This window comes from Neovison vison, chromosome 2, assembly GCF_020171115.1.
Source record: "Neovison vison isolate M4711 chromosome 2, ASM_NN_V1, whole genome shotgun sequence".
NCBI classification, from domain to species: domain Eukaryota; kingdom Metazoa; phylum Chordata; class Mammalia; order Carnivora; family Mustelidae; genus Neogale; species Neogale vison.
Genome location: NC_058092.1, coordinates 218882832 through 219027010, shown reverse-complemented (window position 1 = coordinate 219027010; position 144179 = coordinate 218882832). Strand labels below are relative to the sequence as shown.

The window sequence follows — 144179 nt, the reverse complement described above, 5'->3', positions numbered from 1 at the left end:
ACCATTGCAAATAGAAGGAGAGATTAAAAGGTTCCAGGACAAACAAAAACTGAAAGAATTTGCAAACACCAAACCAGCTTCACAGGAAATATTGAAAGGGGTCCTCTAAGCAAAGAGAGACCCTAAAAGTAGTAGATCAGAGAGGAACAGAGACAATATACAGTAATAGTCACCTTACAGGCAACACAATGGCACTAAATTCATATCTCTCAATAGGAATCCTGAACGTTAATGGGCTAAATGCCTCAATCAAAAGACACAGGGTGTCAGAATGGATAACAAGACAAAACTCATCTATATGTTGCCTACAAGAAACTCATTTTAGACCCGAAGACACCTCCAAGTTTAAAGTGAGGGGCTGGAAAACAATTTACTATGCTAATGGACATCAGAAGAAAGCTGGGGTGGCAATCCTTATATCAGATCAATTAGATTTTAAGCCAAAGACTATAATAAAAGATGAAGAAGGACACTATATCATACTCAAAGGGTCTATCCAACAAGAAGATCTAACAATTTTAAATATCTATGCCCCTAACGTGGGAGCAGTCAAGTATATAAACCAATTAATAACAAAATCAAAGAAACACATCAACAATAATACAATAATAGTAGGGGACTTTAACACTCCCCTTACTGAAATGGACAGATCATTCAAGCAAAAGATCAACAAGGAAATAAAGGCCTTAAATGACACACTGGACCAGATGGACATGACAGATATATTCAGAACATTTCATTCCAAAGCAACAGAATACACATTCTTCTCTAGTGCACATGGAACATTCTCCAGAATAGATCACATCCTGGGTCATAAAGCAGGTCTCAACCGATATCAAAATATTGGGATCATTCCCTGCATATTTTCAGACCACAATGCTCTGAAGCTAGAACTCAATCACAAGAGGAAATTTGGAAAGAACCCAAATACATGGAGACTAAACACCATCCTTCTAAATAATGAATGGGTCAACCAGGAAATTAAAGAAGAATTGAAAAAATTTATGGAAACAAATGATAATGTAAACACAATGGTTCAAAATCTGTGGGACACAACAAAGGCAGTCCTGAGAGAAAAATATATAGCGGTACAAGCCTTTCTCAAGAAACAAGAAAGGTCTCAGGTATACAACCTAACCCGACACCTAAAGGAGCTGGAGAAAGAACAACAAAGAAAGCCTACACCAGCAGGAGAAGAGAAATCATAAAGATCAGAGCAGAAGTCAATGAAATAGAAACCAAAAAAACCAATAGAACAAATCAATGAAACTAGGAGCTGGTTCTTCAAAAGAATTAATAAGATTGATAAACCCCTGACCAGACTTATCAAAAAGAAAAGAGAAAGGACCCAAATTAATAAAATCATGAATGAAAGAGGAGAGATCACAACTAACACCAAAGAAATACAAACAATTATAAGAACATACTATGAGCAACTCTATACCAACAAATTTGACAATCTAGAAGAAATGGATGCATTCCTAGAGACATATAAACTACCACAACTGAACCAGGATGAAATAGAAAACCTGAACAGAGCCATAACCAGTAAGGAGATTAAAACAGTCATCAAAAATCTCCAAAGAAACAAAAGCCCAGGGCCAGATGGATTCCCAGGGGATTTCTACCAAACATTTAAAGAAGAACTAATTCCTAGTCTCCTGAAACTGTTCCAAAAAATAGAAATGGAAGGAAAACTTCCAAACTCATTTTATGAGGGCAGCATCACCTTGATCCCAAAACCAGACAAGGATCCCATCAAAAAAGAGAATTATAGACCAATATCCTTGATGAACACAAATGTGAAAAGTCTCACCAAAATACTAGCCAATAGGATTCAATAGTAAATTAAAAGGATTATTCACCACGACCAAGTGGGATTTATCCCAGGGCTGCAAGGTTGGTTCAACATCTGCAAATCAATCAATGTGATACAACACATTAATAAAAGAAAGAACAAGAACCATATGATACTCTCAATAGATGCTGAAAAGGCATTTGACAAAGTACAGCATTCCTTCCTGATCAAAATTCTTCAAAGTGTAGGGATAGAGGGCACATACCTCAATATCATCAAAGCCATCTATGAAAAACCCACCACAAATATCATTCTCAATAGAGAAAAACTGAAAGCTTTTCTGCTAAGGTCAGGGACATGGCAGGGATGTCCACTATCACACTGCTATTCAATATAGTATTAGAAGTCCTAGCCTCAGCAATCAGACAACAACAACAAAAAAAAATTAAAGGCATCCAAATCAGCAAAGAAGAAGACAAACTATCACTCTTCGCAGATGATATGATACTATATGTGGAAAACCCAAAAGCCTCCACTCCAAAACTGCTAGAACTTCTACAGGAATTTAGTAAAGTGTCAGGATATAAAGTCAATGCACAAAAATCAGTTGCATTTCTCTACGACAACAACAAGACAGAAGAAAGAGAAATTAAGGAGTCAATCCCATTTACAATTGCACCCAAAACCATAAGATACCTAGGAATAAACCTAACCAAAGAGGCAAAGAATCTATACTCAGAAAACTATAAAGTACTCATGAAAGAAATTGAGGAAGACACAAAGAAATGGAAAAATGTTCCATGCTCCTGGATTGGAAGAACAAATATTGTGAAAATGTCTATGCTACCTAAAGCAATCTACACATTTAATGCAATCCGCATCAAAATCCCACTCATTTTTTTCAAAGAAATAGAACAAATAATCCTAAAATTTATATGGAACCAGAAAAGACCTCAAATAGCCAAGGGAATATTGAAAAAGAAAGCCAAAGTTGGTGGCATCACAATCCCAGACTTCAAGCTCTATTACAAAGCTATCATCATCACGACAGTATGGTACTGGCACAAAAACAGACACATAGATCAATGGAACAGAATAGAGAGCCCAGAAATAGACCCTCAACTCTATGGTCAACTAATCTTCGACAAAGCAGGGAGGAATGTCCAATGGAAAAAAGACAGCCTCTTTAACAAATGGTGTTGGGAAAATTGGATGGCCACATGCAGAAAAATGAAATTGGACCACTTCCTTACACCACACACGAAAACAGACTCAAAATGGATGAAGGACCTCAATGTGAGAAAGAAATCCATCCAAATCCTTGAGGAGAACACAGCAACCTCATTGACCTCAGCTAGAGCAACGTCTTCCTAGGAACATCGCCAAAGACAAAGGAAGCAAGGGCAAAAATGAACTTTGGGATTTCATCAAGATCAAAAGCTTTTGCACAACAAAGGAAACAGTTAACAAAACCAAAAGACAACTGACAGAATGGGAGAAGATATTTGCAAATGACATATCAGATAAAGGGCTAGTGTCCAAAATCTATAAAGAATTTAGCAAACTCAACACCCAAAAAACAAAGAATCCAATCAAGAAATGGGCAGAAGACATGAACAGACATTTCTGCAAAGAAGACATCCAGATGGCCAACAGACACATGAAAAAGTGCTCCACATCACTCGGCATTAGGGAAATACAAATCAAAACCACAATGAGATATCACCTCACACCCATCAGAATGGCTAAAATTAACAAGTCAGAAAATCACAGATGCTGGCAAGGATGCAGAGAAAGGGGAGCCCACCTACACTGTTGGTGGGAATTCAAGCTGGTGCAGCCACTCTGGAAAACAGCATGGAGATTCCTCAAAAAGTTGAAAATAGAACTACCCTATGACCCAGCGATTGCACTACTGGGTATTTACCCTAAAGATCCAAACTTAGTGATCCAAAGGGGCACGTGCACCTGAATGTTTATAGCAGCAATGTCTACAATAACCAAACTATGGAAAGAACCTAGATGTCCATTAACAGAGAAATGGATAAAGAAGAAGTGGTATATATACACACCATGGAATACTATGCAGCCATCAAAAGAAATGAAATCTTGCCATTTGCGATGATGTGGATGGAACTAGAGGGTATCATGCTTAGTGAAATAAGTCAATCAGAGAAAGACAACTATCATATGATCTCCCTGATATGAGGAAGTAGAGATGCAACATGGGGGGTTAGGGTGGTAGGAGAAGAATAAATGAAAAAAGATGGGATCAGGAGGGAGACAAAGCATAAGTGACTCTTAATCTCACAAAACAAACTGAGGGTTGCTGTGGGCAGGGGGATCGGTAGAGGGGAGTGGGGTTATGGACATTGGGGAGGGTATGTGCTATGGTGAGTGCTATGAAGTGTGAAAACCTGGTGATGCACAGACCTGTACCACTGGGGATAAAAATACATTATATGTTTATAAAAAAATAAAAAATAAATTAAAACAATTTAAAAAAAAAAGAAATGTTTTATTTTGTTTGTTCCCTAAGTGTAAATGAGTGTTTCCTAACTTTATTATTATTTTTTAAAACAATACACATTGGCTTTCTTAACATTCTTTTTTTTCCTCCCCTTTGATTTTAATTTTATTTCACTTCTATTATTCATTTTTCTCTTATTTTGATTTAAATTTGCTTTTATTTGGAATGTTTAAAATTAAAGCTTAGATCATCTATTTTAAACCTTTTGTATTTTTTACTTTAAGCAAATAAAGCTATAAATTTCCTTCTAATAATACTTTAGTGATATTAAGTGTTATATTTTATCATTATGATATGATTATTATGTTTGGCATATTTTCTAATTTTTCTTACAATTTCTGTTTAAGTGCATGATTTATTTAAAGTAATAAAACTTTTCATTATTTAGGACTATTTCTGGGTAAACTTATTTTGATTGCTTTCCAATTTAATTAACTTTTATCCAAAGAACATAGCATATTTCAATTATATTTTTATTTTTAAGATTTATGGTCCTGCATATTATCTATTTTCATTTATATTCTGTGTGCTCTTGAAAATAACATGTATTCTACAAATATTTGATAGTGTTCGAGAAATATCAATGAGATAGGTTGGATAATAAAATTTTTCAAGTCTTCTATATCTTTACTGATTTTTTTTTTGCAGTTTGGTTTTGTTTAATTATGTTTATGTATTGCTCAGGGATAATCCTTTCCCTACCTTCACTGTAGATTATTTTTTATCACTTTAGTTCAGCAAATTTCTATCTTGTATAATTCAAAACTGTTATTTTTGTGCATTAAATTGATGTTTATTGTGATAAAGTTTCCCTGTTATTATTATAAAAAATTCTTTTTGTTTTCTTTGTTAAGTCTCTGTATGCTATAATCTGAACTGTCTATTTTTGGTATTACCACATCATTTTCTTGTGTATTTGGAATTAGTATGTTGTGTCATTTTCTATCCTTTAACTTTCTGTCTTTATAGTGATTCTTCTCTTACAAAAATCATGCACCTTCTCCTCTCAGAGTGGAGAGTGCCCTCATGTAAACATAAGGGTTTTTCAGTGTTTCTTTCGAATGTTATGCCTTCCTTAGTTGGGTAATGTTTTGGCTTGCTCTCCAAGGTCTTCAAACAAGATTTCTCCCAGCAGAGATTGTAATTTATATATGTAGGGTGTTAAGTCTAATATAAGTTACTTTGCCACTGGAAGTTCAAAAATGTTTTAGAGTTTTATCTTTGTGTTTACATACTTCATTTGGAATATTACTTAATACTAGACATATATACAGAATACAGAAAATCTCTTAAAGATATTTCCGGTGTGGGGCCTCTGGGTAGCTCAGTGGGTTAAGCCTCTGCATTCTTCTCAGGTCTTCGTCTTAGGGTACTGGGATCGAGCCCTCTGTCTGGCTCTCTGCTTGGCGGGGAGCCTGCTTCCCCTCTCTCGCTGTCTACTTGTGATCTCTCTCTCTCTGACGAATAAATAAACAAAATCTTATAAAATAAATAAATAAATAAATAAATAAGTTAAAAAAAAAAAAAAAAAAAGAACTGAATGTGAACCCATCCCTCCCAGTCAATGGCAGCCCTTCTTCAAGTACACACTCTTTAAACACAGTAGGACAACTTCAAGTACACACTCTTTAAACACAGTAGGACAAGTGCTAGGTGAGTGAGGCACTCCTCTCAGACAAGCATTTAAGAAGGCACCAAATAACTCAGTAATTAAGACAGCATTCTAAAGCATTATCTGAAACTGTTGAAATTAATGCAAAAAATATACTCAACAAAATACAATTCTAATGAAAGACAGGTTCCAGGCTTAATTATATTACCCTCTCTTACCCTAATTTCCCTGCTACTGGAAGTCAGCCAGCCTTCTAACCCCCGTCACCACTTCCCAAAAACATTATATAAAGCTGGTTTCCTGCTTTGTGCTAACTGGTTGAGCTCTGCAGCCAAGCTTGACTTTTGCTTAGCAAGAAACAAATAGACTTTGTTTCAGATATACATGACTAGTCATCTTTTTCCTCAATCCAAGGATAACAGCAGGACATGGATGTTTTCTTTGTTGGACAAGGGTTCCTAACCCAATCTTGCCATTATCATACTCAGAGATGTTGCTAAAAATTTTCCTCTCTGGGTATCTTTTCATGTAGGCTCTTAGGTTTGTAATAAAAAAAAATTATTCTTGTGGATAACTTCTATGAAGAGCTTTACTCTTTACTGCAATGAATCACAAAAATAGGATGTGAGGGCGATCTGGCTGCGACATCTGTCACCCCATTGATCGCCAGGGTTGATTCGGCTGATCTGGCTGGCTAGGCGGGTGTCCCCTTCCTCCCTCACCGCTCCATGTGTGTCCCTCCCGAAGCTGCGCGCTCGGTCGAAGAGGACGACCATCCCCGATAGAGCAGAGGACCGTTCTTCGGTCAAGGGTATACGAGTAGCTGCGCTCCCCTGCTAGAACATCCAAACAAGCTCTCAATGAATCACAAAAATAAACTTGAGGTTGCTATGGTCTCTGCCTTTTAACCTTGAGGCATACAGCAAGCCTTGGAGAAAGCCCAAGGAAATAATTCCTTTTGTTTTATGACAGGCCCAAAGCCCTGGTGACTTCCTTTTATTTCTTCTTTAATAACAAAGATACAAACATTTAAAGAACTACTTTCCCAGTAGTTCTCTCTCATAAAAAAAAATAGAAAGAAAGAAAGAGAGAGAGAGAAAGAAAATTAACCTTTGAGGGTTTACAAATGATCTCCAATCATCACACTAACTCAGTTATTTTTTCTGAACAAAGCAAAACTAATGAACAATTTAGGCTAGACACATTATTGTGAAATTACCTCCGTCATTGCTAGCTTGGAATCCTAATAAAAACAGAATGCATCAAGCACTAACAAAACTTAAGGCCCTGATCTTTATTTAAATTTTCTTTTGCTCTTTATATCCATTTTACAAGGAAGTTGCTATTATTACCCCATTTCACACAAGAGAAAACAGAGATGAAAGTAGTAAAAGTTTGAACAACTATGATGGAGAAAAGCCAATATTTCAGTACAGATTCTGAAACCCACATTCCTAAGCACTCTGGGCTTTTGCTTATAAGGTTTACCACATCATATGAGATTTAAAAAATAAATAAAAAGGGGCATCTGGGAGGCTCAGTCGTTAAGTGGCTGCCTTTGACTCAGGTAATGGTCCCAGGGTTCTGGGATGGATCCTGGAATCTTGCTCCCTGCTCTGTAGGAAGCCTGCTTCTCCCTCTCCCATTCCCCCTGCTTGCGTTCTCTCTTCCCCTGTCTCTCTCTTTCTCTCTCTGGCAAATAAATAAATAAAACCCTTTTAAAAAATAAAATAAAATAAAAATAAAAAATAAGTAAAAACAGGTGGACTAGAAATGTAATACTTGATCTGAGGAGTCGGTCTCCACAATCGCAAATCATATTATTATAAATAAGCCTTTTACTGATTATACTATAAAACAACATAGTAAGTTATTACTCTGATTAAGTTCTAGAGATCATAAATATATTTTTAAAGGCTGGTTAAAAATTGCTTTAATATTATGCAAATGGGTGATTGTGGCTTGGAATAAAATCTTTAATATTCATATTAGATAAAATTCAAAAACTGCAGTGTCTCAAGCAACTTCACCTTAGAAAACATCATCTAACCCCCTATTTTTTGTGTTTTATGACTTAAAAAGTGGTTCTAGCAATGAAGTTCCTGAGATTACAAATAGAGATGAAGAATTTAAATGTCCACTACATTAACTATTCAAAAGTTTTGTTGTGGCACTGGTTCAGGTTATCTTTGTTTCCTTCCTTCACATTAAAGCTGGCCAAATCTGTGAGATCTATAATCATCCAGTTCTCAAATAAATTTCATGTCAAAATTTAGACTGAATGAATATCTCTTCTTCCTGACTTCTCTGCCTTAGGATGCAGAGATATAAAATCATTGGAGAACACTCATGATACCCTCCCCCCAACACTCATAGACAGTACAGTAAATATCTTTTCATATTTGCCTTAAAATGGTTAATAAATCACTTTTGAGAAGTATATGTTTAGAATGATAGAATCCAGAGGGTTTTTTTTTTAATGTGTTTTTTGGTGAAGAAATGATGAAATGGATTCAAGGTGCTCGAATATTTGAGCATTACATATATTTTTTAGACTTCCCACAAAGAAATGTTGATTTCATTGCACCATTACTCAGATATAGAGTGTTCTCCTTTAGCAGAGATTGAGGCCAAGCATCTGAGAGAAAGTTGGCCCCACTCTGCTATTATGAGATTTGCCTCAGTCCTGCTGCAATCTCTATGTCTATGATTGTATAGATATCTATACATGTAATTTTCCTTTTTTAAAAGATTTTATTTATTTATTTGCCAGAGAAAGAGAGATCACAAGTAGGCAGAGAGGCAGGCAGAGAGAGAGGAGGAAGCAGGCTCCCTGCTGAGCAGAGAGCCCGATGTGGCAGGGCTCGATCACCAGACCCTGAGATCATGACCTGAGCCGAAGGCAACAGCTTAATCCACTGAGCCTCCCAGGCTCCCCTATAAATGTAACTTTCACACAAAAGTTTTGCTAAAGGAAGCTGAGTACCCTAAATATGGGGGGGTCCTTTGTGAGGATGTGCTCTCTTTCAGTGTCACTCCCAATGACATGACAGCCACTTAACATCCCTATTAATGTGCCATCGATTTATTTGTGTGCATTAATTCAGCAAATCTCAGGCAATGGCATTAGTGAAAGAATATGGCTTTATGATTCAGAAAATCAAGGGATCAAATCTAGGCTGAGTCACAGATCAAGCACTTATGTTATTTAACCTCTTTACCTCAATTTGCACGTCCATGTAATTAGGATAGTTATACCTACTCCCAAGGTTGTTGTGAGGATTACATGAGTTGAGACATGTGAAGAATAGGACACAGTGTCCAGCCCATATTGAGTACCCATGACAGCCTCATTTTCTTTGTTTCCTTCCTTCACATTAAAGCTGGGCAAATCTATGAGATCTATAATTATCCAGTTCTCAAATAATTTTCCTGTCAAAACTTGGACTGAATGAATATCTCTCCCTCCCGACTTCTCTGCCTCAGGTTGCAGAGATATAAAATCATTGGAGAACCCTCATGATATCCCTCTCCCCAACATTCGTAGACAGTACAATAAATGACTTTTCATATTTGTCACAAAAAGGTATATAATATATCATTTTGAGAAAGTCTATGTTTAGAATGATAGAATTTAGAGTTTTTGAGGCAACATTATAAATACTATCACTTGACAGTCAATAGTTTACTGATTTTAAATACCATGCATATTAGAAAGATTGGTATTTCTTAAATACCATCCAGTGATTCTCCATTGTGGCATCCTCCTGCTTCATACTGCATTTGGACACATACTGACATTGTCCTCTATTGTAATACACATATACATTTTAGAGAAAACTGAAAGATAAGTATCGTAGCTCAGATGTTAAGTCTCTCAGTTAGTAATGTGTTATTTAATCTTAAAAGTGGAAAAACCCAGGTTGTGTGGTTGCTACTCCAGATATTAGAGGCACCTGAATCTCCTCTAGTAACCTACATTATCCTTGTTTCATGATGAGAAAGCAGTCCCCATAGCCCTTCTTGCTGGAGGTTCATATTCTCGACCCTGGGCATCAACAAATGAAATGCTCACTATGAACACTTTTAGGGTCAGAGTGTCTAGCCTGGCAGAAGTAATCCCTCAAGGGTCCCATCACATGTTCATATTTAATTTGAATTTTTTTGAGTCCTATGTTTAATGCTCTAGACACTTTCCAAAGATATAGGTCTCAACCTGCATAATAGATCGTAGGGAAGGTAAGTCATTTCCTGTCTCAATTTAGTCAAGCCAGAAAATGTAATCTGTTCCTTTGATAATCAGTGTACCTTCCCCTTCCCGATTTCATTGTCATCGATCATATAAAGGAATTGGACTGATTGACTTTTCCCATTACACCATCTTCTAATATTTTCTAAGTATTTTTGAGTAGCTATTATGTACCAGGTTCCATGGGTTTTTAGAGGAAGTAAATATCCCTGACTGGAGGTAAGTAAATAGGATTTTCCTACTCCGTGAATATGTAGGATACTGAAATCATCGTATAATTAACCAGGAGAGAATGGGAAGACAAGAGTAATTGCTCTGGCTGTGTCTATTCTTACGAGGCTCTTGCCCTGAGACCAAAAACCAGGAAGTACTTAGGTAGGCCTGGGCCGACCACAGAAATAAAGGTCCTTCTGTTTCCTTGTTGAAGGTATATGGGGTCAGTGAAGAAGTTGCCAACCCAAGCATAAATTAGAGAAAGCTAAAATCTTCCTCCTAAATGCAAATATCTTCACCACGCACTGTCCATCTCTCTGATCAAACAAACATTTAAAGAGTGGTCATTCTGGCCGCATATTGTGCAGGGCAGGGAGCCCTTTAGAGCAAATGAGAAGCAACTGCTGCTCTCCAAGCATTCAAAACCTGAGACAATGACTATTCTTGCAGGAAGGAACCTGGGAAAGCTTAACACATTAAATGTGGGATGTTGAAAAGGCTTGGATTCAGATTAGGCCTTCTTATGTGTATGATTGAAGAATGATTACTTAACTCTCTGATCCTCAGTTTCTTTAACTATACACATGGTCAATAATAACATATTTCTTTCTTTCTTTTTTTTTTTGAAGACTTGTAAGAAGAGCAGGGCACCGTGAGAACAGAGCTCCAGAGTTTGGTATGATTAGAGCAGCTGGGGTAGGAGATGCCAGAGAGCCAGGCTAGATTACATGTTAGATAGTTAACACTGGGGCTGAACAGGATTTCTTTAGCATGATCCGAAATATGCTGACTCACCAAAAGTGGGACTAAGGAACAACCTGGGGCATCACGGCAGGACGTTTGGTAGGCTCTTTACAACTCATGACAGCTTCAGAACTTTTGAGATACTATGTGAGTTAGGCATGCATCTGAGCTGCATGGTCACTGCCTTTTAGATAATACAATCAGGGCTCTGGGTGTTGTTTTAGCCTCAGGTTGTGTATTCTACATGTTTTATGTTGGTTTGATATGCTATAGTCCCTGGAAATGAAGCCAAGGCAACAGGCCAGAAGTTAATATCCTCATTTAACATTTTGTGAACCTTGGGATGCATTAGGGAAGGAGAGAGAAAGAAATGGAATAGGTCAGTTGATTGTAAAAGCCACTGGATTTCAAGAATGTAGGTATTTTGCTAATTCATTCTGGGGCTAATAGTCACCACCTGGGAAATCTAAGGAAAAGGGAACATTCTCAAAAAGTCCCCTGGAGGAAAGAGCATACTTCATCATCTGATGACAAGGCAGGAATGTAATTTCCTGAGAGTGTATAAGATACGACCATTCAGTTACCTTCTGGGTTTGGACTCCTCACCCTCCGGCTGTTTGGCTGCTGTACCATCTGGCCTCAGGATCCCACACTCCTCATGCCTACACAAAGAAGAAAATGGAAACACAGAGATTTAAAAAGGGTCCATATTTGTTCACTTTGCCTTAGCATCTATTTTTACTGTTTTAGCCCTTCTTTTCAAGTCTGGCTGCCTTGGTTGCCCTCTCCTCGGAGGCTCTGCAGAAATGACGGGGCCAGGGGAAGGGAGTGCTTGCTCACCAGAGGGCCTCATTGCAGGCTGCTCTGGAGCAAGTGGCGCCTTCCTGGTGACCAGAGGGCACCATGGTTTCCCCTTGGACTTGGCTTTGCCAGACACACACAGAGCCTCCTGGGGGTGCTCTTTCACCAAGGTGCTCACCTGGTCCCAACCCTCACCCTCATGGAAATTCACCATCTCCCAGGCTGTCCTCACACTCTCTCCTCATAGGACTAGGCTGGCGAGGCTGCTGGTCAGCCTTGATCGCACACACAGTCAGAGCCTTTGCTAGATCTGGCCCTGCCAAGCTGATTGGTATCTTGATCTCATCACTCCTCCCTAGTTCAGCTGCTTAGGCAAGTCTTGACTCACACAGACACAGACACACACACACACACACACACACACACAGAGTTTAGGTGCATTGTGGAGTTTTTACCAAGAAAAAAATGTTCCATGGCATTGAGCATTTCCGTGCAAGGTCAATCATTGGGTTATTTTGGCATTATTAACTATGCTAATAAAAAATAAAATCTGTTTTCATTATGGTGGTGGTGGTTGTTTTAAAAGGCGTTTGCAAGCAGTCAGAGTAAGCCCTGGGCTTGAGTATTCCATGGGGCCAGTGGCCACCTAATAATGGTTATGCAGGGGTTTGTGGGTGGATCTGTCCCGTTACACTCAAAGTCCTCTTTTGTTTTCCTGCCCAAATCTAAATAAATAATTTTGTGAGTAGATACTTGCTCTTTTTTTAAGAAATAATCTTTACCTGCAGAATGCCCTCTCGAAACTAATTTTTCACAGCAATTACTTTTTATCCATTAAAATGAAACTTTTATCAATAAAACACTGTGGTTTAGATATATTAAGAGGTATTTTTTGTAATTTATGTTTTATTTAAGAATCATGCCCAATTTTTTTCCCCCTAATTCAGAGGAAAGAAGAAAGATAAAAGTAAGTTTAACACTTCGTGGGTACTGGTAAATGATCTCTATTTAAATTGTACTTCTTATTCACTAGAGTACAGAATTTCAGAAAGACAGCTATGAATATGTGCCCGAGCTATTATACATACTTATAAAAGCTGATTTTGTAAGTTCCAGTCTCTCATCAGCAGGAATGAAAATTTCATCAGAGCTAAGTAAAATTTCCCTTGGTGGTTTATACCTTCTTCACTCCTACCCCACGTGTTCTGGTTAAAATTGACTTACTGACTGTTGTGGGAATAGATACTGAATAGTACGACTTTTCTCTCAAAGTGTGGACTATGAACCACATCGTGAGTATCACTTGACAACCTATTAGAAACGCAGTGCCCTGGGCCCTGCATCAGACCTACTGAATCAGAATCTGTCTTTTGAAATATTCCCCAGGTGAATTCTATAAACATGAATCATATAGTCTGGGTCTAAAGCAATGGTTAAGACTGCATAGACACTGAAGTCACTGGGGAGCTTTGAAGTATACTAATGCCTGATTCCCAGTCACGAATGTGTGGGGTTAATTAGCCTAAGGCAGGCCTCAATATAAGTATTTTTTAAATCTCTACAGATGATTCTAAGGTGCAGACAGAAATTTTCAATAACTGGAGAGCTTATCTCCCTACCTATAGTGATTAATTCAGAGGTATGTATTTGATCTAATTCAACCAATGAGAGTCTTACCCTGGGCATATGTCTGATTATGAAGGAAAAACAAGCTCTCTCCTTCAAGTTGAAGGTGAAGTTAAAAATATGTGAAATTAGCATTTGATGTAATGGGCACTGATGTTCTATGCACCTGATGAATCACTAATTCTACCTCTGAAACTATTAAAAAAAAAAACTAGGTAAAGGTTAAATTGAACCTAAAGTAGGCAGAAAAAAGTATAGGACAAAGGTTATACGAAAAAAATCAATGAAATGGAAACAGAAATGATTGAGAAAAATCAATAAAAATACTAAATACATATGTGCATATATATGAGTATGTTTATGAACTATGAATATATATGTCACATTCAGAGCAGATGTGCACATGGATAAAGGTCATACTGGCCTGGTAGCAAAGTCAACACATGGAAGAAAACAGAACTAAGTAGAGGAGATAGAAGGATTTCAAGTCTCACCTTAGCTCATTCCTGAAGCATTTAAGCTTTGCCTTTATAGTCATGTCAGCTGGTAAATTCCTTTTCAGCCTATAATCATTTGGTTGGTTTTCCTTTTTTGTGCAGCGGACAGTGCTTTAGTTGATAGTCAGATCAAGCACCCTCTTGCTAGACTCCATCTTTGGAGTAAAATACATTAATGCATATTAAAGTTACAGAAGTTAAGGCTTGAAAGGAGCCTATTTAGTTCTGAATCAGTACATGTGCTTTATAATTGAGAAGAAAAGGTTCAGGACAGGTGAGAGAGTCAAGGCTGGCCAGTAGGAGCTGGATGCAGATCCTCGAGGGTAGAACCCAATGCCTTTAGGAGACTCGCACTTTGCTGTGTGCAATAAACCCTCTACCTCCCTGACATCTGTCTTTTCCAATCATCGCTTGCACCTCTTAAATATTCTAATTCTGAAACTCTCATTATCATTCACTAAACTGTGCTCTAAAAATCACCAACAACCTGGCAGACGAATATACTACCAAAGGATTCTTTGATCAAGTAAATTTGAAAAGTGCTTTTTTTTTTTTTTTTTAAATAATCTCCACCTCCACTGGGAGCATCTCAATTCACCTGTTTCTGATAAATGCTTCTGTAAAGGAAAACTGCTTAAATCCTCCTTCTCCTAAAAACACCTATTAACATAACAGCATTCTGAACTGAAGTTTTGGAACATGGTGAAGAGTGAGATGGTTCTAGAAGAGTTGGAGTTTGTAAGAAGAGAAATGCCTAGATTCAGTTTCTCCCAAAGCAAACCCTGACAAAAAGATTTGGATAAGATGATTTATGTAGAAGGTGATCTCAGGGAGGCACCTGGGTGGCTCAGTCATTTAGGTGTCTGACTTTTAATTTTGTCTCAGGTCATGATCTCTAGATCGTGGGACTGAGCCTCCCAGCTGGACTCTGTGCACAGTGGGGAGCCTGTTCTAGATTCTCTCTCTCTCCCTCTCTCTCTCTGGCTCCCCCTCCACTCTCTCTCCTGCTTGCTCTCTCTCTAAAATAAATAAATAAATAAAATGTTTTTAAAAGAACATCAATGATCTCAGGCAGCAGAGCAGAAGTAAAGGAATAGATGAAGGAGGGTTGGGAGAAAAAAATAAAATAAAAAGATTAGTCTCCATTTGATGGGACTCAGGCTTCTGATAAGATAAGGTTTGTCCTCCCTCCTGGTTCCTGTAACCCTGGGACATACTTTTCAGGCCTCTGCCCTCCTGTCTCAGCAACAGTGAGGTCATCTCTGGACCTGAAAGTCTCCTGAGCTTCTTATTTAGAGAATTCCAAGACAGGAAAGAAGAAAAGGGTGCCCCCCCCCCTCCACCCCACGATATGGTCAGACTTCATTTGTATTGCTGGCTTGGACACCAGTATCCTGGATCTCAGCAGAAGATCAAAGTCTGAAATTGGGACTCTGAAGTCACCCAGGTTGATTTTAAATTCAAATAAGCTTCTTAGACAAAAATGGGACATGCTGGTACAACCATCAAGAGAAATGAAGACTGACAGTTTAATTTCTCTAAATACTATAAGCAAAAAGGATGTCAGCTCCATTGACTGGTGTGGGGCAGAGGGGGTGGTTGCCTGGGTTGAATGTAATAGCCTGTAGCAGAGAAAAATAATATTGAAACGGGTCCTTGCAAGATTTTACACGGAGAAACTGGGAGGGACTCTTCTGCATAAGCATTTCTGGATATATTTTGCCTCTTTCTCTGGTCCCAGTCATTACAGCAGCCTGAAATGGCTTGATTTATTTACTACTGTCTAAAACCCTAAAATGACCTTTTTGTTTATCAAAATTCATCAAAGTGGCCCCTGTGTCTTCTGTATATCACCACTCACACCATCCTTAGGAATGATTGCTTCAAGCGACAGGTACATATAAAGGGCTCATGTCTCATATTAGAAGCAGCTCAATTTATAATCTATCAAACACTTCAGGTGCAAGAGACACGATATTATTAAAATGAACAGAAGATACCTGTCATGTCTAAGTTTTCATTTAGGCAAGGATTGCAATCTCAGAATTAATTTTATAGGTCAGTTCTTCAGACAGAGCACAGGAATCTACATGGTCGGGGGCAGGGGTGGGGAATGTCAAGGTGAAGAAAGTTGGGTATTTTAAGCTTGTGTTTAAATAATATTGAGGCTAATTAGAAGAAAACCATGTTGTGAGAGAAATAATTTGGGGGTGGGGGTGGAAGACAGAATCACCTATGAAATAAAAAAAATATTTCTTTTTTTTAATTTTAGGATATTCTACTGAAAAGTATAGATAACTGTCCCTCCACCCAAATATACTGAACACTCTGATGATGATAATTATGGCTACAACTTATAGAGTTTTTCTTTCAGAGACCGAGATATGAGATTTATCTCTGTTAACTCTAATATTTGCATGGCTGTTAAATCATCATTGTGTGTGAGTAATAATGGTGAGGAGAAATTGAATAATTTCTTACACAAGAGGAAACCTGTGTTTACACCACAATTATGATACTGGTATTGTTGAGATGAATTTCCAGGCCCAGGATGGAGCTGCTCCTGCCCAGGTTGCCACGTCAACAACCTGAAACTCAGGTAACTTTCTGTCTGTAAACGTTTTGCACCAAGCCTCCCACATAGGGGACAGCTAGTCAATGATACAAGAAGCTTTCTTTCAGTTTCTTAGTCCCTTTCTCTCTCTCTTTCTCTCATTCTCTCTCTCTTTCTCCCTCCCTCCCTCTCTCTTTTTGTCTCTCTCCTTTTCCCTCTTTATATATCTCTATCTCCTCCCTCTCTCTCTCTTCCTCTCTCCAGGTGTCTCACATTGAATCATTAGTCTCTTCAGAGAAAGAGAAGGTTTTCCCTCATAACTCCAAATAAAGAAGCTGAAAGAGGAAAAACAAAACAAAACAAAACAAAAAAACTTTCCAAACGATGAATTGTATTTCTGGTTTTATCAGTTAAACGGATTTTAAACTTCTAGTATAAGGAAAGTGCTTGCAGTTTTGCCATCTGGAGCCTCAGAGGTGTGAAAATATGGAAATAGATTTGTGTGTGTGTGTGTGTGTGTGTGTGTGTGTGTGAGTTGGGGTAAAGATGGGAGGGGCTGTTCTCTGCCTGAGCTGCCGTGGGGAAAGTTACAGCCCCTTATTCTGGACTTGTTTGTCATTTACTCATTCTTCCCTAACCTTGGTGGGGATGAAACCAGGGTGATTTCTGCAGCCACAAATTGAAATCTGTGGCTAGTTGAATCTTAGACTTTTGGGAGGAGAAGGGATGCTTTTGCAAAAGTGGACATCTCAAAATACTGGAATACTCTTTACCCAACATATGCCTTCATAACATGGAACTCGTGTCTTTGTTTCTGGCTTGTACAGGAAAAGAGAGAACAGGGGAGTTGTAACACATGAAGAAACCATTTTTAATCCTGTGATAACCCTGCCTTCTCTGAAGTCTGAGTGTAAATTCTAGCTCTCCCCTTTTGCAAACTGAATTTATCAATTTGTCCCTAATAAACAGATTATGCTGTTCTGAGAAGTTTGGGGACTTATTTCTTTTTTAATAGGAAAATTGGTTTCTAATTAGAATCTCTTCTTATTTTCTTGGGGATGGTGGTGGTCGTGTTTGACTGACTCTCCCTTACCTACCATGATGCTTAGCGTGCCATCTGAACATTCCCCGTAAATATTTATTAAATCATTAAATGAATGTATTAACTATTTATTTAATGTTTTGTTAGTGCCCTATTGCTGTGTAGCACATTACCACAAACAATGATTTAAATAACACCCATTTAGCATTTTATGATTTCTTTGGATTAGGAGTTCAGATACAGGTTAGCTGATTACTCTGCTCAGGTATCACCAGGATGAAATCAAGATGTTGGTGTGGGATTGAATTCTCATCTTAGACACAGAAGCCTATTCCAAGATCATGGGTTATTTCCAGAATTCATTGTTTTGTGGCTGTTTTCCCAAGATCCCATTATCTTGCTAGCTATCAGCCAGGGATAGTCCTCTGCTCTGAGCAGATGATCGCAATCCCTTGCCTCATGGCTCCAAAGCGGTTCACAATCTGCTTTCTTCCAAGTGGCAACATTACATCTCTCTGATTTTTTAATTCCTCTTTAGTATGCTGTGAATTAGACTTCTATAAAGTAACGTGATAATTGGGTGACTATCCTATCACCATTTGCCATGTATAACATAACCTCATCAAAGGAGTAACTATCCCATCTTACTTACAGGCTCTGCCTCAGAAGGGAAGAGGACTGTATAAAAGGTAGGGAAATGTAGGGCCACATAAGAATTCTGTCTACCATAAGTGGGAGTTATCCATCCTCTTTCATGATAAGGAAATTCATACATGAATTTAGCCATGAATATTAGTCTATTTCCTATGTTTTAAATCTACCTTTGTCATTAATATGACAGGTAAAAATTATCACTTCACTTTAAGACATAGAAGATGCAGGCCAAACTTACCCAAATTTGCCCAGGTGGTTTGGTTTTTCAGATAGTGCCATTCTTGGTCAGAAAGGTTTTACTCAAAAGGTTCTTCTCTTATTATCCAGTGAATTTTGGTGTTCTCTTGATAGAGAAAGAAATTATTCACGTGATATATGTGCATACACACAAAGACACACACACACACACACACACACACAATTGGCTTTTTCATCTATAGTTTTCCTGTGTGACCACAAACCCTTGTAATTATTCACTAGAGAATGAATGGTCACCAGAACCAAGATGAGACAACAAGGCTCATTTGGAAATCAAATATAATTTGGCCACCATATACTCAGGCATGTACCAACGACCATGAAAATCACATACTTAGATACAAATAGCCCTTTCTACGGACACAGGTATAAAATATCTCACTTCCTAGGGAAAGATACACAGGCCTTCCTCAGTAGTAATATGTAATTGCCATTCTCAGATTTTTTCAGCATAGATTTTGATCATAACAATGAATTATTATTCTCTTACGGAAAGTAAGGGCCACTGGACAAATAAAACATAAACTGGAAAGAACATCATCTGCCACAGCATCATATCACAAAGCCCAGACCTCCAAAGATGTGACATCCTGGAGATGCTGAGGCTAGACCAGGCTTTTCATCCAGCCTCCTCACCCTGACCTAAGAATCATCTGGAAACCTTCAAGGTCTTCCCTTTAAGTTTCTCCAAGGTAGCAATATTGTCTAATAATGTTGCTAATAATGTCTAATTCTCAGGGTTACTTTGAATGACTGTTTCCTCTTTAGTGAGTGGATAACTCAGTTCCTTCCTCCCCATGTCCTACTTTGTTCTACTCAGACTTGGTTGTTTCAGGGCAATGATTTTGCTCCTGGGATGTAAGCTTGACAGTATCTTTGTTCTGGTCAAGTGTGGGGTTCTATAACATCTACTTTCATACCCTCCAACTTATTAAGACTCAAGGAAGGATACCAGTGTCCTTTGGCTTCCCCTAATGAGTTAATTAGGGGAATTATTATTAACCCTAATTAGTTAATCAACCATAAGATGCTGAGTACCTGCATTGTGAAGGGCACAAAATAAGTCAAGCTGTTGTTTTTTCCATTCAGAGTTTTACATTTTTGCAAAATCTATACTAATTATTTTATATGAAAATTATAAATGACAGTGTCTACCAAATGATAAAGTAGATTAAACCACTCACAACTCTACCACAACTGTGATTGGATCACAATCTGAAGAGACAAGTAATGGATCCCTGTAAGTAAGAGTCTCTTTCCTGTAAAATTTGAATTATGTGAGTCTACATTGGACAGTTGAACTAGAAGAACATGTATGATTTAGGGAGTCCAGACCACAACATATTTATGATGTTGCACAGAAAAAACACATGTAAGGAAAGAATAATAAGGAACAAGGTAGAGAAGGAAGAGAGAGAAAGGAAGATATAGCTTTAAAGCTTTTGTTCTTAAAGGCTTTCTTTTCTTGATTCTAGTCCTTATAAGGTCTACATGCATGATATGTTCTTGGGTTATAGAAGAAACCCTTTTGTTGTTCCCTTTTCTCTTACTTGTTTAAGACTAGTATGACCAGAATCTATTGCTTTTAACTAAAGGATATCTCACAAGGAGAAGCACTAATTTTTATGTTCCAAGCACACTTGCAATAGGAATTCAGAGAAAGGACAGGTAGACTAGAAAGATCAAGGTAGGTCTTAAGTTGGTCCTGAAAGAATGAGGGATAATTAAAAAGCCAATAGAGACAAATGGCATTACAGGTAGTGTGAATAGCATGACCAAAGGTAAAGAGACATCAATGGACATGTTGTGTACAGAGACCATGAACCAACCTGATTCCCAAGATGGCTCGTATCATGTATTTGTGGCACATTTAGGCAGGAATATCAGACATGCTCATTTTGTGTTTTCCTCTTTTATTTAGTAACTTCAAACTGTTAGATTTGCAACAATGAATCCTCAGTTGTAATCAGTGGTCAGCTATATATGCATTTAATCTAACCCCTTTTGCAAATGTTGTGACAAAAATGAGGAAATCTTTGATGGTCAAAAATCACATGGACTTTGGCAGGCAGTTAGATGAGGACTCTACACCAAGATCCACCACAGCTATATGATGCTGAGCAAGACAATGTTTCTGAGTTTCAATTTTCTCATTTATATACTGGGATAGTAATACCTAGTATACAGAATGAAATAAAACTGTGCATATGTAATGATATTAGGGTCACTAAAATATAAGATATGACTTCCTTCCTGACTCATTTGTTGTACATCTGCACTGTTGCCAACCCAACCCTAATCCAAGATGATGATGATAGTGATTGTCATGACTGACCAAGACAAAATATGACCCAAGAGATTTGTTAAATGTCTTATGTGCCTCATGCCATTTAATTCATACAACAGCCAAAAAAAAAAAAAAAAAAATCCAGTACGCCATTACTGTTATAAAAATTTTCTGTTGTTCTTACCTTTAGAATTACTTCTAGGCTGCTATCAATTCTGGGTGAATATGTCTCTGCACTCGGACATGAAGTTTATTCTATCATGAAGACAAATGTCTCTCAAACGTAGGCCCTTGGGGTGGGTTTAATGAAAGTTATTGTTATAAACCATGATCCAAGTCACAGTCAAACCACTGCTTTTTGAGCAGGGACCCCACAAGTGACAGATCCAGGAAAATCCCTCTTCCTTTGTCCTCCAGGAGGAGTGGCATGGGAGTGCTTGGTAGGAATATGCTGGGTTTAGAGACTCCCGACGGAACCACGCACCAGAGATAGAAATGCTTGGTTATAGGTTGGGTGAGCACAGAGCGTGGCCGGAGACTAGGGAGATGGGAGGGATTAACATTTTTCTCTGAGGGCACACTGAGGAGTGGGGCCCCGAGGTCTCAGCAACTACGGGCCAGAGATTGGGAGGCTGCCATTTTCATTCTCTGCCTCCAAAGCTGTATGGAAAGCAATCAGGAAAAAAGAGCTCCCGAGAGTGAACCCAAGCAGATTACTTAGCCTGGCCCTGCCAAGGGTGGTGCAATTCCACCTCGGGCAAAGGCAGTTAAGAATCACTGCAATGAACTCCTCCCCCAGAAGATCAGCAAGAACATCCAGCCAAGACCAAGTTCTCTGATCAATGAGAACTGCAGAACTCCAGAGCTAGGGAAGAGCATCACATAGAATTCATGGCTTTTTTCCCACAATTCTTTAATCTTTCAAAGTTAAATTTTGTATATATTTTTTCTTATTCTATTTTTTAAATTTTTCCTCATTCCTATTTTAACCTTTGTAAACTATTTTATCTTATCAACACCTTTTAAAAAAATCTTTGTTAATTTCCATTGTTGTAGTCATATTCTATCCCTTCATTGTATTTAACCTTATTTTTTGTATACATATAGGTTTTTCTTTCTTTAAAAAAAAAAAAAATTGGGATACAGTTTCATCTAACAGATCAAAATATACCCTAAATCTAGCACATGGCTTTGGTTTAGTCTCCAGCCTGATCACATTTTTCCTCTTTATTTTTCTTTTTTCAACTAACTTCTTATCTTATCAATTCCTTTTTTAGAATCATTTTAAATTTTCATCTTTACAGTCATATTCCATTGCTTCATCATGTTTACCCATATATATATATATGGGTATATGATGCTGAGCAAGACACTTAATGTTTCTGAGTTTCAATTTTCTCATTTATAAAGAATTTTAATAAATTAAAGAATTTTCTTTCTTTAAAAATTTGGGAGGCAATTTCTTCTAACAGACCAAAATATACCCAAAATCAGGTGTGTAGCTCTGTTCTATTGACTAGTTATATATATATATATATTTTTTTTTCTTTTTTCTTTTTTCTCCTTTCTTCTCCCTCCCAGTTTCAGATCTTTTCCAATTGGGTTAGTTTGTATTTTTCTGGGGTTGTTGCTGCCTTTTTAGTATTTTGTTCTCTCATTCATCTATTCTTATCTGGACAAAATGACAAAGCAGGAAAATTCACCTCAAAACAAAACAAAACAAAACAACAACAATGACAAAAAAACAAGAGGCAGTACTGTGGCTAGGGACTTAATCAATACAGACATTAGTAAGATGTCAGAACTAGAGTTCAGAATGACCATAATCAAGGTGCTAGCTGGGTTCAAAAAAATCATGAAAGATACTAGAGAATTCCTTTGTGGAGAAATAAAATCCCTTTCTGGAGAACTAAAAGAACTAAAATCTAACCCCCCAAAAAGCTACTAATGAGGTGCAATAAAAAATGGTGGCTCTTACTGCTAGGATAAATGAGGCAGAAGAGAGAATTAGTGATATAGAAGACCAAATGATGGAGAATAAAGAAGCTGAGAAAAAGAGAGATAATCAACTACTGGACCATGAGGGGAGAATTCGAGAGATAAGTGATACTATAAGATGAAATATTATTAGAATAATTGGGATCCTAGAAGAAGAAAGAGAGAGAGGGGCAGAAGGTATACTGGAACAAATTATAACTGAGAATTTCACTAACTTGGCGAAGGGAAAAAGCATTAAAATCCAGGAGACACAATCTCAGGAAACAAACTGAGGGTTGCTGGGGTGGGAAGGAATAGGGTGTCTGTGTTATGGAAATTGAGGAGGGCATGTGCTATGGTGAGTGCTGTGAATTGTGTAAGACTGATGATTCACAGACTTGTACTCCAGAAGCAAATAATAAATTATATGTTAATAAAATAAAAAATAAATAAATAATAAATAAAGGGGTTAATGAAAATGGTATCTTCTGAATAGAAGTTATAAGAGCCTATTAAATTTGAGGAACTCTTTGTAAGACTGAGTCAAACCTAGTGAAAATAATTTTGAGATTCAAGTTGGTATTGACAATCAACTTGGAGATGATTATGTAGACAGGTTAGTTTAATTCACTTATTCAGTAAATTTTTTTGACCATCTACTGTGGGCAAACCCCTACTGGGCTACTTGTGATTTCTCTCTGTCAAATAAATAAATAAAATCTTTAAAAAAAAAAAAAAGTAGGAATAGAAATAAATCAGACATGGATCCTACCTACAAAGAATTTAACATTTGGTGGAAAATTTTTATGAGATCATGGCATGCTAACATTTCTTTCTATGGACATTTGAAAATACCTCAAGAAGGGATGGAGTGATATTTAAATGGAGCTTCGAACAGTAAGAACAGGTAAGGTATTGTGCATCTTACACATGGTAATATGCATCTTACAAATGCATATTTGGAACTCTGGGTTTGGGAGACAGGTGGAAGGTCAATTAAAACAGAAGTGAATAATTAATGCTTTTCACCTTTTCCCCAGCAGTACTGAAGTTTGCATGTTGCCCCATGCTGTCTTATAATTTCATATCCTTAAATCAAGCAATTCACATGATCTGCAATGCCCTTTGCTTCTTTTTCAACTTCAAGAGTCAGCTAAGGCTACCTCCTCCAGGAAACCTTCCTTGTCGTGCTTGATTTGGTCTGTCTACCATACATCCCTGTGCTTGTCTCCATTATGATATTTATGATATAATATCCCAACTGGGTTGAATTCTTCAGAGTAGGAACTTTGTTCCAAACTGTCATTTGTCGGTTTGTGCCCATTACATGACCTAGTCCAAAAACACACCACAAGTAACTGTTAGATCGAACTATAAAAATTGCATAATTTTGAATATAATAAATTATCATGATTAAATCCCTAGCTGGTTTCTCAAATGTGAATTTCTTTTCAGGGTTGAGGAGTGCTCAATTTAATGCATCACCAAATTTTAAGGTATGATTTACAGGTATGATTTACAGGTATGATTTACAGGTATTTACAGGTATGATTCTTGTCCTTACCTAGCCTACAAAGATCTGTGTGATTTGCTTCCTGAAGGGTATTGTTTAATACCCTTCTCCTCCTTTTCCACTCTGTTCTCTCTACACTGTTCTCCTCTCTCCTTCTGTAGGATATGAAGGTTGGTCCCTTCTTAGATATTTGAAGTTCTATTTCCTAAAACACTCTTCCTTGTCATATGGCTTACTCTTTCCCATTATTTTCTTTTAAAAAAATGCTATTTGTGCATGTTTTCCAATATTATTGAGGTATGTTGACAAATAAAAATTTTATATATTTGGGTCATACAATGTGATTTTTTTTTTAAATGCACAATATGATGATAAAATGTCCAAATACATTCTGGAATTTGTAGTACAATCAAGCTAGTTAACACCTCCACTATTTATTCTACATGTGGTGAGAACCCTTGAGATCTATTCCCTTAGCAGTTTTCAAGTATGCAAAACCATATTATTAACTATAATACCATGAAGAATATTAGATCCCTGGAATGTATTCATCTTATACCTGGAAGTTCGTATCCTTTAACCAACATCTCCCAAGTTCTCCCACTCTCCTGTCATTTTTATAAATAACTTCTAAGATATAATAAATAAGTTGAATAAATAAGTAACATATACAATAATAAATAACATAAATAAAATATTTTTGTTTACTTTTTGAACCCCTCTTTTTAAAAATAAAATAGGGGTGCCTGGGTGGCTCAGTCATTAAGCATCTGCCTTCAGCTCAGGTCATGATCCTAGGGTCCTGGGATTGAGCCCCACATCGGGCTCCTGGGTGAGTCATTAGGTTAAGCATCTGACTTCAGCTCAGGTCATGATCTCAGGGTCCTAGAATCAACCCCTATTTTGGGCTCCCAGGTCATTAGGGAGTCTGCTTGACCCTCTCCCTCTGCCCTTCCTCTGTTCATGCTCTTTCTCTCAAATAAATAACTAAAATCTTTTTTAAAAAATGAAATAAATTTTTGAGAATCTGGATTTTGGCATCCCTGATTTTTTTAATGAATATCTGTGCCTGTGATAATTAGGGAATGAATAGCATCTGGTTAGGAATAAAAATGGGGTGAGGAGGAGGGAGAGATATGGCTGATAACCTTTAGAATTCTCTCCCATCACTGACAGCACCATGGAATGTTTTCAGTCAGTGTTTGTACTACATTGTTGTAGAATATTGTTTAAAATTACTATTGTCAGGTGTATGGGTGGCTCAGTAGGTTAAGCATCTGACTCTTGGTTTCAGTTCTGTTCATGATCTCAAGATCCTGATATCCTGCCCTGTGTCAGACTCCACATTCAATGGGGGGTCTTCTTGAGGATTCTCTCCCTTTTCCTCTGTCCCTCACCTGCCACATGCTTTCTCTCTCTCTCTCTCTCACTTTCTGTCATATAAATAAATAAATTTTAAAAATAAATAAATAAACATATAAATAAATAAATAAGATTACCATTGTATCCTGCATTTCCAGAGTATCTAAAACTCTTCAATGATATTCAGATATTTATATTTTTGAGTCTACACACATTCTGTAGGATTATAAGGCAGTCACTTTAAGCATAAGACAATGAGGTTCAGAGAAAGTAACAACTTGCCAAAGGTCATCTTATAATAAATTGATAGAAACAGGAATTCATATTTCATTCAGACAGTAATACCTTTAAATAATTCTGTAGAACTGCATCCTATCAATATTAACAATTGCCCATACCAGTCATTCATTACACAGTCCTATGAGATGTGTTATACATTCCATATAACACAACTAATGTATGGTAGACTTTGGACTTTGAAGAAGGACTAGATAGAGAGGCAGAAAATCTTCATTCATTATGCTGAATTGCCATTGTAAAATTACTCTGTTTCATTACAAAAGGTTTTAAAAATTAAACTCACAGTTGATGCCACCTTGAAAATCTGGCATTTGTCCATGAACAGACTTGCTTTTAGCTCAGCTCTGGCTCATTAAACATCTTGAATTTGCAAATTATTTAAGATGCAACATGTGCGAAACCAGTATATTGATTAAGCATGACTCATGACTTAATCAAAATGAAACTTTATTTATTTTTTAAGATTTTATTTATTTATGTGACAGAGAGAGATCACAAATAGGCAGAGAGGCAGGCAGAGAGAGGGGGGAAGCAGGCTCCCCGCTGAGCAGAGAGCCTGATGCGGGACTTGATCCCAGGACCCCGAGATCATGACCTGAGCTGAAGACAGAGGTTTTAACCCACTGAGCCACCCAGGCACCCAAAATGCAACTTTATTTTATCTCTCACTGTTCCTTTACAATATTTAGGAGCAGATCTTTTTCTGCTCTTGAGTAAAAATCCTCCAGGTACATGACTTTTATGTTCCCTTTTCGGTAAAAGAAAAATCTTAAGTCACAAAGCAATCTCCAATCAGAAATTAGAATACCTAATACAACTCTAATAAGAAATTTGAGCTTCATTTAACATTGAAGTCTCTCCTGTCCCCCAGTTGTTGACTATATCAACTCAAAACCTATGGTAAGAAAGGGACTTCTCTATTTCTCTGCCATTGCAATGGCTACTATTCAATTTATGAAAATATATTCTGTTGGAACAGTAGACCCCCAAATCTATTGACTTGGCTTCAATGAACCTCATTCATCTTGGGATAAGCTCTTTGAAACTTCTCCTGACATGGCCTGCTACTATTACTTAAGGAAAGATTTGGAAAGATGTTCAGTTCTCTTACTGTCCTTCTTCTAGTTGATGATTCCAAAGAAGTTATAAGAATTAGTTATAATTATAATTAGTTCTTCAGTTAGTTCTTTTCATTTATGTCTTACAGAGTTGGCTTTGTGAATTTAATGCATCATGTTCTTTTTAATTTGGACTAGTACATCAGAGGACTGTAAGAGTTGGTTGAAGATGGTTCCTTCCTAGACTAATGTACACAAAGGTTATAAAAATACAGATTTAAAAGGGCACATGCACCCCAATGTTTATAGCAGCATTATCACCAACCACAAAACTATGGAAAGAGCCCAAATTTCCATCAACTGATGAATGGATAAAGAAGATGTGGTATATATATTTAATGGAATATTACTTTGCCATCAAAAAGAGTGGAGTCTTAAAAAAAAAAAAGAATGGACTCTTGCCATTTGCAGTAACATGGATGGAGCTACAGTGTATTATGCTAAGCAAAATAAGTCAGTCAGAGAAAGGGGAATACCATATGATTTCATTCATGTGTGGAACTTAAGAAACAAAACAGAGTAACATGGGGAGGGGGGAAAAAGAGATAGAGAGGGAAGCAAACCATAAGGGGCCCTTACCTACAGAAAAAACACTGAGGATTGATGGAAGGAGGCAGGTGGGGAAGGGGCAAAAACAGTGATAGGTATTAAGGAGGGCACTTGTTATGATGACCACCGGGTGTTATATGTAAGTGCTATGATAAGCACTATTTCTGAAACCAATTATATACTATATGTTAATTAACTAGAATTTAAATAAAAATTTGAAACAAACAAAAAGAGTAATGCATGAAGTGCAAGACTAAAATAAAATGTGTTAGGTGATTTCAAGATCAAGTTTTACCTAATAATGCATTTTAAGATTTTCTACAAAATAAATATTTTGGAAAGTCTAATAAGGTTGTGCTCCTTATAGATCAAAGTTTTCCAATACATTTGGAAAGCTTTCTGTCATTATTTCTTTGAATATTTTATCTGCTCCTCTCTCTGACTACTCTCCTTCTGGTACTGTCTTTACTATATGCTGGAGAGCTTAAGAGTGTCCCACATTTTTCTGAGACTTTGTTCATTTTTCTTCATTACTCTTTTTCTCTGTGTTTTTTGGGTTGCATAATCTCTATAGCTCTATCTAAAGTCTTAGACTGCTGCCTCCTGCTGGATCAAATCAACCATTGAGCCCTCCAGTGAATTTCTATTTTGATTGTATATGTTTTTTAACTCCAGAGTTTACATTTTTTTCCTAGAATTTCTCCTTCTTTTTGATATTAGTTGTTTGATATTATATCATCATCATACTTTCTTTTACTTTAATCATTGTTTCTTTTAATTTTTTGAGCATATTTAAGTCTGTTCAATTTGACATTTAATAAACAGGGTTAGGACAAACGATTTCATTTATATGTGGACTCTAAAAAAATAAATAAACAGAAACAGACTCAAATACAGAGAACAAATTGATGGTTGCCAGAGGGGAGAGAGTGGGAAGATAGGTGTTAAAGGTAAGGGGGATTGGGGCACTGGGGTGGTTCAATGGGTTAAAGCCTCTGCCTTTGGCTCCAGTCATGATCCCAAGGTCCTGGGATCGAGCCCCACATCGGGCTCTCTGCTCAACAGGGAGCCTGCTTCCTCCTCTCTCTCTTTGCCTACTTCTCTGCCTACTTGTGATCTCTGTCTGTCAAATAAATAAAATCTAAAAAAAAAAAAAAAGATAAGGGGGATTAAGAGGTACAACTTGCAGTTATAAAATAAATAAGTCACAGAGATGAAAAGTACAGCATAGGAAATATAGTCAATAATACTGTGATAGCCTTGTTCGGTGACAGCTGGTGACTACTTTTGTTGTGGTGAGCAGTGAGTAATATACAGAAATTTTGAATCGATACGTTCTATACCTGAAACTAATACCACATTGTATGTTAATTATACTTTGATTTTTAAAAAATCGGACATTTGAATGTTCTCACAGGCGCTTTCCATAATCTTTTTTGCTTTTTTCTGGTGTATGGGTCATACTTTTCCAGTATGACCACTTTGTCTCCCGTATTTGTGTGTGCGTGAGTGTGACATTTTGAATTGTATCTGTAGCAATTCTAGGCACTTTCTTTGTCTTTCCAGAGCTTATTATTATTCTCTTTCTTGTTCGTTTACTGATTTAGTCTGGATTATTTTAGTGATGTCTATCCTCACCCAGTGCCAACCCCCCATCACACCCCAGTGTGAAGCCTCTGAGTTTTCTCTTCAGAGGACGTAGACTTGAGTCTGCCCAAGGTTACCCTAGGAGGATCGTGCTTATAGGCGAGCTCTCTCTTTTCCTCATCACACACAGCTGCTAGCTCCGTTAATTGCTTACTAATTGCTCTCTTATTTCCGCCTTGAGACATAAATCCTTTTACATAGAATTCCAATCCAATTTAGCCTCTTTTCAGGGGATAGTTCCTGAGGTCCTTGACAGATATTGGTCTGACTTAAGAGGGTTCTTCCCAGCTGTCACTGTCCTCATTTTTCTCCACTGAAATGAGGACAACCCCCCAGGTAGGCTTTATCACCGACATATTTATAGACCTCCTCACAGCTGCCTTTCACCATAATCTTGACTTCTGTGCAGAGTGACTCTAAGCTTGAACTTATTGCCATTGAAATCAATTCCTTGAAGATTGGAGATGAGATTAGAGCTGTTCTCTGGCCTGCCTCTCCCCAAGGGCGAAATATCTGACCCATGGGTCTGAGCTTGGCGGTGGGGACAAGGGCCCGCTTCTTTCTGAGTGAAACTGTGCGTTGAGTTGCTAATGTTCTGTTGATGCAAGGTGGCAAGTGTCCCAGGTCTCCGCAGTTTGCCACTCCCACTGAAGAAAGCCCACCTTCAGATCCCAGTCTTTGAGGATGTTCACACTCTTTCTGTAGCTCCACAGCTGTTCTGCAAAATATAATTTCATTTTTAAATACACTTTTAAAAATGTCCATCCTCCATAAATTCCCATAAATGAATCTTTTGAACCACCTCTTTAAGTTAATAGTGTAGGAACACGTACTTGGGAGTTTGGGGAAAGTAACATTTATATGGAGGAAAACAAAACCAAAAACAAACCAAAGCATTTGTATCTTTACCAACTTTCTCTGGGAGCTATTTCAGTGTGGCTATCCATTCTTGTTTTTATACTAGGCAGATAATCAATAATCTAGAGCAAGAATATTAAAAACATTATTTCAAAATCAACATTAATTCTTACTCTTCCAATTTATTTCTTTTTTTTCTTTCTTTCTTTCTTTCTTTTTTTTTTACTTCACCTATTTCCTTATTTGAATAGAGACCCACTTTACTTTGACTTCTTAGTCCTGGCTCCCAGCTGTGGAATTATTTTCACACATTTATCAGAGCTAGAAAGGAATTGGAAGGCTTTTAGAAAAGACTCTAAGCAAATGCATCTGCAAATTTCTGAGACCATTGCGAGAGAAGAGAAAAACAGGTTTTCTGGGTTTTAACAAATAGCAATTGTGGCTTGGGGGAGGAAAGAGAAACACAGGTTCTTTTTTCCTGTGTATAAACCACAACTGGCAGGTACTTTGTTTCACTCACAGGGTACAGGTCTGTTTTCCAAGGATAAGCCCTTATTCATGAAGAGTAAAGGTATTTTGGGGGAGAATATTCCAGGTACCTTTAATGACTGAACTAATCTTCCATTTAAGACACTCTCTTACTCATGAAAACACTGAAATTTGATGGCAGTGCTGACTGCTTTGCTTGCTTTTGCTCATCTTAGATTGGTCTAAAGAATAACTCAGAAGAGTCTTCCAAAAGCACATCTTACAGAAGTCAAGTCAAAAAAGGTTTAATTATTAATGAGTAACAGTTACCCTGTTATCTTTTAAATGGTCCCTTTGTAGGTCCAGAAATTATAATTTTCAATGAAGTTACCACAAAGGAAACAAAATATATATTTAGGAGAATTATCATTGTTTTATTATTATAGCTATTATCTATCTGGCAGTCATTTATTGAGTATTGGGTGCTACTTGTGTTATTAACAGGAGTGTTATTAGTTTTGCCAAGGTCGTGAAGACATCTGAAGGCATTTTACCCTTCTAAAAATAAACTGAAAAGTTGTGGAATTTAAGGAATACTTTGCAATTTATTTATTTATTCATTCATTTATTTGACAGAGAGAGACACAGTGAGAGAGGGAACACAAGTAGGGGGAGTGGGAAAAGGAGAAGCTGGCTTCCTGCTGAACAGGGAGCCTGGGATCATGACCTGAGCCAAAAGCAGACACTTAACCATTGAGCCATCCAGGCACCCCTACTTTGCAATTTCCGAAGTCATTTTTCCTCCCTAAAATGTCCATTTGAACTTTATAACAAGTTCAGTAGGAAAGTTGGCTTGGTAGATTTTATATTATAGATAGAAGAACTGTAGGCTCTGAAAGGTTTTAAAGGTCATTTAATCCAATTCTTTCATTATATTTTTCAGGCCAAATTTTTTTTTTCATTTTCCTTTGAAAATAGTACCAGACTACAAAGTGTTGCAGAAATGAAATTCTTACATACGTTTTATTCAGCTTCCATAAATATAAACATCTTGTACAACCACGGTACCATCTCAAAACTGGGAAATTAAATGTGATATAATATTATATAAGGTCCTATATAAATTTTATATATAAATATTTTATATATATAAAATTTTATAAATAAATATATATAATATTATATAAGGTCTTATATAAATTTTGCCGGTTGACTCACTGATGTCCTTTTCCTGGTCTAGAAACCAGTCCAGGATCACACCATTTGTTTTCTTGTCTCCTGAATTTCCTTGAACTGGGGACAGAACTTCAGCTTCTCTGTCCTTCATGATATTGACATCTTTTTGTTTGTTTGTTTTAAGATTTTGTTTATTTATTTATTTGACAGATAGAGATCACAGGTAGGCAGAGAGGCAGGCAGAGAGAAAGGAGGGAAGTAGGCTCCCTGCTGAGCAGAGAGCCTGATGCGGGGGGGCTTGATTCCAGGACCTTGAGATCATGACCTGAGCCTAGGCAGAGGCTTTAACCCACTGAGCCACCCAAGCGCCCCTGTTTGTTTGTTTGTTTTTAAATTGTACTGACTTTTCATTTTTTAGACTGTTCTTCAGTCGCAACCCTTTTATTTTCAAGTTTAGGCCATCAAGTATGATGATTCACTGAGTTCTCACAGCAAATCAGTAGCAGATTTCAACACACATAGACGGCTGCAAATTGTACGGAAGTTATCCCAAGATTTCAGAAGGCATGTCTCACGCTAAAAGGGTAAAGACTGATACAAGGAAACAGAGAATGTACAGAACAGGTATAATAGATGCAATCAATACACCTTTAGTATATTACTGATTACCTATGAAGCCTTAGATTTTGTGCTAAGCCATTGGAGGTGTAACATTGTGCAAAACCCAAAATGGTCCCAAGCCCACAGTTCGAGCTTCTTTTTCGTTTCACCCAGGACTTTGTCTTGTTCTAGAGGATGTGGAAGTGTGTGTCCCCAAAATATTTAGAGCATGGTTAGTAGCATGGTTAGTCATACAAAAAGACTGGCTTTAGAAAGAATATTATAGAAGATCAGGGAGAGAGAGCAAAGCATGACCACTGACTAGAGAATCTCTTAAATACACATACTATCATTATTGGAGAGTTAGATGATAGATCAATAGATCTTAAATGGATAGACTATATTTCTATTTATCTCTAAGATCTATCAATCAATCTATCCATCTACGTATTACCTATCTATCATCTTACACACAACCCCACACCATTCCCTGGGCCCAGATACATTGCTCGTGCTCTGGGTCAGATCAAGGTGCCAATTCACAGAGACTAAGGGGAAATGAGGAATCCCTAGATCTCTCTCCTTCCAAAGGCACTGACAAGGGTCCTGGCTGCAGAGGAAATCCGGACTCCTAGTGGAGAGGACAGAGGGGGAACAACGCTAGAGGAGGAGAGCAGGAGGAGAAAGGTCCCTGACGCTCCCAGCCCGCTCCCAGCCCGCAGCCCAGTCGAGGGGAGAGCCGGGGGCGGAGAGGGAGCCTGCGCCACTCCTGGCCCCCGCGCTTGGGGTCCGCAGGCGAGGACTGGGGCATCCGGAGACCCGGGATGCAGTCCACGTGGCGGCGCCTGGCTCCGCGCGCCCCGCCTCCCGCCTCCCGCCCGGCGCCGCCAACGCCCGCCCGCTCCGCAGCCCAAGTTGGCTGGAGTTGGGGTCCTGAGCGCCTGCCCCCCGCAGCCGGCCGGCGGAAAACCCCGCGCCGCCGCCTCCGCCCCGGGCCCCTCTCGGCTGCTCTCGGCTCCCGCGATGGGAAAAGTGGCCGCGGGGCGCGGCTGCCCCCGCCCCACCCCCGGTCTGAGCGCGCTCCTCTCGGGCGCTGGGCTCTGGGACCGGAACGCCCCGGGCGCCTGCGGTGGCCGCTCCTGCGGTGTCCCGCTGTTCCAGGGCCTCGCCCCGGGGCGCCCGCGCGTAAAACCGCGAGGCCCGGGTGCTGCGGCTCCCCACCCCCCTCCCGGAGCTCCTCCGACGCAGAGCGGGAACCTGGAGCCCAGCAAGAGTGGAAGCTCCGGGGGCACTTTGAGCCTTGGGACCCTGGAACTCTTCAGCAAGAGTAACAAAGCTGCAGGCTTCCGGGCTGGAGGAGCTGAGCTGACGATCTGCACGTTGGAGGGGACAAGGAACTCCGCACACAAAGGCCGCGCCCCTTGGCTGACCACCACAGCGTCCTGCGCGGAGAAGTGGCGGCGGCGGGGCGCGATGGAAGAGGTGAGGGGGTAAGGGGTGAAGGGAGGAAGCGCTGAAGTGTGTAGGAGAGTCAGGCGGACAGGAGCATATGAAGCTTCTAACTTGGGAACTGTGCAAAAAGAAACCACTGCCCAAGTTCCCCAGGAGCTGTATCACCTCCAAAATGCTTCCATCCCTCCGGGACCTCCATCTTTCCAAGCCCCAACCATGAAAGAAACTGCCAAATTAGCAGGTAAATCCTACACCCTGTCCCTGGGGTTGAAGACCAGGCAGAGTGGGTTTGTTAGTAAGTATCTGCACTGTGGGGGTGACAGGGTTAACTTTCAGGGCTGTCGGACATTCACTAGAATGATTTCCCCTCTCCTTGATGCAGACTTAACTGATAGCTCTGGGAAGTCCAAGATGACAGATTTAAAGTGGATGAGAACTGCCGTGGACAGTTACTGTCCTTTGTGCAGTCTGTCTGTCTGGGCACTCAGGAGATGCAAGTTCCAGTTACTGTCCTTTGTGCAGTCTGTCTGTCTGGGCACTCAGGAGATGCAAGTTCCAGAGAGAGCCTGTACCACCTTCTAAGGGCCTGTGTGTGTGTGTGTGTTTAGAGCTGGGGCTTTGCAGCTTGGGAATTACTGATTGTTTTCCAGTGTGATCCAGTCCTAGAAACATCAAGACCCCAGTGACAGCAATCCCTTGTTGTCCCCCACTCTTTGCCCTTTTCCAGTGAAGCGCACAAATAAAGGCTTGACCCTTCCTTAGGAGGTGGAGGGGCTGCTGGATGACAAGAGGCGGACACTGAGACAGTAGGTGTGGTGGCTTCTGCTGCACACGGAGAGGCTTGCAGGGAGGCGTGTCATGATTTCTGGCCAGGAGGTTTTAGAATTTGGGGCGTATGTCTGCGGCCCTCCACTGTTGGAGCTGTCAATTTAAAGTGAATCTGGAAACTCTCCTTGGCGGAAACGGTGAAACAGCGGCTTTGGTGGTTGTGATTAAAGACCATTGAAGAAACGTGTGGCAGTCCTCTAGGTTACCATAGAGCAGACACTGAGAACATTATGAACAAGGGCAGGCGAAAAATAAACATACGTAAGTAATGGATTCAATCAGGAAATTGAGAGTTTCTTCTTTAAAATATGCACGTATTATCAGTTTAGCACCTTCTACCATGACTTCATTTATAGTGAGATTGCTAGAAAACTTCCCACTCTAGTTATGCTCGTTGTGAACTTCTGAAATAGAAATTTTGAGTATTTTAAGATAAAATCTGTTCAGTAGGAATGAGCATAGGCTTAGAATGTATTGATGCGATCATAGAACAGCGGTTAGTCTTCCTAGCCCTGTCCTGAGAGCGTCCAGACTGCTCCAACATCTGGCCTGGAGGATGTAGGTTCTGGTGCTCAGGTTGTTCATAAACACATTTACTTAAACAACTGAAGCAGAGATTATTTCCATGGCGCTCCATGGAGACCTTTGCTCTTACTCTTCTTACTCGCTACTTTAATAATCACATTTTTAATATCATTGCCATTAAAATTATTCATTCCACTTAAAATTTGAAGTTTCTGAAACTTTTTCACTTCTTTAAGCAGTTACCTCCAAATTTCTGACTGTAAAAGGAAGTTGCAAACACCTCAAATATATAGGTACCATGAAGCAAAGGACTTTGGACTAGAAATACATACTGTTATCCAAGCTTCAAATTATCCCTTACCTAATCTTGAAAGATTTTGAACAGAATGAGAGAGGGGAGAATGCACTTTAGGCAAACCAGATACTTGTTCATTTAAGAAATAAACAGTGCATCTTGGAACACTACATCAAAAACTAATGATGTACTGTATGGTGACTAACATAACACAATTAAAAAAAAAAGAAATTACTTAAATTTATCGCCAGATTGTGTGTGTGGGGTGGGGTGGGGGGTGTGTGTGTTGCCAGCACGGTCATATGATTATACTTCTAAGTCATGTAGGGGGAGTGTGGGTCAGATTTTTGATCAGTGACCTGCTGTGCGTCTACGAGGGTTACTTATTGTAGTAATAAGGGTGGTGACTGATGATGTTTGAGCACTCAAAGTGTGCGAACTAGTGAGATTTCTCTCTTGACTGAAGTCCTTCATTTTTTAATCTTAACTGCCCACACATGCACACCCCATAACCTTCCCTCTCTGACCTCAGAGGCAGAGCTCATCAATTTCATCTACCCAGATATATCCATTTCAGTGTCATGGAGAACATAAAGTTCTTATTTTTGTAAATTGGTGTAGAATCAGAGAAAACTTCTCAGATCAGAGGAAACTTCTCAGTAATGAAATGAAAAGGAGAGTGGAGATTTGAGTGCTAGCCCTCTTTATTTGTCACGTACCTTCGGCAAGCTCACGTAATAATCTGAGTATAGATTTCCTCACCTGTAAAGTGAGGTCAGTGTTAATCAGAATTAATGGACAGAATGACAGATCTTGATGCACATGGAAGGACACTGTTGTGTTGAAGTCTCATTCATGTGTGTGTCACTACCATTTCCAACACTTTTGTTTTCTCTCTGATCAGTAGTAAAGGAAATAGTTCATCGACCCCAAATATGAACACAACATCTGAAATTCATGGTTGGTCACTATGATTCTCCCCCAGAAAGTGGGCAAAGCCATCACATATCCTTCGAACCTGTCTGATCTTTAGCTAAAAGACTGAACTAAGGATATGGTGATTATATGATTATAGACTGCCAATATAACTTTTCAAATATTCTGAATATTTTTTTTGCCTACTTCCCCACTCCTTCTTGCCTCTTTCCTGTGCATGTTGCTAATGCTCTTGGGCCAGCCATCTGAGGATGCATGTAACTTTGGCCTTGCACATGGCTAGACCTTGCTTTATTCTGTGTGTGTGTGTGTGAGAGAGAGGGAGAGAGAAGAAAAAGAGGGAGAGAGAGAGAGAGAGAGAGACTGAGAGAGAGCGAGTTCAGAGGAATTTCTACGATTTTGAGCCATTATTTAAATTCAGGTACTGACCTTTGCAGCCTTGTCATCCAGGGCAGACTTTCTTGATGGGAATCTTTGCAAGATTTGGACCAAATGAGGGTGTACTGTGGCATTCAGGGGCCTGAGCACAGATTATTTGTCAGGAGCAAGAACGTATAGCTTCTATACAACTCATTTCATACATGATCTAACTTTATGTGATTATATGCACTGCCTTGTGGGGTGTGTTGTGTGTATTATTCCTTCCTCCACCGAGTACCGGAATGCTAACCAGCACTAGCTCGTTAATGCCTGTGAAATTCTTCTTAGGTAGGTGGTAAGCATTAATATCTTTTCCTCACGTTTTTATGCTGAATGCGATTTAAATGTTTCAGTTTCTTACTCCCGTCCTTTCTCCCTGGCACCATTGCTCATAGACAGTCATCTGCATACATAACTTATGTCATTACAGTGGTATTTATGTTGCATTTATCAAATTGCCATGACTGTCTGATTATGTGACGTGCATGTCTTCTCCCTCGGTTATTTTTAGACTTGAAATATATCAACGCTACCTTAGCAACTAAACCGGGCCAGTTTTGTTTTTTTTTTTATTTTTTTTATTTTTCAAGATTTGGTTTATTTATTTGAGAGAGAGAGAGAGCGCAAGCAAGGGGAGCTGTAGGCATAAGGAGAGGAAGAAGCAGGCTTCTCGTTGAGCAGGGAGCCCGTTGTGGGGCTGGATCCCAGGACCCTGGGATCATGACCTGAGCTGAAGGCAGAGGCTTAGCTGACTGAGTTACCCAGGCGTCCCTGAACCGGGCCAGTATTTTTTTGTCGCTGTTGTAAAATGTTGTATATTCGTCATTTTTTAAAATGTCACAATAATCTTGTAAGTGTTGAATGATTACTCACTCCCATGACATTAAACAGGAACCCAAGGTTCAGAAAGAATAAGTCCCATGGTCAGGGACAGAGCACAGTTTGCAAACTTTTTGGATCTGACTCCCAAATCTATGTATGCTTTGTAGATTTTAAGGTAGGACATAGAAATCAGAGCCAGTCGAGATCTCTTTGTAAAATTATTACTCATGAATGGATTTCAGAGGATATTGGGAAGAGGCACGTCCTGGCACAGATGCTCTGTCTCCTTGAGAAAAAAGAACGCTTTTAATACATACCTATCCAATTTCACTCCTGAACTCCAAAGTGATTCCATTGTTCTCACACTCCCCTCTTCATCTTCAGAGAGCCTTAAGAGCAACACGTGAGTGATTCACTGAGCACAAATTTGTGTGAAAATTTTGAGATCTTATCTAACTTCATACATGTCCGAGTCCACAAAAAACCTGATTTAATTTGACATCGGTTGTGAAAACCAGGTTGGGTGATCATTTATATACATTTAAATTTTCATAGAACTGACTTTTAAATTTTCATAGAATTGGCTTTCTTTAACAAACTCATAGTTTTCCTTTGCTGATCAGGGCTCCGGTCCTGATTATGAAGGCAAATACATTGTGACATGGAAAGCAAGATGCTGTAGAGGAAGAAGGCGTAAGACGTGGGGGCAGATGGGCCAGTTTGAATCTCCTTGCTAGCAATCTTTAAAGTAGGGAGACTGTCAGCTTTCTGCTTTCTGAGGACACATAGTCTGTTGTTTCTTTGAAGCTCTACTCAGTTCAGATACATTTTTGTGTCTTTGATTTGAGAATGTTGAGCTCCTTGTATTTATAAGTAAAGTTTTGGGGACACAAAGATGACACATTGATCTATGTCCTTGACTTGGGAGTGAGGAAGCCTTGTATTTTACATGATTAGATTATCTCCCTATTGTTCCCATACATATGTGTTTACATCCCTGAAGTTTGAAACCCACTGTTTAAATCAGGTACTGGTATTCGTGTTAAGATTAAAAAAAAAAATAGTAGTTTGTTTTATATCACCTTTGTGTTGGAAAACATGGAAACTTCAGCAGCAAAATGCATAATCCAAGAGTAGAAATGACACTTCATTTTGGGATTTGCTGGGACCTTCTATAAAAGATCGTTAAATATTGACTCTGGGGAAGGGGAGGGGAGTGGAGGGATGGGTTAAATAAGTGATGGAAATTAAGAAAGATATTTGTTGTGATGAGCACCAGGTGTTGTGTGGAAGTGATGAATCACTATATGAGACTGGCATTGTACTCTATGTTAACTAACTGGAATTTAAATTAAAAATTAAAAAAAAATGACTCAGGGGATGATTCACATCTTTAAAAAAAAAAGTATGAATAGAATAGAATTGGACATGAAACCATAGAATTGGGCACAAACTATATGGAGTGTTTTCTTATTTATATGAACAGTTGCTAACATTTAAGGAGTACCGTGTGCCAGGGACAACACTAACAACATTGTGCAAATAATCTTACTAACTTTTCATTCTGCAGATATCGCTGAGCACCGGTGATGTTCCAGGCACTGATGAAGAGATGTGTGTGACGTGGTATGGAAAGTGATGAACGTTCATTTGAGGCTATAGAAAGACACAGGTCATCTGAAAGCAGAACTGCTATAGAGGTAAAGTTGAGATGGGAACCTTCTGGCAGGGATGGCTAAGAAGGCTTATAGCAAGGATGATGCTTTAATTGGGCAACGAGTAGTAGCAAGGACTTTAAAAGGAGAATTTTGAGATGGGCATTGTTCATGGTAGGCAGAAGAACTGCAGGAGAAAACAGAGAGGAAATTCCTTAATATATGCTATCAATTTTGAATGATAATATGGGTATATTATATGCCCAATGAAAAATTGAACATTGGTGCCCCCCCAACAAAAACAAACAAAAAACCCCCTACCTCATCCCTTAGACTTATGATTGTCCTTATTTGCACATTTAAATCTCATGTTGGATGCCGTAGCTTCTTTTTATCCTGACTTACTTCTCAAGCACAATTTTCAAAACGAAGACTGTCTTTTGTTGAGTAAATTCTGTCAGGCACATCCTGAGCCAGGTTCCCCAAAATGCCACTTTGTTTTATGTCTTTAAATTTATAGGCAAATCTATGATCTTTCTTTATGTGTATCTGGATTGTTGTACCATACTTCTCAAAAGTACGAAGAATGCACCTGTGTCTCCAAAGGCAAACTGGCCAGACCTCCTCCCTGCCATGGCCAGAGATGCTGGCCTGGAAGAGATGGGACAGCCACTGCAGAGAGCAGACTCCGCTCCCATCAGATGTATGTGCAGGAGAGGAACAATTTTCCTTCTTTCCTCCAAGGTTCTTCCAGTTGGTTTAGGAATTAAATCGACATGAGACAGAGTAACAGGATAAAAACAAAACAAACCAGAGTACACACAGGGGCACAATAATGAAATTGAGACTCCAGGAAATGACCAGGGCAGGCAATTTTTACAACTTTCTAGGCGAAGAGACGATAAATCTCTGAGGAATTGACAGGACAAGAAAATGTAACTTTGGGAGCTACAGATGATAAGGAATTTTAAACGGATTTGGCTAGGAAAGTAAAAGAGTATAAAAAAGTAACACGCTTGTTTATAAAGCCTTCTTGGGCCAAATTTCCTGTAAAGGAAAGATTCTTTTTACCTGTGGTACAGAGAAGGAGATTTACTTCTTGCTTTCTGGAGACAAAGGCAGGTTGAGGAGTGGGGTTGGCGATCAGAGTGCTCTTTTTGTGCTGGCTATCTTATAAGTGACTTTTATTTAAAATAATCAGTGTGCCAAAGTAACACGTTTGCATGTAGCCCACTCTTCACCCTTACAGATGCAATGGTTAAAAGCTTGGCAAGAAACATAGGTGAAATCTTACTACGCAAGGTTCATCCCGAAAGAACAGAGATTATTCTAAAATTCTGATGGGGATAAAAGGACCTGAATGTTCTTGAAGGAAGCCTGGCATGTACTTTTACGTGTCCATCAAAGCCGTCATGTCTGCTTCTGCTGAGATCTACTGAATATTTTTCTACTACCTTAGATCAGTAACGTGCCTTTTTACTGTTCAAAATGCTTTACTTTTGAAGAATTTTGTCATATTTCTTCAGTTTTATTATCATCGTAGTCCTAAGAGATAAGAAGGACAGATAATATTACCTACACTTTGTGCTAGATGAAACTGAGGGATGGCTCGTTTAACAGTGTGATTTACGTGTCAGGTGTTGGAAGAAAGGGAGGCTACAACCTAGGACACAGAATTCCACTGATACCTGTGCTTGCTCAGGCCATTTGCCATGGGTTGGGGACAGGGTTATGTTTGGCGTAAGCCTTCCTTCCTGCCCATCAGGAACCACCAGTGGGTTGGGGCCCAGGGCTCCTGGGGTTCAGGAGAACTGATGCAGGGGATAGGTGCTGGGCTTTAGAACAGGTTGTTTCATTCAGGGTAATTGATGGGCTATCATTAGCCTTGTAAAGTGATCGTACAGGGTGCTAATAAGCTTTACTTCAAGTCGGGTGACACTGCCTAATGATAGAAGTGTTACTTTTTTGCTGACAATTGTACATCAGTCATCCCTGGCTCCTTTCACTCTTCTTGTGTCTGACTGAGACTGGGGGTTGGAGACAAGGCAGAGGGGAGTTTGCCGAACAACTCTGTTCCACCCGGCTGTGCTCTCTACATCACATAACAGAAGCTGACTTTTTTTTTTTTAAGATTTTATTTATTTGACAGACAGAGATCACAAGTAGGCAGAGAGGCAGGCAGAGAGAGAGGGAGGGGGAAGCAGGCTCCCTGCTGAGCAGAGAGCCCGACGTGGGGCTCGATCCTAGGACCCTGGGATCATGACCTGAGCCGAAGGCAGAGGCTTTAACCCACTGAGCCACCCAGGCACCCAACAAAAGCTGACTTTTAACAACTGTGGTAAGTCACCATTAGCTTTTCAGCAACCCTCTCTAAGCCCACTGCAGAGTGTCATCACTATTTTATAATTTAATCCTTCCAACAACCCTGTGAAGGGGGTATTATTCCCATTCTAACACTGGAAATTGAGGTTTAGAGTATTGCTAACTGGGATCCTTGGACAGAAATTTGTTAGAGGACAATAGGAGTTTTGGGCAAGGCCCTTGGGGCTTATGCTTAAGCACAGGGGAGACAGAACAAAGGAAAGGGTCCATCTGGCTGGCTCTCAGAATGGAGGCTGAGGAGGCTGAAGTGGGAAAGGAGAGACACCTGAGCATGTAGGGGTGGGGGATATAGGAGGTGGGGAAAATAGGTGATTGGGCGTCACCGTGGACTACATGTCTCCATAGCATGTTAAATCTCCACCCTTGGGTGTGATTTTTAGTGTTGTAATGAGGGAGAAAGTTGGTGAAAGGTCAGGTCAGGCCTGGGGTCCACCTGGGGCACAGACTGGTTTTGTTTGGCCTTCACCAGTCTTCCTGGTAGGTCCCTCTTTTGGTAAATACACTTCTTCCATGTACCTGCAAGATACCTACTCAAGAGGCAAAAGTTTCAGCTACCAAGAAATGCTGGATTTCAAGGTCAGAGTTGAGGGAATCCAAGTCTAGCTCCTACTCTGTCTCAAGAGGGGTTAAGCAAGCTGCCACAAATCACCTAGCTGGTAAAAGCTTGTACATCAGAAATTTGAGTTTTGCTCTGACTTTGACTGCAAAGCTCTTTCTATGGTCATACTAACCTTGTGTATTGGGTTCATTCTGAAATTTCTTTTTTTTTTTTAATTTTTTTTATTTTTTAAAGATTTTATTTATTTATTTGTCAGAGAGAGAGGGCGAGAGAGCAAGCACAGGCAGACAGAATGGCAGGCAGAGGCAGAGGGAGAAGCAGGCTCCCTGCCGAGCAAAGAGCCCGATGTGGGACTCGATCCCAGGACGCTGGGATCATGACCTGAGCCGAAGGCAGCTGCTTAACCAACTGAGCCACCCAGGCGTCCCGCATTCTGAAATTTCTTAGAGAGGAATTCCTAAGCCAGTTCAAGTGATGACAGGGGAATCCTTGGCATGAAAAGAAAAATCTAAGTGTACTCCCTTCCATGTTACTCTGCTCTCAGGGTGCTGGCTGGTTCTCAGGGTGTTTGATTCCTTTCATGATGTCCACACATTCCTGTGAGTGACTCCTGTGACATCATTAACTTGTCATTTCCAGCTTGCTCTCCAGGAAGAATGAATGTGTGCAAACTAGCATTTGATTTCTCCCTGTTGGCTACTGATCTAGAGAGATATGGACACTCACATGGACCTCAGGCTACCAAGACATGTTATTGGGTAATTAGCTAATCCTACTGTGCCCAAGCGCCAGAGGTTTGATGTTTCCGGCCACTTCCCTAAGGAGAATAAGAGAGGATATAGGGATCCTAACTCATGGGTCATCTGATCCAGGCCTTGCCTATTTGGAAAGTCAAAGGCTTTTTTAGTTCCTCACTTCTTTCACTTGATAAGAATCATGTAAAAGATTTTTGTCACCCACGTCTGGAATTTCCACCTGACCAGCCTGGGTTTTGAACTGAGCAGCCTTGTGTTCTCCAACAGGCAACCAAGACTACATTCAAGGGTGTTCCTCAGGCCCCCACATTGAAATAACCTGGAGTGTTTGAAGTAAATGTAGCCTCTAGAATTTGTATTTATTCTGTTGAAGGGGGTAGGAGAGTGAGCAGGGGTATTTATGTTTTAATAATCCCTTAGGTGATTCTTAGTAACACTAAAGTTTGAAAAATATTTCCCTAGAGAATTCTTCTATAGGCTTTAGGGTCCATGAACTTCCTGAGATTGCCTGCACATTGTGTGTATATGAGCATGTTTTATTTTTCTGGAAAAAGTTGAAGTCCGCAGCTTTCAATAACTTCTCAAAACAATCTGAATACAATGGGGTCCGACGTGCCAAAGCTGACTAGAGGAGAGAGAATGATGCACGTAGAAGATACCAGAAAGAGGAAAGACAATGCTTTTCCCTGGAAAGCATTCTTTCTACTGTTGAAATAAACACTTCATAGTTTGTATGAGAATGAGTTTTTGGTACCATTTTTCTTGGTTCTCCATATAAAGAAGATTTGTGTTCTGAGGATGAAACATGATATACTTTTTTAACTCTAATATAATGATCAGTAGTAAAGATTCTGGAAACAGACTTCTTGGGTTTGAAATGCTGCTTCATCATTTACTAGCTCTGTGACTTCATGAAAATAACTATGACTCTATGCCTCTATTTCCTCATACATAAAAATATTCTTTTTATCGGGTTGTTAACAGTCTTAAATGGGTTGATAGCCCTTACCCCACATAGTTCCTGGCATGTAGTAATAAACATTATCTTTGGTAGTAGTAGTAGTAGTAGTAGATGTCGTCTTTGAATTAATAAGAGCACACCCTTGTAAGAACGTGTAATGCCCATGTAGCAGATGTATAATGTATATTGTCTCTCTCTTCTGTAATTCTGCTCTCTCTCTTGTCAGTTTTCATGTCTTAGAGGGTTGGGGTCATCCCTCATATTTAGAAAAAATTGTTTTTATTCTTTTTTCTATATATCCCTCACAGCACTTATAACTATTCACTCAGAGTAAATTCTTACTAAATTCTTGCTGTGTGACTTTGGGTTTGTATGTTTTGGGGTGGTTTTTGGACTTTTCTTGGTCCACAAAAGCAGCTAATACCCATCTTCTTGTGCATCAATGTGATAAAATGTTATACACCTATTAAGTGCATTATAAATCTGTATTAAATGACTTAGAAAATGTATACAGCAAAGCAAAAGCAAAACCATAAATTTTTTAAAAAGTAAGATTTTAATTTCCCTGAAGGTACAAATTTTTGTCTGTTGTGTTCTCTGATGTATCTTAATTATCTAACAGGGCATCTGGTACATAAAGGGGTTTGGTATACCTTGTCGAATATGTTTCTATTTTTGTAGAAGAAAAGAAAGAAAATATGAAAAAACTGTAGAAAGAGTAGACTAAAATATTATCATTGATCATGACTGTTTTGACTATCATTTAAATTGTTGTTTAAATTTTTCTTCTATGAATATATGCTACTTTTATTACTTAAAAAATATTTTAAACTAAACCAAAAAAGAACATGAATCTTATAAGCTTCATTATACTTAATTCTAGCACCTAGACTTCACCAAAAACCCCCAAATTTCTAATTACTAGTGTAGATAGTTTTGATGACAAAGGTGGTAGGAGATCACTTTGTATGTTTCTCCTCATCATGTGATAGTGACTGCAGCCAAGCCTTTCCTCATCAGTTTGGTTTTCTAATTAGAAAAGAGACACGTATTGGGGACCCCTGGGTGGCTCAGTTGGTTAAGCATCTGCCTTCGGCTCAGGTCATGGTCCCAGGGGATTGAGCCCTACACAGGCTCTCTGCTTAGTGGGGAGAGTCAAATAAATAAATAAAGTCTTTTAAAAAGAGACACATATACGGAGGTATTTGCCCCAACATGACTGTGTACTATATAGTAGATGTTTTGGTGACCTGTAAGTCCAACGAAGAAAACATATATCTCAATTTAAATCTCAGACATTAGCTTGATCTGGATATTCATCTACATAATTACCTACATGTACATATTCATATATGCACACCCCCCCCACACACATACACACACACCCTGAGCTATATGAATACATAGTGAGTCAAGCACTCATATTTTACCTGTAACTCCTCACCCATGAAGGTGAGTCACTAAAAGTCTCGCATGGCCATGGAAAAGAACTTTGATAATTGCATTGCTTAATTGAAAGGCAACCTCAGACAAAGGAATAGAGAAAGAAAGAGAAATAGAACAGACAGAGGTTGAGGTACAGAGAGAGAAAGAGAAAAGACCCCAAAGACTATGATAGAACCAGAGTGAGAGAGAGAGAGAGAGAGAAAAGCAGGAAGGAGTGAGAGAGAGGGAGAGGGAAAGAGGCTATGTCAGAAACATGGAGACCCAGAGATCCAAAGAGCAAATCGTCGGCAGAGTGAGAAACTCAGGGAAGCCAATGACAGTGGAAAACCTATAATTCATCAATGTGTTTCAGAGTTCCAGAATGGAACTTGTTCTTAAGATTCACTAGAACCTTTCCTACTAATAAGGGTTTTTTTGTTTGTTTTGTTTTGTTTTATGTTTTAGTATAAGTTCCAATGTTTTTTCTTCCACAGATACCATGTCTCACTACTAAAGGACCTGAAATCTATGCCCAATTGAGGGGCACAAGGGAAACCAACAGCCACCTCAGTCCCCTTATGAAGGTATGTGCTTCTGGTTTCTGATGTTATAAAGAGATGGTATTTTAATTTTTTTTTTTTTTTCTCTTGGCTTGGAATGGATTTTACTTTTGAAATAGTATTCACCTTTGTGGATAGATTTCTAAGCAGCCCCCAAAAGCCTAGGGTCCTTGTATTAGAGCTTATGTCATAATTTATACATCGAATGGGATAGATAATTTTACAGGTTCATCTGAGCATGAAACTAGAATTAGTAATTTCATTTCTAGTGAAAACTGTATGTTTAGGCAATAGGGGAGCGCCAACAACTTGGATGCATTTGCTTTCATTTTTGACTCTGCAGACGTTCCACAAAGGTAGTTAGTAGCTACCTAACCACATACACCTGTTCTTTATGGTGGGGGGAAAGTGATTTAGGAACTTTTTTTTTTTTTTCCTTCGAAGAAACTGGTACAGATCAATCACTGTGTATTTTTGCTGTCTTTAAAGGTACACTTTGGTTAGTGGGGCTGCACAAAGGATATACTCAACTAACAGTGCATTTTATAAAACCTTTTTAACAGTCATTAATTTGGGACATGAGACCATCACTCAGTATATCGCGGTGGGCAAACTATTTGGTTTGCTACCTGTTCTTCAAAGTTAAGTTTTATTGGAACACAATCTCATTCATCTGTAGCTGTTTTTGTGAAGCACCCGGTAGAGTTGAGTAGCTCTAACAACGACCATAGTCCTGCTGAGCCTAAAATATTTCCTATCTAGCCCTTTGCAAGAAAAGCTTGTAAACTGCTGGGCTAGATCGTGGGGAGGAAATTTTATCCATCCCCTTTATACTTGTCTCTGCGGTTTTTAATTTTTTTCTTGCCATGTGTATGTATTCCTTCTGTAACAAAATTATTTTAAAAAAAAAAGACAATGAAGACATCTCAGATGACTGTGCTACTTGCTAAGATGCTTTGCCTTGAGGTTTCCTACCCATGGTGGAGGGGGCAGCCAGCTACTCAGACATAAAAAATGTAATTTAGAGTCCTAAGTGCATAGTAAGTAAAATCTAGATTTGTGCGAAGTCCTGTGAGGATCTCTGGGAGGGGGAAGGAGTGACTTTATAAGGAATTAATATTTGAACTGGCCTTTAAACAAGATTAGGGTTTTGCCAACCCAGGGACAGCTGGGAGGGAAAGGATCTGTGTAGCCATTTTTTCCTCCCTTTTATAAGAACTAGGTCCACCTTGTGGTTCTTCGTACACGTAATAGGATGTGATCCATCATTTTTCCTTTTTAGTCTCCCCTAGCTTTGCGCAGTGGCAGTATCGTAGCCAATGAGGTTTATCCGAGGCGCGATTATTGCTAATTGAAACCTTTTTAGTCTCCTCTGTGTCCATGCCATTTGGGACTCAGTCTAACAGCCCTTCAATACCATCTTTGATTTCCTTTTTTTCCCTTTGAGCATTGCGTCTTTGACTAGACCGAAGGCTCTGAGCTCTCTCTCTCCTCTCTTCACAGTTGACGTTGACTAGCATGGTTGTGACGAGCTTTCTTTCCCCTTGATATTTGTTATGTTGCTCCTTTTATACAAGATGGGAATGAGTGGCTCCGTCGTTTCCTTGGGCATGGGGCCTGAACCAGAGCGGTTGTTGGGGGCATTGTGACAAGTCCGTTGTCATTTTCTATTAGTGCAGTATTGTTACCCTGGGAAATGTGACGATAGACGAAAGAGGGAATGACATCCTTATTATCTACAGTCTACCTGTTGCATACATAAAAATGTGAGAGGGGTGTACATCAAGGAGGTACTCTTACCTCCTGGTTTTAACCTTACCGGCTTTCTCAGAGATGCTCCCAAAGTAGAAAGTTAACTGTTCCCAGAATTTGTAATTTTTTTTTTTCCGCCGATGACTCCTATCCATCTTTTCTTTCCACCATGGGATTTTTTTAAGTAAGTAAACATTGAAAAGTGTCCACAACATTACTGCACTACATTCATAAATGTTCACACCTGTGTAGCTAATGCTGCCATCAAGAAAAGAGCATGAGCAGCTCCCCAGGACCTGACTCATGCCCCCTGATAGTCAGTTCTTCCCCTGGGGATACCCTGTTTTGACTTTAAAAAGCATAGGTTGGTTTTACTTGGTTTTATACTTCATATGAAGTTTGTAAAAATGGAATCTAGTTCTATGTCCTTTTTTAATGCTTGTGTTTTTGTTCAATATTATGTTTTTGAAAAAAAATATTATGTTTTTGAATTTCTTCCATATTGTATTTACTTGTGAATTATCTAAACTATATAATTTGAGATAAATGTGAGTCATTCTTCTATAAATATTCTCATCTATGTCTTTTGGTGAACATAGAGACCCATCTCTAATTCGGGGACCGGTATGTTCAGCTTTAGTAGACATTGCCAAATATTTTTACAAAGTAATTGTACCAGTTGATACTTCCATCAGCAGTGAGTAAGAGTTTTGTTGACTATACATACAGATGGAAAAAAGATCTTCCATCTTTTTTATTTTATGTATCCTTCGATTATGGAATACTGTCACATATTGATTTTAATAAGTATTTCCCTGATTACTGCTAAGGCTGATTGTTCATTTGGATATCATGCTTTTTGCAAATTCCTTGTTCAAATCTTTTCAATTTTATTGTTTCCTATCTTTTTCAAAGTGTTTTTGGGGAGTTTTTGTTTTTTGTTATATTTGTTGTTATACGTCTAATCTGGCTGAGTCATTTGTCATATATATGTGTCTTTTTCTATGTAGGATTTGTCTCTTCACTGGCCCAGTGGTGTGACTTTACGTGAACAGAGGCTCTTCACTGTAATTCATTCCTGTATAATTATTGCTGCTCAAAACTTTTGAGGGACTGGTTTAAGAAAACCAGCCTCCATCAAAGTCATCAAAAACATTTTCCTATATTTTCTTATAAGCTATTTATTACTTATCTGCCGCTTTTCGGTGTTTAATTCATCTTTTTAAAAATTTTTTCAATTTTTTAAGATCTTTCTTTCTTTCTTATTTGACCCAGAGAGAGACAGCGAGAGAGGGAACACAAGCCGGGTGGTGGGGGGCGGTAGTAGAGGGAGAAGCAGGCTTCCTGCTGAGCAGGGAGCCCAATGCAGGACTCCATCCCAGGACCCTGGGATCATGACCTGAGCCAAAGGCAGACACTTAATGACTGAGCCACCCAGGTGCCCTCAATTTGTAATTCATCTGGAACAGATTTCTGAGTATGGTATAATATAAAGGTAAAGATACATACAATCGTGATTTTTCTCTACAGCTATGCAGTTGAGCATAAAAAGATGCTCAACTGATAACATCATTGTTATCAGGATGACTCACTGATAACATCATTGTTTCCTCATTTCTCTGCTGAGTGACCTTTGCCACAGATTTGTTGACTGCGTATTGGTCACTGTCTTTCTGCGCCTTCCACTCTGATCCATTCGTTGGTTTTTCCTTATGTTAAGGTTATATTATTCTAATTGGCATGGCTTTATCATAGGTCCTTATTTTGACCGCCTTCACATGTTAATTCCAAAAGAGAGCTTTTTATGTTAAAAAGTTAAATTTGGGGAATCATTCACAGTCTTCCGCTCCGCCCCGATACATTTTCAGTCAGCCCTCTTTCCTAACAAGTATCCTGGGGATCTTAGGAAGTGAGAGGTTCATTTATTCAATCCGTGATGAATTAATCAATGCATGAGAGATGAAGGCTGCCCCTTCACTGCTGATTTGCTTCTCTCGTGTCTTGCTTCCTCAAAGTTGTTCTTTATTTCAGCCTCTCAGGGAAGAACCGAAGATTAGGATTAGGTCTTGGTGTGGGAGACTGGGAGGGTGCAAAGTGGTGTCTAAAGAGCTCAGAGAATGTATGATGGGTTGTCAGTGATTTGGCCAGCAGCCCCTCACAGCAATGACCTCTAATGTTCCATTTCCCCCGGAAGTTAGGAACGTGGCTAATGGGGAAACCTAATTAAGAATCACACTAAAACCGACTCTGTAGAAGGCATGCCTTTGGATTGGTGAGTTACTATTAATAGTAATAGTCAACTGAAAGTATTAGGGCTTTTTAAGTAATGGCGGGGACTTTCATTGATGAACTTGAACAGAATCCCAAAAAGTATTATTATCCATTTCAGAATTTATGGTGAGGTCATCCCAAGAGTTGGCACCTCTGTATCCCCAGAGTGTCTGCCAGTGAATCTCTTGCCATTTTAGGATGAGTAGTTGACTTCCGGTTCGAGTCCAGTTCTTCTGAAAACAGACTGCTTTCTTGGCGTTATAGAATTCCTTGTACTGCTGACTTCAGAGCTTTACTGAAACCATCCCCGTGAAACTGGTAATTTATTAAGTGCCAAGGTCTGGCTGAGTTCATTCCTATCACATTGGCTGTTTGTGTGATACATATTCATTCTCTCTTCCTCTCTCTCAGTTTCTATTATCTATCTATCTATCTTTTGATCAATCTATCTGTCTCCAGAAGCTCATTTTGATTAAAAAATGGATCTGTTCTATTCCTTTTGGAAATGCTTTCCTCCACCAATTTCACTTAGTCTGTGGGTTTTGGGTTCCTCAGAGTCTATGAGAAAGTAACATGGAATCCAAACCTTAGAGAAACAAACTTGCTTCCTTGAGAAGGACGTTAACTTCATGAAAAGTGATTGCAAATATCCGTAAAATTATATGAGGGAGAATAAAACATCTCATTACTGTAGAGTCATACTTATCCCCTTTATGAGCTCCATTTAATTAATTATTAAAGGCGAGGACATTTCAAAAAATTTTATCAGCCTTCTGTTAAGGTCAAAGTGATAAGATTCACATCTAAATGTATTAGAAATTGTGTTATTTCAAGAACTCTTACATTTGAGGAAGTGAACTGAAACATAAAATGGAGGGGCCTGGGCTGAGTCAGGAGACCTGCTGCTTCTTTCTCTGTTGTTAACTGGTTCTGTGACCTCAAATATGGTGCTAATATCTGTAAGCAAGGAGATAAAAATGGTGTTTACAAAGTTGGCTGTGAGGGATCCATGAGTTAGGAGAATGGCCGATGCGGAGAGGGCCTGACTCATTGTAGGTATCTAGTGAGTGTTTGGCTCAACATCTACCTCGATCTTTTCTAAGACATTTATTCTGGAAGTTGAACAAAATGCCAGTGGTCATGGTTTGTGAGCACTGGTCCAGGAGATTCTTGGGCTGGGGGACCATCGTCTGACCTCATCTTGGAATATTAGAGTGTTTAGTGCTGATTTATCTTTCATTTGTGTGTGGATTTTGAACAAGTTATGTAACTTTCCTCAATGATTCCATTCCCATATCGGGACTGCTAGTATAACACTGCAATCCAGTGTAACTTGGGCTCTGAGTGAGACTGTTCTGGTTTCAATCTCAGCCCTGCTATTTAATAAGTAACAAATTGTCTGATCAAGCCCCTGAGTCCCGCCAGGAGGTCGCAGCTTATAGGAATGAAGAGAGATTGGTAAGATGTAACTCACTTGATCTTTATTGGGACGAGGTCCGCACCACAATCATCGCGGTTTGGCAGCTCGTCAGGTTGTCACGATGAAGGAGACGTCGCCTCACAGTCTAGACATAGAGGTCACCGCAGAAGTTGCGACTGGGAACCAGCGAGTGGTCGGCAACAAGACTGTCGGGGCATCGGTAACACCGGTGATGATGTTCTCCTGACAGGGAACTCGCTTCACCTCAGTCCAACCCGATGCCTCTTTTATATGCTGTGCTAAGTCTCCTTCATAAACATATTACATCACTTGTTTTTCATATGCTTATACTCCACAAACACACACACATGTAAACATGTTTTTGCAACATTTTTGCAACATCATTTCACTGGTCAAAATATTTGCAGCTTATTGCTCTACATTCATCTTTATCACTGCACACACATTAGTCTTATCACTATACACACATTGGTCTAGGCTTACTCGCTATGCTTATTTATCTGCTATGAATGTTTTTTACTTGTTTACATTTAGTTGGAGTAGGGGAGGCCTACTCCATTTTTATTTATTTATTTATTGCATTTATTAATTAAAGGTTCACACTCACGACACAAATATAGTCCAAAACCTTGGACATGTGGCAGAACCTTCTCTGTGCCTCTCTCCTTATCTGCTAAATAAGCGTAATGATAATAGCCACCTCGTAGAATCTTCAAGAAGCCCATGTGAACCAACACATGGACAGTGTTCTAGAGAGTACCTGTCACAAGATATGTGCTCAATAAATGTTAATGGAATGATTTTTATTTCTTCTGAGTCCTCGCTTGCATGAAATCAGCCATCATGAAATCAAGAACGCTGAATGTCATGTTAATGTCCTGGCATTTCTCTGAAGAGAAAGGAAATGTGTCTATAGTCCCAGTTTTATTTCACCTGAATTTTTCTCTCCCCTCATCCCCCAACCCTGATTTCTCTTTGTGGAAGAGCAGCACCAAAACAACCATGACAACTCCAATCTGAGGCCAAACTGCCAGAAACCTAGGATGAAAAAGACCACCCCTTCTCCCTAGTCATCATCTGTGCCCCTGGGTTTTTTTTTGGCAGGAACACTTTACGTATTTCCTCAGGAGCCAAGTAGCTGTGAGTAGAGTTTTTCCTGGAAACACAGAGAGAGAAGGTTCCTGCTTCCCTCATGTTCTCCCTCAGGGAATCAGGCATTTTTTTCCCCTTCCTGTTTGAGCGGTTCCCACCCCAGCCTCAGACCAAGTCAAGACAGGTAGGGCTGCTACCTGGAGTCTCCCTGAGCCCCCTGAGAGAGTTTAGAGTGCCTCTCAGAAAACACAACTTTGGACTGGACTGTGGCTTCCACTGTGACTCTTTTTACTGGCAAACTACGTGTTGGATGACATAAGAAGATGCTCTCCGCAGTATAATCCAGTCACAAAGGCCAAAGGTTGAGGGGAGGTTGACTTTTTTCCTTGTCGTTTACATATCGAGGGTCTGTCTTCTTGAATCTTTGAGTTACTGGGATCCTGGCTCTGTACATCTCCCCTGGTGTTTGAGTATGAAGTCTGTGGTTCTGCCCCCTCTAGATTTGGACCTTCCGTTAATCTCTCTGAGCTTCAAATTGCTCCTCTGTATGATGGGAGTAGTCATGCCTGTCCTGCTTGCTTGATCAAATAACATCCCAACCTTGTGCATCTGAAAACTTGGGGTCCCAGAGCTAGGTAGGAAGCTTCGATGCCACCTCACACAGCCTTTGTATCCTTCAAACAGCCACCCCTTACTGGCATCCTGGACAAATGGTCCTCCAGACCGAGCTCTGGCTGTGGAGCTGCCCTCCTCAGAAGCTCCAGTTGTTAGAAAGGTCTTCCATGGGCTGGGCTGAAATTTGAACCCTCCAGTAACTTTTCTTTTCTTTTCTTTTTTTTTTTTTTTAAAGATTCTATTTATCTATTTGACAGACAGAGATCACAAGTAGGCAGAGAGGCAGGCAGAGAGAGAGGAGGAAGCAGGCTCCCCGCTGAGCAGAGAGCCCGATGCAGGGCTCCATCCCAGGACCCTGGGATCATGACCTGAGCCAAAAGCAGAGGCTTTAACCCACTGAGCCACCCAGGCACCCCCCCCTCCAGTAACTTTTGCCTGTTAGTTTTTATTTCATTTCTGGACTCAATAACACATTTTGTCCCCAAGTAGTCTGTAAATTGAAGACTACTGTAAAAAGTCCCACCACAGTTTTTTAACCAGTTATCAGACCATCTTTTCACCTACTTTGCCTGCTCTGCCTCGGGATTTCTGATCTAGACTGACCTCACAGAGCAGGACATGGCGCAGGGTGCTCTGACTCTAAGGGATCCTTGTGACATTGGTTATAAAACTTACCCTGAAGTTCCCCAGGGGCAGGTGTTACTAATTATTACTAATGGCAGGTGTCCCACCCATAGTGGGAATGCACAGATCCTAGAGCCATAATTGGAAACACATGATTCTTAACATGGCTTTAAATTACTGGATTTAACTTGGAAGATTTTCCCTTCTATCACCTTGAATTATTTTTTATTCTGAATAATATTAGAGACACATCAGATTTTAGTTTTAAAAAAAGAAAGAGGGGTGCCTGGGTGGCTCAGCGGGTTAAGCCTCTGCCTTCAGCTCAGGTCATGATCTCAGTGTCCTGGGATTGAGCCCCGCATCGGGCTGTCTGCTCAAGAGGGAGCCTGTGTCCCCTCCTTCTGCCTGCCTCTCTGTGCTTGTGATCTCTGTCTGTCAAATACATAAAATAAAATAAAATAAAATAAAATAAAAATAAAAAAATAAAAGAGAGAGAGAGAGAAACCTAGAGAAGAAATTTAAGGCATAAAATGGCAGTCATTTGTAACCCATCTATTTGTAAAAAAAATAAAATTATATTTTTATATCTGATACCTTGGTCGTGTTCCTACATGTATGTATTTATGTGTAATTGTGGTTCTACATTTTGCTGTCTTATTGAATATTATGTTCTTTTCCAGTGCCATTATCAATTATTTATAAGTGTTATCATTATAATGGTTGTATCATAATACTATATTGAATGAATATACTATAATTTACTTGATGAATTATACCTTATTGTAATCCCTAATTTGCAGTTTTCTGGTTCCTAAGAGCTTCAAGGCTGTTCTCTTTGAGAAACAGAAATTGGGGAAAAGGCAGCACCTCTAGATTCCTGCAGAAGGATTATCCCGAGTAATCCTTCCACCCCGTTCTTCCTTTCCTAAGTGGGCAGTTAACAGGTCATACAGATCAGATCTTGTTAGAGCTAGAAAGCTGAAAAAATGGGCTGATGTGTGTGTATGTGTGCAACTCACAAGTCCAAATGTAAAATGCTATACTGGTGCCTTATCTGATTAATAAGAGGTTTGGGTTTGTTTCATTTACTTATACAAATTGGGTCCACCAAGGACTTGAGTGGCCTCTTTCCTCCATAAGAAGGTTTTCCTTTGATCAAGGAAATCAAGAAAAAGCAAGTATCAAGAAACTGTTATCCTTCAGTGTCAGGAAGAAAACTTTCAATGCACATGAACTCCCACCTGAAAATCCAAGAATCCCAAATATATTTTCCACTACCATGAGAACAGGGGCTAGAAATCTGTGTCATTTACAAAATCCCCAAGCAAATTTTGTCAGGTAAATGTAAGAAATGGATCATGACCCATTTCTAGGTTATCAGCTTAGCCTGAAAAACACCCACACCTATACTTCCAAGAAGTATTAATGTCTTAGAATCAGGCTTTACCTAATGAATTGTTTCATCTTTAGAGACTAAAAAAAAATCACATGACTGGAAAGGAGTAGCTTCATAAACTTATAGCAAGGTTGATGGAAGGGATTTTCTCCAATATAGAAGTGATCATTTTTGAAAGAAGGATCCTCCTGCTCCCCAAAAGCATTGCCACTAATAGAGAACCAGCTGCTCCCTTCATCATGGGCCAATATCACCCTTGTGGAATGGATTCAAACTGTGTTATCACCTATGGGGACTGGCCGATTTAAGGCAGTAGCATATGGTTGACTGTTAAATCAAAATAAAACCAAACAGAAACTTGTGGTTGCTTAGCCTCGGTAGAATTCTCAAAAGCCAATACAAATGACTAAGGCCAAACACAGCCTCACTCCATCTGTGCTTTGTCTCCAGCTTGGAGGAACAACCTTATTAGGCTTGGTGTGCTGGACTCCTTCCAACACACTGTCCAGACATTCCTGAGGACACAGGTTTCTGTTTGTGCAGATGAGAAGCTCCGAATTGTGTATCTCATGTGCCTATGAGAAGATGAAAAATCACCTCACTAGATGACCTGGTCCCAGGAGTGAGGGTGTCCATATCTGAGGGATGGGTCTCCTATAAGGGTGGGCTGTGATAAAGAAGAGTGAATGTTCTAGGTTCTTCCCTTTCCCATGGTATAATTTCAACAACCAGGGAAACCAGATCTTTAAACCTCTAACTTTGGTCCTAACCCAGACAAAAATAATAGATAAGAATTACGAAAAAGAAAGAAAGGGAGAAGTACGGGAAGGGGGATGGGAGAGAGGTATGAGGAGTCTTCTCTACTTGTCACTTTTAAAACATTCCAAAGTGTGAGCTGCTTGAAAATAAAGACAGCTTCTCTTTTCTTTGTGGGACCACCTGCAGCAGGCATGTGTGTTTTTTGTTCTGTCAGTGCTGTTGGGTTGTTAGATGTTGTGGAAAGGAGCTGCACAGGTACTTGGCTTCCCTCAGAGCAGGAGCGACAGCACAGGGGAGCAGCCCTCCCTTGAAGTGTTGCTCCCCACAAGAAATGCAGACCAGCCTCGGGGGCTGTTTCCTCATTGCCGGGGTTTCCTGGAGAATTCGGGAAAGAAGGGGCAGGTTTCAGGAGCATGTGCCCATGTCTCCCAAGCAGGAGGAGAGAGGTTGAGATGGTTCTGAGACTCTACCCAAAAGCAACAAGTCTCAGAGTCTGGGCATCAGTTAGGCCCAGAAAGTTCTAGATCTTGAAAACCCTTTCAGTAAAGGCTGTGTAAATGCTGAAGAGAGAGGCTTGGAGCCCTGGAGAAGGGCCTGAGGGAACCTGTCCGTGTTTTAGTAAGAGCAGAGCCAAGGATCCTAACCAGTGCAGGTCGGGCTGACATACAGCAGAGAAAATGGGCCCACACAGGAGGGCGGGAGTCAGAGGGACAAAAATTCCAGGGGCATTCCACCTACCCCAACATAAGAAGAGAACTCTTGATTTACTTGATTATAAACTTTATTGCTTTTCTTACCGGTCCCCCTTTTTTTTTTTTTTTCTGATAATAAAAGCAACAAATACTTGACACAAGTATCTAGGAACATAAATTATAAAATCTAGCGTGACAATCACCCATTACTGAGTTACTACCTATAGATAACCACCATTAACTAGCACATATTCTTCCAACTTTCTTTTTTTTTAAAAGATTTTTATTTATCTATTTATCAGAGAGAGAGAGAGGACACAAGCAGGGAGAGTGGCAGGCAGAGAGATGTGGGACTCAATCCCAGGACCTTTGGATCAGGACCTGAGCGGAAAGCAGATGCTCAACCTACTGAGCCACCCAGGTGTCCCTGTTCTTCCAGTTTTCCCGTGATGCTTTCAGAACATATGAAATGATTGTGTGTATATTTATAAAATAATGTTTCAACACACAGACACCCGCGTAGAAGGCATCAGTTCTTATAATGCATAGTATGCAACTTGCCTTTTCTCCCCTGACAACAGATTTCATCTTTTTACCCTTTTGATCCATGCAAATCTACCTCATTCTTTTTTTTTTTTTTAACTAATTTTAATTTTTAAGAGCAGTCCTAGAGTCAAAGAAAAATTGAGCATAAGGTACCCACATACCCTCTCCTGGTCACACATACGGCCTCCCTCACTTTTGACATCCCACAACGTAGTGGTACATTTGTTACAATTTGTGAATCAACATTAGCACATGATTATCAATCATAGTTTACATGAGAATCACTCATAATGGTGTACACTTGAGGGATTTTGATAAGTGTATAATGACATACTCACTATGACAGAATCAGGAGTAGTTTATCCTGAAGTTTCTCTGTATTCCGCCAATACCTTCCTTCTTCCCCTGGACTCCTGGCAACCACTGATCATATTATCATCTGGAGAATTTTGTCCTTCCCAGAATGTGTCATAGCTGGAATCCAACAGTATATAGCCTTATCAAATTCACCTCTTTCACTTTGTAATATGCGTTTAAGGATTCTCCGTGCCTTGATGTGGCTTGTTGGTACCTCATTTCCTTTGAGAGCTGAGTAGTATTCTATAGTATGAATGTACCACAGTCTTTCCCCTCGTTGAAGAATATCTCAGTTGCTTCCAACTTTTGACAGTTATGAATACGGCTGTAAACATTTGCGTACAGGTTTTTGTGTAGACCTAACTTCTCAAGTCATTTGGGTGGATACCAAGGCATGTTATGGCTGCATTGTGAGATAAGAATGTGTTTAGTTTTGTGAGAAACAACCTGCTATACTGTCTTTCAAAGTGGATTGTGCCTTTCATGAATCATTCCTTTGCTGTTGTGTTTAAAAAGTCATTGGGAAACTCAGTCATTTATATTTTCTTTTGTTATCTTCTAGGGATTTTGTAGTTTTGTATTTCAAATTTGGGGGTATGATCTATTTTGAGTTAATGTTTGTGAATGGCATATTTTCTCTACTATTTTCCATTGATCTATTTGTTTATTCTCTTGTCAATACCACACTGCCTTGATTATAGTAGCTTTGTAGGAAGTCTGAACGTCAGGTAGTGTCAATTCTGCAACTTTATTCTTCTCCTTCAATTTTGGGTCAGGTATTCTGAGTCTCTTGCCTCCCCATGTAGACTTTTGAATCAATTTGTTGATCCATAAAATAACTTGCTGGGATTTTTGACTGGGATTACATTGGATCTATAGATCAAGTTGAAAAGAAACAACATCTTTACACTATTGACTTCCTCCTCATGAATATGAAGTATCTCTCAAGTTATTTAGTTTTTCTTTGATTTCTTTCAACAGAGTTTTGTAATTTTCTTCATGTAGCTCTTTTGAATGTTTTGTTGAATTTATACCTAAGTACTTCATTTCTGATGCTAATGTTATATCACCCTATTTAATGGCTGCAAAAAAAAGTCTATTAAATGAATGTATTTAAGACCTCTCATTAATTCTTCAGTGCATATTTAATTTGGATAACTTTAAAAAGGGAACAAACAAAAGCATAGTTTTGGCCACCTACCAAAGCAGAGACGATGATGCATTACTTGGTCAAGCTGGAGGCCCAGAAAATTAAGGACAGCAATCTGTATTTATCACCAACAGCTACAGTTGTCCAATACACCAGCATAAATGACAGCAAACTAGATTAAACTAATCAGGTGAATCTACTCACAAAGAAGTTCCTGAAAACAACTCAGTCTGATAGATAAGCAGATGGGCTTTCATTCTTGTGTGTTTCCAAGAACCACTGATTCAAAATAGTATAGAGGAATCTTAACACTATTCTGTTGCTCAGGCTATATGTATAATCAAGCCAGGGAAGCTTACAATGATGTTTTATTTTATAACAGGAGTCTACATTTTGATCCATTAGAGATCATTTGGGGATACCTTTGATTTATACATGCTTACATTTCTGAGGTACTCCATAAGTAAGACTTTAAAAGGGGCTTCTCTTTGAACATTTAGGGAGAGTTTCAATTTATTGTTTGTTTGCCATCCCCTTTAAAAATCTGGAAACCGCTTTAGGATTTAGTCAGTAGTATCTACTATATCTTGAAACCTCTTCCATCCCACCTGCTTGGGAAATGTCAGCCTTGAATTGTAGCTGATTTGAAGTTTAAATGAACTTTACCTCGAGTGTAATGGCAACTCCACCGTTCATTCACCAGGCTATTAAGCCTGTCATTTCCCAAGGCAGCCTACAAAGCACAGTTTTATTTAATTGTACAAGTAGAAGGAGTAAAAATATTTAGGTGTCCTGCTTGTCTGAAGCTTTTTTCCTGGGCTTTGCCATCAGTTAGCATTTAAGTTAGAGAGCAATCAACTTCATGAGATGTCCCCATGAAGGTTGAAGATCACAATAAAATAGTCATACACATATCTCAAAAAGATGACTTGAGAAAAATCATGTAGCCTGAAAGAACTGTTCTTCCTCACTCTTATTTAAAGGTTTTTAAAATAATATTTGAGGTGAAAGGCTAAAATTACAAAACTAATCCAGATGAGCAGACTCTCTTTCTTTCTTTCTTTCTTTTTTTTTTTAAGATTTTTATTTATTTATTTGACAAACAGAGTTCACAAGTAGACAGAGAGGCAGGCAGAGAGAGAGATGGGGAAGCAGGTTCCCTGGTAAGCAGAGAGCCCAATGTGGGGCTCGATCCCACGACTCTGGGATCATGACCTGAGCTGAAGGCAGAGGCTTTAACCCACTGAACCACCCAGGCACCCCACACCCTATTTCTTTGACTCACTACTTTATCCGTTACTTGAAGTTTTATCTGTAAGGCTGATAATCCGTGTAAGCCCAGCACTAACATTACTGGCTTCCAGCAATGATCAATCATTCTCATCAGATTGATTCAAAGTGAGAAATTTCAATAGGCTGGGTTAAAAGGAATTGCAACTCTGATCACCAATCTAGAGCAAGATTTTGGCCTTGGCATTCATCAACAATTGGCGAGCTTGGATTTCATTGGAAGAGATGTAACAGAATTCCTCCAAAGATTTCATATGAGGGATTTTTGATACACTTTTAAGCAATAGCTCTAACACTTTTGACTTTGTGGAGAATGGATAGGCTTAAGAAAATCTGTTTGCCTATTTTAAGGCTCTACTGTAATTTTTAATTATAATGTTAGTTAACGGGATAGATGTTAAGAATTAACTAATATGCATGGTCTGTAAAGCCACAGATATCAGGTAGGTAAGGTTCCTGAGTTGGATGGGCCCAGCAGTAGGTGATGGACTGAAAAGTGATCTCCAACCCTACAGGGGGCAGCAGATGTCCATCTCCAGCTAAGTGTTAAACTATGCCAAAGCAAACTTAAAGGAAGAGCTGAAAATCCTCAAGTTTAAGGCTCGCTCTGGGCTTAGGCAAATAAATGACTTGCTTCCTCCAATAAAAAGCTAAAAGGTGTTATTCATGCAGAAGCTTGAAAAACTGCTTGCACGAGTCCTTCTCTTTCGGAGTCCTCCTACCTGTGAGTACAAGCCGAGGCTAATCTGCCTGTGAGTGAAAGATCACCAGAAGAAGGAAACATATCCCAGGTAACCCATCTAGAGCCAGCTAACGTCCAAATATGAGGGAGCACAACTGAGATCAGGAGAACCACTCATGCAGATGTAGCCATGTGCAGACCCACAGTGAATCCAGCTGGGCTTGATGTAGATCAGCAGAATTGCTCAGTCACCCCATAGATTCATGAGAAATAATAAATGTTGACTGTTGTACAACACTGAGGTTTTATGGCTTTTGGTTAGACAGCATTAATGTGGTGTTAGGTAACTGGTATCTAGCTGATATACCGGTCTGTGGAAAGTGGTCAATAAATATTAGCTGTATACACTCATAGTTCATTGATTCTAAAGTACTTTTAATACTTTGATAATGGTGCCTTCTTGATATTTCCAGAAGCTGTCTATAGAAGGTTTTTGTTCAGTGACACTCTGTCACGTAGGTGATATTGACTGTTATATTCCATTGATTCTAATATGCATCCAGAACTTTGAAGATGTTAAAATGCAAAAATCCTGCTTATTGTAGAAAATTTCATCAAGACCTCTCAGGGTAGTGGTGATTTGTGGGTATAGCTGAAGCTCAGCTCCACAGATCCAGAGTATCTGTGGAAATAGAGGTTATCAGCATGATACACTACAGAGTGAGAACTTCAGGTTATTAAAGAACAGAGGAACCTGGAAAGTGTGTGGTGAATAGTCCCTCCCATTAAAGCAGGTCTGTGCTATCTTCCTTCATGTCTTAGGTGACCAAAGGAAGAGCATTTTGGGTGACTCATGAGTGTTCTCTACGTTGCCTAAACATCATTAAGAACAAAATCTTCCAAAACCAAAGCTTTCTTTCACACTTATAGTTTGAAGGTATAAATTATGTCCCCAAGGGTCTCCTTATGCTTAATTAGGATAGTGTTCAATTAAGTTGCCCATAAATAGTTTGGAGAAAGTCAGGGAGAGTTTAAATACTATAATTAAAGGCACTCATTGTATGTTTTACCTTTTATGTTTCTTAACAGTGTGTAAGCTACCCAGAGACCAATTAATATTTTATTCCATTACCTCAGTCTTTCATAGTCTTTAATGGAGTGGAGTAAATAGGGTTAACACTGGGCATTTAATGGGTGTTTACAAGCATCACAAGAAAATCAATACTGTCATTTCACTGTTCCATAATTTTGAACCAAAAATATTCCCTAGGTTGAGTCCCACCCTTGGCTCCAAGTAATCTTCTCCTGCTAGGAGAAAAGAAAATCATTCTCTTAAAAAGCTTCTCAGAGCACCTTCTTCAGACTTGGTGGGTCACTATAAAAATAAGCATCCCTAGACTATTTGAAAAAATGACACTACAGGGATCCTGACTGCCCTTTCCATGGTAAAATCCTTGAAAGGGAAAATTATCAGTCAAGAGGAGTCAAGCTGAGTGCTGGGCTGATTCTAGGTATTCTTTCTGCCAAAGGCTTTCCATTACTTCTTTGTGTCTATGTCTAGAAAGTGTCCTTGGCATTATTAATGATCAGGTTGAGAACTGAGGGGCTGAATATCCTCCTTGTCTAAGATACAGCTTTGATCTCCTACCCAGACCTCTTTTGGTTCCCTAGGAGGGCAAAGGTACGGTCAAGGTGACATGAAGAGAGGTTTAATTCTGGTTGCATTATATAGTAGCTGTGAGAACTTACCTAAGTTCTCTGTTCTGAGCTTCAATTTCCTCCTTTCTTAAAAAGGGTAGTGGTGATTAATAATACTACCTTGTAGGGTATGGTGGAAACTAGAAACAATATACACAGTAAGCTCCTGTGTGTAAAAAGGTTCACTCCCATTCACCCATCTTCCCCCCCACCGCCCTGCCTGCAATCTTGGGCCTCTTTCTCTGGGCCTGGCTACAGGTGCTACATCTAGATGCCAGCCATCAGCCTGAAGGTCCAGATTTGTTCACACTCAAATGGCCCAAGTCCACGTTCCTTCCATTTGGCAAGGCATCCTCCTTTTTGATAGATTTCTCTGGAGGGACCACCAGCCTAAATTACCAGCATTCATCTTACTCTTCAACACAATTTCTCTGTTTCTGAATGTTTGTGTTGCTGAGTATCCAACTGGCCATGCTGTGATCTCTTTCCCTTCCCAGGAGAGTCATGAGACACAAGGCCTGCCCCTCTGTAGCCCTGGACACAGCAGCGATCAGGCAAGGGAGAGCAAGGAGGAATCAGTGCAGCTGATCACTATCCCTGGGAACCTCATTCAATGAGAATTTGATATAGAAGTTGGGCCACCTATGTCACCTTCATATAACAACAACAAAAAAGGTGATGCTCCTGGGACAAGAGCCATTAAATCACTGGGATCACTATAAGCATTGACATCAAGGTTTCTAGAAAGTTCATTGTCAAAACTATATATATATATATATATATATATATATATATATATATATAGTGTGTGTGCATGCACGTGCACATCTGTCTTGCCTTGTCTTATATATAGTATATAATTATATAATAATATAATATACAATTAATAATAATATTAATAATATAATTATATAATCATAATTAATATATTATATATAATTATATTAATATAATTATAATTATAATAATATATTATTAATATATAATAAATTATTATATTAATATAATATATAATTTAATATTAATAATAATATATAATTCTGTAATACACACGTTTCTAAAAACTGTATTTAAAATGTCTCTTATTTCAGTTGTAAAGGGTAACAATCTAGTCGGAATAATTTGGGTGATGTATCTTTTCACAGCTAGTAATGCAAACGCCAAATAAGCCTCAAATTGTTTAAAAGTAGAATTATCTGATAATGCCTTGTTTTAAGGGACATATATAATTAAATTGTGAATACATAATTAAGTTCTCTTAAGGAACTTATGAATTATGAATACATAACTAAGTTCTCTTAAGGAAGGGAATTCTGAATTCTGCCTTCAGGAAGCTTCTTTTTTAAATAGGTCTTGATGGACAATTCCATCACAGATCCCATTACTTCAACCAAATTATCTCTTTAGAACCAAAGGTACTGGGATCCCTTTCTCTTTTCTTTTTCTTCATCTTTTTGAGCATGTGTATGATTCTTCTTTGCAATCATGCATGCTATCTCAACTCTGACTTATGTGATTGAGTTTATCCTCTTTTCCAGACAATTAAATAACTCATTTTTGTTAACTGAATGCATGCTAAGAGCCCTAGATTTTCTTTAAACTCTGCTTCTGGTGATGATGATTTCCTTAAGGACCACCAGCTCAGGGCACATTTTCCTTTTCCAGAAGTTCACTGGGGCACAGAAATCTCATGCTTATTATCTTTGTCCTCTTCTCCTTTCTTACGTGTGGATCACCTGTCCCCTCCTAGTCCAGACTTTCTGGCAGTGCTTCCTCTCGCCCCTGGCAATTCTTAAGGGCTTCTGAAGAAACTCAAGCTTACCTGATACTTAGTGAAATTGACACTGTTGTTTGTTATCTTTAAATTGTGAATGACAAGCATGAAAAAACAAAACAAAACAAAAAACAAAAACCCTCTTTTTGTCCCTGTGAAGATACATTCATAATTGGTAGCTGTGGTTTTTGTGGGCACCTTTGAGACTCTGTCCACAGGAGTTAGCCATCAAAGGTAGCTGTAACCAGGGCACCTGGGTGGCTCAGTAGGTTAAGCTGCTGCCTTCGGCTCAGGTCATGATCTCAGGGTCTTGGGATGGAGCCCCACATCGGCTTTCTGCTCTGCAGGGAGACTGCTTCCGCCTCTCTCTCTGCCTGCCTCTCTGCCTACTTGTGATCTCTCTCTCTTTCTGTCAAATAAATAAATAAAATATTAAAAAAAAATAAAAACCAACAACACTTATTTAAAAAAAAAAAAAAAAAGTAGCTATAACCAAAGCCCCAGAGCCTCTAGTTGGCTTGTAAATCACAGAGCCAAAGGACATAAGGATTCCTAGCCCCATGGAACCCAAGATTGGGGATTTCAAGCCCTGGTCAAAATTTTCAGCATGGCATAATTTGGAGCTGAATTTGATAAGGGATCTTCTTAAAATGAAAAGAAAACCAACCAAACAAATAAAGCACCAAAACTAAACTTCCAGCAGTTAACAAAAGATTTCCCCAAAAAAAGATGATTTTTGTCCCCAAAAGGATGGAAGCACATAATCTCAAATGAAACAACAGTCATTTATTTTGAATACATTTAGCTTTATGAAAAACATACTTCATTTTCATATTTTTTTCTTATATTTAAAACATGCATCACTAAACCTTTCAACATTACAATCTACCATGAAGATAAATCTCACAAACTTAATGGTGAGTGAAAGAAGCCAGACACGAAAGAGCTCTGACTGTATAGTTCCATTTGTAGAAATGATATAAACAGGTGAAGCTACTCTCTGCTGATAGGAGTCGGGGCAGTGGGTTATCATCAAGAGGACGATGGGGAGGGTCTGGGGAGAGTCTGGAAGGGATTGAGGGTGGGAACATTCTAGGGTGCTAGTAACACTCTGTTTCTTGATTCAGGTGGTGTTGCCCTCGTCTCTTCACCTTCTGAAAATTCAGCAAGCCATACACTCTTTTACAGGAGTTTTGTCACATGCCATGCTTCAATTAAAATAAGTAAAAAATGAAGGATTTGTCTTCCTCTATAGACCTAGAGGCATTTGGAAATCACTGATATGGTTTGGTTTCCCTTCTTGGCAGGCGAAGAAGTTGCAGGAAAACCCTCTTGTTCAAAGTTATGAAGCCAACCAGTGATCCCACTGGGCACAGAGCTTTCTCAGCCTAATCCGGCTCCCTGGCCGTGCTGCTCAGTCCTTTGTCCTGAGATAATGGTCATAACTTGAGAAGTCTCTACAAGGAAGAGCCCAACTTCTATGAGTGTGTTCATTCAGCTGCCAGGCACTCTGGAGACACCCTCTCTCTACTTACTGAGGAGGCCTGGAATGAATGTGGCTGTCCCCTGTCTTCAACCAGGGAGCTGGGCACTTCTTGCTAGATAGTGGTCTCTTTCACACTTGCCCATCTTTTGGCCGTGGTATTATCTCTTTAAGGAAACCAATTTCTTCTCTTTCCAAGATGACTCCTCTCCTTGAACACCTCAAGTTCTGCAACCATTCTCTTTTTACCTTTTCCTCTCCCATTCACACCTTTTCTCTTTCTTCCCCCTGGGTCCTCCCTTTCCGCCTACAGAGATGCTCAATATTCCTCTCGGAGAATAAATAAGGTAAACGAAAGTAAAGCCAAATAAACAAAAGTAGCACTATTCTTTGTCTCTGACAGTGAGTCATCAGGTACGTTTTGGGTGCCCATCCTGGGTCCACATGCCAGCCCAGCCCACAGTCAAGCCCAATCTTCCTCTTTGGTTCCTTCTTTACATCTTGACATTTTTGAAGAAAATATGTAATCATTAATTCTTCCTGTTGCTCATCTCCAATTTTCTTCTCAGTTTGTGACCTCTGGCTTCCACTCCACAGGTCTGTCAATACTATTTTTTTAAAGGATGCCCATGTCCTCTTGGCAGGACATCCCTACGTCCTAATTTTCCTGGGATCACTACTGTATATACTTGTGATCCTGGAGCTCATACTAATGAATCTCTGTTTTTAAATTCACAAAAGTCTCACAGATTGGAGAATCCGTGGTGGTCCACATAACATCTTAGTCACCATATAAATGGCCACTTCTGGGTCCTCATTCTCACTGACACTTGTCAGCATTGACCGCAGGTGTATTAAGGTTATGAGCAAAGGCTTTGGTGCAGTACCCTGGGTTCAATTCCTAGCAATCTTATGGGATCTTGCTCAAGTTACTTAGTTATTCTGAGCCTTGATTTCTTCATTTATTAAAAAAAAAAAAAAAAAAAAAAAAAAAGGAGAGGTGCCTGGGTGGCTCAGTGGGTTAAAGCTTTTGCCTTCGGCTCGGGTCATGATCCCAGGGTCCTGGGATGAAGCCCCACATCGGGTTCTCTGCTCAGCAGAGAGCCTGCTTCCTGCCTGCCTCTCTGCCTACTTGTGATCTCTCTCTCTGTCAAATAAATAAAATATTTTTTAAAAAAAGGATTAGTAGTAGTAATGCCTGCTTCATAATGTAGTTACATTTATTCAACAGGAAAAGTATCCAAAGTATGTTGTGCCGGTGTGGGACAGTTAGTATTCAGTACATGGCACTGCATTTTCCTGGTTGAAACTATCCCATGCTCCCCACAATGGTGTTCTTTTGTTTTTGTGTTTCTGGTTTTTTGTTTCAGGTGATGTTTCTTGGGATCCTTCTGTCCAGTCACCCTTTACCCCCTGTGGTTTCCTTGTTTACCATTTCTGCATTTGACACTCCATTTGTGTCTTATGGTTAAGTCTGAGGGCTGAAGAGCCTGACTTCGTGGACTCATAATTTGAGCTCTGTCACTTAATAGCTGAGTGTACTTGGACCAGTTATTTTACCTTTCATTGCATTGATTACTGCAATTATAAAATGAGGTTTACAGCAGTATCTAACTTCATAGCTGATACCTACTTCAAAGCAGTTATTATAAAGATGAAATGAGCTAAGGCATGAAACAGGTGCTTAGCATGATACGTGCAATGGAGGATATGAGCAGAAAATGTTATCCATTGTTATGTTCAGTTACCAGAGTGGGTGTTTTGACCTTGCATTCATTCCCGTCTCTCCTCTGCCCCCATATAGGCATCTAGGCCTAGTCCTATGCTTTCGTCTTCTGTGGAACCCTCACAAATCCTTCCCGTTCCCTACTTGCCATTCTTACTTTAGTTGAGACCATTGTTCCTTCTTTCCAATGTGCTAGAATAACTTCATAACTTGTTTCCCTGCCTACAGTCTGTTCCCATTCAGTCTATGGTCCATGGTAAAGCGGTTGAATTTTCCAGAACCACATTTCTGATCATGCCAGTCTTTGACACGAAGAACTCTTGTGGTTCCTCCTCGCCTACTGATTAAATTTCAAGCTCTAGGTTCTGCTGTTCAAGCTCTCCTGTATCTAGACCCCACTTACCTTTCAAACATTATTTCTCCTTCACACACATTGCTTCGTCCAGTGGCCCAACTAAACAGACTCATCTCCTCTCCCTCAAGTCTGACAGCAGTTATCCCATTGGAGACATTGTTTCCATTGTTCTATCATTTTCAATGCCCTCCCCTCTCTAAATACCCATTTACTACCATCTTTTAAAGATTAACTCAGATGTCATCTTCTCTTTGACTTCCCGATGTGTTCTCTGCTCTTAAAATGGAAGGTTTCTCTCTAACCCATGCATCCCTCTGAGATAGTGTCGAACTCTTCCTAATAGGGGCAACATTTTCTGCAGTGTGTTCTATCTGAACACAGTTTTTTCTCCTTGCAAGAACAGTGCCTGCAAATGCTTACTCTCCTTGTCTCTCTGTCCTCTGTCCTTTATCATGAAGTTTACATCAGTCTGTCTAGGGAAAGAAGGAGAGTTGCTTGGTTTCGTTAATCTCATTGTGTGCAATTGAACCAGGCTCTCTGAAGTCCACTACAAACACTGTAAGGGGTTCTATTTCTGCCTTGCAGGTACATAAAGCTGAATTGTGGAGAAAGAGTGCACACACACATGAAAATGACTTAAGGACATTTTCAGAGCAGCACATAAACAGGTGCCGATTAATGAAGTGCCTAGGGAGCTGGAAAGTGCTGAAAAGATGCAGAGTAGGGAGAACCCATCAGCTTTGTGGTGTAACTGCTGAAGGCTTTGCAGAGAAGGAGAGTTTGGCAGAAGGAATAGAGAAGGGAAATGATAGTATGGTTGGCAAAGGGAGGGAAAGTTCTCCTGGTCTGTAGGAGCAGATGGGCCAGAACCAGCAATGTCTATTTCCTCAAATGCTGACAAGCAAGGCATCCTCAGCTAAAACATGGAGGGAATTAATCCATGTTTAATGATAAGAACATGCACTTTCCAGTCAGACATGCTGGGTTACATCTTCTTTTACTTATCAGGCATGTGATTCTGGGCCCATCACTTCACCTCTCTAAGGCTTCGATTTGCCCGAAAATACTCAGCTCTGCTCAGGGTTTAGAACATGGGATTTGGTAGTAGATTAAATTCTACCACTGCTACGTTCTGGCCCTGTGACCTTGGAAAAGTCCCTTAACTTCTCTGAGCTTCTTCATCTCAATAGGATGGCTATGAGAGTGACTGAAATAATGTACGTAAGGGTCATCTATATCAAAAAAGCCAATCTGCTTTAGAAAACAATGAAACGGGAAAATGAATGATTACTTGCTGAGAACGTTGTTCAGTGAGCCATCATCCAGAGTGCTGGGCATAGAGTTAGCACCTAATAAATGAAAGGTTGATACTACACCAAGAAAATATATGCCTGAGATTAACCAGAAAAATGCATCTCTACTGTGCTTAATCAATTGCGTAATTTTGTGTTGGATGTTTGTCTTCCATGCTTGAATGTAATTCCAAGCATTTGGAGCTTTGACTGTCTTCTCTACCACTGGATGCCTAGTACTAAACATAATTTCTAATACAAAGTCAGTGTGAACTAATGCCTAGACAAACAAGAGGGATTAGGGAAATAAAGTTTTAGTGGGAGTTATGGGACATGCATAGTTGATAAATAGTAGATTTCTATGGACTAATGAATTGTGCAAATTATTTTCAGAATTGTTGGAATGAGGCCATTTTCATTAAATATGGAGAGTATTAATAAGGCTGGGGATTCTAGTTTTCTACACTCTATATCCTTCTGTTTTATTTATACCTTATTTGGAACAAATTCATGTTCTTGCCCCCATATTCTTTACCTTTGTTCTTTGTGGTTTGGGGGGTTTGGTTTTTTTCTAACTTTGTCCTTTAATTCTTCAATTTTTTCTTATGGATTTTATTACTTACTATATAAAGTGAAAGATTTGTAGGCAGAGTCACCTTGGCTTTCAAAAAGTGCTTGCTATTAGACTCTAAGGCATGCGTGTCTTCTGGCAATTACTATAATTATTGAAAAATCTTAACTAGATTCTGGAAGGGGGTAACATTTTCTTAGGGTAAGTTACACAGAAAAAAAAGAGACAGAAAGGGAAATAAAGTCTAAAGAATGAAGGAAAGGTAAAGAGGTTTAGTCATGGCAACTTAATTAGCTTAATTACACTTTATGAATTTGCATTCTTGGACATAGCTAACAACTTCATTTGCAAATGTTTAGGCAGGGTGGGAATTACAAGAATAGGGCGAAGACTCTGCCCTCCAGGATCTTCTATCTTAGATGTGGAGGGAACTTACATCAGTAAAACTTGAGTAAGCCTCTTGACCATCTTGATTTTAGTCAGGATGACTAAGAGGCCATGGCCTCCTATTGAAGCCAGGCCAGGATGTTCAAGGAGTTTGGAAACTGGTCATCTAAGAAATAATGAAAAGATGTCCAAGTTATTGCCTTGGAGAAATTAAGTAGGATCAGGGGTTTCAGAGACTAAATGGAGGAGTGTTAATTTCATGTGGCTCCAAGGGACAGAGTTAAGATCGATTAATTTATTATTTCATTCATTCATTTATTCATTAAATAAATACTTAGAAAGCACCAACTAAATGCCAACTATTGTAAATGTCACAGAGGAAAAAAAAAAAAAAAATCTATGCCCTAATGATAGGAATGCCCCAAAGGAAGATTTGCTTCAGATGAACTTCTTTGGAACCAGAGATTTTCAGAGATGGGCTTCCTAGGAAGTAGGGTCAAAAATTTCTCACAGAGCTTTCAAATTGTTCATACACAGAAAGCATTCAACATATTCATTTATTGATTTAGTTAGGAAATACCACTATTTATTATAACCCACAAACTATGCTAAGTGATCAGAATACAGACAAATAACACACAAAGGTCCCTGTCTTCACAGAACTTACATTCTAGATGGAAGGAGAGACACAAAAAACATTTGTACAATAATTGTACAAATAAACTTGATAGTTTCATGTGAAAAATAAAAAGCATCCTTTATAATTGTGATAAGGAGAATCTGAATGGGATATTTTAAATTGGATGATAACCTTGCAGATGACTTTCCCACTCCAGGGATTGCTTTCAGTTGAAGAGTATTGCTTCATCCAAGACCATTTTCTCTTCCAGGGAACTATGGGGGTAGTTTACATGTAATGATTCACCAAGTAAGCATGTAAAGACCTGGGTATCTCATTCTAATGAAGGTCAACTGTGCAGAACCTTCTTCACTCCAAAATTCCCCATGACGTTGACTGAGACTTTCATGGAGCAGTCATCACGTTTCAACTTTTTCTTCTGTCTGACCCTGCTTCCTTCACCCCCCCCACAGAGTTCCACCCTGAGAACACTCCCTAGTAAATTTCCTGCACACACATTTCTGTTGTAGAGTCAGCGTCCCACAGTCTGCTTTCACATGACCTGTGACAGATGGAATTGATAAGGAGTGGACCATGCAAAATTACATTGGGTCTATTCAGCCATAAAGAAATTGATGGCAATATGGTATCATTATCAGTATTAAGTCCAGGAAGATAGCATCTTTTCCTGATTCTCAAACAAACATGATCACAGTCAGCTGTCCACTCATGGATGTGCTCTCTGACCATCACTGCCTGAACATTCCCTCAGCTTGACTTAACTTCAGGAAAGTTTCTTTTTGACCATGGGTCCCTGATCTGCATTCTTTTTTAGAGCATTTGCTTTAGAAAACTTGGAATTATAAATGCTTTCTCTGCCCTTTGAGATGTAAATCTTCTCTAACATTTGCCAGTTTTATGACCCAAGAGTGTCTTTCTCAAGGACAGAAGCTGTCCCTTGGAAATATAATCATCAAGGAAGATAGGCATCTTATATCCCAGTCTTTGAGGCTAACTGAATAAGCACCAATTAGCAAACAGACATGGTGTAATCACATTAACCAAACTCTTTTCTAATGTCCTCTAATAGTTTTCCACTGGCTCACCAGCTGCTTTATTAAAAAAAAAAAAAAAATAGGGGCACCTGGAGTCTGCCCTCAGCTATGGCCATGATCCGAGGATCCTGGAATTCAGTCCCACGTTGGGCTCCCTTCTCAGTGGGGAGTCTGTTACTCCCTCTGCCCCTCCTTCTGCTTATGCTTTCTCTCTCCCTCTCTCTCAAATAAATAAATAAAATCTTAAAAAAAAAAAAAAAAGACTTCCTTGCCTATTGAACTGCTTCTGGTGCAATATTTTTTCTTTGACACCTTTCTCTGGTGATCATTTTAGCAAGCGGAAAGACTGGCAAGGGAAAAGAGGCTGGATTTAGCAGAGCTTGATCCTGCTGGCAGTAAACTCATGTTCTGGATTATTCATTTGAATTCCTCCTGGTCAGGACCACAGGAGACTGTAAGAGTCCCTGTAGTCAGTCTTCAGCAGAGGCAGAACAATACATCTGCTGCTATCTCAGGCACCCAACTGGATAATGAGGTGGCAAAAAGCCGGCCTTGGAGAGCCAAGAATGGGAATGAAGCCTAGGCTCAGCCATAGCTCAATGGGCAGTTGAGATTTTGGGCCAGAGGATCTACATTACTAAACTCCAAAACTGATACTGACCATCCAAAAGTATGATGAACTTGTCTATTTCTAAGGGCTCATCCTACTCTGATAATTTCACATCATCTTCTCCAAGCACCAACATGTACTTCAGAAAGTTCATTTGTTGTGGTTACATGGTGGTCTCTTCAGCTGTCTCCCTGAAATTTGCAAACTCCTATTAGAATCTGAATTATCCATTCTTTGCTATTTTGGGGGTGTTTGTTTACTTGCTTTAAGGTTATTTTTCATTAGGATAAATTCCACCTTTGGAATCACTGGATCAAAGTGCATATCAGTTTTATGGCTCTTTCTACCTGTTCAGATTGTCCTTTTAAAAAATGGAAAATTTTTTTTTTGCTGCAAGCACTGAGTATACCAGTATCCTACAATCCTCTCCAATTCCCTTTTAGTTATTTAAATGGGTTGTCTTTGTTCTTTGTTTGATGGGACCTGGTCATTATTTTAATATAATGTGAAAATATGTAGTTACTCTTTGGTCTGTTTGTTCCCTCTAGGTAGCAGGACCAAAGATTCTTGACATATGTTTCAGGTATCTGTCCCTGGACCCAGCCCTCTGGTTTCATCTTCTCATTGGCTCGGTTTAAAGGGTTCTTTCTGTGGTTATATAATTACTGAGGTATGAACAATGGTAAAGGAGCCATCTCAGAGGAACAAGTGCCAAGCATGGAGAGGTGTCCAAAGCAGGGCTCATTTCCGGGCTCTGAGGGAGGGTTCCTCTGGGTTTAGGGAGGTGCACATTGAGTGTACTTCTTGTACTCCTTTCTTCCTAACCCAACCAATTATGAGATGTTTTGTTAAAATCAAGTAAGAGGAGCTCAAAAATGTAAAAAGCCCTCTACATGTTGCTTCAGTATGAGACAGCCACATAGGAAAGGAAAAGACCATTTTGATTGGTGGTCCGCAGGCTAACTATTATGAGATAATGGTTTCTTTATATTAAACAGACAAGCCAACAAGACTGTATAGAGTTCAACATTTTTGCAAAAATATTACACAATTGAAACAATACACAAGGGTATAAATTTTTAAATAATGCTATCATTTTCCATTTTGCTTCTGGGAGACATCCTGTGTTCAGGTTCTATGTACTTATATAGATTTTTAAACATTAGCCTGAATATTATTATGAAATATTATATGCATACAAGAAACAGTAGAAAATGATGTAATGAATATTTCTTTACCGGTTATTATCCAGCTTTATCAAATTTATCAAAGTCCAATATTTCAGATTTTCCCACATTTGGAATGTAAGTGCTCTGTGAAGGATTTCCTTGGTGTTTACTACACATCAAGTTCCTGAATGAAGTTATTTTCTCATGCATTGTATCCCTTGATTCACTTTGTGCTACGATCCCTTAAAGAGGTAGTATTACACCTAATTTATAGCTCTGCAAAACTGAATCTCGGAGAGGAAAGGAAAGAATTTGAAGTTCTCCAGATAATGCATGGTGGGCCTGAAGTCTGAGGGGCAATCTCTCAGACTCAGAGCTAGCTCTGAGACTTGATTGCTTCTCTCTTGGTCTGGTGTGTGTGTGTGTGTCTGTCTGTCTGTCTGTCTGCATGTGTCTGAGTCCACACACATGTCACACTTGTATCTGGATCTGTGCATGTGAATCCATACATGTACAAGAACAGGTGTCTTAGAACAGGAGAGAGAAGATCTTGTCACTCACTTCAAGGGATGTGGCCCCTGGTAAGAAAAGGAAGTACCTTTTGAATAGTCACAGCATCTCTCAACACAAGTAGAACAAGGCCTATTCTCAGCCTTTTCCAGGGGAGGAATGGCCTCTCATTCCATTTTTTTATAGGAACATCTATCCCTAGCCGACAGTTTATGAGCAGCTTTCTGTCGTGGGCAGGAGTGTTGGCTCACTATAATTAATTCTTTTCTCACCCCCACACTTGAGAGTGAGAAATCAAAGGGCATGAAAGGGAATGCAGTTCCACAAAGGAACTACATAAAATGTTACCTTTTGGCTCAACACGCTGCTCCCTCCCTGAGTCATATGCCTAAGTCCCCATCTCAGCACGGACGACAGGGTTTGTTGCTGGCTGAGACCCAATCACAGATTCGTTGGCAGTCACTCTCCAAGATTTGGTAGGGGTATTCGTTAAAACTTGGCTGGAAGGAAAGATTTTTGTGCCAAAGGTTTTCTCTTATTCTGTATGTGTTGCTTGTGAGATAAATAAGGGCAAAGGAAAGGGATGAATTATTGGTGGACTTTAAACTTTGGGGTCAGAGAGTTGAGTGTGAGGCCCCACATTGCCATGTAACAACCTAGAACAAGGTTAAGTCTCCTAGACTTTCTGGACCTCAGTTCCTGGATTTATAGCATAAGTGTTAGAATACATGTCCCCTAAGGTTTGGGGGGAAGGTTAGGTGAGTGAGGTGTCTAATGTCTGCCTAAGTTCTCCCTAAGTTCTCCCTGACTTCTGCTAACACTCCCTAACACGGTACCTGGCACACAGTCAGCTCTCTGTGCTGATACCATCATTTACAAAGTACATTCATGCCGTGTCACTTTGTCCTCAGAGCAATCCATTAAGACAGGCATGCATTCTCTTTCCGTTCTTTGCACATGTTTCATAAGCAGAATGGATGGCTTGGTTAGCCAGTGCTCTTCCCATTGAGACAGGTGCCACCATGAGAGGAGAACAGTGGCCCATCTAAGCCCTGAAATGTGCTGGATGTCTCTGTGGGGAAAACCCTCAAAACACTGGCTCTGCTCCCTTCCTGTAGCAGGACAGATGGTCTTAAAGAACACTGGCCTTACAGGCCAGAATCCTCACCCTGACCTTTTTGGTCCTTGTGCAAAACCTCAATCTTGTTTCATTTCCTAAATTTCATAATGTTAGTTCTATTGACTTCTGTGTTTCTTTCATTAAACAGGTAGGTGTGCAAAGTATAGTTCAAGGTTCTCTCTTCCTCTGTGAATCAGGAAAATAAGTGATGGAGAGGGCTGGGGCAACAACAAGGGTTGGATCTGATTTTTTCCTTCCAGGGAAATTGCCACGGGATTATCTCAAGTCTCCACAGAAAAAGAAAGGAAAAAGGCTTATCCAGGGAAGGGAAGGTTCTTTGGTAAAAATGCAGATATCCTTTTCTGGTGTTCCTATCAGCCTTTGGTAATTTGGGGAAAAAAATGATAAAAACAGGTTGAGGGATTGGTTCTTCCCTTATAAAACATGAAAGAAACAGAAAAGAACTTGGAATATGCAAAACTTAGTTAGCTTTACTCTTTTGAGTCTTTTATCTTTGCAAATTTGGACAAAAGGCAAGGACGCAGAGTTATTATTATTGCTTTTTTAAAAAATTTTTTTAATTTTTTTTTTATTTGACAGAGATCACAAACAAGCAAGAGAGGCAGGTAGCGAGAGAGGGGATAGCAGGCTCCCCGCTGAGCAGAGAGCCCAATGCGGGACTCGATCCCAGGACACTGAGATCATGACCTGAGCCAAAGGCAGAGGCTTTAACCCACTGAGCCACCCGGGTGCCCCAATTATTACTGCGTTTTTTAAAAGATTTGTTTATTTATTTGAGAGAGAGTGTGTGTGGGGAGAGGAGGGACAGAGGGCAAGGGAGAGAATCTCAAACAGACCCCCCTCTGAGTGTGGAGTGCAAGGCGGTCTCCACCCCAGGCTACCGGAGCCGAAATCAAGAGCTGGACGCTTAACTGACTGAGCCACCAGGTGATCCAAGTTGTCGTGATTGTTTTAATCATTGAACACATCCATCTCTACTTATCTTTAGTTTACTAAAACTAAAATCTGTTATCAGTGCATTTGGGTGAATGGTACCATCCTCCAGTCCTGGGTACTGACCCCTTTCAAATCATGAAATGTCTTCATGTGCTTTCCCAGAACCAGGGTGGGGGACACTAATTGGAAGGAACTCTGTCCCTCTGACACTCATCCACTTATTTTTATTTGTTTATTTTTAAATGTGTTTACATACCCTTGCTGAGCATTTACTTTGTGAGTAGAGGATATTATTGCCAGATTCCAGGAGAATCAGGTGAAGTCTGTATTTCTGGGGAAAGAGATTCAGCACAAGTAGTGGTGATGCTCATGTATAGGACCCAGAGACAATGGAGAACATCCCCCAGAGCTGAAAAGCAATGTTCCTGGAGACTAGGTCATATGTATGGACACTTAGTGTTCACCATCTACTGAAATAGAAGATGGCTCTACCTACATGTGCTCTGACTGGAATATGACTTCTGAATATTCAAAGTATTTGAAGGGGTACGTCATGATGAGATGGTGGTGGGAAGCAGGAGCCCTTTAAATCTGGAATGAAAGAAGGTCTTGAACCCCAAGGGAACTGGGCAATCTGGTCCCACATTTGGGAGATGAAGAATCTGAGATTCAGAAAGAGAAGGTGACCTTAGCTCAGTTTCTTTTTGGCATCAAGGGCATTGAACTCACATTTCCTTATTTCGTGTTTGAGGTTTGATTTTTTTTTTTTTACTTTATTTTCCATAAACCGTACTCCCCATGAAACATTATAATACAAATAATCACAGAATCTTAATTATATCATTTTATGTTACGCACGGTTTTGTTTGGGAAAGCAATGATAAGTTCACTGATGTTGGGATGTGATGGGTAAGTTGAAAGTTGGCTCGGTGACGGATGCCAGGGCCACACTGAAGCACTTTGATAGTGTGTGTTCTCCAGATAGACAGATGTTAGTTTAATTTATGAAGAATGTGTGGGTTACATCCCATAAAAAGTAAAAGGCAAGAAAAATATTAACAAAACCAATCCCTAGGATTCTTTCACTGATGTCTGTGATGGGTTGCCCGTGAGGAACTCAATCCTGACAACTACCATACGATGAACTTGGAATGGGACCTTCTCCAAGTGAATCTTGAGATGATGGTAGCTCAGTCCACAGCTGGATCACAACCTTATGAGAGACCCTGAATGAGAGGGTCCCAGATTAGCCACACTCAGATTATGGTCCCAAAGAAACTTTGAGAAAGTTACTCTTGTTTAAGTTACTCAGTTTTAGGGTAATCTGTGACTTATCGGTAGATGATTAGTACATTATTCTTTGCTCGGATCAAGACATGTTCAGCCTCATTTTCATCTATCTTCCCCTGGAAGCCTTTGTCCAAAGCCTTGAAAAAGAGGGTCATAAAATTTCTTCTCATAATTGTTCTTAATGAAGACAGACATCAAACAAACCATTAACCACCCAGCGAGACACTTTCTGGCTTTTTCCTAATCACAAAAGTCTGAATCTCAGGTTGACTGACATGGAAACATCTACTTATTCAGACACTGTGACCTAATACTGATAATGCCTCATGTTCAGACAAGCCCCTTGGAGCTTCTCAGGCCTAGGGTGCCCTGTACCTTGGGCTAAAGAAGATGAACAGAAGGTCAGAAGCTAATTCCAGGAAAGGAGGGGAACTTGCTGTCATATTAATCTTCTCAACACAGTCTTTTCTACTACAGTAGCTCCAGATGGCCTCCTTGGATGCCATGCATTATTTCTCAGTGAGTCAGTTTCCCTGGCTTCCTTTAGGTCAAGGATCCAAAAAAAAAAAAAAAACAAAAAAAACAAAAAAAAACCAGGAGAGGTAATTTGCCATCTCATATAAGCCTATGGCAGTTTTTATGTTGAAATCTTGGGAGACCCTCTTCCCTGGGGGATTTGGGAACCTTCTCTTGCCCTCTGCCTCCCCCTTCTCTAAGGGGAAATATTACTGCCAAGCCTATTCTCAGAGCTGCTCAAAAAACACATACCCAGCAGCATGTCCTGGCAAAAATAAAGGCAAGAATGAGGATAGGCTATTTCTAGATAAAAATTTAAAAAATATATGCAGAGAAGAAAAATTAAGCTCATGCAGATTTCCTGCTTCTCCCACAGTTGTAGGGGCCTACATATCAAGAATTTGGTTTTCTTTAATATTTTAATTGTGCAATATCTTAAACCTACCCAGTAAAGAAAAAAATAATATGATGAACTCTTATATACTTTAACTCATCCTCAGCACGCACAGTGAATGTGAACTGTACATTATTCTTTTTTAAATTATTATGTATGTATTATTATTCTTTATGCATTTCCAAGACAATATATCACTAGCATCTCTCTCTCTTTCTCTCTCTCACTCTCTCCCTGTGTCTGTCTGAGTCTGTGTCTCTCTCTCTTCCAATGCTATTCCAGTGCTATGTCTTGCTGTTTCTTTTTTTCTTCTAGTACCATGCTCTAGGCTGAATGCATAAGTATCAAGGTAATAAGATTTTGCCTAAATTTCTATTCATTAAGCAGTATTTACTGAATCCTCACTATAGTGCTCTGAAGACAATACTATTATTATCCCATTTTACAGATGCAGGAACCGGTCTGGTGAAAGAACATCACTTGTTCAAGGCCATGGAGATGGCCAGTCTATGATATGAAGGAAGATATATCAGAAAACTGACCTATACAGTTGAACAAATCCTGTTCCCTCCAAAGGTTTGTTTTCCTCTTTCCTACAGTAGATTTGTTTGTTTTCCATGCAAAAGGAAGTAAGATGAGCCCTCATTTTTACCCTGAAAAAATTCCTTCCCTGTAGTAGGAAAGTGAGAGGCAGGGATTGTGCTGAGAACACATCGTGACCAATAGACACAGGTCAGATCAGGACATCCATCTGGGGTGCTGGGGAATAAAAACAGGGAAGGAGAACAATGTATTTTAGCTCCAATCAGAATAAGAGCAAAGGAATCAATGTTTACCAAATGAAACTTATCTAGAATAGCACTTATTTACCAAGTCCCATAGGTATTACAAACTGAAACAGGAAATGAAAAGCTATTAAAATAAATGTTCCAATAGTATTCTTAACACAACTACCAGCACTTTGATGAAAAGGAAACCCATACCGCCCTCATCTATATTTTCTAAGCTCAAACTCATAGAACTTTCTTGATAGGTCAGCACTAAATTTGAGTAATTGTTGCTAAGTCCTAGACACGAGTACTTAAAAGGAAGTAAAAGTTAAAAAAATCTCTGTACATGTGGGTGTTATGCTTACAGGTAATTTGTTGCTAGAGCTAGAGGAAAGTTGAAAACATGGCTTTAAAAAGAAAACAACATATGAAGTAAGTATTACATTTTATTTAATTTAGTGTGCTGTATAGAAATGACTGAGATTTCCAAAATTGTTCTCTCCCATTTCATCAGGAGCTTTAAAGAAAATGTTGTACCTCTCTTAATATTGCTTCTTCCCTCCTGTTTCACTGAAGTATCTTTGAAAAGGGCAAAGGGAGGGCGCCTGGGTGGCTCAGTGGGTTAAAGCCTCTGCCTTCAGCTCAGGTCATGATCTCAGGAGCCTGGGATCAAGCCCCCACATTGGGTTCTCTGCTCGGCAGGGAGCCTGCTTCCCCTTCTCTTTGCCTGCCTCTCTGCCTATTTGTGATCTCTCTCTGTCAAATAAATAAATAAAATCTTTAAAAAGAAAAGAAAAGAAAAGTGCAAGGGGAGGAGGACAATAGAGGTACAATGAAAACAATGATGATGATGATAATAGTCTCTTCTCCCAGTATCTTTTCTCATTGCTACCTAGAGTTATGATTTGTATGTAGTTTTATAGGGCTGGGGGCTTTTTAAAGGTGTCTTAAGGAGGAGAGAGTAAAGGTCACAATAGTAGGTGTTTTAAAAGTATATGAATACATTCTATTGTATGCATATATATACTCAGAACATAGTATATATCACATTTTCTTTATACATTCACCTGTTGATGGGAGTTTAGGTTGTTTCTATACCTTGCATATGGTGAGTAATGCGGTGATGAACATCCAGGTGCTAATACCTCTTCAAGACCCTGATTTCAATTATTTTGGATAAATATCCAGAAGTAAGATTGCATTTTCACTTGGTGGTTCCCCTTCTGGTTTTTGAGGAACTTCAGGGTTTTCTCCAGCGGCTGCACCAGTTTGCATTCTTACGCACAGTGCAAAGCGTTCTGGTTTCTCCACATCCTCATCAGCACGTGCCTTTGGTCTTTTTGATCACAGCCAACCTGAGAGGTCTGAGTTGTACCTCCTTGTGGTTGTGATGCATGTTTTCCAGAAATGAGGGATTACTACAGCTCTGCTGTACACAGCGTACCTATGGTCAACAATACTGTATTTACACTTAAAAATCTATTGAGGGTGGATCTCATGTTGAATGTTCATAACACCATAACAAAGTGTATGAAGATCCAAGATCAAGTCAAAGATCCAAAGATCCAAAGATCTAAAGATCCAAGTCATTTTGTGATTACTTTTGCAGATCATGCACCTTCAGTGGTTACAGGGAAGTGTTCCAGGCCTGAACCATGTGTGTTACGGCTTTTATGAACAATGCATCCAGTCTATCAGAAGAGGTGAGCTCTGTTTCCACCCTGTATTCTTTCTTCCTGTGCCAGCTTTTGCTGGCAGTAGGAAGGGTTGATTTAAATGACTGGTTAGTGCAGTGGAAAAGTCCTAAATACACTAAAAGTGAAATTGTGGTAAATTAAATAAATGTGTAAAGAAAGACTAGCAGTTTTGAAAGACTCTGGCTTCAGTTTTCGAAGACTTGCATGTGATTTCTGCAGCTCAGTTCCCAAATTAAGATTCCCTTCATTCTTGCACGTTTGTATATACCTAAGGATGCTTAAAGCAGAATTTTCCTTCAAACACCCTGTGAAGCTTATCCCCGGAGAAGGTCATTTGCAGGGATTGACTCAATAGGTGACTGGTGTATTTGCAGAATGTTTGACATCCAAGCTTTTGTTTTTGGCTGAGCTTTAGGAACCTTGGAGAAGTCCAGCAGAAGTGGCTGGAAGTGAGGAATAAGGCAGGGACTGATGTTGGTCATGGAGCAAAAAGTGCTGCTTTCTCAGCCTTGTAGTGAGCCCATCAGCGTTCTGTCTTTATTAATACATGTCAATACACACATGTACTTTCCTACCAGACTGAACGTAGTTCTCATCATGAGTCTCGTGCTCCTGCATACTCTTTTAAGAATGTCGTAAGCTTAGGAGTTAACATGTTGACTATTAAGTGCCAACTGTTTATACGCAGATGTGGTTACAATGTAGTATAGGAATAGATATGACAAGAGCCAGGACTATGGGAAGGCTGTTAAGGAAATCAAAAACAAAACCTTTTCCCAAAACTTTTATCTAACTGACCCAGAAGTTCACATTTAGAGACTTCATTCTAAGTAATTATGGATCATTCTCTTATTCTCTATAATGGTGTAAAATTTGCTTAAACCTCAATGGGATAAAACAGCAGAATTCCCCCATGTACAGATACATGGGGGAATTCTCCAAACAGACTGATTTGAAAAAATATATCCAGGGTGTATCTGGATAGTAATTGCTAGTATTACTAAAGGACTCAGCTTTTAAACAATTTTGGGCCTCTTTTATTTGTAAAAGAGTTCTAGTGTATTAAAGCTCAGTTTTTATAAGTAGCTTTTTAAGACTATAGCTAGGTTGTGAAACAAAGTAGGCCTATGATAATGCCTAAAGGAAAATCTTGGATGAAATGGTACACAGGTCAACTCTGACCCTTCAGCTGTCTTTGTGGAAGAAAGAAAGAAAGAAAGAAAGAAAGGGAGAGAGAGAGAAAGAGGGAGGGAGGGGGAGGGAGTGGGAGAGGGAAGGAGGGAGGTAGAGAGGAAGGAAAGAAGGAAGGAAGGAAGGTAGGAAGAAAAAGAAAGAAAGATCATCCTCTTTTCAATACGATTTACTTCTCTAAGACTATGGTGATAAATTCATTTGTTAGAAAAATTAGATAGTTTGCTGCTGGTTGTGTCAATGTTTTCTTAATAAAGATACAAAGATCTGATGTTGGCGATGTGCTGATGCTCTCTAGTGTGTTACTCCTTTTAGTACACAACCTGTACAAGCACACACCTTGGCTCCAGGGTTTGGTGGTTAGTATAGAAAACTCATGAGAAAGTCCTTCCATTTCTATTTCTTAGGTCCTGCCTACCGAGAGTTAGGTGGAGCTGACCGTCTGTGGTGGCAGGGGCGATGCTCTGATACATACACCCAGCAGAGGTGGAATGCCTGGAGGTTATAGGGGTCTCTACAGAGTATCTTGAAATATCAATGAAATATAAGTATTTCAGTCTTTATCAGACATTATCGTATATTAGGTCCAATATTAGCAAGTTGAATCAAGCTTTGGGGATTAAATAACTATGAAAGAAAGACTTAAACTTGAGAAAAATTCAACCCAGTTGTTTAGTTTCTCGATGACAACTGGGTAACGTGCTCCTTTTAAAGCAGTAGAGTATTTCAGTCAAGTTTCTACACGAGTGGAGGTTGATAACCTCCTCCCTCCTTTGAGGCAAGGTCAAAATCTTAGCATTTGACTTAACCGGGAGCTCCATTTCCACCAAAGAAAGAAAATAAAAGGTGAAAGCAACCACGGTTGTCACTGGAGCTACCCATAGATATTCTTTTTCTTCTTCTTGGCATATTTTAAGATTGCACTTGAAGGGGCGCCTGGGTGACTCAGTGGGTTAAGCCACTGCCTTGCTCAGGTCATGATCTCAGGGGCCTGGGATCGAGTCCCACATCGGGCTCTCTGCTCAGCAGGGAGCCTGCTTCCTCCTCCTCTCTCTCTCTCTCTCTCTCTCTCTCTTTCTGCCTCTCTGCCCACTTTGATCTCTCTCTGTCAAATAAATAAATAGAGTCTTAAAAAAAAAAAAAAAAAGATTGCACTTGAAATCAGGTACGGCTGTTAGACCCGTTTTGTACAATGAAATGTAAATGAAAGTAGCATGTGCCAGAGAAAACTCTCCAGGTTTGGCCTTCCATTGAGGCTGACTCGGAGCAAAGCTCCCATCAAGTGGGCATGTACTATACAAGAGAAGTAAACCTTTGAAGCCACTAGGCATTGAGAGTAGCTTTCATCAGAATCACTTGAAGGACTTTTTGAACTGATTGCCAGGCCCACCTCCAGAGTTTCTCATTTAGGAGGTTGGTGAGGGATGCGAAGACCGCAAGCGGCCACATGATGCCAGAGCTGTTCGCCCAAAGTCCATGCTTTGAACACAATCACCTTAAGCTGTCTTGACTGAGGCAGGGAGGGTCCCCTGATTTATGTCAGTGAATGTAAATGATGACCTTGCACTGGTAAGTTATTCTATGGTAGACAGTGTATTTCTTCGCAGTAATCTTAACAACTACATTGCGTTCGTATCATTCATTGTACAGATTGAAAACTCAAAACTTCTAGGGCTTTAACTATTGCCCAGTCTTAGTAACTGGCAGTGTTGAAATCTCAGCCTGCCTGATAATAAACATTAGGCTTGTATTAATCTATTTTTATATGATTCAGACTCTTTTGAAGGTGTTCGATCACCTCAATAATGCTAAGTACTGGGTTTGAGAACAAATTCTTATTTAGTAAGATTTTACTGAGTTACTTCATTTCAATATGATTATATTTTAGGATAATTATGTTCTTTCCAGATGTGGTGGAGACCCCAAAGATGAATAAAGCCCCATGCATTTTCATAGAATTTGCAGTCTTTCAGAGTATCTCAAAAGCAAGTCCGATTATAAAGGCATTAGGACAAGAATAAACAAAAGACTATGGGAGTCCAGAGGAGGGAGGGATTCCATCCAGAGAGTGGGTGAGAACCTATGAGCTGAGCGGTAAAAAGTGATGGGTCTTTAGAGCAAAGTGAGAAAGAAACTGTACAATTGCAATACTGAGCTACACATCACCACTGAGAAGATTGGTTTGAGCCATATTTTTATAATTAAAAAAATATCCCTGGGACACTTTTATTCTTTAAAGGATGTATTGAGTGTTATGGTAATGATTAATTGAGGTGGTGCTGGTGCTGGAGGAATAATAAGGAATTTAAAGTATTATGTAGATTTTCTCATAGGTTATTTTCCTATGAGACAGTTAAATATGATGGCAGTGACAGTACCAAGTTCCAAATAATATTTCTAAATAAATTGTTTAAATCCTCAATCTAGTTGTTTTTTTTTAATCTGAAAATGTAATAGCTAATAATTTTAGAAAGTGCTCACAGTTGAAAATGGTTTGAGGAGGTAGTGATTTAAAATATGTTTGTCCCCAATTTGGTCCAGTGGAGTAACTTAGTAGCTTAGCCTAAGCTGGAAAGGAGCTGGAATTTCTTTTGGAAAGGATCTTCTAGCATCTTGTGCCTTCCATAAAATAACTGGCACTTGTTAAGAAGCTAAGCCTTGCCAGAAATAAATGGAGCTGCTTTTTTGATGCTTTTTTCACACAAACATGTCACAGGGAAGTCAATGTGTCAGCTGTCTCATAAAGTTGATTGGGTTTTGAATCTCACTTTATAGTAATCGCTTGCTTGAGGCATGTCCAAAATGTTGTTTTGAAACTGCCAATAAAGCCACAAGTTGACCGTCTATAGGGACATTAATGTGAAGTGCCCCGACTGTTTTTTTCTTCAAATCTTCTCCAAAATATTCCTCCCTTGAATCACTAACACATCAGCAACTCTAGGCTGACAAGTGGGGACTGTGAGAAAGTAGGTGGGTGTCACTCAGTAGAGTCTAGACAACGATCCCAGTATGCCTCTGCCGGTGAGAGAAATGAAGTCATCAGAGGTGTGGACTCTGCACTTACTCCATTTGGATTAGACTTCACAACTCCATCTTTTACTAGGGAAGCCACAGAGAATTATTTCTGTTGGAGCAAATGAAGACCATGTTGGACTTTGGATTTAGACAGACTCTTGTCCAAATCTGAACTTTAATACTCACTAGCAAGGCGTCCTTACTAAGTCCCTTGACTTCCCTAAGGCATGGGCTGCGAGGGCCAGGGAAGCTCTGTGGAAGAGACAGATGTGGAAGACCCAGAATATGGAGGTGATTCTAAGATACCAAAAGTCCAAAGCTGCATTTAACATAAGATTGAAAGGCTCTGACTGATATGGACATTCTGGTGGGATGGAACTGGATAGGAAAGTTGATCACTTCCTGATGAAAATTACATTAAATTCTCAGAATTTCCCCTTCTCACATGAATTCACTGGACCTTTCCCAGATACCAAGGCTTCCATTCCTGTGTGTGCTTTCCACTTAACCTACATCTTCTAATGTGAGGCTGAGGGTGATACCCTATCAGAAACGTGTGTGTGTGTGTGTGTGTGTGTGTGTGTGTGTGTTTTAATATAGCCATCTAGACTCCAAAGCTCTGGTGTACTTGTTTTTGTTTTTTTCCAGTCAGAATTCATAGTAAAATGCTGCAAGGTCTTAAGATTTTGACTCTCCTTACAGCCAGTGTGTTTGCATTTCATATTTGTAGGAAAAAGTTTTCCAGGCATACTGAAGAGTTCTGGCTACTTAATTATGCAAGGGGAAAACCCATTACTTAGAAATTAACTCATCATATTTTGAAGCCATGTCTTCTAAAAAGTCTTTGAAGTAAAAAGGCGTTTTTGTGGTGGCTGTATTCCATTCTTAATGTTCTCTAATTTTCACGTCTGAACCAAGTGTTTGTCTAACTAGTTTGATTGTGATTCCTCCCACGAGTGCCAACGAATACTCGTATTACTTCTCGGTCCATCCCTTGAAATGTGGACTTAGAATATTGAGAAGAGAACACATTTTACATCCATTAACATGTCAGGTCATGAGCCTGGGGATCAATATTATTGAACCCTAAGACATGGTCCATCTTTACTTTTCAGACTCTGACTACTTGGGATTTGTCTACTCTAAGACAGGGGACAGAAAGGTCTGGAGGGAGACAGACGTGAGAGAAAAGCATGAGATAAAGTGTCATTAGAGATCCTCTAAGTCAGTGGCTTTTCTCTTCCTTTTCTTGAAAAGGAGGGTCGTGTTTAAAGGGAGCTAAATGGAATCTTTATTTGATTAATCACAAAACGTTTCTCACATGATATTTATTTTCCCATATTATAATTCAAGATGTCATATTTCTAAATCTCAGTTTACTCAGTAAAACCTACTGGATTCTGTCAGAGACCTGTTAACTAAAAAAGAGTAAGCTTGCTTACTCATTCAAACATGATCCAATTGCTCGAACTGAAAAAATAAGGTAAAATACAAACAATTTTGACAAGCAGCACTGTTAACAATGAGCTGAGATATCAGCGGATTTATTAGGAAATCTTCTATCGAAAATGTTCCTCGGCAGAAAACAAGGATTAGCCTTCCAGGCTTATGAGAGAAGTTTTATCAATATTGTCCAAATTAATTCTCAGGAACAGTAATATATATCACAAAAAGTATGTTTTGTCATTTGGGAAACATTATGTGAAGCATATTTAACTTCAGGACTTGCCAGAGGCTTTCACATTCTACCGCACATTAAGATGCTCCAAATGTATTTGACAACAGGAACACTTTTCTCTTGGGCCATTTCAGGACTAATCTTCAGTAGAGGACATGTGGCAAAGCTGATTTAGATGGCTTACTTTCATACTGATTGCTTCAATCTAATAGTAGCATAGGGCACAGCCCGAATATCTACAGAGGGTGCTATTATGAAGGCTCATGGCATGATGTTCTATTCTGCGGCTTGGTGTCTTTGTCAGAGTTGTAGATGGAACAAGGCATTGAGCCAAAATAGATAGCCTTAGAAGGTGCTCTTGGTTGTTGCCCCCACCACACCACACCAGGAGTCCTTCTACCCACTGTTAGCGCCGCTTCCTGAACGTGGCATTTTCTTCTTTCTGGGGCTGGGAGGAGGAGTGTGGTGTTAAGTGTAATAACCGTACTGACCTTTTGACAGCTTCCCTCGCAGTGAGGGGTGGCTAGGTGACTCAGTTACGGTCAAGTACACAAAATGGGAGCACAGCTGGTAAAGGTTAAGCATCCCAACAGGAAGCAATTCTCAGGTACCAGACCTTTCCGTTTCCACTTGCATCGAATGTGTTTAGACTTCTTGTGTCCATCCTGTGAAGGTGAGGTCAGAGTAGTGCAGGTTCGGTCACAGGGCAGGGCAGGGGAAAATGGTTTCTCGGTGGCTGCTGCCTTTAATCTCCACAGTGGATGTCACTGTCTTGGGGCAGCTTAACGTTGTCAATATATATATTTATTTGTACTCCCTAATATAAGCAATTTTACCTTATTTTCTTTATCCCAACTCTGTTTTCTATATTGTAAGTATTCAAAATTAGCAAAGGCCTCTTTTTGAGTGCTCTGAACTGTGACCAGATGTTATAACTTTTTCTAACATATGCAGCATCCAAACATCTTCTGTTTGACTTTTCTGGTGCCTTTTTTTTTTTTTTCCTTTGGTGGTTGAAAGCAAAGCAGCATGAAGACTGCTAAGAAATGTACTTATGTTCCTCATAGGCCCATAATATTATTTTTTAATGAAAAAAAAAGAGAAATATAAAGAAAAACGGACAGGATGTGCTGTGTAAATATAGTTAGTAAATATGAGTCATCACATCCAACACATTCACTGATGACCATATACCATTGGCCTGCTCATGCAAGAAGCTACATAAATTCTTCCAACCAGTGCTGAGTCAATTGGTAAAATTGCTGATTTCTTTACAAATTTTTGTGTCCATGGTGGGACAAATTATTTGAAATCAATATTGTTTTTAAACTTAAAGCCTGCTGATTTCCATATTTATAAAATGAAGGAAAAGTACCAGCAAAATAATAATAACAATAATAGTTACAAAGTCTTGAAAAAGCAATTATTATTGCTTAAAACTTTGAATTTTCTGACCATTTCAAATGAGGATTGTTCAACTAAGTTGTTCAGTCTTTGAAGTGAATCAGTATTTTGATTTCATTGATTGTAGTCTGTCCATTTTCCTTCCTTCCTTCCTTCCTTCCTTCCCTTTTCTTCCACTTGCCTGCCTGCCTTTCATCCTTTCTTTTTTATCCTGGTTGCTGCTGAGTTTTATGCCCAAATAGCTGTGCAGCTTGGCTGGCAACGATTCTGGGAGCAGGTTACATGTTCTTTGGGGCAACGAATAATAATGTTAAGAATCAAATGTATCACAGAGTGCTGTGTGTGAAATTTGGGATTCAAGGCATGCAGGATCAACACACACTGTGTGGTTAGGTGTGGTATTTATTGTATTTTTTAGTTTATGGAGAGTTTAGACATGATAGTTGATATTTTCACCTCTGCATTCAAGTTTTTATCATGTACTTAGGTTGTCCAATCTCAACTTGTTCCACTGTAGCCCCGCACATTTGGTATCTTGTCTGAGACTATAGATGATGGCTGTGGTCAAGGAGCTTGTGACTGTGGGAGAAAGAATGGAAGTCTTGAGACTCATTCCAACTCTCTCTCTACTTATTTCCTTAGTTACCTGTCCAAACGGACCCACTTACCTTTCTGACTTTTCCAAATATGATTGATAAGTGTGTTATGTTTTAAACTCCAAAAATGTTAAGACTTTTTTCATATTATTTTTTTTACATTGAGATAGTTAGACTTACAGGAGGGTTACAAAAATTGTAAGCAAGGGTTCCCAAGTGCTCTTAATTCAATTTCTCCTAATTTTAACATCATGCATAGCTATTTTACAATTAACATAACTAAGAAGTCAACCTTGGTAAAGTACTGTTATCTAAACTTCAGATTTTACTCAGATTTTACTAGTTTTACTCTGATGTCCTTCAATACTAAGAAAAATCCAGAATCTCACATTGAACATAGTTTTCATGTCTTCATAGTCTCCCCCAATCTGTAATAGTTCCTTAATCTTTTCTTGTTTTGCTTTGTTTTTACCACCTCCAAGGTTTTGAAGAGTACCAGTTATTTTGCACAATACCCCTCAATTTGAGTTTGTGTGATGTGTGTATATGTGATATTTTCTAATGATTAAATTGAAATACTCATTATGTTAAGTGATGGGACCAACTCAGGGTATCATATAGGAGGGCATTATTTCCACCTTTGTAATTATAACTACTTTCCTGCAATTAATAAGTACTTGGGAGTTGGAATGTTTTGAAAATACATCAGTATCCTGTCCCATCTCATTGTTACAAAGGCCTTGAAACCATGTACTTCAAGAATCAAAACAAATATTACTATGTTCTTTTAACAGTGATTTTTCTAGTTTCCTTATTTCTTTTATATTTATTGAGGTTACTCTGTAAGGAAGAATTATCCTTTTTCCTCTATTTATTCATTTATTCTTCCATGTACTTATATTAACATGGACCCATAGATATGTATTTTAGTCTTTGGATTATGATCCAAATTGCTATTTATGTTGCTCCAATTCATCTGGCTGTGACCACTGGAGCTCTTTCAGATTAGTTCCTGTGTTCTTTCAACACACTCCCATTCTATTTGGAAGAGTGGGGAGGGACTCCCATATTTTACATACCACAAGAGACTCTGGGGTCATCCTGTGTTTTGCTTGTCTCGGTCTTAAAAAGAATCATCTCTCCAAGAAGATTGTGTTTATCAGAACATGGAATATAGAAGCTAAGTTCTAGGTTTTAAGGGTCCTTTCTTTTTTTTTTTTTTTAAACATTTTATGTATTTCTTTTTCGAGAGAGTGAGAGAGAGAGTATGAGTCAGAGGAGGAGCAGAGGAAGAAGCAGATTCCTCGCTGAGCAGTGAACTGGATGTGGGACTCAATCACAGGACTCTGGGATCATGACCTGAGCTGAAGGCAGATGCTTAACTGACTGAGCCACCCAGGTGCCTGGCATTAGGTGTTCTTATGGCTACTATGCTGGCACAGCTCCTTGGTTCTTCTAGTGAATGTACCTGACAAATATACAAATGTATACTAACCCACCTCCAAATAATTATTTGCATATACCCTTTGTATATAAAAAATAGTTTGCGATGATATCCCGGATTCCAATTTGGCAATTCAGGGCTCATTTACTCTAATCTTTACCCTTACAGCTTCTTTCTCTAACAGTGAGGAACTCTCATTCGACAGCCGTGTACACATAGAGTTGCTCATTCTTAAGCAAACTGACCAACCAGAATACAGTTTTTATGAGTTATCATTGTCTTACAGTATACAATCAAAGCATGGTTTCCAAAGTTATTTAGGTCAGCTCCTTTCTTTCCCATCCCATTTTGAGGAGTGAGATGATTCATTGGCAGCACAGAATCACTCATCACAGTTTTTACTATATCTTGAATTCCCTGCATATTCCTGGTAGATTTGGAAAAAAAAAAAAATCCAAACAGTAAAACTTACTCTGTGTGGTGTACAGTTCTATCACTTGGGGAAAATATGCATAGAGTCATGTATTTACCATAATTCACCTTTAATATGATCATTAAAGAAACTGAACTATAGACTGCCATATTGTTCATGTATGGGTTCCATTTAATTTTACTTGTTTTCTTCTATTTTCTGTCTTCTTTTGGACTGTTTGAACATTTTATGATTATATTTTATCTCCTGTATATTTATTTTATGATTATATATTTTTGACTTATTATTAAAATTCTTAAAAAAGTGTGGTGGTTTTCCTAGGATTATATATCTTACATTATATATCTTTATTCAATTAAATACTACCCTAAAATAATGTTACACAGCTTGAATGTATAATTTAAGACCATACGACCGTGTAGACTCCAAGTCTTTTCATCCTTGTATTTTTGCGGTTATATATTTTGCAAATTCTATAAATATACACATTTTTCATGCCTGAAGAATTTCCTTTAACATTTCTGAACAATATGAATCAACATTTGAATAATAGAGCTCAATATTTATGACAGTATTTTTCCAAGTCCAACCTTAGAATAATACTGGTGTCAATAATATCAGTGCCATTATTACCATATATTTTATATTTACATATGTTAAAAATATAAAATGCATTATTACTACTTTTGCCTTAAGCAACTAGTTCTATCTTAGAACAATTAAAAATAAGAAGTTAGTTTTATGTTACTTTCATTTATGCCATCTCCAGTACTGGTAATTTCATTGTGTGGACCCAAGTTCCAACCATTATCAGATTGTTTTTCTAAAAATTTCCTTTACTATTTCAGTAGCATGTATCTTCTGGTAAGGAATAACCTCAATTTTTTTTTTTTTTTTGATTTTCTGAATCAGTATTTACTTTTGCTTTGCTCTTTATAGTTCTGGGTTGACATTTGTATTTATTGAACTCCCTTTTTTTTTTTTTTTAGCACTTTATTGATACCGTTCCATTTTCTTTTAGGTTGTATGATATTTTGAAAGAGAAGTCTACTATAATCCTTACTGTGTCATCACTCAATGACTTCTTTTGGGTTTCTGGTTGCTTTCAAGATATTCTTTTTGGTTTTAGGCAATTTAAATAAGAAAAGCATAGGGCTATATGTGTTTGGGTGTGTTTGTGTTTGTAGGGTGGTGGAACTTGGTACTCTCTTAGCTTTTTAGATCTGCAATTAATTTTAAGTAGCTTTTGGCCATTACCTCCTGCTCAGACCTCTCTTTTAACTTCTGTTACTCAGATGTTAGAGCACTTGACATTGTCACAGAGCTCTTAGTTACACTGCTTTTGTTTTGTTTTGTTTTGTTTTCATTTTTATTTTTTAGCTTTTCACTTTGTTTATTTTCCATTGATAATCCCCAAAGTCATTGATTCTTTCACACTACTGAGCCTTCTGATGAACATTTCAAAAGCAGTCCTCATCTTAGTTGCTGTTATTTTTCATTTGAAACATTTATATTTGACTCTTCTCTTATAGTCCCCATCTCTCTGCTGAAACTCTTCCTCTGGTCTTGCATATTTTCTATCTTTTTAAACCTAGTAGCCTATTCATTTTAATTATTTTGAGTCTGCTGAGGAACAGTTCCAATATTTGTCAGATCTGAGTCTCCCGTAATGATGATTTCTTTGTCTTTAGAAAGTGTGTTGTAGGGGCTCCTGAGTGGCTCAGTTGGTTAAGCACCTGCCTTCAGCTCAGGTCAGGATCCCAGGGGCCTGCGATCAAGTCCCATGTTGTGTTCTCCGCTCAGCTGGTAGTCTGTTTCTCCCTCTCCCCTTGTCCTTCTTCCCACTCATTCTGTGTCAAATAAATAATTTTTTTTTTTTAAACGTGTTGCAGGGCTGCCTGGGTGGTCCAGTTAAGTGTCTGACTCTTGGATTCAGTGCAGGTCATGATCTCAGAGCTGTGCCATCAGCTCGGAGTCTGCTCCAGACTTTCCCTCTCCCTCTACCCCTCCCCGCAGCTCACGCCTGCACTCTCTCTCTCTCAAATAAATAAGCTATTTTAAAAAAGTGTTGTATTTTCTTACTTTTTGTAGGACTCCTAATTTTTTGTAGCAAGGTGAGTATCTTGGGAAAGACAGTGGGGACTGAGGTAAGCAGTTTGGTGCCCAGTAACCCAGTTGTGGGTAGAACGTTCCCTCTGCCAGGACTTCACAGTGAAGTTTGGCGCTATTCTAATTGGGACTTGGGGTTTGAAGTTTGCGGTCTATAATGTTATCCTCAGGATGCCACGGCCTTCAGATCCCTTTGGCATAACCTTGTGCTTCAAGTAGGGGCTTATTTGCCAGATAGCTTTTCTCAGTGTCTATTCCATGTGCAACTTTTGTCCTCCGTCTCAAAAAGACCTCCCGGGTCTCCCACTTCTCGTCTCTCTCCTACGCTTCCAGCAGGATTTCCCCATTACTTGTTAGTCCATGCCTCTTACCTCAGCTGGGGCAGGCAGGTGGGGCCTTATCTAGTTATTCTGATGAAGCCTGGGTCTCAGTGACACCATGGCCCTGGATCTGTGGTCCGGGCAGTGCTCCCAACACCCTGTGGCTGTAACTGTGGCTCTAGGGCCTACCCCTACCTTTCCTCCAAGGGTAGGTTTTTTCTTTTTTCTTTTCTTTTCTTTCTTTTTTTTTTTTTTTATTTTATTTATTTGCCAGAGAGAGAGATCACAAATAGGCAGAGAGGCAGGCAGAGAGAGAAGGGGAAGCAGGCTCCCTGCTGAGCAGAGAGCCAGGTGCGGGACTCGATCCCAGGACCCTGAGATCATGACCTGAGCTGAAGACAGAGGCTTTAACCCACTGAGCCACTCAGGTGCCCCTGGGTTGGTTGGTTGGTTGGTTTGTTTTTGTTTTTTGCTGTTCTGGTTTTTCCTCCAGGTTTCACTAGCATCCTTAGCGTACCCATGTTTGTTGTCTTTGTGGACTAGGATCCTGAGACTGTGGCCGCGATTGCCACAGTTTTGGTGGCTTAAAATAATAAATGTCATCAGCCACAGTTCTGGGTGTTTGAAGTCTGAAATCCAGTAGAGCCACCCTCTCTCCAGGGGCTCTATGAAAGAATCTGGCCCTTTCCTCGGGCTCTGTGCTCATGTGTGATGTCTGCTTGAGATTCTTTTTCCTTCTTCCTCTCTCGCTTTCCTAAATAAATAAAATTTTTAAATAAATAAAATGTCATAAAAGTGGAAGAGAAAAGGAACCTCAGTCAGGGAGGTGGCCTGGCACTTTATCTAGTCCTGTTTCTGACAATGCATTTATTCATTTTAAGTGGTTGCCTCTTGGAAATGGATACCCCAGCTGTCAAAACTTAGGTCAGGCACTTGCATTACAAAAAGAGATAAAAAAAGCAACTGCCAGGCTTTACATTCCAAGGGCACACCCAGATAATCCCAATTAAACTGCTCCTCTCAAAATCCTAAATCACACCTTTCCCCATATAAGGTAATATTCATAGGGCCCAGGGATTTGGGCATGGACATTTATTCATGAAGGAGGAAGGCACCATTCAACACAATGCATCTTCTTTTTTTATATCAGTTTTTAAAGTTTTTATTTATTTGACAGAGTGAGCGCATAAGCCACGTGGGGCTCCATCCCAGGACCCTGGGATCATGACCTGAGGTGAAGGTAGAAGCTTGACCAGATAAGCCACCCACGTGCCCAACACAGTTCATCTTCTAACTCTGATACAGTATGTGTTCAATAGGAGCAGGAGGTGTGTCCAGGTGGAGTCCTGCTTCTTACTACGTGTGGTTACTGTTCTCTCCCAGGTCTGCCTGATGGGGGACATTTTCTTAGGACTTTCTATAATCTTTGTAGGAGCACCTGTTGAGATTACTACAGGAAAAAAAACAAAAACAAAAACAAAACCCCCAAATAACAAAAAACAAAAACAAAACAAAAACCCAAAAAACAAAACTCAAAGAGAATGCTGACTCCTAATTTCAGTCATTCCTGGGACTTTAAACTTTCTCACCATGCATGCTTGTCCTTCCCCCACTTTCTAACCCAACTCAAGCCAGTGTTTGCTTCTTGTCTTTCTTGCATTCCCTGTTACTGTGTGTGTGTGTGTGTGTGTGTGTGTGTGACCAATTATATCTCTGATTGGATCAAAAAAAGTTGTAAATCTGCCTGGGGTATCAAGGCATCAACATATGACAAATATACGTTGCTAAGTTACCTTTTATAAAATGACACCTTGAGGCTTTATTTTTCAAATCTCTGATTATCAGTAGAAACGATCATGTATCCAGTCTGTTAAAATAGTTGAGAATCCCACTTAAACGTTGTTCGAGAAGAAGCAGCATCATCAGAACGTCTAACGAAGGGATGAGCTGAGGAGCGAGTCTGTCCATTCAACATGTCAGGTGCTTTTTAAACATGGGCTAACCAGCTACTTGGTTGGAACGTGTCAGAGACAATGAATGAGTAACATCTGGAATAAAAAACCCTCAAGTCTCTGAATCCTGACTCTCCACTTGGGGATAAAAGAATACATAGAAGTGAGTTTATCTCAAAGTGTTAAATTCAGAGCTGAAAATTTTTTTTAGAATCCTTTTCCCCTTTTCGATGCTTCCTCTGTTTGTCCACCTTCCCTTTACTCTTTATCTTTCTCCTCGAGGAACGAGATGTCGATGCCGTTCATCTAGCGGCCGTTCCAATGAGCACCTTCTAAAACGTGCCAACTTTTAACCTAAAATTTGCCGTCTTTCATCTCAGTTGTTTAAGATCCTTTTTGTTTTCTTTCTTTCTCATCAATAAACTGAAGCTCATTTCGTTGTGAAATGAAGCAGCTGCACGTGGTATTAAATGGGAGATAACGGGCTGCTGATCAGATAAAAGCCACATCTAATGGAAAAGTAGGACCAATTTAGCAAATTGCTGGACTAATTTCTAGTGAGAGCCTGATTCAAAAGACTGCATGATGCTCTAAGAAAATTCTAAAATTTTGGTTCTTTCAGGGAAGATTTGGGGAAACCACAATTAGAAAAAAAATTGTTTTTCATTTTTATTTTGACTTTCTTACTGCAGAGAAATGCTGTTGTTTGGGTATAAAGATAATCTTTGCCCTACTCCAGAATCTATCATTCTGTGTTAGAGGCCAAAATAGTGACAGGAGCTACTCCAAAGGATTCGGTCTATGGAATAAGACTGCATAATGCTTGTAACTCTTTCCCCCTTGTTATAAATGCCAAGTCTAGAGAAGAGGAAAGAGTCCTTCTTGGTTTCCATCTGAGAAAAAAGAGATTAATCTTCTTATTAAGAATTTATTTTGGATCAATGGATAGCAATCCCCTGGGGCTATTTTAGTGTGGGCAGAGATCACTAAGGTCAACAAATCTGTCTTCCCATCTTTGAAATGTTTCAAGAAAAAGATTAAACATCTGATATCATCAAAAGATCTATAGCCAGGGAGTTGGCAGAACTAAATTTTCATCCCGGTTTTGTCACTGACTGCTTTGTTATTGGAAAATTTTCTCCAGGTGTAAGGACCAGAGGACGGACCCTCAACTATAAAAGAACAGAAGTTAAACTGAACTGTCCCAGGGATAGCTATAAAGCTCTGGGGGGGGGGGGGTGGCCATCTTGCCTACCTTAAGAATTGTGAAGCAAAACAGTCTCATGCCTTCCATAATAAAGTATTCCCAAACTTATGGATGGTAGATACCTTGTGTTGTATCTAAAGTGTCTTAAGGCATAGGACTTAAGAAAAGTGAATCATGCATTTGAAGTCATCCCCATCCACGTGTCCCCATTTATTCAGTAATTGTTCTTCCATCAAGACCTCAGTGGAGGTCAGGATGGTTGGCACCTGGTGCTACTGTGGTTGAGAAAGTTGAGTTGAGAAAGTCAAGTTAAGTAACATAATAGTTAATCATATGGGCTCTGTGGCCAGTTGACCTGTTTTAGAATTCTAGAGTCATGTGAACGGAGGAGAGTAATTTAACTTGTTGAGTCTTAATTTCTCCTACCTGTGAAATTGTGGTATCATAAAACCACCTCCCGAGGTGAATGAAAATACGAAATGAAGCCTTTTATGTAAATCATTGGTTCTAGTAAACGTTAGCTATTATTTTTAACAACCCAAACCCTTTTAACTGAATTATATGTAGAAGGTATAAAGTACTATTTAACATATAACTGAAACTTCCAGATGGGTTGTGGTATTAAGGTATTTCGCACTTTATTTTCCTTCTATAAGCATCTGTAAACATCATTAAATTATGCTAATAAACACTGACTCATAGCCTCTACTTCTATCCTCTTAAATTTTTGGGTTTTTTTTTAGGGATACTTTATTTCATTTAATAGTTCCCTTATGAACAATTTAGAGACCTAAGAGAGCTTTCTCACTGATTATTTCCCTTTTCTTTCTGTTAGACCTCTGGGTAGCCAATTCAGATCTACCGGGTTGTTAAAGCCAGGCCTGTCATTTATTTATTCCTCAAATATTTATTGAGCACTTACTGTGCGTCATGTAAACTTCTAGTTGCAGTAGTGGATAGTGTGAATATTAAGGAATCTAATTTTGTCTAGTCTCAGTGAATGAAAGTCTCCTACCCATCTGGATTCACTGCTATGAATATCAAAATTCAAATTATCAGAACCTGAGAAATCTCTCCATGGAGAGTGGTTGGGAGTTATGGGTTTGGAAAAAGTCAGCAATCAGTTTCTCACTCCAAAGAGTCCTATTGGCACCATAAGTGAGGTCTGTACTCTGAAACAAAAAAAAAAGGGGGGGGGCTTATTTCTTCCCTCTAATTTTTATATAGTTGCTTCGTACCTCATGGATGTCCCTCTCTTGGGGTTTAAGTATCAAAGACTTTATTCATCTCATTCCTTCTTCTTGTTCTCCCTCCCTCTTCAGGTCTCCATCCTACACCTCTCTGCATTTTCTCTTTCCTGAGCCTCTGCATTAAAGGAATGTTGCAGAACATGCAATTTTTTTAAGTAAAACATTTTGTTTATTATACTAGTAAATTCTCTTCGGATTTGCCAAATACCCACAGTGGGTCTGAAGGATTTATATGGAAATTAAGGCAGCACTACATCTGCCTAATTAGACAGATGTACTCATAAAAGGAGCCCACTGCCTGCTGGAATGGGAGGAGGATTGGGCCTGGGGGGGGACTCCTCCTCAGCTGTTAGGAGCTGTTAGCTCATGGGCTCAGGTCTCCTGGGACACTTCCCTGCTCCACAGGCAAAAGGAGGATAAGTTCTTTTTCACATCCAATAAAGTATCAAATTAACCTCCCTCCCTACTGTTACAGACTTGATGTTAAATTGGAAGAAAGCAGGTTGCAGATTTCAAGAAAAGTGGCAGGGACCAAGCCACTTTCCCGGTGCAAGTGTTCTACACCTTGGCTGCACATTAGAATTACCTGGGGGCCTTTAAAAATTCTTATGACTGAAGCCACTTAAGACTAATCGCTTTTCATTCAGCATCCTCCAAAAATCAACTTGAGCAGTAGGATATAGATCCTGAAGTAAAAGAAAAAAAAAATCCAAATTTAAAATCATTCACCTGGTTTTTCACCATGCTTGTTTGGACAATTCAGTAACCTCGATGGGCCAAATTAACATTTTTTAACCTTATCACTTGTAACAAATACTGGCATACGCATGTTCAGAACTGTTACGCATTCACGAAACATACAATATAGAGCTGGCATAGAGACACTAACAGGTTTAACTTATACCACACAGCTACAGATACACATTCAGACACAGATTCATTTCTAGAACCTCACGAATAGGCTCTGAGGTATGTACAAACTCAGACACACATAGACGCAGAGACGTCATAGGAAAGAGGTCTATAGTTACAGAGTCACACAGATTTACGTATTGGTACAGAGACACAGATAAACACAAGCACACACTTATTTGTTTTTTTTGTTGTTGTTGTGTTTTTAAAGATATTATTATTATTATTATTATTATTTTATTCACCAGAGAAAGAGAGAGCACAAGCAGGGGGAGCAGGCAGAGGGAGAAAAAGGCTCCCCGCTGAGCAGGGAGCCCAATGCGGAACTCGATCCCAGGATCCTGGAAGCATGACCTGAGCTGAAGGCAGTGCTTAACTGACTGAGCCACCCAGGCGCCCCACCACATATATGTTTGGACGCTTATCAAAAGCCCACATGTATGAAACTAGCCCCAAACACACAGGAACACCATCAGAGATCCTCAAAAACAGAAAGAATGACTACTGAAGGAGGCTCATAGTTTGTTAATTATATCTCAGTAAAGCTGTTGAAAAATTAAGAGTAAGAATTGCTGAGATACCCTTAGCCAGCAAACAGAGATGTAAGAGGACACCGACAAACCCAGGCAATCTCCTTTAGTAGTTCTGGGTCTTCTTCATTTGTTTGTGAGTGTCTGCGGGTTTCTGGAGTGGCGTTGTGGTATTATTCACTGCTTATCGGTGGATAATATTTTTGCCAGACTCAGCTGCATCCCTGGCCCCTCGCCCAGGTGGGCTGTGTGAAAGGCAGGACTGAAATTCCAGCCTCCAAGGAGAAAAGTACACAAATTTTTCTGGAAAAGGAGATTCTATTGAAAATGTTCTTCCCATGGGAAACTAAAAATTCGGGGAGCAAGTAAAGAATGTTTCATTCAGGTTTGAATGCTGACAGTAGAACAAAATATCCTGTAATAATGATAATAAAGAAGTAATGTCTTTATGGCTTTTTGTAATATAAATTGTCTTGTATCTACTAAGTTAATCATATCAGAGCTGTTCCCTGTGATCCCATTTGATCTTCAGAGTAACCAAATAACGAAGAATTGTTTTACAAACATTTTACACTTGCTGAAAGCACTCCCAAAAGAAGCTATGTAACATTTTTAAGGTCATCCAGCCACTACATTGCATGTTTAGAAGTCAAAATTCATGTCTGATGGACCTAAGAGCCAGTGCTTTTGGCAGCTGTATGTCAAGGCCTCTGCAGACCCTGGGCTTGAGGTTGACCTTACGGCTCATCTGACTTTACATATGGGAAAACCGAAGATCAGAGTACTTTGCACCAAGCTCCCAGGGGCACACACAGACCTGAACCTAATACTCTGATTCCTGTTCTAGGGCTGATGTCACCAGACAAGCTAACTTTTGAAATAGTCAACGAACTGCATGTGAAATGGACAAGGTGAAGAAACTGAAGCTTAGGAGCCAAGATTGAATTCAAAGCCCAATGCAGGCCTTCCCCTGGAAGACAATGGGGTTCGCTCTGCTTCTCGCTATTCCTCTGTTGCTTTCCTGAGGACTACGATACTACGCCTTCGGTTCAGTGATGTCTCAGAAAGCTCTTGGAGGGAATTGCATTCTATCCACGAGAGTGGAGGTACGACTTCAACTTCAGGAAGAGGTTTTGTGTGTTTGCCATTTTCTCAGGGTTTGGGTCTGGCTGGAATGAAAGATGTTCAGTAACTGAGAAAGCATCCTGGTCACATTGTAGAATTTCTTCCAAATTCTCTCCTTGGAATCTGAGTGTGATTATGAATTTTTTTAGTATTTAATCCCATGGGTAAGTGATTAGGGGGGAAAAATGTAAGGCTCCTTAAAGAAGGCAATAATGACAAAAAGGTAGAGAAACACGGCATTAGATCATATATCCCAGATCCCCTTATTTTTTTTTTTTAAAGATTTTATTTATTTATTTGACAGAGAAAGATCACAAGTAGGTAGAGAGGCAGGCAGAGAGAGAGAGGAGGAAGCAGGCTCCCTGCCGAGCAGAGAGCCTGATGCGGGACTCGATCCCAGGACCCTGAGATCATGACCTGAGCCGAAGGCAGCGGCTTAACCCACTGAGCCACCCAGGCGCCCCCAGATCCCCTTATTATTCATTTTAACATTTCAAATTGTTGCCAGCTTTAAAACTTAGAAGATTTTATGTAAATATCTAAACTCCTGGTGTCTTTTAAAAATGAAAGTCAGAAGATCTGGCAATTGTGGGCTCATGGTTTCCATGGCAATAATTGACCAAACCTGTGTAGCAGCTTCACCAATGAGTAGGTCATATGCTGTGTTGTGCATCCCAACCTGTCACATTCCCCACTAATTATGTTCATTCTGACCCATTTCACTTTTCTGGGTTACCCGTCTGGACACTGCAGGTATCTATTAACATTCTCAGTACTCAGATAAAAATCATTACAGTTTCAGAGACAGATGTTTTAGCAGTCCAGGGAGAGAGAAGTCAGCAAAGCATTGAGAGCTCAAAGATGGCTTCATAAGAAAAGTGGGAATGAAGCTGTCTTATAACAAATCAAGATTTATTGAGGCAATAAAGGAGGGTACTTTAGTGGAGGGTGTATAATAAGAGGAACAAGAGATAATGCAAAATTAGATTCTGGTGGACAAAAGACCAACTGTGCAAAGTAAAACTTTTAAATACTTAGAATAAAATGTGAAACATTATATTTACAATCTTAGGCTTGAAAAGATTTTCCTTTTTAAATGACATAAGAAAGGATGAACTATAAAGAAAAAAAAAAAAATGGGTAAGCTTGAATCCATTCCATAAAGAACATCTGTTCATCTAAAGACATCATAAACAAGGTAAAAAGACAAGGAACAGATTTTGAGAAGATATTTGCAATGCATAAAACTGACAAAAGCTAAGTATCCAGAATTTATAGAGAGCTTCTACAAATCAAAATGAAAAAAAGAGAAAACAACCTAATGAAAAAGTGGGCAAAATATATGAAACTGTCATTCACAAAAGGTGAAAGACAAATGGCCAATAAGTACATGAGAATGTCGTCAATCTGACACGTTATCAGAGAAAGGCAGATTAAAACAATAGAAAGCTATTATTTTGTGCCCCTGAGATTTCCATAAATCTAAAGTCAAATAATGCCAAAGTGCTAGACACAGATGTGGGAAATTTGGAAATTCCAAACAATAAAAGTTGGCACACATCTTCGGAGGACAAATGACAATATTGAATAAATTGTATTATGTATGTATTTTTTTAACCCAGTGACGTAAGTGCTGTATATGTACCTTGAAGAAATATTCATGCATGGGCAAAAGACAATGGGCGCTTGACTATCCATTATGTTATTGTATGTGGTTCAGAAACACACGTGAAATTGAAAATTAAGATTTGGGGTCCCCTGAGTGGCTCAGTTGGTTAAACACCTGCCGTTGGCTCAGGTCATGATCAAGCCCGGCATCGGCCTCTCTGCTCAGCAGAAAGACTGCTTCCCCATCACCCCCTGCCTACTGCAGTGCTCTCTCTGTCAAATAAATAAGGTATTTAAAAAAAAAAAAAAAGGAAAGAAGAAGAAAAAAAATACAAGATTGATTGAAAATGTCTTAAATGAGCCTCCACAGAAAAAGCGATGAATAAATTATGATATAGTCACAAAATGAAAAGCTGTAAGATAGTGGAAATAATTGCACTAATACAGCACCTGTCAATTTAGCTAAATCTCCAAAACCTTCAAAAATCAACATGTAGAAAAAATGTACTCAACTGAATATAAACGTGAAAAATAAGAGTGAATAACATGATTGGTGTAAAAAAAAAAATAGAGTCAAGATAGAAATAGAAATGGGTTTGTGGGGAGGAAGGATAAGGTTGGAAGGTTGCCAATAACTGGCCCAGGCACATGAGGGCCTGGAGTAGGGAAGAAAATGAAAAGTTTCTCTTTGTCAAAGAAGCTTTAAGTGTTGCTGTGCTTTTGTTGTCCGATCGAGAAACTGTAGACAAGGTCTCTTCTCAAGGCTATTATTACCTGGGGGAAAAGAGCCATTGTAGATTCATGTGGAGGATGGTAGTTTCTGGTTTCAAAACTTGCATCTGAAGAAATAAGTCTTTTGCAGAGTAGCCAGTCCTGAGACACAAAAAAAAATCAGTTGATGTTCTCTTCGGTATGGACATCACGTAGAGAAGAACAATTGCGCTCCCGCAGATCATTCTTTTTATTAGATACACTTTCCTTCTTTATTCAAATGCTTACCATGACCTTACACTGCCAAGATCTCTGTCCATGCCTAGCCACTGCTTCTTGAATACATACAAATCAGCCAAAAGCAGAGCTCTGAAAATAATACTCTTCTCAGAAACCCCAAGTCCTCCTTTTCTGAATAAAGTCCGGATCCTGCATTCTCTAAGGGTTTTTTTTTTTTTTTTTTCTTCTTTGAACAGTTTTTGTTTACAGCAAAATTGAGGAGCAAGTATGGAGCGTGAATAACCCCTCCTCCCACAAAAGCACAGCCCACCTGCTATTAACATCTCACACCGGATCGGTGCATTTGTTATGAATGATGAACCTACACAGGCACCTCATTATCCCCCACAGCCCATTGTTTATGTCAGGTTCTCTCTTGGTGTTGTTCATTCTTATGGGATTTGACAAATGTATATCACATGTACTCACTATAGCATCACACAGAGTAGTTTCTTTGCCCCCCAAATCCTCTGGGCTCCCCCCGTTCATCCCTTTCTCCCCATAGCCTCTGACAACCACAGATCTTTTCTCTATCTCCACAGCTTTGCCTTTTCCAAAACGTCATAGAGCTGGAATTCTGTAGTGTGGACCTTTTTCAGATTGGCTTCTTCTGCTTAGTAACATGTCTGTAAGTTTCCGCCACATATTTTCAGGTTGATAGCTCATTTCTGTTAACACTGAGTAATATTCCATGGTATGGGTGTACTTCTGTTTATCTGCTCACCCATTGAAGGGCATCTTGGTTGCTTCCAAGTTTTGATAATTATGAATGAAACCGCTATAAACATCCATGTGCAGGTTTTTGTGTGACGTAAGTTTTTGTCTCTTTTGGGTCAACACCAAATAGTGTGATTGCTGAATTGTGTGGTTGAGTTTTAAGAGCTCTTGGTATCTTGGATACCAGTTCCTTTATTACAAATGTTTTTTGCAAATATTTTCTTCCATTGTCCTTCCCTGACATTATCTTTTATAGAGCATTTTTCATCTTCAAGAAGTCCATCTTATCAATTATTTCTTTATGAGATCATACTTCTGATGTTATACATCCTCTGACTTCTGACTCAAGCTTTTTTTTTTTTTTTTAAAGATTTTATTTATTTATTTGACAGAGATCACAAGCAGGCAGAGAGAGAGAGAGGAGGGAGGAAGCAGGCTTCCAGCTGAGCAGGAAGGCCGGTGTGGGGCTCAATCCTAGAACTCCAGGATCATGACCTGAGCCCAAGGCAGAGGCTTTAACCCACTGAGCCACCCAGGCGCCCCTGACTCAAGCTTTATTTTACCTTCTACACTCCTTGTCTCTTCATCTCTTCTGTCAACAGGTGTTTACTGTGAACTTTTTCTGATCACACAGGATTGAGAAGGAGCAAGGGAGACCACAGTGTGATTCTCATGGAGCTTTTACACCAGTGTAAAGGCAGACCATAAACACATTGACAGGCCACTAGGAGAATTTCAGAGACTATAAAGGCTATGAAACCTGTAAAACAAAAATGTGGTACAGCGTTCTGGGGGACACTAGGCCAGGTAATCAGGTAGACGACTTGCAGACACAGGTTACTTTCATTCATTCTCTACATTGGCTAGCTCTGTCTGCTTCTCCCAAGTTCAGAGTTTTAGCTTCCCAAAGTATTTTTGGCCAAGAAAGATGATTTTTGAAATCCTTACCTCTAGAATACATAAGCTATGGCAAGATCTTAGTAGATGTTGGTCAAATAAATGAATGAATGAACAAATAAGCCAAACAATCAGTGAATCAGTGAATGATAATCAATAGAAAAGATTATCCCTGATAACAGTGATCTCACCAGCAATATGATTTATTTGACACAGTGTGAGAGGACTAAAGCTCATTGCTCTTCTCCATTTTCCCATGAAATCCTCACAAAGTCCTATCGATGTAGGTGACGTGCGTCTCACAAATGAGAGCACTGAGAGTTGAGCAATTAGCTCAGAATGAAATAGGTCACTTCCTTCTAGATATGTCTCCAGAGGCAAGGAAAACAAAAGCAAAAATAAATTTGGGGGACAACATCAAAATGCAAAGTTTCTGCATAGAAAAAGAAATGAAAAAAAACAACAAAACTGAAAAACAACCTACTGAATGGGAGAAGATATTTGCAGATGGCATACCTGATAAGGGCTTAGTATCTAAAACATATGAAGAATTGATAAAGCTCAAATCCTCAAAATGAATAATTTAAAAATGGGCAGAAGACATGAATAGACATTTTTTCCAAAGAAGATATACAGATGGCCAACAGACACATGAAAAGATGCTCAACATCACTCATCATCAGGGAAATGCAAATCAAAACCACCATGAGATATCACCCCACATCTGTCAGAATGGCTAAAATCAAAAACACAAACAACAACAAGAATTGGCAAGGATGTGGGGAAAAAGGAAACCTCTTGCAACTGTTGGTGAGAATGCAGACAGCACAGTGGTCGCAGCCACTGTAGAAAACAGTATGACGTTTCCTCAAAAAATTAAAAATAGAACTACCCTATGACCCAGTAATTGCACTAGAGGATATTTTCCCAAAGAATACAAAAAGCACTAATTCAAAGGGACATATGCACCCCCATGTTTAGTGCAACATTCTTTACAATAGCCTAACTACGGTAGCAGCCCAACTTCCATGGTAGATGAACAGATAAAGAAATGGATAAAGAAAATGCAGCAGGTATATAATGGAATATTACCTAGTCATAAAAAGGAAGAAAAAATCTTGCTATTGGCAGCAATGTGGATAGATATAAAAAGTATAATGCTAAGTGAAACAAGCCAGTCAGACCATATGATTTCTCTCATAGGTGTAATTTAAGAAAAAAAAAATGAACAAAGGAAAGAAAAAGGAGACAGACAAACTAAAAAACCGACTCTTAACTATAAAGAACAAACAAATGGTTGAGATGGGGGAGTGAAATAGGTGAAGGGGATTATGAGTGCACTTATCTTGAGGAACATGGAGTCATATATGGGACTGTTGAATCACTCACTATATTGTACACCTGAAACTAATATAACATTGTTAATTACACTTGAATTAAAATTTTAAAAAATGAAATTGATACTAAAAACTTGAAGTGAGATACTCCTTTCTCTGTCCCGGGTACATCTCAGACTTTATAGAAACCCACTCAGCGAATCACTTTGGTTGTTGTGGCTTATTCCTATTTTACAACGGAGACAACATGGGCTTAAAGAGATGTGGGAGCCTTATACAAATCCCCTGGAAGGACCAGCAGTGGGGAATGTGGAGATGAGGAGGACTGAGACTTGCTCTATGGAAATCACAAAGTTAAGAGAAAGGGATGTGAACCTGAGGACCAGGTCCCAAGATTGGAAACAACGCCAGTGCCACAGTCTGAAATCTGGCTTTGATGCCCACAGAAGGCTCAGCCGTCATGTGGCCATGCTGACCCTCCATTCTGAAGGCAAGGGTCTGACTGTATTCAGTTACTTACACAGACTGCCTCTCTAAAAGGATATCACTTCTTTTTATACACTTCAATATCTTATCAAGATGAGCTTTGATTTCTTCTCAACAAATATCCTTTCTTCCTCTCTTCGCTGCCAGTTATGCTGAGAATTACAATGCTTAGGTTTTATTCCCCTAGAACAGGATTTCTCAACCTCATCAACTTTGTTACCAATAAATCTTCAAATAATTCTTCTTTTGGGGGTGGATGGGTGCCTTGTAAACTGTAGGATATTTAACAGCTTCCTCTCACCCACCACTCCCCATCTGTGGGTTGTAACAATCAAAAGTGTCTAGCATAGTTCAATTAAGAATTTAATTCCTGTTAGGATTCTAGGATGGCCATTAAGTTGGTACAACAGTCAGTTACCCCCTTCTGTGCATGAGTTTCAGATTCCTTCTTGCGAGTAGGTGTTAATTGAATGATGATTGGAGGAAAAGAAGTAAGGAAAGATTCATGAATAATATATGAAGGGGAGGTTTCAGACATAAGATATTGACCTCTAAGACTTGGAGTGACAAAGACTAATTCCATTTTTCTTACATTTTGCCTCTACTCTTTTATTTGCCTTCTAAGATTTCCTATTGAGTCACACATATGCATCTATCATCTAATTTAGCAAAAAGAATATTATGAAGCCCTCCTATTTAGGGTATCTGGGGGTGAGCATCCAAATAAAACACAATCCTGGACATTAAGAAGCTCATAGTTTTGTGACCCTTTCACAGCCCAGATCTCTGCTTGAGGGTGTGGCCTGGCTTTGTCCTACACCAGACTGACACCTAAAAACAAAACAGGTTTCATCAAGAATCTGTAAATACTCCATTCTCATGAAGTCCCAATTTAGGTAAAAGACTAACAACACTCAACCTAAAAGTAAACCGCCAACAATTTATTTTCCTTATAAGATGGAGTATTCAATTATTGAGCGTCTGCTAAGGACTTCATTATAAGGTGCTAATAGATTTGGAAAGCACAGTTTTCCATTTGTTTAATTTAAAATGGAAGTTAAAGTACTGGTTCATTTGTGCTCCCTCCGGCGGTAAGCTCCATGTTCATTCATGTATACGAAACAACAGGTTCACTGGGTCTCCGACTGGCCAGGTCCAGTGTGGTGTTCTCAAAGGATTCTGTCTCCCTGGGGGCAATTTCCTTCACCCATTAAGCCCTTCAATCATTTGTGCCCACCCAAGAGCAGGATAAGCAGTTGGCTCGACTTTCACTGCCAGTTATTTTTCAGGACAGACTTTTTCACATTTCCCTGCTTCTGTGGGAGGAAAAATGCCATGTTGATCACAGAGATTTCATTCTTTGTCCACATCACGTTTCACGGATGCATCCATCTGCAACTGGAGAGGATACCCTGGTGGGAAATTCTGCTCAGGAAAAGGGTGGCTGAATTGCTATCGACAGTATTTTTCCCTAGGGAAGAGAGAGCTGCTTATAAGGAATATTTTAAAAAAGCGCTAATGGATAAAAGAAGTCCTGTGTGTTTAGGGGGCCCGTATTGTGCCTTGTGTGCCCTGTTCTTCATCTTCCTTCCCATTTATCATCAGTTTCCCTTACACACTTTCACAGGTTTTCTTTGATGTGGAATCATGAGGTTTGCTTATCAGGCATTGTCTCCAGTTTATAGATGAAAAAACTGGAGTCTGGAAGGGTTACGTGACTTGCCCTGCTTTAGTCAAGCCTGCCTCCCACTTATCCCCACATGATGGCCAAAAAGATTGTGTTAGTTTTCTAGGGACGCCATAATACAATTTCACTAGCTGGCTGCCTTAAAAATTAGAAATCTATCCCCTTACAGTTCTGGAGGCTAAAGTCTGAAATCATGGTGTTGACAGGGCTATGAGGGAGAGTCCGCTCCAGATCTCTCCTTGGCCTGGGGAAGTTCCTGCTCATGATCACATGACATTCTTTCTGTTATGTAAGTCTGTCTCCAAATATTCCTTTTTTTATAAGGACATCAGTCGCATTGGATCATGACTACCCTAATGACTTCATTATAACATTATCTTGGTCCAGACCCTATCTCCAGACTAAGGTCATGTTTGGAGCTACTAGGGATTAAGACTTTGACACATGGATTTTGTGGGAAACAATATCCAACCTATAGCAGGGAAATTCATGTAAACAAATCCAAATAAACCACTCCTCACTTGCTATGGAATAAAGTTATAACTTTCTTAGGATGAGCCACGCGACCCTTCCTTATGTGGCCCTTGTCCCTGGCCTCAGTCTTTTTTTTTTTTTTTTTAAGATTTTATTTATTTTGCCAGAGAGAGAGAGAGCGAGCACAGGCAGGCAGAGTGGCAGCAGAGGCAGAGGGAGAAACAGGCTCCCTGCCGAGCAAGGAGCCCGATGTGGGACTCGATCCCAGGACGCTGGGATCATGACCTGAGCCGAAGGCAGCCTCTTAACCAACTGAGCCACTCAGGCGCCCCTCCTCAGTCCTATCTCTTACCACCACACAGCAGGAAATCTAAACCTCCCCAACTACTAAGTAAAAATAACTCCTAACTTAGTAACTTAAGACACTGTGCTTGGTGCCTCACATGTGTGTATAATGAAAATACACTATGCTGACCCTCAGTACCACCACACTATAGATTCATGTATCCATTCATTCATTCAAACATTCATTCATTCAAATATGTTTCTCAGTGCATATTGTGTTGAAACTTTGTTCAAGGTCCAAAGGGTGCAATTGCCAATAAAATGGAAAAAAAAAATCTCTAGCCTCAGAAATTTACATTATAGTTGGGGGGCAGGTAATAATAAATTAAAACATCATATACTTACACTATGGAGTATTATGCCTCCATCAGAAAGGACGAATACCCAACTTTTGTAGCAACATGGACGGGACTGGAAGAGATTATGCTGAGTGAAATAAGTCAAGCAGAGAGAGTCAATTATCATATGGTTTCACTTATTTGTGGAGCATAACAAATAGCATGGAGGACAAGGGGCGTTAGAGAGGAGTAGGGAATTTGGGTAAATTGGAAGGGGAGATGAACCATGAAAGACTATGGACTCTGAAAAACAATCTGAGGGGTTTGAAGTGGCGAGGGGGTGGGAGGTTGGGGTACCAGGTGGTGAGTATTATAGAGGGCACGGCTTGCATGGAGCACTGGGTGTGGTGAAAAAATAATGAATAATGTTTTTCTGAAAATAAATAAATTGGGGAAAAAAAGCAAAAACAAAAACAAACATCATATACTATAGTTGACCCTTGAACAACAAAAGTTTGTTTTGAACTGTGTCTTCTTACATGTGGATTTATTTTGATAAATACAGTACAGTAGTGTAAATGTGTTTTACTTATGATTTTCTTAAATTTTTTTCTCTGGCTTATTGTAAGAATACAGTATATAATAAGAATAATATATAAGATATGTGTTAATTGAGTGTGTATGTTATTGATAAGGTTTCCAGTTAACAGTAGGCTATTAATAGATAAGTTTGGGCGAGTCAAAAGTTATAGGTGAAGGGGTGCCTGGGTGGCTCAGTCGGTTAAGCATCCAACTCTTGGTTCTGACTAAGATCATGATCTCAGGGTTGTGAGATCGTGCCCTGCATTGGGTTCCATACTCAGTGGGGAGCCTGCCTTCCTTCTCTCTCTCCCTTCATCCCTTACCCTGCTCATGCGCTCTCTTTCAAATAAATAAACCTTTAAAAAATATTAAAAGATACAGGTGGTTTTTTGACTGTGTGGGAGGTTGGCACCCCTATTATCCCTGTTGTTTCCAGGGTCAACTATATATTACGCAATAGGAAATGCTGTAGAGAAAATTAGGACATGAATGAAGGTGATCCAGGGACAAAATGCAATTTTTAAAATTTATATCATAATTTTATAACTATTGAAAGGTTAAAAGAGTACTCTGCATCCAGATTCCACACATGTTATTCTGAAATAAATTCAAATGTATAAAGAAGTTGCAAGATGAATACGAACAAGTCATGGATCCCCTTAATCCTAAATGCCTTATTATTCATTTCCTAACATTTGCTCAGTTTCTCCCTTCTCTCTCTCTCTCTCCTCTCTCTGTCTCTTTCTATTTCCATATTTCACATATACGATGCCATAACATCCTTCTTGCTGGATTATACTACTGATAACATTTATACAATATACATTTATTTCTTCAACAAATTAGTAGTCTTGAGAGATTTTACTAAGGTAATATTGATCTTTTCTCAACAAGAACTTGGCCATGTTTTTACCTTATACATCTACATAAAAGTTCAATTAATTTTCAAATTATTGAGCACTGAACTCTGCTATTACAAATTAGATGCTAATTAATGCTCCTTTGCTTGCTCATTTATTTGTAATCTTTTTTTTTTCTGTCAGGGCCCACAAAAATGTGAAAATTCCATTAATTATTTTTACTAACTCCTTGATGGATTATAGAACAAAGTAATAATTTTGAAAATTATAGCTATCCAACAGGTACATTTTTAGAAAGATGCAACATTCTGAAAGATATTGTTAATTAGCCAGCAATTAAAAATTGCAAGAATATTTCACAGCAAGATTTGTGATAATTTTAATGAAATTCTGAAATGAGATCAACAGTTTTTTAAAGGACACATCTAACCTTGAGAGTCTGTGAATTTATAAATGGTGAAATGGTGGGAAGGAATACATTATTCAATATATTTAAATATGAAGATTATTAGAAGATATCTAAAAATGTTTGAACATACTTAGGGAAATTAAAACTTATTGAATATATAATACTTGTATTTCATAGTTGTTATTTTTTAAGATTTTACTTATTTATTTGTCAGAGAGAGGGAGAGTGCATAAGCAGGGGGAGAGGCAGGCAGAGGGAGAAGCTTTGCTGAGCAAGGAGCCAGATGCGGGACTCAATTCCAGGACCCTAGGATCATGATCCCAGCCAAAGGCGGGCACTCAACTGTCTGACCCACCCAGGCATCCCATATTTCATAGTTTTACAACCCTGATCTATAGTTATTTTATTCCCATTTTATAGCTGAAACAGCTGAGGCCTGGAGTTACTCCTAGTGGGAACATTCCAGACACAGGGACACATGTGAAAATGGGAATCCAAAGGAATGTGGGGAGCTGGAGAAACTAAAGGAATGCTGACATCCATGGAGTGTAAGTATTGGGGGATAGTCGTCTGATCAGAGACCAAGGAGATAGGAAGGATAGCACATGCAGGATTTTGGGGGAAATGTCAAAGACCTGGGGCTTCAGCTACAATGTTTCAAGATCATTTTTGCCACAGTGTGAAGACTGGCTTGGGGGGAACAAGTGGGAGACAAGATGCAAAGTAATTGCAGAAGTTCAGGAAAGATGATGGTGATGATGATGATGATGATGATGATGGTGGTGGTGATGATGATGGTGGTGGTGATGATGATGGTGGTGGTGATGATGATGGTGGTGATGATGATGATGATGGTGGTGATGATGATGATGGTGGTGATGATGATGGTGGTGGTGATGATGATGGTGGTGATGATGATGATGATGATGGTGGTGATGATGATGATGAAGATGGTGATGATGATGATAATGGTGGTGATGATGATGATGATGATGGTGGTGATGATGATGATGATGGTAGTGATGATGATGATGGTGGTGATGATGATGGTGGTGGTGGTGATGATGATGGTGGTGGTGATGATGATGGTGGTGGTGATGATGATAATAGTGGTGATGATGATGATGATGATGGTGGTGATGATGATGATGGTGGTGATGATGATGGTGGTGGTGATGATGATGGTGGTGATGATCATGATGGTGGTTGATGATGATGGTGGTGATGATGATGATGGTGGTGGTGATGATGGTGGTAATGATGATGATGCTGGTGGTGATGGTGATGATGATAGTGGTGATGATGATGATGGTGGTGGTGATGATGATGATGGTGATGATGGTGATGATAACGGTGGCTTGCTCTATAGAAGGGGAGAGCTGGATTTGCTAGAGACTTAATAGGAAGGTGATAGGGATTAGTCATTGATGTCAGGGAAGGTTGATGATTAAGAAAAGAAAGCGTGAGGATGACTGCCTCCTTTTTAGGTCTGTTCAACTGGGTGGAAGGCAACAGGGGGCACTGGAGAAAGAAATTAGCAGAGAATTTTCAGAATTTGTTCTATGGCGTGAAGAGTTGAACTGAGACACATTAAAAAAAGGTATGTGAATGTACAGATTTCAAATTCAGAAATGTTAGGACTGGAGACATAAGTTTGAAAGCAAAAGTAAAGACTATTTTTAAAATTTATTTCCATGTTTTTGAAAGTGCTCTTTAGACTACTTACGTTAGAAGGTCCTACCTAGCTATCTCATAACTCAGTGCTTTTCAGGCTTTAATATGCATCAAAGTCACCAAGGTATAGTATAGTGAGGAAGATAAAAGCTCTACATTCAATCTGCTTTGGTTTGAATAAGCTTGGAGACTTTCTAGAATAAACTTGGGCAACTTAGTCTTTGTGCCTCAGTTTTTTTTCTCTATTAATTGGAAGTAATAATACCTCAATGGGTTTCTTGAACACTAAATTTAAAAAAGTAAGAACATAATTGAATAAATCAAATAAGTTGATTTATAATAAAGCCTTTAGGACACTTAGTGGCACTTAGCAAACAGACAAAAATGTTAGACTAGGCATTATTATTTTCCAGATAATTTATTAAAATGCAGATTCATGGACCCCCAACTCAGGATTTTCATGTAAATGTCATGTTACAGGATGGTGTGGACATTTTGGTGTGGATTTGGCTGTGTTTTAGACTGGAGATAGAGTTGATGAATTAGAATTCAGAGATTCTTGTCATATTAATTCTGGACCCAGCACACTTATTAAATCATATGTGTTTTTTTGTTGTTCAAATGCCAAAGAATCTACATTTTCAAATAAACTCACCAAATCTTAGTGATGTTGATCTATATCCATGCGTGAAAGGAATACCATAACTCCATGTTAGAACAATCTCAGTGTCTTAGTTATTACTAGTTGATTTTTGTTGATGATTTATAGTTATTATGAAAAGAAGTGGGCATCTGGAGGAAACTTTTACATTTTCCTTAGAAAAATTTTAATATAAATTGCTGAGAATTGGTAGCTCTCTGTTTAGTATCACTATTCTTTCTTCTTAGCTCAGGAAATATCCTGGTAGTTTTGTTCCTCTGAAAGTAGGAGATGGGTCTCTATTCAGCATCTCTTCAGTCCACCAAGCACCTGTTTTTATAAAATAAAAGAATGTTGTTTGTATCTGGATCATTACTTAAAGTAATAAAAAAAACATTGCCAAGCAGTGTAAACATCAATACTCATGAATTATTATTCTTTAAAAATGTTGGCTAAATTTACATATAGATTAAACTTAGAATTTATGAAATGTGATTTTCTTTCAATCTGATGGCTTAATGCCACTGGTGTTTTATGGGTAACGTCCCTGCACAGAATGCTGTATGTTTTTCCATGTGACCGAGGACATGGAAGACCACATCGTTGGCAGACCTCATGGCATTAAATTGCAAATTGAATTTGAGAGGGCAGAGAAAGTGTGTGTTGGAGAGTGACTGAGGGCTGGAAATTAAAACTATGTGGAGCTAACACATGTTCCTGAGAAACTCACAGTGGAGCTTCCTCTTCTCAAAAGGTGGTTTACAGAGAGCAGATTTCATTATTGAGGGCATATATTTGCTACAGCTTTTGTTCACCACCAACTCAACTCCTTCTGTCTAGACAACATGTCTATCCCCTTTCGTGGAGGTTTGTTACCTGCACACACGCACATTCACACCCAACACCCCTAGGCTGGGCCCTCTCTTCTCACATAGTCTGACTGTAGATAGAAATGAAACCAGACCCTCAGGCTTCACCTTGATTTTTATTGCTTCATGTGTTAGTGACTTTTACTTGCAACTTTGGTGACAGAAAAACGTAACTTTCTTGGCAGACCCCACAACTTTAAATTACAAATTGATTTTGAGATGCAGTGAAAAGATGTGGCAGAGAGTGACCAAGGACTAGGTATTAGAATGATGTGGAGTTAATATCTGTGACCCGAGAAACTCACAATGATCCTTCTTGCTTTCTGATGAGGGTTTACAAACAGCAGGTTTAATTATGGAAGCCGTATGTTTGATGTCAGTCTTTGATCAACACTGATTCATCTTGTTTGGATGGAAAAGACTTTAATCTCCTTTCCTGGAAGTCTACAGTCTACTGTGCGCACATGCGTGCGCGCGCACACACACACACACACACACGCACGCACACTCATCTCCCCACCCTACCCTGACTCTTAAGTAAAACAGAAATCAGATCCTTGTGTTTTCACCTTGATTCTTTCAGGCTTTATATCCCAGTGTCTTTCCCATTGTGACTTTTTTTTTTTAAGATTATTTATTTATTTGTCAGAGAGAGAGAGGGAGAGAGAGAGCGAGCACAGGCAGGCAGAATGGCAAGCAGAGGCAGAGGGAGAAGCAGTTTACCTGCCAAGCAAGGAGCCAGATGTGGGACTCCATTCCAGGATGCTGAGCTGAAGGCAGATGCTTAATGACTGAGCCACCCAGGAGTCCCCCCATTATGACTTTTATGACAAAACCTAACTTCTGCTTCTTTCTTTATTACATTAATTTTTTCTCAAGGACACAGGACTTAACACAGCCAGTTTCTTGATGATTGGCCTCTCAAGAAATAGCCATTATTAATAGGAGCCCCACATGTGTTCTTTATACCTCTACCTTTCCTCTTTAATGTTGGCCCAGCCCATTGTCCTCTCCAAACAGTACTTTCCTCAACTGTTAAAAGAAGGTTTTAGTCTTGTAGGGTGACTTTTCCACCAGAAACTAGTGCAACTTCCCTGAATGGACCAGAAGAATAGCCCCTAGGGTCAGTGGGAGAAAGAAAAAGGAACTCATGAAAAAGTCATGAACAGAATATTAACAAATCAATCAGTGAGTATTGATTACTATGTGATTTCTCAAAATATGGCTCCCAGCCCATCAGACTCACTTCAGGGCTTGCTAAATATTGAGGTTTTTAGACCTAACTCCAGATACATAGCAGAAGAATGTCTGGAGCTATGTCCTGAAAAACTGCTTTTAAAACAGGATCCCAGGTGACCTTGCCAATCATCTAAGTATGAGAATCACGGGCCTAGAGTATACATATTATAGTAGGAATTTTAAAGGGGGTACAAATAAATAAAATTTTCATAATAAATGGTTTCCATTTTGATATGTTAAATGAAAATCCCTTTGTCTTCCCCCTTACCACACCCATAGCCAGAGCTGTCCTTTGCTGGAACTCAACAGAACAAGCTCCAACTCCTCTCCCGGAGCAGGGAGAGTGGTAAAACACAGCCCTGGTGGGTACAGAAGAAAGTGTGCTTTAAACCATTGCCAATTCCTCTTGTAAGTGGAAAGGTATAGCTGATGAATAAATAAGTTAGAAAATCAACAACAACCCAGTGAGTTCTAAAAGGAGACTTGCATCTTTATTCCTCAGATCCAAGAGCAGCTACAAAATTGGCAAAGTTCTAGTCCTTGCAACCTGCCTCAGAATTTTCGCCAGCGCCACAAAGTGGGTGTGAAATGAAAGCCTTTCCTTGTGGGAGAGTATTCTCTCTTATCAGGTCCAAGCCAAAAGCTACAGTTAAAAACACTGTCTTCATTATCTCCAATTTTATATGTGTTCTAACACCTCCATGATGTGATTCTCTTTTACTGCCAGGGTCCACACTGGTTAGTGCTATATTATTGACTTTTGTTTTTCATTAAATTAGGAACAAGCATCACTACAATTTACAAATCCCCAAGAGTAGAGAGGGAAGTTTTGGGGGGAGTAAGGAGTATGCATGAAAAAAACCTTCAAATTTCCTGATTTTTCTGATGGCTCTATGTCTCTTGAGGTACTGAAAGGGAACAAGAGATTAACTATTATGCTCACTGGGGTCATGTTGCTCGGATTCACTCCAAAACTTACCATTCTATGTATTTTCACACAGGTACATTTTTACATACATCACGCGTGCACACACTCACTCACTCACTCACTCACTCACCACAGTTTGTGTGGAAACCAGTAAATCATTGAAGGAAAGCAAAGTTCACGACTAACCATCTGATATTTGATTCTGTGAAACAAAGGATTCAATTCTACTTGTGTTCAAAACCAGCCTCTTTCCTACTATTTTATTATTTTCTCTGACAGTTAAAAGTGTAACATGTATTTGTTGACTTTTTTGATTTTGCTTCCTTTTGTGATGCATGGGTCTAATACAAGGAAGGAATTCTCCTTCTCCAAATTATTCTCCAAATAATTCATTCATTATTCTCCAAATAATGAATGGGTAGTTTTATCTTGTTTTGTTTTTCTGTATTTATCTCCCTCAACCTTTTGTTGCTTATGTCTTTTCTCTAAATTCTGTGAGCTAATGTTTACTGGACACTGGACATTTAGTATGCTCTAGGGCCTGTAGTACATTTTTTTTTTTTAAGAGAGAGCACAAGTTGGAGGGCAGGGAGAAGGAAAGGCAGAGGAGGAGAGAGAGAGAGAGAATCCAAGCAGGTGCCACACCCAACATGGAGCCTGACATGCAACTCAATCTCATGATCCTGAGTTCATGACCTGAGCTGAAATCAAGAGTCCGATGATTAACCAATTGAGCCAGCCAGACACCCTATATTATGTGTTTTATGGACATTTTACTTTGTCCACACTACTATCCAGAAGAGGTGCTTAAATTTAAAAAAAGGAAATACATTACTCAAGGTCATAAAGCTAGTGAATGAGAGTCCATTCATTTACTCCTTGGTTCATTCATTCATTAATTCCATTGATAATTTATAGCTCATTTTTGTGCCATATTCTTTGGTCCTGGGATGCAGCAGTAAAATAAAAGATGTAGTCTCTGCATCATGGAACTTTTATCCTGAGGGGCAGAAGGGGACACACACACACACACATACGTATATATGAACTACAAATGCTATGGAGAAAAACAAGAAAAGGACTAGAAGCTGATGAGGGTAATATGTCAGATTGCAAATGATGATCAAAGAAGACATTAATGAGAATATGATCCCTTAATTTCAGTTAAGGGATCTGAATGATGTAAAGGATCATGTGGGTTTTTGTGAGATTCAGTGACATTAACATGGTCTATAAATCCCTGTGACATCAGTTCCTTGTCCTTCGCTCTAATCTCATTTTCCCCCATTCTAAGCATCCCCGAATTTCTCTTTTTTTCCATAACGAACTCTGCATCCAGTCAATTTAGAAGTTTCACCTGTGCCATTCCTTTTTTTTCTTTTTTCCTACAAGAATCTCCTCCCCACCTGGGTTCTGTCCAGCTCTTTTGTGCTCCTTTGTCACAAAATGTGTGTCCCAAAACACAATATTCAAAAGTTGAAGTTCTTACCCTCTTCAAGAGCAAGACCCATGAAGGAAGTAGGTATGTACCCAAAATAATTGGAAGCAGGAAATTAATTAGGTACTTGTACAAGGATGATCATACTAGTACTACTTACAATAGCCAAAAGGTGGAAATAACCGAAGTATTCATCAATCAATAAGTGGATAAACAAAAATGCTGTGTACACATAAAATGGAGTATTATTCACCCATGAAAAGGAACAGAATTCTGAGGCAAGCTACAACATGGATGAACCATGAAAACATTACGGGAAGTGAAATAAGCCAAACACAAAAGTGCCAATATTGTATGATTCCACTCTCCAGAGGTACCCCCCAAAAAGTAAAATGACTGATACAGAAAGTAGAACTGAGATTACAAGGGGTTGTGGGAGAGGAATAGGGAGTTGTTGTTTAATGAATACAAAGTTGCTTTTTGGGACAGTGAAAATATTCTGGAAAGAGGTAGATGATTACACAACATTGTGAATGTATTTAATTTTACTAAATTGTATAATTAAATATGGTTAAAATGTTAAATTTTGTATATAAAATTTGGTCACTACAATTTTAAAAAGATCCATAAAAGAAGGTTCTTTTATTATATTACCATTTATTCTTGGCACCTCGTACAGTACCTGACATGCCCAGTGGGTACTCATCACACATTTTGGAATGAATGAGCCAATATTAAGTCCAGTTCCATGTCTAGGGCCCACTCACACTCTCAACCACTGCATCATTGATTCTCTAAGTGTGTTATTCACTCATCCTGCCAGGTGGAGCTTGAAATTCCTTTGTATGGTACAGAGCCATAACACCATGGAATGCCACATTATATCTCAGGGAGAAAAATATTTTTCATACTTTCTGATTCTTATTAATTCCTGTGATCTTTATCAAGGAACAAACCTAATCTTTCAAAAATATTTATTTATTTATTTATTTATTCATTTATTTATTTAAGAGAGGGAGAGAGCACAAGCAGGAGAGGCAGAAGGACAGAAAATCTCATGCAGACTCCTGTCTGGGTGTGGAGCCTGATGCAGGGCTTGATCCCAGGACCCTGAGATCATGACCTGAGCCAAAACCAAGAGTGAGGCATTTAACCAACTACCCCAGAACAAGCCTCATTTTTGCTGCTATAGTTTAACACTTGTTAATCTTTCTCTCTTTCCTCCCCCTCCCCTTTTTTTTGATACTGTCAACAGTAAACCTCAGGCTCAAAGCCTTTTGGAGGCTACAACACTTAGCTAGAATGCCATCATATGATCCATACTGTTAATCCAACTTTTTAAATTTAAATGTCATACTGACTTTGCATAGGTGGTTCTGCTAAAATGTTTACATAAAAGTTATTTACTGCTTAAGGAAAATATTAGAACAATAATAAATCAGATTAATAATGGATATTGCAAAAAAAAAAAAAAAGCCAGAATGATATTGTAAAAATGATGGAGGTGAGCAAAAAAGTTGCCCCTATCTGGGGACTCAGTATATCCATGAGCTTGGGTCTGCTTTTCTCATTGCTTTGGTGTCTGCCTCTCCCACTCTGTGTGCCTGTCTTCCCCTCCCTGTGTGCTCTGTGTCTGCCTCTCTTTCTGGTGCACCTTGGTGCATCTTAGACTGTGTCTTTGCTTAGCTATGTCATCCACACTATGCCTGGGGTTTAGGACACAGTGCGGACAGTCTGCGAGTGACTTTGTATGGGGACTAATTGCTGTTTGTTTCCTGCTGATCCCTGATGAAAAGTTAATAGCTGCTTGCTTTATTTACCATCTCCAACTTTGTCCCTGAAAACGCCTAAACTCTTCCAGCCTTCTTCAGTTTTTGGTTAAATGCCCAGCGAATGAATGCTTTCAGTGGCTACAATATTACAACCTGTATCAGAGAGGAATGCTGCTTTAAACTGAAGTACATTTATTAGTTTTATCTCCCCTACTACACACACACACACACACACACACACACACCACCACCCCCACACTGTCCCTCTTACAATTTGGAATTTAGACCAAACCACAGGTCTCAATATCAGATGAGGGATAGGCTATTTTCATCTGCTAAGACCTCACTGGAAAGGAGATCCAGGACACTCTTCTTGGGGTGGGAGACTCTGGGAATGGGTCATGAGGGGGTATATGTGTTTGTGTAATGAAAAGATACTGATTTTTCTTTCTTTTTTAACCTACAGAATCTTATTTCCAGAACAACTCCCCAACGGTCTTCCTTCCCTGTATTCAGCTACAGGGTGACAAGGTGGACTGCGGGACAAGACCACTCTGGCTTGTCCATACTCTGTTCTACTCCTAAGTCACTTTTTATCCAAAGCCATCAAGATAAAATTATTTTTTGGAAGTACAGACTGCACAGAGTTTACAAACCAGAGCTAGGCCAATGCAGAGAGGTACAGAAAGGCGGCGGGCCCAACACATAGCATAAAAGGCCTGCACTCCAAATTTTTCACCAAAAGGTTCATTTCCATTGAGAGAGAGAGAGAGAGGGAGAGAGAGAGAATGAGTAAGGCACAAATGCCTTCTGAATTAATCACCAAGGAGAAACTGTTCAAGCTTCGCCGCAGCAGGCTTTACACTTCACAGGAATCTAGACAATCAGAAAAGCCCTGGATATAGCAGATGCCCCCTCCTCCAACAAGCGTACTGCAATTACTGATGAGAGAGGGGCCCAGGCTGCGGGTCAGCCCTGCCATTCATCTGCACAAGTCACGTTTGGTCTGGATCCTGCTTGCTCCTTTCCTCCGGCCCCCTTCAGCAATACAAATATATTCCCGGGCTGCGCTCTTCCCGAAATTTCAACCTTGATGCACTGCACCCGGCAGTGGACCCCCCAAGAGTCTGGAAGGGGGTTTGCGGTCCCATTATTCTCTGTCTGTGGGACATGATAAGTAGAAGGGCATATTCATCAGCCTCGCCGTGTTAGGCCTCCTTCCCACGGACGTCTGATACCTCTTAACCTGCATGACTCAGGGGCTCCCACGTTACTTAAAGCAATCTTGACCCAGGTTGTATTTTCGACCTGTTTTAAATCATAGGTCACGGTCTCTGTGGCTTTCTCTTCCTGCCACTTGCCTTAAAATTGTTTTGCTGTAGTGAGTGGCATGTGGGAGGCCGCAATAAGGCTTGAGATGAGGACCCAACCAGGTCCTGACTTGTGCCTCCTTTAAAATCCGAATAACCTAACCAAAGGTTTAGGACAGGAAAAGTTGAGTAGCACTAAGAAAGGGTCTGTGCTCTGTGTTGTGCACTCGCCTACGTGACTTCCCACACGCTTGCTAAATAAATGAGAGCAATTCATTTGGGGTCAAAAGTTCATGGCTGGTCCTTACTGCCTTAGTACAGCCCATAAATTACTTTCAGGTTTGCTGTATCAATACAGAACAATTGTACTAGCGTCAGCCGTTTGGCATCACGAGGTCTGCTTATAGTTAAATGTGAAACTTATTATGGGAACTGGTGGTTGTTTAACTAGACACCGGTGTATTGCTTCTTCTATTATCACTATATATATGGCCTAGTGCTTTGAATAAACTTAGCACTGTTGGACATCCTCCTCGGGATTCCTTCTGCCCCCATCTCTTTGTCTCTTTAAGTTCTTTTCACCATCCTCTTACCCTCTCGTTCCTGGTCGATTTGTCGCGCCGGCCACAACAGTGGCACCTGTGAATATCCCTTCTGTAAGAGGAGGGGCGAGGGGAAGAATGTGGATGTCTCAGTCAGGGACCTGGGTTTTCTCCTAATAGTGTATCTCTGATTTCCAAATAATCTTAGAAAATTCCTTACCTTTTGTGAACCTCATTTTTTTTTCACTCGACAAATGTGGCAATAAACCTTGACTTTCCCATATTATTATTATTATAAAGTCCCAGTTAGAAAATAAATGTGAAATTTTATATTATTAAGTGATAAGATTAGTTTGCATCCCATACAAAATCATTTTTTATTTTATAGACATATTTTATAGTATCTTTGTTAATTACATTTATCAAAGGAGTATATGGCATAGTAAAAATTAATCTATGGCTTTATTAAGAAAAGCAGCAATCTCTCACCCCATTGTCCATTGCCTGTACCCTCCCTCACTCCCCGAGAAGTTTTATTTTAATAATTTCTGGCTTTTAATTTCAGCAATTTGTTTTTAAGTGTTTTGGTTGTTGACTCATGGGTCTTAAGCAGTATTCTTAAAACTCTATGTGTTATAATAAAATAAAACTAATAATGTACTGTATGTTGGCTAATTGAACATAATAATAAAAAAAGTTAAACAAAAAAATTAAAGAATTTTTAAAAACTCTGTGTTAATTTGTTCAACTGAATTGTCTTTATTTTCTATATTTCCTCATTTATTTTCTGAGAATACTTCTATTGATTTTCCTAACTGAAACTGGTGTCCAAAAGAGAAACCGAGTAAAAAGACGAGAGAAATTTTTCCCCTTTCTTTTTTCATACATCCCAAGACTCTACAGCATTATTGTCCCCCCCAGAGAGAGCACTGACCTAAAACCAAAGGTCAGCTTGGAGCAGTCATAGATGGGGACATCCGTGGAACACAGGGTCCCTGTGTGACAGCTATTTGTGGGTTATTTACTTATTGGTCATATGACCTAGGCAAAAACACTCAGAATCCCCTTCTTGAACAAAAGCTTGCCAAGAACACAGAAAGTAGCCTGGTGTCCTTCTCAGACAAAACTGAATGGTCTTTCAGCTGCAATGATAGTCGCTTTGACAAGAACGTGTCTTTTTCTTTTTGTCAGCTTCTGCCTGTAGTTTTCATGGCAGCACAATTGGACCTGGATTCCTGCAACTGTCAAAATGAATGAGACGGGGCATGAATTCCATTGCTTTCTCTTACTGCATTGGGGGTTTGTTTTCTAAAGTAATTATTCACAAGATGTACCAGTTCACTTTGTGTCTCCACAGCAGTAGATGAAGACTCACTATAAATCAATACCCTATTCTTCTCTAGAATTACATAGGAAGAGAGCCTCGAAGATGATTAGAGATGTTGGAGAGAAGGAGAGATTTCTTACAAGGGAAAGTGAAAAGGACTGCTGAGCTCGTAGTGGAAAAGGTCCAGGAGAAACAATGCCAGGGGATATAAATGAAGGACCAGTATAATGAAAGCCAATGGAATATTCCTGTTTGTTGAATAGTAATACATATAAAAATATATTTAATTTGAGTTAAAGCAAAGCCTTTTGTTGGGTATAAAACATGATCTTTAAGTATCTTGTTCCATAGCAATACTTATAAAAGTTATCTTCACCACAATAAATAATAATACTGATATGTAAAAAGAAAAGTATGGGGCACCTGTGTGGCTCAGTGGGTTAAGCCTCTGCATTCAGCTCAGGTCATGATCCCAGGGTCCTGGGATTGAGCCACGCATCGGGCTCTCTGCTTGACAGGGAGCCTCCTTCCTCTCTCTCTCTCTCTGCCTGCCTCTTTGCCTACTTGTGATCTCTGTCTGTCAAATAAATAAAATCTTTTTAAAAATAATAAATAGATAAAAAGAAAAGTAATAAAAATTGATAGGTAAATTAGCTCAAAAGATTCCTCTTCTGTTACCAAGTTATAAAACTACTAGAATGATAAAGACCCACTTTCTCTCTGATTTTAGAAATGACATCCCTAAACAGTGGCACATAGCGTGCCTTGAAGAGAGCACATATAATGAAATGATAATACTATCTTCCATTTGGATTGTGTTTTTAGGTTTTCAATCTACTTTTAAATTTCCTTTCCAATTTGAATCTCAGGAGACTCTGTGAAGTAATATTATTTTCTAGATCAAGAGGAGTTTGAGGCTCAGGGAGTATATATAACTTATCCAAAATCAGATGTGATATCAGCAGCTAAGTCCAGAATTGAACCTGCTTCCTTTAACTCAGTTTGCTAATCTTCAACTAGAAGGGGAACCAACCAATTTCTCCTTAACTCTAAATTCCATAATATTTCAATTAAAAGTAAATCTTTGAAAGAAAAAAAATGGTTAAACCTAATTAAGAAAGTAGCATTTCTCGTGCTTTTCTGTTTTACCAACCAAATCCATGTAAGATACCTTTCCCACAAGAAGTCTTTTATGATACTTCTTAGTCCACTCAGATACTCCTATTTCACTCCTAGAATCAATGAGAAGAATCTGGTTGTCCTGACTTAACCATACAATAGGTGATAGGCATAATCACGACTCAAATCAAACCACCAATATAAGGATAATCTTCCACCATTTACTTAATAGCTCTAAACTTTGAAATAGTTTTCTTATCTATAAAATAGTTAACTAAATATACCTCCCTGGTGTGGTTAACTGGTTTTTTTTTGTTTTTTTTTTTTTCCCATCTGCTTCATTCACGCATCAGATCTATTATAGTGGAGCTACTAATGGAAAGTTCCCACCCTGGGCCTTAGGGTTTGACATGTGAGCTAGGGCAAGTGAACCAGAGAATTCCAACTCCATGGCTGTAGTAATTAACAGGATAGATATGTTTACTCAAGGAAGAACAGCTAATGTCTTCCTCAGGCTTTACCTGGTGATACAATCAACTAGATGTCTGTTGCAACTCATTTGTCCATCTTCCTTATCATAGGGAGGAAATAACGTCTATGGAATGGACAGAGAGTAAAACTAAAGCACAAAAAGTCAGTGGGAGGAGAAAGAGTATGCAAGAAGTAGATCTAGTAACGCCTAACCCACCCATTTCAGCAGAATCTTTACCTGTAACCCCTCTGTCATTTCGTTATCTTAATACTAACAGTATATTTTATTTTTGCTTAATTGACCCTGAGTTTTTAGACTTCTCTTGTTTATACTTTGAAAAGTTCTGATTAAAAACAATGAGATAGTTACCATATTAAATGAGGTGATAAATGAGAAGAACTTAATACAAAATCTTACACATAGAAACAAGTCACTTTACTTTTGCATCCAATATCATTTTACTAAGGCTCAGAAGAACAAGGAATTAGCCCAAGATCAAACAACTAGAATGTAGCAAACTAGGCTTTAATTCTGGTCTACCAGACTTTTCCAAAGTCTATGTTCCAAGGCACTGATTTACTGTGATAATGATTTTTTCTGAAATTTGGTGGCACTTTTGTTGGGTACATTGTTGAGTACATCTGGGGTACATCTTGTTCCTTCCCACAACTGGTTCACCATTTTTCCTATTATTCTTGAGAATAAGACGATTATTACAGGATATTATGGAGCTGGTGGGGCACCATCCACTAGAGAGTAATAGGCTTTCTAACCCCCAAAGAGCAACCTTCTCTTAGATGGAGAAAATGTTCTAAGTCCAGAAAGATCCATGGGGAGTGGCTAAAACCCTGAACAACATCTTGGCCTTGCTTCTCTACTCTATAGAACGCTCCCACACTCCCCAGTCTCTCTGCTTATCACCACACTCAAGGCAAAGGTATTATCTAACTCCAAGCTCCTTCAGTGTACATCGTGCATTGTTTGACAGCCCAGCTAAGGAATCTGTCAACGGGCTGCAGGGCAGCCTTCTAGACAGAATTCTATCCGTGGCTATTCACTGTGTATGTTTTGGACTGTTTGTGGCCTGCCAAGTTCCTTGATGAAAGCTCTGCCTCTCTGCTTTTCAGTCTTGAGGGGAACAAAGTTGAATGTTTTTGCTTAGCTGCCCTCTCCCTGCCCCATGCCCCTCCCTGCACCTTATTGCTGATAATGGTGAGGATAGAGGTTATTTCTTTTTGGACTGAAAGTTCAGTTTGGTGCCATGAATGAAATGCTTTTCCAAAATAGTTTGTGAAGCTTAGGAGGGATGTGTGTGAGTGTAAGAGTATGAGAAGGTGTGACGTGTGTGTGTGTGTGTGCACTCCCTGCGGCATCTCAAAACTCATAAACTTGGAAGTTCATGAGTGAACCCCCAGTCAATGCCAATGTCTGCCATCAATATGATGGACAGACCTTAGGGGGGCCCCACACACTCTGTGTGCTGGCGTTTGCACATTGTATCATCCTCTTCCCTTAATGGCAGCAGCACCTGTTTCTTGCTTGTTACCAAGAGACCACAGCAGAGGTGATGGGGGTTCACTTTCGTGACTGTATACATGATATCAAATTCTTCTTGAGAGCTGACTCATTCTTGCTTTCCCTCGGGCCTTGAAGAAGCAAGCTGCCATGTTGTGAGCTGCCTATAAAGAAAGCCACCTGAGAGGGAACAGAGGGCAGCCTTTAGGTGCGGAGGGTGGCCTCCAGCTAACAGTCAGCAGGAAACTCAAGCTCTCAGTCACAACCGCAAGGAAGTAGCTCGTCCCCTAGGACAACCACAAGATCCCTCCCAAACTAGAGGGATTTTGAAAGTGAATTCTTCAGCCAGCAATCCTGTTGAGAACACAGCCCGGCTAATTCCTTGTCTGGAGCCTGGTGAGACCCTGAAGCTGATAAACTGGTAAAACTGTGCCTGCCTTCGTGGTCCGCTGAATCTGTGAGACAACAGGCCTGTGCGGTGTTCAGCCATGGAGTGTTCAGCAATTGGTTGTGCAGCTACATGTAACTAATACAATAGACACCAAATTATGAGTCTATTGTTAAAATGAGTATAATTTGTATAAAAGAAGGGGTCTGCAGTCAGACCGTCCTTGTTTGGAATATTGGCCACAGCCTTTCTTTACTGTGCTCTTCCGAAACTTAGTTAATGTCTCTGAACTTAAATGAGACTTCTTAAACTGTTAAACTAAAACACAGCTATTGCTGTTAACTCACATGATGTTTATAAACTTTAAATGAGCTAATTCATGCAGTAGGCTCTCAAGGAATATTGCCTACTTTTTCACCCTCTGGATAATCTCTACCACAGTCAACTTCATTTTCTACAATGCTTTACTAATACCTTTATTTCAGCCTCCTCACTGGACTGTGAGGGTCGCAAGAGCAAGAAGATGCCCGTCTTGTTGACCTTAAAATCTTGAGCAAGAGCACGGCCAGGCTAGCTAGCAGAAAGGCTTACAAGCGTCAGATGTGTGAATTCATGGATCTGTATTGGGGTTCTGAGCACATGAACACAAGACGGTGTTTGTCAACTTGACAAAGTGATAAATTCCATGTGTGTTTACTTACTCCTCCCCAAGGCTAATTGATGGGACAAGTTTAAATTAAGATAGATTTTTAAAATTCAGCATTAATTAAAAGCTGAGTTTTATTAAGAGTTTACTGAACTGCTGACCACTAGGTGGCTCATTGATGACCATGACTGAGCATCCGTGTTTTCTGACGAATAGAACGTGGCAATTATCTCAGAATAATCTAAGTTTAAAGATCTAGGAGAGGGGCACCTGGGTGGCTCAGTCAATTATGCATCTGACTTGTTTCAGCTGAGGTCATGATCTCAGTGTCTCAGGATCAAGCCCCACCTCGGGCTCTGTGCCCAGCACAAAGTCTGCTTGTCCCTCTCCCTCTGCTCCCCCCATCCCCTGGGTCACCCGTTTGTCTTCCTCTTTCTCGCTATCAAACAAACAAACAGATAAAATCTTTAAAAATAAATAAATAAAGTTCTGGAAGAGATCTTCATCATGAGACCGGTAAATAAAGAAACAGGCTGACTTCTGAGACAGTGAGAAGCCATGTGGAAACTGAGATTGCCAGCATGCCGCCTGCAAGCTCCATGGCACAGCTAGATCACACAGCCCTTCTGCTGATGGCCACAAAAGTGACACCAGGGAAAACCTGGTCAACACACAGAAATTAGTCAATGCACAGAATTAGAAATAATAACAAATAAATGATTATTTCTTATATAAATAACATATGATTATATGTTCGTATAAATAAGCATGTATTATTTACATTAAAAAAATAAATCATTGTAATTTAAGCCATTGACTTTCAGGGTGATCTTGTTACACAGCAAAAACGAACTGGACCCTCCTCTCTAAGTCTGCACACACACGTACGCCTAGGATGCTGAGATTCATTGCTAATTATTCAGGGACTCGGACAAGTATATTTTCTATCTGTAGATACACTTAAGCCCAGGGAACAAACAAGCAAACAAACAAAGGGTTAAGAACCATAACCCATTTTTAGAGGCTTTTTCCCTTATATGTATAATAAACATCATGGTGGTGTTTTGAGGATGAAATGGGTAGGTCCTAAAATATAGTAATATAGTATCTGGTTTCATCTGCCTCTGAATGCTCAGGTCATTCAAACTCTCGTCTGAATGTCACATTATCAAAGACTTTTACCCATTTTATCTTCCCCAAAGGCCTCCATTTTGGAAACAACCCCTCCCGGATTCAACGTGATAAAGGTGCTGGTGTCGTTTATCAAAGGGTTTTGCTTCCCAGTCTGGGCAATTAGAGGCCTCCTTTAGGAGAAGGTTGAGATTTTAGGAGGGGCAGGTCCTCTTGTCCTGAGTTCACAAGCTCTAAGAAGCATGTGTACCTGGAAGTTTTTATGGTCTTTGCCACCAAGAAGAGAGAAACTGCCAGAGGATGAAGGTGTCCCAGAATTAAGTACGGGTGAGAGAGAGAGATAAAATGTACTGAGATGTATTTCTGTATTTCTTAAAAACATAATTTGAACCCCTAGATCCAGCTATTTCAAATATATATAAAATTTTATTATTTTCAGTAACATAATCAAATGAATTCATTTATTTCCCTTCAACAAGCTTGAAATTAAGTTTCCACCACTCCAAGTGAAAAAGCCCCATGGTTAATATACAGACATAGACTTTTATGGTGGATTTGCATTGCACTTAAATCCTTGTCTCATAATGAGATGCAAATGCTATTTTATTTTAAAGACATTTCAAATATCAGAGAAGCAAGGATGTTTGTTTTGGGGGTACAGCAAGGATTTTGATGGGGTTTCTAAAATTCATCCATGGAGATATCAGCCTAGTCCCTTATGTGCTCTTATTTAACTTAAGAGCTAAGAATAAGACAGAAGGGTTTGTGTCGGGACTGCCTCCAGCCGGGAAAGTCCCCGCCATTACAAGACGGCACTTGGCTCACTGCCAGCAAAATAGGCTGCAAGTAAACAACGAACGTTCTGGTGAAGCCCGCCTAAAGGAGGACATAGTCATTGGCTGTTTCAAATTTAATCAGCATAGTAACAGGACTCTCATTGGCTCTCCCCATTGCTTGGCCCCTTATTGGTCACCCTGCTCGCTGATTGGTCATGTAAACGTATATAAGTGTGTAGACTTGAGGAAATAAGGAGAGAGAAGATACATCTGAACTGGGGCTTCTTGTCGTCCTTGCGGGTCGAGGGCGATAGGTTTGAATACAACAAAAAAGCTGACTTTCCCTCAGGTAAGAGGGAGCTCCTCCTGCCTAATGGCCTTGAGCTGGGACCTTGGTTTGGTCCCATCCTCAGACTGACACCAGCTCTCCCGGGTCTGCAGCTTGCTGTCTGGAGGTCTTGAGACTGTCAGCTTCCATTACCACAATTCTTTACAATAAATTAATCAGTCTCTTTCTCTCTGCCTTCCTCTCTCTCTCCTTTCCCCCTTCCCTCTATCTATTAGAGATCAATTAAGCTGTTATATGATCCACAGAAGGCAATCAATATACTGCCAGCATTATAGCTCGTAGTGCCTCTGCCTCATGTGGGAGAAGACACTACCTATTACACATTCTGTCTCACAGAGAGAACACTCTTGGGGTTGGCAATAGCTGGATAAATTAGGGATCACAAATAATGCAGGCTTAAAATCCTACAAATCCTAGAAGTCTGAGCACCTTCCTCATCAGTTTTAAGAATGCAAAACCCTGGGAAGTTCTCTTTGATTACAAGACACTTTGGTTTCTAACGTGACTTTGCTGTAGCTTCTCTCTTAAAGTTTCCCAAGCAGAGCCCTGGTAACCTTCCATTTCTTGAGAGAGGAGGGACTGCATTCTTAGCTGGTGTTTTCTGCACAGGTATGGGAGGAAGGAGTTCAAAAATTTGGGAGGACTTGATATTTGGTTGCAAGACCAAAAATTAGTGACGAGAGTAGGAGGAGGTCCTTGGCAATGGTTTATAAAAGGGGTTTATGGTGAACACGTGAAGAATTGCTACGCTAGAGTGACACCTGGTTAGCTGTAGGAGAAAAAGAAGAAAATATATCTTGCACCTGTGCCTGTGGGAGTGCTCCCCCACCTGCAGGAGACGGTTCACCACTTTTGGACATGCAACACAAAGGTAACATGCCCCAATAAAACAAGCTCCATTCCAACATATTCAAGTTACCAAGAGGTTCAGAACATCAGACTCTCCTCAAATGAACATGGCTGTGATCTCCAAGAGAACTGGCACATTTAATGGCAGAATTTTACCTTGCTTCCCTCTGTTCGATGCTGAGGTCCTTGGACATGCCCAGGTTCTGATGCTTCCCATAAATTAATTATTCAAGTATTTATTGATTTCAAAAAGATACCCCAGTACCCTTCCCTATCTGCCTTAAGATGGTTTCTGTTGTGACCAAAGAAAAAAAATTTAATGTGTATTTTTAAATACACAGCTTTTGAGGAGCCCCTGGAGATTTAAGCCCAGATCTGCTCCAAGATCTGAAACTACTTCTTCTCTAATCCAAACCACTGTTAATGGTAATGATTCCTTAATTAAGAATAATAGTCTAGATACTTGCTTTGTAGAATAATATTAACAATTTTGTAATTTGTTCTTTATTCATGATCGTTTTTGGTTTAAATCAGTGTATCTATTTCCTTTGTATTTGGTTCTATATGAAATGGGAAGAAAATTCATTGTAATTGCTTTAGAACTTTCTGTTCTTCCTTCATCCACTCACCAATTACCAATAGCCACCTAACTAAGTTCAAAGAAATTTCTTGAGAGTTTGACGACTACAGGCTTTTCTTCTCCTGAAGTTTTCCAGACAAGGCAAAATTATCCAAATGGTGCAGGCAAGTAAATGTCATGTGTCCCCCCCCCACCCCCGTCCCCCTTCCACATCCTTCAGAACAACGGAGCTGGCTCTCACAGGTAATTACTCGGTGTGCAGGGGTTCCACAAAAGTGACTCATAACACTGGGCTTTTTTCCTTCTCAAAGATCATTTCACTCTTGCAATTAAAGTCAGGGATCCCAGCTCACCGGCAACCATCTGCCGTTCATTGATAGCAGGGGCGAACACTCCTCACTCTGCTTTGGGAGCATCTGTGTAGCTTCCTCCCAGAGGACGTTTATTCTGAAATGACACACTGGAAGCACAGACCTAATAGTGTAGGTTTGCTGAAACCAGCTAACTAATGTGCTCTTTCCCCATTTCTGAATGGGCTCTCCTGATGCCTTCACCTGTTCATGGTTGAAGTGTATTTGTTTTTTATATTTGAGAAAATACATATTAATGGGCCTAGGGAGCAGTGTGAGAATAAATGTGCTTATCAGCATTTTCCCTAAAGCTAATGGGCATGTAATTCCTAATCTGAATAATTTATTTTGAGGGATGGTTATGACAAGGGAGGGACAGCTATCACATGACCTTTGGTAGTGCTCCGTGGAGAAATGATACCTTTTAATGAATCCATAAGTATTGCTCCATTCAGTTAGTAGCTCCTTGAATTATTGATCAAACGCTTAAACTTACTGAAGTGTCTTGATGTCCCAGTCATGTTAGAGAAGCCAAATTAGAGTGGTGTAATCAAAAGAGGACCGGATAGATAATTAACTGGCTGTGTGACCTTCAGTGAGTCACTTGACTACACTGAGCCTCGCTTTTTCATTGGGAAACGAAATACCTGCCCTGTCCTGACTCTAGGTTATTGTGATGCTTAACTGAGACGAACAACATGAAAATAGATGATGAACAATAGGTATAAAATGTATGTTTGATATTACTCGCTGTTTCTTTTATTTCCTTATAAGAATTTGATGAACTAGTGGGGATTGTTCTATGAATTTGGAGTAAATTGATTATATATTTGTAGTAGGTATATCTGCTATATTTCTGTAGTTATTTTATTGTAGGTATGCAGACGTAAATAGATATTGCAGATCAACTTTATGGACAGTTTTTCTCGTTCCAGCTTATTCCCAGTAAATTCCCATCTGAGAGCAACAGAAATGCTTTCTAATGTGAGCCATATAAATTGCCACAAGATTTCCTGGAAAGGGCACCTTGATATCATGGTGTTGGTCTTGATCCCCATACTAGTTTGTCATTTCCAGGGTAGAAACTATGGTATGCTTTCCTTCTGCATAGAAAAGCAAATAAAAGTTATCTTTCATATATAGGCATAACACATATTTTGATTGCTTGATTGTCAGAGAGAAAACAGAATCTACAGGAATGTTTAGTTTTGTTGAAGGTATTTAACACTACCACAGTTGCAGTCACAGATCGTTACCAGGGTTCTATAAGATCCTGAGAACAACGCTCATTTGCTTCTAGACCACACACTCCTCCCCCCGACCCCCACCACTTTTTACAAGCAACTGGTAGAGTCAAACAACTTAGATACCTCATTTAAAGGATGGACATGTTTGGACGGAGGCATCCCATTTGATTTAAGGCTCTAAGAATAAAGCTGTGCCTAGAAATTTTGGAATGCCTCAGTATAATTTCTGAAAGGATCAATAAAGAAGCTCGGAACTAGAAAATGGTGTTTCCTGGGAATGTGGGGTGGGGTATATATAGCTGAAGAGCTTGACTGCATGAATCCCATGAGAAGAATAGGAAAATCATACAGGAGTGGCCTGGAACCCATGAACAATGTGAGGAAATCAGAGGTCTTTTGTTTTGGGCTCAAAGCAGGAGTGATGACCGAGTCTGAGAAGAGTAGAAGTTCAAAGTTTGCCACTGGGAGCCACAACCATGATCAGCTTCACAGGGAAGTAACCTAACCTTAATTTAGATTCACTGAAATAGGTGAGAGTCGTAGCAGGAATGCTGAATTATTCAGCTATTTTCTTCCCTACCCTAACAGTGATATGAAAAGAGGAGTGGGGCTGGGGAGGAATGGGGGAACTGGATTCAGTCAAGTCAGGGGAATTCAGGGGAGAAGAAGGGCATTGTGGCTGGACCGTGCACACACTGCACTGAGAGAGCTTTCCCAGAGAGATGAGGGCCAGGAGGATTTGGAGTAGACAGGCGTTTTACCGAACACAAGAGGCAGGGATAGCGTTCAGACAACAGAGCAACTGGTATACGCCGGGCAAAGGAACAGAGAAGAGAACGCTGTGCACAACACGGATCCTGAGTCCCCAGCGGTTCTTGGCTCCGAGATAGGCTGCAGATATGAGACCTTCCATCGGGAGGCCTCAAAGAGAGCTCGTTTCATGTCACTGGACTTGAGAAACTCTCCAGAGGTCGGGCACTGCTGGAAGACATGGGATTGCAGCCAAACCAGTGAAAAGACCTCACTAAGCACTACACACATTTAGCTGAGACTTCAGAAAAGGCAGATGAGAAGGAAAGAGCATGCCCAGATTCTGAAGGAAGAATTAGGACTAAGAGCAATAGGAAAACAAAACCACAATAACAAAAGAAAAAGGAAGCCGGTCAATGACAACAGGTCTGCCGTTAACTGAGCTATTCAAATGGACAAAATTAAAAATCCTCTCAGGAAAGACCTATTTCAGATTTCCTACTATATATAATATGCAATATGTGACACACAACAAAATTTACCAACCACAGGAAGAGGCAAGAATATATAGGGGTGTCTGAGTGACTCAGTCAGTTAAGCGTCAGTCTTGGTTTCAGCTCAGGTCATGATCTCGGGGTCCTTAGATGGAGCCCCACATCAGCCTCCATGCTGTGCATGCAGCCTGTTTAAGATTCTTTCTCTCTCTCTCCCTCTGCCCCTCCCCCCACAAGAAGGAAAAAAATTGGCCCAAGAATTTAAAAATAAACAAGTAAATAAAAGTGCCAATTAGAAAAAGACTCCAAGATAAACTTCAGTTTACAATTAGAAGACAAGGAGTTTTTTGGGTTTTGTTTTATTTTTTTTAAGATTTTATTTATTTATTTGTCAGAGAGATCACAAGTAGGCAGAGAGGCAGGCAGAGAGAGAGGGAAGCAGGTTCCCCTCTGAGCAGAGAGCCTGATGCAAGGCTCTATCCTAGGACCTTGAGATCATGACCTCAGCCAAAGACAGCGGGTTAACCCATTGAGCCACCCAGATGCCTCAGAAAATAAGGAATTTAAAACCACTGTTGAAATTAGGTTCAAGGACTTAAAGTTCGATAAGAACAAATTAACTGGTAGGGAATCCCAGCAAAGAAAAATGAAACCTGTAATTTTGCTCTGGAAATTAAAGGCAGTTTCTTAAAAGGGGGGAAAAATTAGATGGGCTGAACAATATATTTAAGACTGTAATTGAAAGGGCTTATTCATATGAAGTTCAACAGAAATTATCCAATCTGCAAAAAAGTGAAAAAATGTTTAAAAAAAATAAATGGAAGCATAGAAAATTGTGCTGCAGTATTTAGCAGTCTAGATAAGTGGGTTCATACTACCTCAGGAAAGAAAGAATGGTCAGAAAAATTATTTTAAGGAAATAAAGTATTCAAATTTGGTAAAAAAACACCAAACTACATATTCAGACCAAGTATCCAAGATCTTGAAGTCAAAGGGATCAAAAAGAATAAATACAAAGATAATTTTATAGAGGTACATCATAGGCTAACTGATGAAAATCACAGATAAAAAGAAAAATCTTAAAAGCAATCAGAAGATAGATACATTACAGAAAGAATAACAATGTGAATGATAGTGGACTTCTTACTAGAAAAAAATACATACATTTAGGAGAGTTCTATTAAATATTTAAGGAAGAAGTAATACCCATTTTACATAAAATGTTTTAGAAAATAGAAGAAGAAAAAGTGCCTCCCAATTTGTTTAATGAGGCTAGAGTGACTATTACCAAACCTTGACAAAAGCAGTTACAATAAGGAACATTTCAGACAAATATCCCCCATGCACATAACTGTAAAAGTTCTTCATTAAATATTAGCTAAAATAAATTCAGCAAAATATAAAAAATATAACATATTATTACCAAGAAGTGATTATTCTAGGACTATAAAAATCAGTCAGTATAATTTATCATTTCAAGAGAATTTTTTAAATTATGCAATCATTTCAATACAGGAACTAAAAAATAAAATGGGTATATGATTGGATAAATTGGTAGATAGCTGGGGAGATCTGTAATAAAGCTCATATATTAAACATTAAAGGTAGATATTATTTGGTTCTTTTTTTTTATATTATTTGGTTCTTATATAAGTATTCATTGTAGTATTCTTTCAAATTGTCCATAACTTGAGAAATACTCACAATAAATTTTTGAGAAAGATAGCTGTAAGCATTTTGGAATATATATTTTTTCTTTTCTTCTTTAGAATTATTTTCTAAAAATAAATTCTCAGGAATGGGATGACTAGGTTAAAAGATCTGAACAATATATAAGACTTTTAAATTGATAGAATTTTCTCCATAAATATTAGTCCTTAATTTTCACATGTGCCGAGTGAATGGAGCATGTAAAACACGACTTCTGTATTTTATGATTTTAGAAACTGAATCTCTAGAAAGAAAGTTATTTTCTAAGGTCCAATAAACAGCAGGTATCAGGGGCAGACTCAGAGCAAAAATCTTCCTGTCTTGGGAATTTTCTGTAAACTAGGATAGCATGGGGAGAGTATATCTTTTCTCTTTGTTTTAAAATTGATATTGACTCTTCCCAATTTTTATGGGATCTTTATGGCTAATTACAAGATTTGGGGGAAATATGTCAAAAGAGGAGAGAGAAGAAATTCATTCAGTGACTTAGATACACATCACTGAATTGTAATAAAAATGAAATATAAAAATAATAAAACTGCTTTTATTGAGTACTAAACTACTATATTATTTTTTTTTAATTATACCACTGAGCTCTAACTAAAACTGTATGACGTTTGCACTGTAAGATTTGAGGGAAAAGAAGCCTGGAGAAGTGGTACTGTTTCCCAATCCCAGTGGTCTGTAAGTTGCAGAGTTAGAATTTGAAACAGAATAGTTGAGACACCAACCCATTTAATCAAACCCCATATTTAGTATCCCCTATGGCCATAAAACAGCACTGATGGATTAAGAATATTCCAGACTTATCAGTGACACATTCTGAGTTTTGGGTGTAGTTTTGTCTTGTTTTCTCAGATACCTATGTCTAATGAAGCTTAGCATTACAACAACAATCACATTTTCTTCCAGCTAAGTCTAGAGGGTAGGTTAATGGCAAGTTTTCCCATTTTATCAATGAGTCTAGTGCCCAGAGAGCTTGACTAACTTGCCCAAGGTCACTAAATGTGTCCCCATCCATGCAATTGAACCCTGTTGGTTCCTATGATAAATGAGTTAAGAGCTCCATGCCTTTGGACACGTAAGCCATAGATACAGATGTTTAAACTGTTTCAGGAGTTGATTTCCATGGAGCTGTATCATGGCTCTACCAGTATTTCTTTTATGGAAAAATATTTCCTCTCTCCTTTAATGATAGTGGGGTTTGAAACATAACTGTTCTGTGACTTAACCATCTATTACTGTACCAGCTATTCAGAAGAGAGGTGGGGAAGGGGGGTGTTTAGTGTTTTTTTTTTTTTAATCTCTCTTCGAGTTCCAGATGGCTTCCATAATTGGTTTATTAACTTTGCAGATGTTGTAGGAAAATTTTAGGATGTAAGCCAATAATGGATCACAACAGCTAATGAAAGAAAGCTTTTGAATTAATTACGTACTGTGAGAAAACAATTATATTATGTCAGCGCGAGTATGGATCTTAAGTCGAGTATTTGATATTTTAGGGCCAACTTGATCACTAAGAAAGTGATTCTTCGTTGTTGGAAGGTTTTATTTATTTATTTTTATGAGAGAGAGAGTGTGCATGAGCACAAGTAGGGGGAGGGGCAAAGGGAGAGGGAGAAGAAGCAGACTCCTTGCTGAGCTGGGAGTCATGCGGGACTCCCGCCCAAGACCCTGGGATCATGACTTGAGCCCAAAGGCAAACAGTTAACCAAGTGAGCCACCCAGGCACCCAAAAGTCATTCTTAACATAGTGCTTTAGGTAACTGAAAGAGAAAACAGAGTTTTACACAATTGTACAAACTAGAAATTCTTAAAAGTTTGATAATATTAGTATAATATAAAAGTCCACTTACAAATGTAATTTATTTTTAAAAAGTAACTAACTGAAGTTCAGCTTGCTCAGTCTAGAGGAAAAGGGCTAGGGAAGTGTTTGGGAAAATCCCCCAAGCAAAGAAAGAGATCACAAAAATCACCAAGTACTAGAAGAGTTGTATTGCCCCTTTATGCTAAGAAACTTTTTAATTTGTTTGTACACCTGCTTTGTCTCCTGATGACTTTAGTTATAGTCAGCTAGATAGTAAGATAAAATGTTTTGTGCATATGTATTTCTTCACACCATCTGACTGATGTCATTATTCCATGAAAGAAAATGTTAGAGAAAAGAGTTTTATTAATTTGAATTCCACAGCCAGTGGCATATCCAAGAAGCAAAATTTCTTTCTCATGACTCAGTTTTAAGAACTCCTATGTTGACATTTAGGGCAGATCAAGTGCTGGGTAGTAATTTTTATCCCCACTTTCACTTGGTATGCCTGTCAATAGGTTTTAGAAAATAAAGATAAGAGTATAAACAATAAAGTCAAAATTTTCTCATAATTTGTGCCCCAGGATGAAAATTGACAACATTTTTCTTGATTATTCACCCAATGATTTCTGTGCATATTTTGCAAAATTGGTTCATATAACACCTGACATTTGACCTGCTTTCTTGCTCAATGGTTAGTAACTGTTTTCTCTTGCAATGAATTATTCTTCTAAAATTTGATTTTATTGGCTAAATATTGCTAGCCATCATTTTTATGAACTGACAATTAGTTGGCCAGTGGCCACTTTTGGAGTTTTTCAAGATTTTTATGACTTACAACATTTATAATCTTTCAGTATTTGTAATTACACATATAAGACAAATTCCTGTATGGAGAATTGTTAGGTTAAAGTACATGAAAAAATTTTGGCTTTCAAAATTTTGATAAATAGTGAAGTCCTTCTTTATGGCCAAGAGTAGTTATTAACAAACATAACACACACCCACATATATTTTAGAATTTGGATACCCCAAAAGTGATATTTGATCTTGTATTTCTGTGACTACTTGTAACAATAATCTTTTTTATCAGTTTTTTTTTTTGTCTAAGAAATACTATATATTTATCCTTCACAAAAAAAAGCAAAAAAAAAAAAGTAACTTACACTGTATACTCATACATGGAACACAGCATTCATTCTTTATTGGTCATAATTCCAGTTGGTACACTTCTGAGAGGAAGGCTGAGCTGGATTCAGTTTTTACACCAATTATATAAATTGCTATATAATTTGGGCCAAATTTTCCCTTTATCTCTATGCCTTATTTTTGCCAATGGGTGGGGGCACGGGGAGAATGATGACAAGAATGAGCTGTAGGCTTTGCATATCATCAGGATATCATTGGAATAAGTGAGACCATAACCCAATGCTATCATGACTTCAGCTATCTATGAAAAGTAAATTTGCACTCTGATGTTTAATCATGCTATTTAATAGTGACATTGGGATATTTTATTTTGTATATTAAAATAAGACCCTCATAGTCCTTGGATACATTACCTGGAGCTCCCAAGTTAGTAAGAAGGACATGACTTTAGAAGTTATTAAACACTTATGTGTCAGGTAATATGCTAAGAATTTCACATGCATCCCTTTATTTAATCTAGACAAAAATCTTACATTTTAGGTACTATAATCATCCTTATAAATTAGGTGAGGAACTGAGGGTAGGAACATTTTAAATAACCTAATAACACATAATTAATAGGTATTTAAGAGGGGAGTCAATTCTAGGAAATCTGAGTAAAACTACAATGTGATCTTTGCTTTGTGAATCTTGAAATAAAAGCATATTTTGAATTCACTGTATTATTAACCTCTCAAATACACAGTAAGATTAATGGCAGGTTAATTCCTTTCTGACGCCCAACATGGGCCCTGGTCATCTTTTTCCACTTTCGGTAACTGAGTCTCAGAATATACAAAGTGAATTTAATATTAGCCTAAATCAATCGTCATGAGCTGAGGAAACCAATGACTGAAAAAAAAAATAACAAAAATAAATCCCCTAAAAATGTATTACAGTGCCCAATGTCAAGAAGATGGTGGACTAGGAAGTTACAGCCCCTCCTTCTTCAACAGAGACATGGAATTAACAACAATGTATAGACCAGAATAACTCTGTGAGAACTCTAGAGATGAGTTGAGAAACTATAGCACACAGGCCATTGTAAAACCAAAAGAGGATTCCAGTAAAAGAGGTAGGAAAATGTGTAGTGTTTGGCAGGCTCATCCATGCCTTTCCCCCTCAGCAGCATTGTACGGAGCTACTATGGTGTCTCTCATCTTCCCTTTAGGCTCTCAGGGCCTTCCTTCTCTCTTCCAGAAATTATCTTTTACATCTGTTATGGATTTTGCTAGATGTAGTAAAAATATATAAAGGAAGGAAGGAAGGAAGGAAGGAAGGAAGGAAAAAGAAAGAATAAGAAGGACAGAGAAGGAAGGAAGGAAGGTAGGTAGGTAGAAAGAAAGAAAAAAGGAAGGAGGACGGAAAAAAGAAAATTCTTTTCAACTATTATGAAAATATTTCAGGAAATCTTGGATTCTAGCAATGGGGGCATAATTTGGGTAGATTATACCTCCTATAGATACCATTACAAAACCTAGAGAAAAAAGGAGAGGATTTCTGGAGAATAATAAAAAACAAAAATCAAGTAGAGGGCAATCAACCTTTGAAAAACAAACTGTAAAGGATGAAAATTTCAAGTTTGAGGCTTTTTCCTGCGCATTCACAGACTTAAAGCTGACCGCAAGGCAAAGTAGCAGAATTAACTTTCCAAGGAATTGGAGGATAGAGATATGGAGGCTTGTAGAATAGCAGAAAGTTAAAGGAAAAGTCTTGGAAGAAGGAAGGCACAGAAGAGTTGAGCTTTAAAACTGCATTTGAATTCCTCGCTCAGACTTGACTGTTAAAGTCTATGTGCACCAATAAGATCCCAGAGGAGCTGATGGAAAAGCAACAACTGGAACCTCACAGAGCTGAGAGACAATTTCAGCTACTGACCCCTGCAGGAGAGGCTGAGTCTTGAATTTTAATACAACCAAGTTAACTTTAGGGAAATGTCACTCTTCAGAGAATCGTAACAGGCAAAGTCCAGATGTTAGGAGAGAAAATGAAATATGTGTGTGTTGTGGGGTGGCGGCTAGAGTAAGTGAGTTAATTAGAGAAAATGATCAAAGAAGACTGCCATTTAAGCTAAGGCATGTGTGAAGTATGAGAAGGAAGCAGCCGAGTCCCAATAAGAATTATGCCATGTGAAAAAATTGCACATGGCCTGATGTATAGTATGTCTACAATGAATAATTTTCAGCCAATAAACCAAGAAATGTTATTAGTGACCCACTTTGTAACAAAAATATTGACTTTCAGTAAACTCTTTGGAGGTAATATGGGCCTGAGAATTAAGGTTGGTCAAGTTTCTATCTGGAGGTCTCTTTTTCAAGTAAAGTATCAATACTCTGGCTTAGTTTGAATAAGACTGTATAGGTTTTCAGTGATTGCGCTTATGGTCTCTCCTTATGAACTCATTCAGTCCTCAAAATCCTTGCTGAATCCTTGACATTTATGATCCTTTTAAATATTAGTAATTTCCTTTGGTATAGGTCTTTTTAAAAATTCAATTAGCCAAACATGTAATACATTATTAGTTTCAGATGAAGAGTTCAGTAATTCAGTTGCATATAACACCAGTGCTCATCACATCACATGCTCTTCTTAGTGCCCATCACCCAATGACCCTATTGCCCCGCCTACCTCTCCTTCAGCAAACCTCAGTTTCTTTCCTATAGTTAAGAGTCTCTCCTGGTTTGTCCTCCCCTCTGATTTCCTCCCATTCTGTTTTCCCTCCTTTCCCCTATGATCCTTTTCACTGTTTCTTATATTCCACATATGAGTGAAGCCATATGATAATTATCTTTCTCTGATTGACTGATTTTGCTTGACATAATACCTTCCTATTCTATCCATGTTGATGTAAATGGTAAGTATTCATCCTTTCTGATGGCTGAGTAATAGTTCAGTGAGTGTATGTCTTTTTTATGCATTCATCTGTCAATGGACATGTTGGCTCTTTTCATAGGTAGGTTATTGTGGACATTGCTGATATAAATATAGGAAATCCTATGCCCCTTTGTATCACTGCATTTGTATCTTCGGAGTAAATGCCTAGTAGAGCAATTGCTGGGTTGTAGGGTAGCTCTATTTTTAAAATCTTGAGCAACCTTCATACTGTTTTCCAGAATGGCTGTACCAGCTTGCATTCCCACCAGCAGTGTAAGATTGTTCCCCTTTCTCCACATCCTAGCCAACATTTGTCCTTTCCTGACTTGTTTCTTTTAGCCATTCTAACTGATGTAAGGTGATACCTCATTGTGGTTTTGATTTGTGTTTCTCTGATGCCAAGTGATTTGGAACATTTTTTCATGTGTCTGTTAGTCATTTGTATGCCTTCTTTGGGGAAATCTCTTTGCATGTCTCCTGTCCATTTCTGGACTGAACCATTTGTTTTTTGGGTGTTGAGTATGATAAGTTCCTTATAGATCTTGGATACTATCCCTTTATCTGTGATTTACACATATCTTCTCCCATCTATTTGTTGCCTTTTAGTTTTGTTGTTTCCTTTGCTGTGCAGAAGCATTTTATCCTGGTGAAGTCCCAATACTTTATTTTTGCTTTTGTTTCCCTTGCCTTTGGAGACGTGTCTAGCAAGAAGTTCCTGCAGCTGAGGTTGAAGAGGTTGCTGCCTGTATGCTTTAGGAATTTGATGGATTCCTGTCTTACATTTAGATCTTTCATCCATTTTAAGTTTATCTTTGTGTATGGTGAAAGAAAATGGTCTGGTTTCATTCTCCTACATGTGGCTGTCCAATTTTGCCAACACCATCTGTTGAAGAGATTGTCTTTTTTCCATTGCATCTTCTTTCCTGTTTTGTTGAAGACCAATTGACCATAGAGTTGAGGGTCCATTTCTGGGTTCTTTATTCTGTGTCATTGATCTATGTATCTGTTTTTCTACCAGTACCATACTGTGATTATAGCTTTGTAATATAGCTTAAAGTTAGACATTGTGATGCCCCCAGCTCTGGTTTTCTTTTTTTAAAATTCCTCTGGCTATTTGAGGTCTTTTCTAGTTTCATACAAATTTTAGGATTGTTTGTTCCAGCTTTATGAAGATGTCAATGGTATTTTGATAGAGATTGCATTGAATGTGTGGATTGCTCTGGGTAGCATAGACATTTTACAATATTTATTCTTCCAAACCATGATCACGGAACATTTTTCCATTTCCTTGTGTCTTCCTCAATTTCTTTCGTAAGTGTTCTGTAGTTTTTAGAGTACAGATCCTTTACCCCTTTGGTTAGGTTTATCCCTAGGTATCTTACAGTTTTTGTTGCAATTGTAAATAGGATGAATTCCTTAATTTCTCTTTCTTCTTTCTCATTCTTGGTGTAGAGAACTATAACTGATTTCTGTACATTGTTTTTATATCCTGCCACATTGCTGAATTTCTGTTTGTGTTCTAGCAATTTGGGGGTAGAGTCTTTTGGGTTTTCCACATAAAGTATTATGCCATCTGTGAAGAGTTGGTTTGATTTCTTTGCCAATTTAAATGCCTTTTATTTATTTATTTTTTTGTCTGATTGCTGAGGCTACAACTTCTAATACTGTGTTGCATAGCAGTTGTGATAGTAGACAACCTTATCATGTTCCTGATCTTAGGAGAAAAGCTCTCAGACTTTTCCCCCTCGCGAATTATATTCACTGTGGGCTTTTCATAGATGGCTTTTATGATATTGAGATATGTTCCCTCTATCCCTACACTGTGGAGAGTTTTACTCAAGAAAAGATGTATTTTGTCAAATGCTTTTTCTGAATCAATTAGGAAGATCATATGGTTCTTGTCCTTTTTTTTTAAAACCCAATGTGATGTATCATGTTGCTTGATTTGTGGATGTTGACCCACTCTTGCAGCCCAGGATTAAATCCCACATGGTTGTGGTGAATAATCCTTTTAATGTATCATTGGATTCTATTAGTATCTTGGTGAGAATTTTGGCATCCATGTTCGTCATCCATATTATTCTGTACTTCTACTTTTTGGTGGGGTCTTTGTTTGGTTTTGGGATCAAGGTAATGCTGGCTTCATAGAACGAGGTAGGAAATGGCTTCAGAAGAATAGGTATTAGTTCTATTTTGAATGTTCTGTAGAATTCCCCCAGGAAGCCATCTGGCCCTGGACTCTTGTTTGTCAGAAGATTTTTGGTTACTGCTTCAATTTCTTTGCTATTTATGGGTGTGTTCAAGTTTTCTATTTCTTCCTGTTTCAGTTTTGGTGGTTCAATATTTCTAAGAATGGATCCATTTCTTCCAGATTGCCTAATTAGTTGGCATATAATTGTTTATAATATGCTCTTAAAATTGTATTTCCTTGGTGTCAGTCATAATCTCTCCTTTTTCATTCATGATTCTATGAATTTGAGTCATTTCTCTTTTCTTTTTGATAAGTCTGGCTAGGGATTTATTGGTCTTATTAATTCTTTTGAGGAATCAGCCTAGTTTTATTGATCTGTTCTACTCTCCTTTTGGTTTCCATTTCATTGATTTCTGTTCTAATCTTTATTATTTCTCATCTCCTGCTTGGTTTAGGATCTATCTTCTGTTCTTTCTGCAATTCCTTTAGGTGTAAGGTTAGCTTACACCTAAAGAGTCTTAAAGTCTAGAGACTTGTCTAATTTCTTGAGAAAGTCTTATATTGCTATATACTTCCCTCTTTGGACCACCTTTCTTTTATCCCAAATGTTTTGAACAGTTGTGTTTTCATTTTCATTTGTTTCCTGGAATTAAAAAAAAAAATCTTCTTTAATTTCCAGGTTGAGCCATTCATTCTTTAGTAGGATGCTCTTTAGCCTCCAAGTATTTGAGTTCCTTCCAAATTTCCTCTTGTGACTTGAGTTCTAATTTCAAAGCATTGTTATCTGAAAATATGCAGGGAATAATCCCAATCTTTTGTGCCAGTTGAGACCTGATTTGTGACCCAGTATGTGATCTAATCTGGAGAATGTTCCATGTGCACTTGAGAAGAATGTGCATTCTATTGCTTTAAGATGAAATGTTCTGAATTTATCTGTGAAGTCCATCTGGTTCAGTGTGTCATTCACAGCCCTTGTTTCCTTGTTGATCTTTGGCTTAGACGATGTGTTCATTGCTCTGAGTGGGATGTTAGAGTCCCTACTATTATTGTATTAATGTCAATAGTGTTTCTTTAATTTTGTTATTAATTGGTTTATATAATTGGTTGCTCTCTAGTTAGGAGCATAAATCTTTACAATTGTTAAATCTTATTGTTGGATACACCTTTTAAGTGTGATATAGTGTTCCTCTTCATCTCATTCTGCAGTCTTTGGTTGAAAATCTAATTTGTCTGATTTGAGGATTGCAACCCCAGCTTTCTTTTGATGTCCATTAGCATGATACATTGTTCTCAAACCCCTCACTTTCAATCTAATGGTGTCTTTGGGCCTAAAATGAGACTCTTGTAGGCAGCATATGAAGGGGTCTTACTTTTTTATCCAGTCTGATACCCTGTGTCTGTTGATTAGATCACTTAGTCCATTTATTTTCAGAGTAACTGTTAAAAGATATGAATTTATTGTCATTATATTACCTGTAAAGTCCACTGTTTCTGTATACT

At 39.1% G+C, this 144179-nt stretch overlaps 1 long non-coding RNA gene and 1 pseudogene across 1 annotated transcript; both read left to right on the top strand.

Moving 5' to 3' along the window:
* Positions 1-34108: 34108 nt before the first annotated feature.
* LOC122901100 lies at positions 34109-120376 on the top strand. The gene is made up of 10 exons (XR_006383358.1): positions 34109-34126; positions 39282-39411; positions 45943-46032; positions 78650-78777; positions 79339-79403; positions 80581-80674; positions 99557-99815; positions 110925-111052; positions 111992-112104; positions 119531-120376. It is a non-coding gene; the product is annotated as an uncharacterized LOC122901100 (long non-coding RNA).
* LOC122901418 lies at positions 47299-47481 on the top strand (annotated as a pseudogene).
* Positions 120377-144179: the final 23803 nt, after the last annotated feature.